The sequence below is a fragment of the Dendrobates tinctorius genome, unplaced genomic scaffold (assembly GCF_039654945.1).
Source record: "Dendrobates tinctorius isolate UK_male_01 unplaced genomic scaffold, ASM3965494v1 ptg000274l, whole genome shotgun sequence".
NCBI lineage: Eukaryota > Metazoa > Chordata > Amphibia > Anura > Dendrobatidae > Dendrobates > Dendrobates tinctorius.
Window position 1 is genome coordinate 319,028 of NW_027361941.1, and position 144,179 is coordinate 463,206.

A 144,179-nucleotide genomic window follows, 5' to 3' on the forward strand; every position below is an offset into this window, starting at 1 on the left:
CATAGAGTTTTCCCCTCCGTTTGCCTTTTCCGTGTCTGATTTCTCATCAGTTTGGCTATACATGGTAATAAGAGTCTGTCTCATCCATGGTAGTAATTATCTTGTGTCTGCATAGAGTTTCCCCTCCGTTTGCCTTTTCCGTGTCTGATTTCTCATCAGTTTGGCTATACATGGTAATAAGAGTCTGTCTCATCCATGGTAGTAATTATCCTGTGTCTGCATAGAGTTTCCCCTCCGTTTGCCTTTTCCGTGTCTGATTTCTCATCAGTTTGGCTATACATGGTAATAAGAGTCCGTCTCATCCATGGTAGTAATTATCTTGTGTCTGCATAGAGTTTCCCTTCCGTTTGCCTTTTCCGTGTCTGATTTCTCATCAGTTTGGCTATACATGGTAATAAGAGTCTGTCTCATCCATGGTAGTAATTATCTTGTGTCTGCATAGAGTTTCCCTCCGTTTGCCTTTTCCGTGTCTGATTTCTCATCAGTTTGGCTATACATGGTAATAAGAGTCTGTCTCATCCATGGTAGTAATTATCCTGTGTCTGCATAGAGTTTCCCCTCCGTTTGCCTTTTCCGTGTCTGATTTCTCATCAGTTTGGCTATACATGGTAATAAGAGTCTGTCTCATCCATGGTAGTAATTATCTTGTGTGTGCATAGAGTTTCCCCTCCGTTTGCCTTTTCCGTGTCTGATTTCTCATCAGTTTGGCTATACATGGTAATAAGAGTCTGTCTCATCCATGGTAGTAATTATCTTGTGTCTGCATAGAGTTTCCCCTCCGTTTGCCTTTTCCGTGTCTGATTTCTCATCAGTTTGGCTATACATGGTAATAAGAGTCCGTCTCATCCATGGTAGTAATTATCTTGTGTCTGCATAGAGTTTCCCTTCCGTTTGCCTTTTCCGTGTCTGATTTCTCATCAGTTTGGCTATACATGGTAATAAGAGTCTATCTCATCCATGGTAGTAATTATCTTGTGTCTGCATAGAGTTTCCCTCCGTTTGCCTTTTCCGTGTCTGATTTCTCATCAGTTTGGCTATACATGGTAATAAGAGTCTGTCTCATCCATGGTAGTAATTATCTTGTGTCTGCATAGAGTTTCCCTCCGTTTGCCTTTTCCGTGTCTGATTTCTCATCAGTTTGGCTATACATGGTAATAAGAGTCTGTCTCATCCATGGTAGTAATTATCCTGTGTGTGCATAGAGTTTCCCCTCCGTTTGCCTTTTCCGTGTCTGATTTCTCATCAGTTTGGCTATACATGGTAATAAGAGTCTGTCTCATCCATGGTAGTAATTATCTTGTGTCTGCATAGAGTTTTCCCTCCGTTTGCCTTTTCCGTGTCTGATTTCTCATCAGTTTGGCTATACATGGTAATAAGAGTCTATCTCATCCATGGTAGTAATTATCTTGTGTCTGCATAGAGTTTCCCTTCCGTTTGCCTTTTCCGTGTCTGATTTCTCATCAGTTTGGCTATACATGGTAATAAGAGTCTGTCTCATCCATGGTAGTAATTATCTTGTGTCTGCATAGAGTTTCCCCTCCGTTTGCCTTTTCCGTGTCTGATTTCTCATCAGTTTGGCTATACATGGTAATAAGAGTCTGTCTCATCCATGGTAGTAATTATCTTGTGTCTGCATAGAGTTTTCCCTCCGTTTGCCTTTTCCGTGTCTGATTTCTCATCAGTTTGGCTATACATGGTAATAAGAGTCTATCTCATCCATGGTAGTAATTATCTTGTGTCTGCATAGAGTTTCCCTTCCGTTTGCCTTTTCCGTGTCTGATTTCTCATCAGTTTGGCTATACATGGTAATAAGAGTCTGTCTCATCCATGGTAGTAATTATCTTGTGTCTGCATAGAGTTTTCCCTCCGTTTGCCTTTTCCGTGTCTGATTTCTCATCAGTTTGGCTATACATGGTAATAAGAGTCTATCTCATCCATGGTAGTAATTATCTTGTGTCTGCATAGAGTTTCCCCTCCGTTTGCCTTTTCCGTGTCTGATTTCTCATCAGTTTGGCTATACATGGTAATAAGAGTCTGTCTCATCCATGGTAGTAATTATCCTGTGTCTGCATAGAGTTTTCCCTCCGTTTGCCTTTTCCGTGTCTGATTTCTCATCAGTTTGGCTATACATGGTAATAAGAGTCCGTCTCATCCATGGTAGTAATTATCTTGTGTCTGCATAGAGTTTCCCTTCCGTTTGCCTTTTCCGTGTCTGATTTCTCATCAGTTTGGCTATACATGGTAATAAGAGTCTGTCTCATCCATAGTAGTAATTATCTTGTGTCTGCATAGAGTTTCCCCTCCGTTTGCCTTTTCCGTGTCTGATTTCTCATCAGTTTGGCTATACATGGTAATAAGAGTCCGTCTCATCCATGGTAGTAATTATCCTGTGTCTGCATAGAGTTTTCCCTCCGTTTGCCTTTTCCGTGTCTGATTTCTCATCAGTTTGGCTATACATGGTAATAAGAGTCTATCTCATCCATGGTAGTAATTATCTTGTGTCTGCATAGAGTTTCCCCTCCGTTTGCCTTTTCAGTGTCTGATTTCTCATCAGTTTGGCTATACATGGTAATAAGAGTCTGTCTCATCCATGGTAGTAATTATCTTGTGTCTGCATAGAGTTTCCCCTCCGTTTGCCTTTTCCGTGTCTGATTTCTCATCAGTTTGGCTATACATGGTAATAAGAGTCTGTCTCATCCATGGTAGTAATTATCTTGTGTCTGCATAGAGTTTCCCTTCCGTTTGCCTTTTCCGTGTCTGATTTCTCATCAGTTTGGCTATACATGGTAATAAGAGTCTGTCTCATCCATGGTAGTAATTATCTTGTGGTTGCATAGAGTTTTCCCTCCGTTTGCCTTTTCCGTGTCTGATTTCTCATCAGTTTGGCTATACATGGTAATAAGAGTCTGTCTCATCCATGGTAGTAATTATCTTGTGTCTGCATAGAGTTTCCCCTCCGTTTGCCTTTTCCGTGTCTGATTTCTCATCAGTTTGGCTATACATGGTAATAAGAGTCCGTCTCATCCATGGTAGTAATTATCTTGTGTCTGCATAGAGTTTTCCCTCCGTTTGCCTTTTCCGTGTCTGATTTCTCATCAGTTTGGCTATACATGGTAATAAGAGTCTGTCTCATCCATGGTAGTAATTATCCTGTGTCTGCATAGAGTTTCCCCTCCGTTTGCCTTTTCCGTGTCTGATTTCTCATCAGTTTGGCTATACATGGTAATAAGAGTCTGTCTCATCCATGGTAGTAATTATCTTGTGGTTGCATAGAGTTTTCCCTCCGTTTGCCTTTTCCGTGTCTGATTTCTCATCAGTTTGGCTATACATGGTAATAAGAGTCTATCTCATCCATGGTAGTAATTATCTTGTGTCTGCATAGAGTTTTCCCTCCGTTTGCCTTTTCCGTGTCTGATTTCTCATCAGTTTGGCTATACATGGTAATAAGAGTCTGTCTCATCCATGGTAGTAATTATCTTGTGTGTGCATAGAGTTTCCCCTCCGTTTGCCTTTTCCGTGTCTGATTTCTCATCAGTTTGGCTATACATGGTAATAAGAGTCCGTCTCATCCATGGTAGTAATTATCTTGTGTCTGCATAGAGTTTCCCTTCCGTTTGCCTTTTCCGTGTCTGATTTCTCATCAGTTTGGCTATACATGGTAATAAGAGTCTGTCTCATCCATGGTAGTAATTATCTTGTGGTTGCATAGAGTTTTCCCTCCGTTTGCCTTTTCCGTGTCTGATTTCTCATCAGTTTGGCTATACATGGTAATAAGAGTCTATCTCATCCATGGTAGTAATTATCTTGTGTCTGCATAGAGTTTTCCCTCCGTTTGCCTTTTCCGTGTCTGATTTCTCATCAGTTTGGCTATACATGGTAATAAGAGTCTGTCTCATCCATGGTAGTAATTATCCTGTGTCTGCATAGAGTTTCCCCTCCGTTTGCCTTTTCCGTGTCTGATTTCTCATCAGTTTGGCTATACATGGTAATAAGAGTCTGTCTCATCCATGGTAGTAATTATCTTGTGTGTGCATAGAGTTTCCCCTCCGTTTGCCTTTTCCGTGTCTGATTTCTCATCAGTTTGGCTATACATGGTAATAAGAGTCCGTCTCATCCATGGTAGTAATTATCTTGTGTCTGCATAGAGTTTCCCTTCCGTTTGCCTTTTCCGTGTCTGATTTCTCATCAGTTTGGCTATACATGGTAATAAGAGTCTATCTCATCCATGGTAGTAATTATCCTGTGGTTGCATAGAGTTTCCCTTCCGTTTGCCTTTTCAGTGTCTGATTTCTCATCAGTTTGGCTATACATGGTAATAAGAGTCTGTCTCATCCATGGTAGTAATTATCCTGTGGTTGCATAGAGTTTCCCTTCCGTTTGCCTTTTCAGTGTCTGATTTCTCATCAGTTTGGCTATACATGGTAATAAGAGTCTGTCTCATCCATGGTAGTAATTATCCTGTGTCTGCATAGAGTTTCCCTTCCGTTTGCCTTTTCCGTGTCTGATTTCTCATCAGTTTGGCTATACATGGTAATAAGAGTCTGTCTCATCCATGGTAGTAATTATCCTGTGTCTGCATAGAGTTTCCCCTCCGTTTACCTTTTCCGTGTCTGATTTCTCATCAGTTTGGCTATACATGGTAATAAGAGTCCGTCTCATCCATGGTAGTAATTATCTTGTGTCTGCATAGAGTTTCCCCTCCGTTTGCCTTTTCAGTGTCTGATTTCTCATCAGTTTGGCTATACATGGTAATAAGAGTCCGTCTCATCCATGGTAGTAATTATCTTGTGTCTGCAGAGAGTTTTCCCTCCGTTTGCCTTTTCCGTGTCTGATTTCTCATCAGTTTGGCTATACATGGTAATAAGAGTCCGTCTCATCCATGGTAGTAATTATCTTGTGTCTGCATAGAGTTTTCCCTCCGTTTGCCTTTTCAGTGTCTGATTTCTCATCAGTTTGGCTATACATGGTAATAAGAGTCCGTCTCATCCATGGTAGTAATTATCTTGTGTGTGCATAGAGTTTCCCCTCCGTTTGCCTTTTCCGTGTCTGATTTCTCATCAGTTTGGCTATACATGGTAATAAGAGTCTGTCTCATCCATGGTAGTAATTATCTTGTGTCTGCATAGAGTTTCCCCTCCGTTTGCCTTTTCCGTGTCTGATTTCTCATCAGTTTGGCTATACATGGTAATAAGAGTCTGTCTCATCCATGGTAGTAATTATCCTGTGTCTGCATAGAGTTTCCCCTCCGTTTGCCTTTTCCGTGTCTGATTTCTCATCAGTTTGGCTATACATGGTAATAAGAGTCTGTCTCATCCATGGTAGTAATTATCTTGTGTGTGCATAGAGTTTCCCCTCCGTTTGCCTTTTCCGTGTCTGATTTCTCATCAGTTTGGCTATACATGGTAATAAGAGTCTGTCTCATCCATGGTAGTAATTATCTTGTGTCTGCATAGAGTTTCCCCTCCGTTTGCCTTTTCCGTGTCTGATTTCTCATCAGTTTGGCTATACATGGTAATAAGAGTCTGTCTCATCCATGGTAGTAATTATCTTGTGTCTGCATAGAGTTTCCCTCCGTTTGCCTTTTCCGTGTCTGATTTCTCATCAGTTTGGCTATACATGGTAATAAGAGTCTGTCTCATCCATGGTAGTAATTATCCTGTGTCTGCATAGAGTTTCCCCTCCGTTTGCCTTTTCCGTGTCTGATTTCTCATCAGTTTGGCTATACATGGTAATAAGAGTCTGTCTCATCCATGGTAGTAATTATCCTGTGTCTGCATAGAGTTTCCCCTCCGTTTGCCTTTTCCGTGTCTGATTTCTCATCAGTTTGGCTATACATGGTAATAAGAGTCCGTCTCATCCATGGTAGTAATTATCTTGTGTCTGCATAGAGTTTCCCCTCCGTTTGCCTTTTCCGTGTCTGATTTCTCATCAGTTTGGCTATACATGGTAATAAGAGTCTATCTCATCCATGGTAGTAATTATCCTGTGTCTGCATAGAGTTTCCCCTCCGTTTGCCTTTTCCGTGTCTGATTTCTCATCAGTTTGGCTATACATGGTAATAAGAGTCTGTCTCATCCATGGTAGTAATTATCTTGTGTCTGCATAGAGTTTCCCCTCCGTTTGCCTTTTCCGTGTCTGATTTCTCATCAGTTTGGCTATACATGGTAATAAGAGTCTATCTCATCCATGGTAGTAATTATCTTGTGTCTGCATAGAGTTTCCCCTCCGTTTGCCTTTTCCGTGTCTGATTTCTCATCAGTTTGGCTATACATGGTAATAAGAGTCTGTCTCATCCATGGTAGTAATTATCCTGTGTCTGCATAGAGTTTTCCCTCCGTTTGCCTTTTCCGTGTCTGATTTCTCATCAGTTTGGCTATACATGGTAATAAGAGTCTATCTCATCCATGGTAGTAATTATCCTGTGTCTGCATAGAGTTTTCCCTCCGTTTGCCTTTTCCGTGTCTGATTTCTCATCAGTTTGGCTATACATGGTAATAAGAGTCTGTCTCATCCATGGTAGTAATTATCCTGTGTCTGCATAGAGTTTTCCCTCCGTTTGCCTTTTCCGTGTCTGATTTCTCATCAGTTTGGCTATACATGGTAATAAGAGTCTATCTCATCCATGGTAGTAATTATCTTGTGTCTGCATAGAGTTTCCCCTCCGTTTGCCTTTTCCGTGTCTGATTTCTCATCAGTTTGGCTATACATGGTAATAAGAGTCTGTCTCATCCATGGTAGTAATTATCCTGTGTCTGCATAGAGTTTTCCCTCCGTTTGCCTTTTCCGTGTCTGATTTCTCATCAGTTTGGCTATACATGGTAATAAGAGTCTATCTCATCCATGGTAGTAATTATCCTGTGTCTGCATAGAGTTTTCCCTCCGTTTGCCTTTTCCGTGTCTGATTTCTCATCAGTTTGGCTATACATGGTAATAAGAGTCTGTCTCATCCATGGTAGTAATTATCTTGTGTCTGCATAGAGTTTCCCTTCCGTTTGCCTTTTCCGTGTCTGATTTCTCATCAGTTTGGCTATACATGGTAATAAGAGTCTGTCTCATCCATGGTAGTAATTATCTTGTGTCTGCATAGAGTTTCCCCTCCGTTTGCCTTTTCCGTGTCTGATTTCTCATCAGTTTGGCTATACATGGTAATAAGAGTCTGTCTCATCCATGGTAGTAATTATCTTGTGTCTGCATAGAGTTTCCCCTCCGTTTGCCTTTTCCGTGTCTGATTTCTCATCAGTTTGGCTATACATGGTAATAAGAGTCTGTCTCATCCATGGTAGTAATTATCCTGTGGTTGCATAGAGTTTCCCTTCCGTTTGCCTTTTCCGTGTCTGATTTCTCATCAGTTTGGCTATACATGGTAATAAGAGTCTGTCTCATCCATGGTAGTAATTATCTTGTGTCTGCATAGAGTTTCCCCTCCGTTTGCCTTTTCCGTGTCTGATTTCTCATCAGTTTGGCTATACATGGTAATAAGAGTCTGTCTCATCCATGGTAGTAATTATCTTGTGTCTGCATAGAGTTTCCCCTCCGTTTGCCTTTTCCGTGTCTGATTTCTCATCAGTTTGGCTATACATGGTAATAAGAGTCTGTCTCATCCATGGTAGTAATTATCCTGTGTCTGCATAGAGTTTCCCCTCCGTTTGCCTTTTCCGTGTCTGATTTCTCATCAGTTTGGCTATACATGGTAATAAGAGTCCGTCTCATCCATGGTAGTAATTATCCTGTGTCTGCATAGAGTTTCCCCTCCGTTTGCCTTTTCCGTGTCTGATTTCTCATCAGTTTGGCTATACATGGTAATAAGAGTCTGTCTCATCCATGGTAGTAATTATCCTGTGTCTGCATAGAGTTTCCCTTCCGTTTGCCTTTTCCGTGTCTGATTTCTCATCAGTTTGGCTATACATGGTAATAAGAGTTCGTCTCATCCATGGTAGTAATTATCTTGTGTCTGCATAGAGTTTCCCTTCCGTTTGCCTTTTCCGTGTCTGATTTCTCATCAGTTTGGCTATACATGGTAATAAGAGTCTATCTCATCCATGGTAGTAATTATCTTGTGTCTGCATAGAGTTTCCCTCCGTTTGCCTTTTCCGTGTCTGATTTCTCATCAGTTTGGCTATACATGGTAATAAGAGTCTGTCTCATCCATGGTAGTAATTATCCTGTGTCTGCATAGAGTTTCCCCTCCGTTTGCCTTTTCCGTGTCTGATTTCTCATCAGTTTGGCTATACATGGTAATAAGAGTCTGTCTCATCCATGGTAGTAATTATCTTGTGTCTGCATAGAGTTTCCCCTCCGTTTGCCTTTTCAGTGTCTGATTTCTCATCAGTTTGGCTATACATGGTAATAAGAGTCTATCTCATCCATGGTAGTAATTATCTTGTGTCTGCATAGAGTTTCCCCTCCGTTTGCCTTTTCCGTGTCTGATTTCTCATCAGTTTGGCTATACATGGTAATAAGAGTCTGTCTCATCCATGGTAGTAATTATCTTGTGTCTGCATAGAGTTTTCCCTCCGTTTGCCTTTTCCGTGTCTGATTTCTCATCAGTTTGGCTATACATGGTAATAAGAGTCTATCTCATCCATGGTAGTAATTATCTTGTGTCTGCATAGAGTTTCCCTTCCGTTTGCCTTTTCCGTGTCTGATTTCTCATCAGTTTGGCTATACATGGTAATAAGAGTCTGTCTCATCCATGGTAGTAATTATCTTGTGTCTGCATAGAGTTTTCCCTCCGTTTGCCTTTTCCGTGTCTGATTTCTCATCAGTTTGGCTATACATGGTAATAAGAGTCTGTCTCATCCATGGTAGTAATTATCTTGTGTCTGCATAGAGTTTCCCCTCCGTTTGCCTTTTCCGTGTCTGATTTCTCATCAGTTTGGCTATACATGGTAATAAGAGTCTGTCTCATCCATGGTAGTAATTATCCTGTGTCTGCATAGAGTTTTCCCTCCGTTTGCCTTTTCCGTGTCTGATTTCTCATCAGTTTGGCTATACATGGTAATAAGAGTCCGTCTCATCCATGGTAGTAATTATCTTGTGTCTGCATAGAGTTTCCCTTCCGTTTGCCTTTTCCGTGTCTGATTTCTCATCAGTTTGGCTATACATGGTAATAAGAGTCTGTCTCATCCATGGTAGTAATTATCTTGTGTCTGCATAGAGTTTCCCCTCCGTTTGCCTTTTCCGTGTCTGATTTCTCATCAGTTTGGCTATACATGGTAATAAGAGTCCGTCTCATCCATGGTAGTAATTATCCTGTGTCTGCATAGAGTTTTCCCTCCGTTTGCCTTTTCCGTGTCTGATTTCTCATCAGTTTGGCTATACATGGTAATAAGAGTCTATCTCATCCATGGTAGTAATTATCTTGTGTCTGCATAGAGTTTCCCCTCCGTTTGCCTTTTCAGTGTCTGATTTCTCATCAGTTTGGCTATACATGGTAATAAGAGTCTGTCTCATCCATGGTAGTAATTATCTTGTGTCTGCATAGAGTTTCCCCTCCGTTTGCCTTTTCCGTGTCTGATTTCTCATCAGTTTGGCTATACATGGTAATAAGAGTCTGTCTCATCCATGGTAGTAATTATCTTGTGTCTGCATAGAGTTTCCCTTCCGTTTGCCTTTTCCGTGTCTGATTTCTCATCAGTTTGGCTATACATGGTAATAAGAGTCTGTCTCATCCATGGTAGTAATTATCTTGTGGTTGCATAGAGTTTTCCCTCCGTTTGCCTTTTCCGTGTCTGATTTCTCATCAGTTTGGCTATACATGGTAATAAGAGTCTGTCTCATCCATGGTAGTAATTATCTTGTGTCTGCATAGAGTTTCCCCTCCGTTTGCCTTTTCCGTGTCTGATTTCTCATCAGTTTGGCTATACATGGTAATAAGAGTCCGTCTCATCCATGGTAGTAATTATCTTGTGTCTGCATAGAGTTTTCCCTCCGTTTGCCTTTTCCGTGTCTGATTTCTCATCAGTTTGGCTATACATGGTAATAAGAGTCTGTCTCATCCATGGTAGTAATTATCCTGTGTCTGCATAGAGTTTCCCCTCCGTTTGCCTTTTCCGTGTCTGATTTCTCATCAGTTTGGCTATACATGGTAATAAGAGTCTGTCTCATCCATGGTAGTAATTATCTTGTGTCTGCATAGAGTTTCCCTTCCGTTTGCCTTTTCCGTGTCTGATTTCTCATCAGTTTGGCTATACATGGTAATAAGAGTCTGTCTCATCCATGGTAGTAATTATCTTGTGGTTGCATAGAGTTTTCCCTCCGTTTGCCTTTTGTCTGATTTCTCATCAGTTTGGCTATACATGGTAATAAGAGTCTATCTCATCCATGGTAGTAATTATCTTGTGTCTGCATAGAGTTTTCCCTCCGTTTGCCTTTTCCGTGTCTGATTTCTCATCAGTTTGGCTATACATGGTAATAAGAGTCTGTCTCATCCATGGTAGTAATTATCCTGTGTCTGCATAGAGTTTCCCCTCCGTTTGCCTTTTCCGTGTCTGATTTCTCATCAGTTTGGCTATACATGGTAATAAGAGTCTGTCTCATCCATGGTAGTAATTATCTTGTGTGTGCATAGAGTTTCCCCTCCGTTTGCCTTTTCCGTGTCTGATTTCTCATCAGTTTGGCTATACATGGTAATAAGAGTCCGTCTCATCCATGGTAGTAATTATCTTGTGTCTGCATAGAGTTTCCCTTCCGTTTGCCTTTTCCGTGTCTGATTTCTCATCAGTTTGGCTATACATGGTAATAAGAGTCTATCTCATCCATGGTAGTAATTATCCTGTGGTTGCATAGAGTTTCCCTTCCGTTTGCCTTTTCAGTGTCTGATTTCTCATCAGTTTGGCTATACATGGTAATAAGAGTCTGTCTCATCCATGGTAGTAATTATCCTGTGGTTGCATAGAGTTTCCCTTCCGTTTGCCTTTTCAGTGTCTGATTTCTCATCAGTTTGGCTATACATGGTAATAAGAGTCTGTCTCATCCATGGTAGTAATTATCCTGTGTCTGCATAGAGTTTCCCTTCCGTTTGCCTTTTCCGTGTCTGATTTCTCATCAGTTTGGCTATACATGGTAATAAGAGTCTGTCTCATCCATGGTAGTAATTATCCTGTGTCTGCATAGAGTTTCCCCTCCGTTTACCTTTTCCGTGTCTGATTTCTCATCAGTTTGGCTATACATGGTAATAAGAGTCCGTCTCATCCATGGTAGTAATTATCTTGTGTCTGCATAGAGTTTCCCCTCCGTTTGCCTTTTCAGTGTCTGATTTCTCATCAGTTTGGCTATACATGGTAATAAGAGTCCGTCTCATCCATGGTAGTAATTATCTTGTGTCTGCAGAGAGTTTTCCCTCCGTTTGCCTTTTCCGTGTCTGATTTCTCATCAGTTTGGCTATACATGGTAATAAGAGTCCGTCTCATCCATGGTAGTAATTATCTTGTGTCTGCATAGAGTTTTCCCTCCGTTTGCCTTTTCAGTGTCTGATTTCTCATCAGTTTGGCTATACATGGTAATAAGAGTCCGTCTCATCCATGGTAGTAATTATCTTGTGTGTGCATAGAGTTTCCCCTCCGTTTGCCTTTTCCGTGTCTGATTTCTCATCAGTTTGGCTATACATGGTAATAAGAGTCTGTCTCATCCATGGTAGTAATTATCTTGTGTCTGCATAGAGTTTCCCCTCCGTTTGCCTTTTCCGTGTCTGATTTCTCATCAGTTTGGCTATACATGGTAATAAGAGTCTGTCTCATCCATGGTAGTAATTATCCTGTGTCTGCATAGAGTTTCCCCTCCGTTTGCCTTTTCCGTGTCTGATTTCTCATCAGTTTGGCTATACATGGTAATAAGAGTCTGTCTCATCCATGGTAGTAATTATCTTGTGTGTGCATAGAGTTTCCCCTCCGTTTGCCTTTTCCGTGTCTGATTTCTCATCAGTTTGGCTATACATGGTAATAAGAGTCTGTCTCATCCATGGTAGTAATTATCTTGTGTGTGCATAGAGTTTCCCCTCCGTTTGCCTTTTCCGTGTCTGATTTCTCATCAGTTTGGCTATACATGGTAATAAGAGTCTGTCTCATCCATGGTAGTAATTATCTTGTGTCTGCATAGAGTTTCCCCTCCGTTTGCCTTTTCCGTGTCTGATTTCTCATCAGTTTGGCTATACATAGTAATAAGAGTCTGTCTCATCCATGGTAGTAATTATCCTGTGTCTGCATAGAGTTTCCCCTCCGTTTGCCTTTTCCGTGTCTGATTTCTCATCAGTTTGGCTATACATGGTAATAAGAGTCTATCTCATCCATGGTAGTAATTATCCTGTGTCTGCATAGAGTTTCCCCTCCGTTTGCCTTTTCCGTGTCTGATTTCCCATCAGTTTGGCTATACATGGTAATAAGAGTCTGTCTCATCCATGGTAGTAATTATCTTGTGTCTGCATAGAGTTTCCCCTCCGTTTGCCTTTTCCGTGTCTGATTTCTCATCAGTTTGGCTATACATGGTAATAAGAGTCTGTCTCATCCATGGTAGTAATTATCTTGTGTCTGCATAGAGTTTCCCTCCGTTTGCCTTTTCCGTGTCTGATTTCTCATCAGTTTGGCTATACATGGTAATAAGAGTCTGTCTCATCCATGGTAGTAATTATCCTGTGTCTGCATAGAGTTTCCCCTCCGTTTGCCTTTTCCGTGTCTGATTTCTCATCAGTTTGGCTATACATGGTAATAAGAGTCTGTCTCATCCATGGTAGTAATTATCCTGTGTGTGCATAGAGTTTCCCCTCCGTTTGCCTTTTCCGTGTCTGATTTCTCATCAGTTTGGCTATACATGGTAATAAGAGTCCGTCTCATCCATGGTAGTAATTATCTTGTGTCTGCATAGAGTTTCCCCTCCGTTTGCCTTTTCCTTGTCTGATTTCTCATCAGTTTGGCTATACATGGTAATAAGAGTCTATCTCATCCATGGTAGTAATTATCCTGTGTCTGCATAGAGTTTCCCCTCCGTTTGCCTTTTCCGTGTCTGATTTCTCATCAGTTTGGCTATACATGGTAATAAGAGTCTGTCTCATCCATGGTAGTAATTATCCTGTGTGTGCATAGAGTTTCCCCTCCGTTTGCCTTTTCCGTGTCTGATTTCTCATCAGTTTGGCTATACATGGTAATAAGAGTCCGTCTCATCCATGGTAGTAATTATCCTGTGGTTGCATAGAGTTTCCCCTCCGTTTGCCTTTTCCGTGTCTGATTTCTCATCAGTTTGGCTATACATGGTAATAAGAGTCTGTCTCATCCATGGTAGTAATTATCTTGTGTCTGCATAGAGTTTCCCCTCCGTTTGCCTTTTCCGTGTCTGATTTCTCATCAGTTTGGCTATACATGGTAATAAGAGTCTGTCTCATCCATGGTAGTAATTATCCTGTGGTTGCATAGAGTTTCCCCTCCGTTTGCCTTTTCCGTGTCTGATTTCTCATCAGTTTGGCTATACATGGTAATAAGAGTCCGTCTCATCCATGGTAGTAATTATCCTGTGTCTGCATAGAGTTTCCCCTCCGTTTGCCTTTTCCGTGTCTGATTTCTCATCAGTTTGGCTATACATGGTAATAAGAGTCTGTCTCATCCATGGTAGTAATTATCTTGTGTCTGCATAGAGTTTCCCCTCCGTTTGCCTTTTCCGTGTCTGATTTCTCATCAGTTTGGCTATACATGGTAATAAGAGTCTGTCTCATCCATGGTAGTAATTATCCTGTGTCTGCATAGAGTTTCCCCTCCGTTTGCCTTTTCCGTGTCTGATTTCTCATCAGTTTGGCTATACATGGTAATAAGAGTCTGTCTCATCCATGGTAGTAATTATCCTGTGTCTGCATAGAGTTTTCCCTCCGTTTGCCTTTTCCGTGTCTGATTTCTCATCAGTTTGGCTATACATGGTAATAAGAGTCTGTCTCATCCATGGTAGTAATTATCTTGTGTCTGCATAGAGTTTCCCCTCCGTTTGCCTTTTCCGTGTCTGATTTCCCATCAGTTTGGCTATACATGGTAATAAGAGTCTGTCTCATCCATGGTAGTAATTATCTTGTGTCTGCATAGAGTTTCCCCTCCGTTTGCCTTTTCCGTGTCTGATTTCTCATCAGTTTGGCTATACATGGTAATAAGAGTCTGTCTCATCCATGGTAGTAATTATCCTGTGTCTGCATAGAGTTTCCCCTCCGTTTGCCTTTTCCGTGTCTGATTTCTCATCAGTTTGGCTATACATGGTAATAAGAGTCTGTCTCATCCATGGTAGTAATTATCTTGTGTCTGCATAGAGTTTTCCCTCCGTTTGCCTTTTCCGTGTCTGATTTCTCATCAGTTTGGCTATACATGGTAATAAGAGTCTGTCTCATCCATGGTAGTAATTATCCTGTGTCTGCATAGAGTTTCCCCTCCGTTTGCCTTTTCAGTGTCTGATTTCTCATCAGTTTGGCTATACATGGTAATAAGAGTCCGTCTCATCCATGGTAGTAATTATCTTGTGTCTGCATAGAGTTTTCCCTCCGTTTGCCTTTTCCGTGTCTGATTTCTCATCAGTTTGGCTATACATGGTAATAAGAGTCCGTCTCATCCATGGTAGTAATTATCTTGTGTCTGCATAGAGTTTTCCCTCCGTTTGCCTTTTCCGTGTCTGATTTCTCATCAGTTTGGCTATACATGGTAATAAGAGTCTGTCTCATCCATGGTAGTAATTATCCTGTGTCTGCATAGAGTTTCCCCTCCGTTTGCCTTTTCAGTGTCTGATTTCTCATCAGTTTGGCTATACATGGTAATAAGAGTCCGTCTCATCCATGGTAGTAATTATCTTGTGTTTGCATATTGTCTTTTCATGATGTGTTGCTTTTATTTCATATGGTCCATGCATGTTGTTGAAGTGCTGTCACAAAGAGTTAAATCTACTCACCTTGTGATCTAATTAATAATTCGCTCTGACTTTCTCACCCTTTTGCTTCAGGAAAGGTTTTTCAGCCTCCAGTCTGACAACGTATACTGACCATGATTAAGGCCGGATTGGTGAAGCGCGTCAGTTGCTCGCTCTCTGGGATCTATATGTTGTCTGCATTGTACCGGTTTTCATGAATTTTTTTTTAATAAAGATGAAGTTTTATATTTTTCTACTCTGGAGAACCTTTTTTCTTCATTCTTTGGAACTTGCACGCCGAGGCGGCTCCGTGCGTGGAACTCATTCTTAGAAAGAGACTGCAAATGGTGAGCTGACTTCTCCCGTTCCCCATCCCCTTTTTCAGGGCCGGACTGATTATCTGGCAATTCTGGCAAATGCCAGAAGGGCCTGTCTGGTTGTGGGCTGCCCTGTCTGCTAAGATGTTATCAGAATTGGTGATCTCAAGACCCCCATACTGATTCCAGTTGTGACGGAGCACAAAGTCGCTGACTCCGTCACTTACCCCAGCAGGCAACAGGTATCATTAGAAATATTGGTCTTGTAGTAAATCTTCCTTCCTCCATCCAGGGTAATATTAGTAATATCTCCCATCTGGTGCTGTTGGAGCGCCCCGCGGGGCCTGGGGGTACTCGGTACCGAGCCCGTCGACTTCCATGGGGGACGGTGTCACGGAGGCAGTGACCTGGTCCGTGGCCCAGAGGCGTCCAGTAATAAAATAGGGGAAAGTTGTGTGGTAAAAAAATGAAAATAAATAAAGATAATGTTTATAGATGGTGAAATATGTGACGTCACCTGTGGTATTCTAGTCAGAAGTGACCAGCGCTGCGGTGTTGCTTCTCTGGGATGGATGTTGGGCGCAGCTAAGATGTTGTAGCCCTCCACAGGTAGGGCTGTAGTCCCAGGGCAAAGATGTTAAATAAGGAGATCCAAGATGGCCGCTGAGGGAGCAGGACATGTTCAACTGAGCTCCTGCTCCATCTGAAGCAATCCCCCACACCCAGCCTCGGAGCCGGCGACAAAAGGATTCCGGGACTACCAAGACCATCTAGCCTCATTAGGTCTAAAGCTCATCAGCTCACCAGCGGAGGAGTTTACATCTGGCACACGTGAGAAGCAACAGAGCGTGGAGCGGGTGCAGGGCCTGGAAGGTTGGATCCCCCCACGGCTGACCGCATGCTGCAGGAGAGCTGGAGAGAGAGAAGTGGAGCAAGCTCTTCGTGATAGCGGTGGAAGCAGATGCCTGAACGGGGAATCCCCGGAGAACTGAGGTCCAAACGAGCTGCAGACGGTGTGAAGCAGGAGGTGCGGGACTGGAGTTCCCCTCCGCAGGGCCTGGCGTCCCCCTTCCCCCACTGCTGTACGCGCAGCTCACAGGCATAAGAGCTGAACTGGTTCATTAACCCCTCGTCTCTGGAGAGACTGAAGAAGCAACGCTTCCAAGAGGTGGGTGACAGGTGAAATAAGGGAGCGACAATCTGCCCTAACAATGTGGCAAGAAGTAAGCTCTGCTGAGACCCACTAGGAGGCCCTGATATAAATTCAAAGCGACTTACACCTATACAGCACAGCATAATAATAATAATACATTTTATTTTTATAGCGCCGACATATTCCGCAGCACTTTACATTTCAGAGGGGACTTGTACAGACAATAGACATTACAGCATAACAATAATCACATAGATCATAACAGATACCAAGAGGAATGAGGGCCCTGCTCGCAAGCTTACAGTCTATGAGGAAAGAGGTAGACACGAAAGGTGGGTGGTAACAGTTGCCCTGATTGTATGGACCAGCCATAATGTTAAGTGTGTGACAGTACAGACACAGAGGGCTGATGGAGGCATAAAGCATGTGGGAACATGATACGGGGAACCTGGTTATGGTAAAAAGCTTATGGCTCTGCCACCCAGGGATAGATTAGGTTAATGTGTTGAGGCGATAGGCCAGTCTGAATAAATGCGTTTTCAGGGCACACTTAAAATTTTGGGGATTGGGGACTAATCGTATAGGCATAAAGCCTATTCATCCCACAATAAGCTCTCACCCCATCCCCAAAGGGTGGATAGATATATAGTAGACTCTCTCAGACATTCTGAGTATATACCACCATCTTCCATTACTATTGGAGGCAACGCTATACGCGGCACCTCCCACCGCTTTATCAAGAATATTTCTCTGAACAATTGCTCACTCTCTCCGTCCCTGACATGATTTAAGGAGCGGATAAAATGCCCGCCGAGGGGATGCATATATATTAAAAGATTAAAAGAAAAAAAAAGTTCCATGGAGAATGAGAGTACTGGGGCTCCCATGAGTCAGGGGAAGCTGCTTACACTCTCATAAAATAATGCTCTCATAATAATGCTATCTGCTGGATAAAATGCCAAGTAGCTGGTAAATAATTATCTTTTCATGCCCTGAAGTTTACTACTACATGGGCCACAGAAAAGCCTATGAGAAAAACAGAGCGTGATCCCAATCTAGTGGTACTTCTGGAATATATTAGCTAAGAAATTTCTTTGCACTCTTGTCCCAACTCTGCTGCAAGATATCACATTTTACAGTTCTGATACCTGACCCCAGACCTCTGAATCGCACTACAATACCTGTTTTTTTTTTTGTTTCTTCAACAAAAACTGAACATGGTCAAGATTGGAAGAAGAAATAACACAGATGTCAATAGTGGGACACAAACAACTAAAAAGATGGAAAAAATTTTCACAAAACAAGGTGGACCTAAACAAGTGCCAACGCACCACAAAGACTCTGGTGATGACCTAGATTTAGATGAGTCGCAGGAAGATCCTTCTGACATTGTGGATTCAGATAAGCCTATTTCCAGAAGCTTCGTTAAAAACATCCTGTCTTCGGCCTTGGCTCCCCTAGCTAAAGATTTATCTACAATCAAAAAAGACATCCAGCAGATAGAGGGCAGAGTGGAGGAGTTGGAGGAGGCACAATCAAAGGTGTCTGCCTTTGCCGGGTAACTAAAATCAGGTCTACAACAGCAAGAAGACCATATCAATTCCCTCTATACAGCACTGGAGGACGCTGAAAACAGGAATAGAAGAAACAACCTTAGAGTCCGGGGGGTGCCGGAGGCGGCAGACCGGGAGGATGTACTAGCCATTCTTCATGAACTCTTTTTGCCCATGCTGGACCCAGATGAAAGAAAGATGTAAATCCTTGAGAGGGCACACAGGGTGCTGAAGCCCAAGCCTAAACAATCAGAATTCCCGAGGGATATAATTTGCAGAATACTGGACTTCCGTATGAAAGAGAAAATTTTTAAAAAGACAAGGGCACTAAATTCTTTGGAATACAAAGGCTCTAACATTTGTGTTTTCTAGGATCTGGTACCGTCAACCTTGTCAAAGAGATACCTATTGAAACCTTTTACGGATGCCCTCAAGCAGAGACAGTTTCCCTTCCGTTGGTTTTTCCCATTTGGCCTCTTTATCACAGCGGACAGCAAAAGATTTACTGTCAAATCATCTTCTGACATCGCCAAAGTATGTACAGAACTGGACATTCAACTCGACAGGCTGCCCGATCTTCGCTTCGCCCGTACTGATTTCTGTATCCCGGACCTGTCAATGCAAGAACCCTGGAAGAGAGCGGGTGGTTCTAGAGAGCAGAGAGACAAGAAAAGACAAGCAGGAAAGCAGCAATCTTCAAGCGATTGAATGGAAGACCCTGGTCCTCTATCCTTCTATGCATTAATCTTTTAATCTAATCCATAATGACTACCAAGTTAATAAGTGGAACAAATTGAAAAATTGTTATGTTTTGACCTATTGCATTCCCTGATGGGTATTACAGTATTAATCGTAATTTTACTTATTACAATGAAAGTGGTTAATTTAGGGCAACAAACCCTTTTTGTTGAACACATGTTAATGTTTTTATCTTTTACTTCTCTTTCTTCCCCTCACCTACCCTCCCCATGTCCATCGGAGGATCATCTGTTATCTTTATCTGAGCCCCGACGCCCACCGACCCGATATGGCTGACCGAATGCAAGAAACGACAATAGCTTCATACAATGTAAGAGGACTGAACGCGCCAATTAAAAGAGCTCAGGTACTAGTGTGGCGCCCCTGAGGCTTCAGTCGCCACGGAGGTACTGCACCTTCTCCTAAGGTGTGGTACCCCACCATCCAGGTAAGGTGGGAACTCCTAACCACACTCCACACCTTCACCCCACAAACAGGATAGTTCAGCAGGGACACATCCATGCTTTATGCTGGAAAGGTAATAGAGTACCTTTTGTGGTCCCTGGCTTCGTAACACGAGATGTGCTGGGAGGCGGGTGGAGTAAGAATATATAAAAGAGAGGGAAAGTGTAGAATTACAAGTCAGTCTGACAGGAGGTCAGTGAGAGGAGAGTCAATCGGTGAAGAGTGAGAATCCCTGGAAGAAGAGATGGAGGAAGGAGTGCTGCAGCTGCCCCAGTGATCTGGGCCAGCTGGCACGGGAAGGAAGAGAAGGAGAAGAGATGTAGACTTGAGACTGCAGCTTCCATAAGAAAGATAGAACGGATCGGAACGAAGGAGAACAGAAGGACGGTGGGAAGCGGGTTAGAGAGATAGACAACACTTCCAGTCCAGAGCGCAAGGCCGGGGCCCGGTCCCCAAGGTTGATCGGATCCTTAATATCCATCGACACCGGTGGAGTAGTGAGCCGCTAATGCCTTACTCCCACCATAGACTTGGGACACAACAGCAACTGAATAGAGAGCCCGGACTCTGGAGATAGAGATCCCTGATCAGGCTACAGCTGTCTGTCATACAAGTAAGGGTCTTAGGAACCCGAGACAAGAGGCACTCCAGGGAACCACGGTACTGGGGTACTTCACACTTAGAGGCGCATTAGAGGAGACATTCAGGAAGGTACATGTTGGCAGAGTGTTGGAAGGGAGAATCCTTTCTTGCCTGGAGGTTGGCTGGAGCCCTGACCTGGAGAACACGGCACGGAGGCAGGCACCTGTGTGAACTGCAGACTGTGAGTAAAGCTTTGGAACTGCACGCTCTGGTGTCCTCCAGTTATTCGAGCACCACTACACTTGGGTACCAGCATCTACACCAACTGCGCCTCTCCTCCATTACTACATCTACACTGCCCTGGGACTACAGCTCCACCTGTGGGGAGCTTTGCCATCTTTGCTGCACACACCATCAGTCCCAGAGGATCTGCATGCAGCGTCGGCCTAACACCTCACTTGCCGAACACCACAGGTGGCGTCACGAACTATTCACATAAACCATCCCCCATCATTGGGCGCCCAGGGCCACGGACCGGGTCACTGCTGCTGTGACACATCCCCCTGACACCGGCCCAGTACCGAGTACCCAACAGCCCCGGGAGGGTGACCCACTAGCACATATAAAAAAACTGGGGACTGATATAGCACTCCTGCAGGAGACCCACTTTATACAGAAAAAAACCCAGAGTTTCGAGAAACATCACTACAACACATAGTTCCACTCATTTTCCTCTTCTAGGAAGGGGAGAGGGGTGGCAATTGCTCTAGCAAAAAACACACCATTTCAGTATCTCGACAGGCTCCACGATGGAGATGGTAGATATGTCTTCATAAAAGGGAAACTGGCACACAAACTAGTCATGATAGGGTGTGTATATGCCCCCAACATAAAACAAGACACCTGGTTTTCCAGAATTATGAGACAGGCAGGCCAATTTATAGAGGGTACTTTGATTTTGGGGGGAGACTTGAACGTTCCTCTTGAGCCACCAATGGATTCCTCTACTGGGAAATCTAGTGTTCCCAAGAATGTACTAACACGCATCCGAACAACCTTACATCTAAACCAACTGATTGATGCCTGGAGATTTCTCCATCCTATTGAACGAGACTTCTCACATTTCTCACAAGCACAATCGTCCTATGGTAGAATTAACTATCTCTTTGTCCCATTCCAAATATCCTCGTATCTAAAAGACACAAATAATCCCGAGCGTTCACTCCGACCACTCCTTCTTAATAAATAAACTTGTGATAGGTCATAGACCAAACAATAACCCTTGGAGGCTGAATGAAACTTTAATTGCAGATGAACCTTCCAAAAACAAAATAAAAAAGAAAATTCAGGAGTTCTTTGAGATTAATCTGAGTGACAACATCCAATTTGCAACTATTTGGGAGGCCCACAAGGCCGTAATAAGAGGTGAATTGATTTCTATGGCTTCGCATAAGAATAAAAGTAGAAAAAATAAAACTGACACTCTTTATAAAGAGATCCAAACACTAGAACGAGACCATAGAACGACACTTGACCCGAATGTTTTAAATCTGCTCTCTCAGAAGAGACAATCTCTTAGAGACTTACTAAACAAAGACTCGATAAAAATTTATACTAGATGGAAACACAGGGTATTCGCTCATGGAGACAAAATGACAAAATTTATGACATCCATGATTAAAAAACGTAAGGCTAAGTCTCTTATTCACACGGTAAAAGGTCCAGACGGAGCAAAAATTACAAGCCCAGACGAGATTGCATCAGCCTTCAGGGAATACTACTCCACCCTGTACAATTTACGGCCGGAGGAGAGCGCAGATCAATTAGGTTTCCCCTGGGAAACCAGGGGAAGAGTCTTGAGGAGATCATTTGCATATTCCCAGTGCCTTCTGGGATAAGTGAAGAGTCTCCGCGAGCTCAACGATCACTGGGTTTTGGCCGTTGCAGCTGAAAAGAGGAAATCGGAGAAACCAGGGGAAGAGTCTTGAGGAGATCATTTGGCTCATCTTTCATCTTTTTAAGAAATCTCAAGATGGAAGAGGCCAGGAGCCATTTGGTGAGCTGCATTTCTTGCTACATGTTCACAGATTTACCAGTGGAAAAGCCAAACTTCACATGCCACAAATGCAAGCTTGTGACCCTGTTGGAGGAAAAGTTGCAAAATCTCGAAGAGAGGTTAGCTACGTTGAAGATCATTAAGGAAGGTGAAGAGTTCTTGGACAGAGCAGAATTATCTCTTCATGTTACAGAAAGAGAAGAAATTCGAAGTGCACCTGAAGAAACAGAGGAATGGAGACATGTGACCCAGAGAAGCAGGAGGATCAGGAGGCAGTCAGCACCCATACTGCTCAGAAACCAGTACCAGGCTCTCACGCAGGAAAACGATGAAGAAATACATCAGGATAAGACTTTGCCAACAAACAGCAACCTTGTACGCCTTCAGAGTCCTCCTGGATGGAGAAAGAAAAATGTTGTGAAGAAGAAACGGAGAGTGGTGGTCATGGGGGATTCCCTGTTGAGAGGAACAGAGGCCGCTATCTGCAGACCGGATATAACTACAAGAGAAATGTGCTGTCTTCCAGGTGCAAAAATTAAAGATGTGTCTGACAGGATATCAGGACTCTTCAGACCTACAGATGACTACCCATTCCTGCTACTACATGTGGGGACAAATGACACCGCAAGAAACGACCTGGAAACCATCTGCAGAGACTTTGAAGACTTAGGCAAGAAAGTGAAAGAACTGGGAGCGCAGGTGGTCTTCTCTTCCATCCTCCCAGTGGATGGCCATGGAACAAGGAGGTGGAATAAGATTCTGCAGGTGAACAACTGGCTACGTCGATGGTGCCGTCAGCAACGACTTGGATTTCTGGATCACGGAGTGAACTACTTATACGATGGACTACTTGCTAGAGATGGGGTGCACCTTACGAAGACTGGAAAGCAGGTATTTGGAATTCGCCTTGCTACACTTGTAAGGAGAGCTTTAAACTAGAACAACATGGGAAGGGAAGCAAAAGACCAGAAAAAGCCATACACCTGACAAATGCTACTGAGAACTCTGCTATTAGAAGTGGAAAGGAAGAACAAAGACGAAAGAATCTAATTAAAAAAAATATTGGAGAAAGAGAAACCAATCACAAACTAAAATGTTTCTATACTAATGCACAAAGCATGGGCAACAAACAAGGAGAATTGGAACTACTAACACAGGAAAAGAAATATGATGTCATTGGAATCACTGAAACTTGGTGGGACAATACACATGATTGGAATACAAGACTAGAAGGACACAACTTATTTTCAAGAAACAGACTTGATAAACGAGGAGGAGGTGTCGCATTGTATGTTAGAAATGGGTATATCTGTACAGAGATTGAAGCTTCAGAGACTGGGAGTTCTGTGGAAACTGTTTGGGTAAGAATACAAGGACAGAACAATGGAAAGGACACCATTGTAGGCATTTACTACAGGCCGCCTGTGCAAGCTGAAGATATGGATGAACTCTTTATGCATCAAATGGCCAAGTTCTCCAAAAAATATGACATAGTTGTCATGGGAGATTTCAACTATCCAGACATTTGTTGGGAATCTCTCTCAGGCAAAACTAACAGGTCAAGGAAATTCTTATCCTCTCTTGCTGACAACTTTATCTTCCAAAAGGTAAAGGAGAAAACAAGGGGAACTGCTACCTTGGATCTAATCCTTATAAACAGGGAGGAAATGGTTGAGGAGGTAAAAGTGGCTGGGACCCTAGGAGGTAGCGACCATGCTATTTTAGAATTTTGGATAACTAGAGGCGGAAGACCTGTGAAGACTCAGACGTCAAGGTTAGATTTCAGAAAGGCAGATTTTAAGGGATTCAGAAAGAGAATTGGAGGGATCCAATGGCTGGATATCCTTAAAGACAAAAATGTCCAGGAAGGATGGGAAATCTTGAAAAATGAAATTCTCAAAGCACAATTGTTAACAATTCCGAAAAGAGGGAAGAATAGGAAGCATTTAAGGAAACCAGGATGGATGAACACAGAACTTAAGCACATGCTAAAAAGGAAGCAAAAAATGTTTATAAAATGGAAAGAAGGAGGCATATCTAAAGAAGAATATAATGCTGTCTGCAGAACCTGCAAGGCACAAATCAGATTATCTAAAGCTGAAAATGAATTGAGGCTTGCAAGAGATGTCAAAAGCAATAATAAAGGATTTTGGGGATATGTCAAAAGTAAAAGAAAAGTCAAAGATGCTATAGGATTTTTACAGGATGAAAATGATGAAATGGTAAGACAGGATGTTGAGAAGGCTGAACTTTTAAATTCCTATTTTGCATCTGTTTTCTCTCAGAAAGGAAATGTAACATCAACTGTTATTCACTGTCCTATTAAGGGAATAGAAGAATCCAGGATATCTATAAACAGAAAGATAGTGAGGAAACACTTAGCTAACCTAAATGTATTCAAGTCTCCAGGTCCAGATGAATTACACCCCAGAGTACTGAAGGAGATAGCAGAAGAAATTTTTGAACCCCTCTCCATAATCTTTGAAAATTCTTGGAGAACAGGAGAAGTGCCAGAAGACTGGAGAAGAGCAAATGTTGTTCCTATCTTCAAAAAGGGGAAGAAGGTGGACCCAGGCAACTATAGGCCGGTGAGTCTGACTTCTATACCAGGAAAGATCTTTGAACAAAATATTAAACAACATGTATGTCAATACCTGGATAAGAATGAAGTGATTAAACAGAGTCAGCATGGGTTTGTAACTAATAAGTCATGTCAGACTAATTTAATTTCCTTCTATGATGGTATTACTGATTGGGTGGATCAAGGAAATGCTGTAGATATAGTATATCTTGACTTCAGCAAAGCATTTGACAAAGTCTCTCATACAATCCTTATTGAAAAAATGACTAAGTATGGAATGGACAAGGCAACTGTTAGGTGGATTCATAACTGGCTTAGTGATCGGACCCAAAGAGTGGTCGTAAATGGCTGCACATCCAGTTGGAAGAATGTCTCAAGTGGGGTACCACAGGGCTCTGTCCTGGGCCCTGTATTGTTCAACATCTTTATCAACGATTTAGATGAAGGAATTGAGGGTAAACTGATTAAATTTGCTGATGACACAAAGCTAGGAGGGATAGCTAATACTAGAGAAGAGAGAGAGAGGATTCAAAAAGATTTAAATAAACTGGAGAAGTGGGCAGCAACTAACAGAATGGTTTTTAACAGGGAGAAATGCAAAGTACTACATCTGGGCAATAAAAATGAAAAAAGCATATATAGAATGGGAGGAATAGGGCTAAGTGACAGCACATGTGAAAAAGACTTGGGTATACTAATAGATCACAGACTGAATATGAGTCAACAGTGTGATGCAGCAGCAAAAAAGGCAAATGCAATTCTAGGATGTATTAACAGAAGCATACAGTCTAGATCACGTGAAGTCATTATATCCCTCTACTCCTCTTTGGTCAGACCTCATCTGGAATATTGTGTCCAATTTTGGGCACCACATTTTAAAAAAGACATCAACAAACTGGAGCAAGTTCAGAAAAGAGCGACCAGAATGGTGACCGGTCTGCAAACCCTGTCTTATGAGGAAAGGTTGCAGGATTTGGGAATGTTTAGTTTGCAAAAGAGAAGACTGAGAGGAGACTTAATAGCTGTCTACAAATATCTAAAGGGCTGTCACATTGTAGAAGGATCAACTTTATTCTCATTTGCACAAGGAAAGACTAGAAGCAATGGGATGAAGCTGAATGGGAGGAGACACAGATTAGATATTAGAAAAAACTTTTTGACAGTTAGAGTGATCAATGAGTGGAACAGGCTGCCACGAGAAGTGGTGAGTTCTCCTTCAATGGAAGTCTTCAAACAGAGGCTGGACAGACATCTAACTGGGATGATTTAGCGAATCCTGCTTTGAGCAGGGGGTTGGACCAGATGGCCCAGGAGGTCCCTTCCAACTCTACGATTCTATGATTACATCTATGATTAGAGTAAAGACAAATCAATATAAGAGATTTTCTACAAAATATAAACCTCCCTACATTGTCTGAAGCACAACAACAGGAACTATCGGCCCCTTTCACGGTCGGGGATCTCCAGTCCACCCTGTCGGACTGCCCTATGGGCAAGAGCCCAGGCCCTGATGGCCTCCCGGCATCCTACTATAGGACTTTCTGAGATGCGTTGAGCCCGTATCTATTGAAGCTGAGTAATGAAGTATTAGGTGGGGCAGCTTTTGCCAGACAGACACTGGAAGCACATATCTCCTTAATACATAAAGAAGGTAGAGATCCTGAATTATGTAGTAATTACAGACCGATCTCGCTATTAAATAATGATCTAAAAATATTTGCAAAAATGATGGCCACAAGGATTAGTCTCATCCTAGACATACTCATTTCACCCGAGCAAGTGGGTTTTGTGAAAAATAGAGAGGGGAGAGACAACTCCCTGAGAGTACTGTACCTGATGCAGCATGCACACAGCCACCACAAACCCCTAGTTTTTTAATGGGAACTGACGCAGAGAAGGCGTTTGACAGGGTGGACTGGACATTCATGCGCGAGACCCTCGTGAGGTTTGGCTTTCCTCCCGTGGTCATTGATGCCATCTTTCAAATGTATAAAGCACCCTCTGCAAAAGTTAGGGTAAATGGAGATTTTTCTCCAACCGTTGAAATCAAAAACGGCACACGCCAGGGCTGCCCCCTATCACCAGCTCTATTTGTCCTGACCATCGAGACGTTAATTCAAAGCATTAGACAGCATCCAGGAATGAGGGGCGTTAAGATCTCAGACTCCTCACATGTTGTAGCGGCGTTCGCAGACGATCTTCTATTACTCCTATCAGACCCTGAGAAAGAAATTCCCGTGGTATTGGAAAGGTTCGAGGCATTCGGAGAGCTATCAAATTTTAAGATTAATCTAGAGAAATCTGAGGCGATGGGGATAAATATACGGCACACAACAATCCGAAATTTGAAAGCTAAATTGCCAATAAAATGGAACTCTAAATATATTAAATACCTCGGTATAAAACTAAGCCCACATTGGAACTCCCTTTTCTCAGTCAACTTCATTCCCCTTCTTAATAATACTTTAGAAGCTATTAAGTCATGGAGAGCGCCCTATGTATCCTGGATAGGACGAAAGAACCTCATTAAAGGGTTCATTTTACCCAAGTACAGTTATATATCTAGAATGCTACCTATTAAAGTCCCAGACACGTTCATCCAAAAGGTCAGATCTCTTTTTGGGAAGTATATATGGGGTGGCTTAAAACCGAGAATAAGCTATAATATACTTTCCCTACCTAAACATAAAGGGGGCATGGGAATCCCAGACCCACAAAAATACTCTGTCGCTGCTAATTGATTGGGTGAGAGATAGTAACCACAAACTATGGACAGGGATTGTGAACGAGTCATTAACAGCACCAATCTCTGCTATTCTCCACACGTCTACGGCTCCCACAATGAGAGCTCTTTCCCCAAACGTAATAACAAGAAATTTAATTAAGACTTGGGCCAGATTTTCCTCCTCACTAATGCCGCTTCCGTCACCGCTAATAAAAGTAAGAGACCTGCCTGGCCTATATCTAGACCGCACTTTAAGGACACAAACTCTCTACATAAAATAAGCGAAAGCCTAGATGCTTTCACAGAAGATGGTGTAATCCTCTCTCTACAAACTAAATTCCCACACTACCACATTATCTTTCTTCATTACAACAGGCTCAAAAGTGCGATCAGATCATACTTACAATCAGGACTACCATATAGAGAGTTGACAGGCTTTGACAAGATGCTGACCCTGAGGAATAAACCAAGGGGTGTGCTGGGTAAACTCTTCCAGATGCTCCTAGCTCCCTCAACCTCTGCTAAACGGGCGTTTATATTGAAATGGGAAAGAGACCTGGGGGTGGAATTGCAGGATTGGGAGGTGGAAAAGATATATAAAAACTCGCATGGCCCTTCTGGTTGTGTGAAGGTTCAAGAAAGCTCTTAGGCTGGTTTCACATTCACGCTTTTTAAGCGCACGCACGGCCGGTGGTAGCTCCGCCCCCGAGCCGGCTCTCTGCCCGGCGTGCCTGCCCCTTCCTTGTAGCGCCGCCTCCTAGCGCACAGCGGCGCCTGCGATCGGCGCACCCTATCTTTAGCATAGGGTGCGCAGATCGTGCGCAGGCCGTGCGCTAGTTGCGCTTTGACCTGCGCTGCGCACTTTTGACGGTGCGCCGTGCGCGCCAAAATCAAACTTTTCGGATTTTGGCGTGCACGGCGCACCGTCAAAAGTGCGCAGCGCAGGTCAAAGCGCAACTAGCGCACGGCCTGCGCACGATCTGCGCACCCTATGCTAAAGATAGGGTGCGCCGATCGCAGGAGCCGCTGTGCGCTAGGAGGCGGCGCTACAAGGAAGGGGCGGGCACGCCGGGCAGAGAGCCGGCTCGGGGGCGGAGCTACCCCCGGCCGTGCATGCGCTTAAAAAGCACGAATGTGAAACCAGCCTTACAAGATCCTTACCAGGTGGTATACCACCCCTGACACAAGGCAGATTTGGCAGCCTGATGCTTCCTCTAATTGCTGGAGATGTATCGGTGAGAGGGGATCATTTTTGCACATATGGTGGCAATGCGACAAAATTCAACCTTTCTGGAGTAAAGTACTTAAAATTACGACAAAACTTTGCCAGCTGCCAAACCCCCCATCCTTGAAATTGATATTTCTAAACTGGTCAAGTGATATTGCACAATACAAACACAAAAAGCGTCTTACGTATCTGTTGGCAGCAGCTAAAATGCTCATCCCCTTACATTGGCTATCACAGAACAGCCCCACCCTGTCAGGATGGTTACACAAGGTAAATCAGATATACCACATAGAAGAAATAATAGCTGGCACGTCATACAAGCTAGTTAGATTCGGTTTGACCTGGGCGCCCTGGACACTCTATAGAGAAACAGACGAAGACTTAAATCTGCTAAACTCTAAGTAAACAAGATTAGTTTGCCCTAAGACCAATTATACATGAAGCAACACCAGCTGACTATCTAGATTGTCAGGGCAGAACATCTAACGACTGGACATCCCTCCTGACTAGAATTCCTTCTCCATCCTTTAACATCCCCCCTTCCTCTATCCTTCCTTTCTACCTAACTGTTGTTTTCCCCCTTAGTTTAAGACTTGTACTTCGTTGCGACTGGAATGCACATTTCTACCTGCGCTCTACGTCAAGGTCTTTCCCTTTGACTCAAGATTTCAAATATGAAAACTCGGATAGACACTGTCTGACCTGTTTAAAGATTGGGTACTTCAAGTGATATTGCTTATGATGTTAATATATGTACAGCAACGCCGGACTGGTAACTCATGTAAATAGTGTTACTTGATCTTTCTAGTCGCATGTATTGTTTCACCCTTTTGTTAAAACAATAAAATGATGTTTAAAACAAAAACAAAGATGTTAAATAAATAGTAAAGATGGCTGTGAACGTTGGGGTGCAGATAAATGACAGACACAGAGAGGTGCAGTTTCTTTACCTTTTACTGGTAATAGGTTGCAGTCCGGAGTACCACATACAGGTGATGGAAGGAGTCCGGCTCGCCTGGAGGCACTCAGGGGATCCACCTTGTCAGGTGGGGATTTAGGGCCTTCCTTCTGTGCTATGTGTGTGGGTCTCTGCTGTATATAACTATGCTGCGACCCTCTATTCGTGATGGCTTCACCAACCTGTACAGCTGTCAGCGTAAGCCTATTACACGGGTACTGTTCTCTTCACCGTCGGCCCCGGGCTCCTTATCTGATGCCGTGCCCTCAGGTATTCAAGGTGCACAGGAATTTACAATCCACTGTACTTTCAGATTCAGCGATCAGGACTTACAGCTCCTGTCAGCCTAGGACTCTGATGTCCCTTTTCTCTATATTAGCGCTTCACTCAAGGGTCTGCTATATGCAGTATTTTAGCTTCCCTAGAGTCTCTCAATCTCTGCTTTTGTCCTTTCTCTCTTCACAGATCAGCTCCCTGTCTTCATCTCTCTGACAGGATCTTCTAGAAAGATCTTTTCACCTCACCTCCTCACGTTTAACTGTCATTTCTCCTCACAGCTCACAGCTGCTTTGTTTCCATGACAACTCCTCAGCTGATGCCTAGCTGACTCACCAACCCCCTCTGCTGGCCAGAATTTATAAGGCATCTCCCTTTTCTGACCTGCAGCAGGAAATTGTGATTTATTTATGCTGCCTGGCAAGGGGTCCCTTTTTGCCTCCAAGCATGACTTTACCCATTAGAGGGAGGTAATGTCACTGTGACAACCGGACTCTGGGGTGTCACACTTGGAGACGGGGACAACATGGGCCTGTATGATTGCCAATGCCAGGGCTGGATTTCAGCCCCAGTCCGTACCTGCCCTTTTTAATTTTTGGAGATAAGTGTCCACCTCCTATGGGCGTGGCTTCTGATGTTTTCCTCTCTGCTGATTGGGCCATTTATCTGCATATACAGGGTGGGGTATTAGCCCCTCCAATATAAGGGCTCTCCTGTATATTGGGCATGTTTCTGTGCTATGAAAAATCCCTTGTGCTATTGAGATGACACCTGCTTATATAATATGATGCTATATAAAGGCAGAAGTGTGGCCTGTATTGTGGGAATGGTCTTGTGCTTTTTAGATCATCCATTGTGCTGCGGATGTTACATGCTTACACATTAGATCTTCAGTTGCTGCAGAGAATGATAGATTTCCTTTTGGGCCTTCTGCTTTGTTATTATAGGCGTCTTGCGTTTGAGCAGTAGGTCTATATGATCGATGTCTTTTGTCTCTGATCCGTGACATCTTGTTATTTCTCTATCACTACAAGATATTAGACATACGGAGGATATATGGATGCGGCATCTTCTCTGTAACATGGAGCCACATCTGTGCTCAGTGCACATTAAGCACAAGGGGTCAGTTGTACTTCTTGCCCCACTAGCACTTTATTTGTTAGAGGTGTTTGACAATGGCTTTTGGTAAGGAGTCCTGCTGAGGGTCAATAAGGGTCAGTGGATATGGAGCAAAGGCGCCAAATCACTACCCAGGGTGCCACCCTCCGCTGTAAGGAAGGGACATCTACATAGGGTCATGCACAACCTATCTTCCCGAGATATTTCCCCTGTGTTATTTAATTAGTGCTAAATCAATCCGTTATTATTGTATCTTGGTGACTCCAGCTGACCAGCATTACCACCACCAGACCCCCCATTACTACCACCAGACCCCCCATTACTACCACCAGACCCCCCCATTACCACCACCAGACCCCCCATTACTACCACCAGACCCCCCATTACCACCACCAGACCCCCCATTACCACCCCCAGACCCCCCATTACTACCACCAGACCCCCCATTACTCCTTTACATTGGAAAGATTTTTCTTGGTTATTTCTTGTAAAATTTGATAGTTTTTAAATAATTAATAAAAGTTATTTTTTAGGGGTTCTTTTGCTGCAGTTGGTTTCCCCTGTGTCTCTGGCATCGATAGGGTCCTGGTTATCAATAGGGGGGGTGACTGGAAAAAGATCTGGTCACAATCAGAAACTAAATGTATCCGACAATTAAATCCCTTACATCCCAATGGTGTAAATGAAGTTCTCAGCTTCTCCCCTTTCCTATAGGGGGTTGGTAGAATTCGTTCTCTACTTTTTTAATAAAAGTTTGACATGATTTTAATGTCTTGTTTTTCATTTCACTTTATTAAAATCTACAATTCATTTACATATATCTATGTATGGATTTATCTTTTACTCAATAAATACGGTGCACTTATCTCATTTCCACCTTGATAGTGACACTCTCTTAGGATACATTTTACTCTATGATGGCACTTTTGCACATAGCCACTAGATGGCGCTACAACATGGGGAGAATGGGAGATGGAGTATGTGAGTGACGACGGCCATTTTGCGCTTCTGCACTTTTATGGGTTCACACTTTCTTTACTTGGTGTGTACCCGCAGTGTCGTTACATGAGGTCGTCATGGCTCACTGAGCAGTATCGCACCTAGCACATGTGGCGGCCGTGATTTCCCTGCGGTGCAGTTCATCTCTTTGTATGCTAACACATAGAACAGTCCCAGCAAAATACCCAAGATGGGGAACATTAGAGTCTCACCCTTCCGCTGACTTACCGGGATAATAGCAGCTGTGACTTCAGATCTTCCAGGGTCACTACCTGTGGCACACACACAGAGAGGAGGTAACAACAAGCGTAGGAAGATGACAGTCCATACAAGGCCAGTTGATCCGAGGATCACAACCTGGCTACATCTTCCAGAGTCGAGTACTCCACCTGTGGCACATACACACAGAGGAGGTAACAACAAGTGTAGGAAGGTGACAGTCCATTGAGTCCATACAAGGTACAAGGCCAGTTGATCCAAAGATCACAACCTGGCTTCTCCAAACGTCTCCATGGTTCAGTGATGGTCAATGGAGCAGATCTGTATTCTTCCAACCGAGGCTGAAAACCCCTAGGTTGTTTCCTATAGCATGATAGAGCCGTGTCCCTTGTGATGTTGTGGCTTCTGTCCTGTCTCTTGTCCTTTGGATGTATAGATGTCTTGGCAGAATCTCTGGCTGTTTCTCTCTCTCAGTCTCTTTATACAGAGGCATGTAACCTACTTTTAGACTTAACAAGTGTCCCTCATTCAGTATTTACATAAAGGGTAAGATTGGAGATGAGATTATTATAGCATTACTTGATTATTTAAACTATTTGCATAGTTTTTCCCTCTCTGCTTTAGAAGTCAACAAACTGGCTCCATAACACAATGCATAATTAGCATATCAGCAAACATCACTAGTGATCAAGGATAAGCGCACAATAAAAGTCAATATTACCGGCTTACACAAGCAAAAGTGTTTTCTTGACCAACTAGAAATCAACACTTAAATTTAAAGCCAACATACAGATAACTTGGTTAATTAAGAAACAATGCTGTATGTCTTTAAAATGCCAAAAGTAAAAAAAAAATGTTTTTAAAAATATAAAAAAAAGCCAAAAGTAAAAAAAAGTTTTAAAAAATATTTTAAAAAATATAAAAGTTCATATCGCCCCCTTTCAAAATAAAATAAAAAAAACAAACATACACATATTTGTTATAGCCGCATTCAGAATCGCCCGATCTAAAATGCAATAAAGGAAAGACCAAAAGATCGTATCTGCACCAAAATGGTCTCCATTAATAACGTCAGCTCGCCGCGCAAACAATAAGCCCTCACCCAACCCAAGATCATGAAAAATGGAGACACGACGGGTATCGGAAAATGGTGCAATTCTTTTATAATTTACCTAATAAAGAGGAGTTATTTTTACTGATACAGTGGGTATGGAAAGTATTCAGACCCCTTTACATTTTTAAATTGTTTCATTGCAGCCATTTGGTAAATTCAAATTCATACTATCTATTCCTGACACTGGAGTGGCTTATAAGCTTCCGAAGTATATAGATTGAGGTCTGGGATCTGCCAATATGTGGCTAGTTTTCTGACTGTTTCGAATAACATGATGCATGATTTTAGTTTTTTTGGGTTTTTTTTCGCTTAGGCTAGTTTCACACTTGCTTTTTTTTGCAGCGCGTTTTTCCCGCAAAAAAACACATTGAAAAAACGCATACAAAAGCATACAACTGCTGCGTTTTTTTCAAGCATTTTTATGAGCATGCATGAAAAAACGCAGCGTTTTTATGCGTTTGTATGCGTTTTTAGTGCGTTTTTACCGCGTTTGCGTTTTTTTCCAACATTAGGTGGCCCCTCACACTAACCCAAACCATGACTTTACTAACCCTAACCCTGACCCTTAACCAAACCATACTTAACCCTAACCCAAACCCTAACTAACCCTAACCCTGACCCTAACCCTGACCCTTAACCAAACCATACTTAACCCTAACCCTGACCCTAACCCTGACCCTTAACCAAACCATACTTAACCCTAACCCTGACCCTAACCCTTAACCAAACCATACTTAACCCTAACCCTGACCCTTAACCAAACCATACTTAACCCTGACCCTAACCCTGACCCTAACCCTGACCCTTAACCAAACCATACTTAACCCTAACCCTGACCCTAACCCCAACCCTAACCCTGACCCTAAACCCCCTTAACTAACCCTAACTCTAACCCAAACCCCTAAATTCCATGGTTAACAAAAAAAAACGCATGTGCAAAAAAACGCATACATGAGCATGCCAGTGCGCACGTATGCGCATCCATAGGCTATAATGGCAATTTTTAGCGCAAAACGTGCGCATATGTGCGCATGCGCTTTTTTGCAGGGCCAAAAAATGCAACATGCTGCGTCTGGAAAATACAAACGCACACCCCAAAAAAACGCAGCGCATGAAAATCGCATACGTGCGCTTACCAGCGCGCAGGTATGCGCACCCATGTTAAATATAGGGGAAAAAACGCATGCGCAGGTATGCGTTTTTTTCCAGCGCAAAAAAACGCAAATGTGAAACCAGCCTTAGTCTCGCTTGAAGATAGGTCAATATTAAATAGTCTCCTGATGAGTCGTCTTTGGTGAGGACGATGAAAACCGTTGAAATGAGAGGCTTGGAGAGTGTGTAAATGTCACCTCACCCTATATACTGAGACGTGGGGTACATGTTTTTTCTATTAGTCACTTTCTGACTAACCTTCAGAGGGTGAATTATGGGTATAGTTTTAAATTAGGAAAAAATAAAGTTTAGATTTATCCTTTTGTCAACAAATATAAGGAATGACAAGAGACAACTCATTTAAGAAGATTCAATTTTGGTTAAAACTACTTCAACATTATGAACATAAAAAGGCTTCTCCCCTGTGTGACTGCTCTGATGTTTATTAACAGTTGAATTCCAAGTAAAATATTTCACACATTAAGAAAATGAAAATGGCTTCTCCTCTGTGTGACTGCTCTGATGGCGTTCAAGAAGCGCTTTCTGGTTAAAATGTTTCCCACATTCTGAACATATAAATGGCTTCTCCCCTGTGTGAGTTCTCTGGTGCTTAACACAATTTGATTTCTTGCTAAAACATTTCCCACATTCTGAACATGAAAATGGCTTCTCCCCTGTGTGAGTTCTCTGGTGCTTAACACAATTTGATTTATTGTTAAAACATTTCCCACATTCTGAACATGCAAAAGGTTTCTCCCCTGTGTGAGTTCTCTGGTGCTTAACACAATTTGATTTCTTGCTAAAACATTTCCCACATTCTGAACATGAAAAAGGCTTCTCTCCTGTGTGAGTTCTCTGGTGCTTAACAAAATTTGATTTATTGTTAAAGCATTTCCCACATTCTGAACATGAAAAAGGCTTCTCTCCTGTGTGAGTTCTTTGGTGGATAACAAAATGTGATTTATGTACAAAACATTTCCCACATTCTGAACATGAAAATATTTTCTCCCCTGTGTGAGTTCTCTGGTGCTTAACACAATGTGATTTATTGTTAAAACATTTCCCACATTCTGAACATGAAAAAGCCTTCTCCCCTGTGTGAGTTCTCTTGTGGGTAACCAATTGTGATTTCTGTGCAAAAGATTTCCCACATTCTGAACATGAAAAAGGCTTCTCCCCTGTGTGAGTTCTCTGGTGGGTAACAAAATTTGATTTCTGTGCAAAATATTTCCCACATTCTGAACAAGAAAAAGGCTTCTCCCCTGTGTGAGTTCTTTGGTGGGTAACAAATTGTGATTTATGTGCAAAACATTTCCCACATTCTGAACATGAAAAAGGCTTCTTTGCTTTAGGAGAAGTTTGTTTTTTATTGCTTCTTTTGTGACTTTGATTTTCCTTAGTAGTCAGTAATGAATCAGAAGATGGGACCTGTTTCATAGGATCAGATGACAGATCTTTGCTGTGAATGGATGATGATATATCTGAAGTAATAGCAGTCACTTCAGTTGTATCTTGTAGGATCTCAAGATCATCAGATTTAAAAATTGAAGATGTCAGCTGTCCCTCTGATCTCCTGGTACAGTCATCTGCTAAGATAAAAAAAAATTATTTTTAATGAAATATTGAGTTTTATATTTTTGAACATTTCTACTTAGCTTGCCATTTTTATGAACAGTTTATGTAAAAACCTATAATTATTTACCAAGACAATGACAGTTCACAGTCTAATAGAAAACCTTGTTGGATGAACCAGTAGTGTGCGGTGTTCAACTGTTTGTTCATTCTGCCTCCCAAATATCAAATAAAAAGAAACCAATCAATGTTACGTAGGCGAAAATAATACCAATTCTCATCTCACAAAAAACAAGTCCCCACTCAGGTCCATCATCTGTCAGTGGAAAAACAGAGGTTCCCACACTATTAGTGGCTCAAAGGCTGCTGAAAAGCAACAAGGTTTCTATAAACCAATCCAGCAAAATCCGCTCTCACTTCGGAGTCTTGCAGTGTGCGCAAACAACATTTAGGATCCCTGTATTTAGCAATATTATAGTGAGAAGAATCCACTTAATTTTTGGTGTCTCCTGGAGCACAATCTGGGCACTATGTGCTGGGTAATAAAATGGCAAATGTGTAATTTTCACTCTCCAACATCCACTGCGTGTTAATTTCCAGAAAGTGGCTGTGGAGTCAAAATATTCACTCCTCCTAAGGATTATAACCCTCAGTGAATTAATTAATAACATGGAATCACTTTATGGTGATTTCGACTGTTCTGGTTTTCTGTCATTTAGTTATATTAGGGCTTCTGCATATGGTGTGTCCAATCTCATCTGGGATCTGTTCCTGCTGTCCAGCTGGAGTAATCTGCTCCCTACTTCAGCCAATTGGAAAGTACCACACCCTACTAAAGCGCAAAGCACAGGGCCGGAATCTTCTCCTCTGGTTCAGTCCTCTGTGCTCAGCTTGCGGCTTGTGTATTTGCTTCCTGCTGTGACCGTGGCCCATTTACTGACTACTCTTGTGTCTTCTGATTCTGTATTCTGTCCTTCTGGTTCTGACCCAGCTACCTGACTATTCTTCTTGCCATCTAACACCACAGAATAGCAGGTAACACCATGGTCCAAGCCTAGGGGTCCCAGTGTAAGACCAGATTCCATGTAATTGTGTTAAAGGGCGATGAGCAAGGCAATCCTTGGTATATGGAAAGCAGAGAAGATAGCGCCAAGCATGTTCATGGTGGACATCTTTTGAGCTGCCAGTTGACCACGAATACATTGTGTCTGCAATCTATTCCAGCTAGATCTGCATTCAAATAGCTAAATGGCGCTCCTTCCCTTCTGAACACTGCCATGTGCCCAGACAGTAGTGTACAACCGTATGTAGGGTATAGTGCGAAGCTGGAAAATAATTTGTAAGATCCATTTGTTTTCTATTATCCTTTGTGCAGAATTCCAAACTTACCACCACATAAAGTGACACACGTCAGATATTAATAATGGGGCCTGATTAGGAACTACTGAAATGATCAAACTCCACAGTCTCCATCAGTAATAAATGAGTAACTAGTGGTGAAACCTCTCTGGGGTAATTAGAGTATGGGTCTCGGAGACTTCACAATCTATACTATCCTAAGCTCCAATATTTTCTGTCAGATGAGTTTCAAGAAGAAATATTAGGCATTTAACGAGAACTGTGTATAAGGCCGGTTTCACACGTCCTGATATTTCCGGTACCGGAGATGTCCATGTGTGTAATATTCGTGGCACACGTGACAACCGTGTGCCGCCTGTGTGCAGCATCAGTACTACATGGACGGCTGGCAGGGAAGAAGCGCTACATTAATCGCTGTTCCCCGGTGGCGGGTGCTGAAGGTGCTCTCATCATTCTCCTCTACTCTGCCGGCAGGGAGAATGATGAGAGTTATATTAAAGTCAGAATGATGACAGCAGGTGGCGGCTTTTGGGACTATTACTCCCATCATCCTACACCTGCTGCTAAGAACAGTGACAGCAGGAGCGGATGATGGGAGTATTCCTCACCTGACACCTGTGCTATAACTAAGTAAATGACTGAAAAAACTGGCGAGGATTCCCCTGTATTTCCTATAACCAGTCTGGAAAACTCACAACTGGGGGCTGCAACCCTCAGCTGTCAGCTTCAGCAAGGCTGGTTATCAAGAATAGAGGGGTCCCAACACTGTTTTTTAAATTATTTAAATAATGCTTCAGTGCTTGGAAACTGAGGCCATTAATACAAGTAGCACATTCTGTCACCTGCAACTATAATAGAAACTATTGAGAAAAGACACCGGTGGCACAAAAAACATGGCGCCTTCAGGTAAAAGACCGGAGACACTTTCCTGAAGCAGCTCTGCCCCTGAAATAAAACTGTGTGCACATACCCTAGTTCTCCGCAAGGAGAAATGATACTTCTTGGATATCGGTCAGACGCCTCTCTCACAGCCAAACCAGATCTCACACTTTGCACTGATGAGGGGCAGTACCCCGAAACACAGTGTCTGCAAATTGAGATTCTGGCTTGGCTTTTATCCTACGTCATTTGACAAGGCTCATTAAAGGGTCAACCTTGACTTCTAGGATTGCTACCTCCAATAGGTGGCACTAGAGTTCTAGTCCTCTTCCTCTCTGAAGAGACAATTTGCATAATTAGCATACCCTAGTTACAAACACTAGGCTACAGCACCCGGCAAACGCTCAGTACATGAATCATTCTAAGGCCGGGGTCACACTAGGGTGTGTGATGCGAGAAACAACACCCGGCACTGCCCCCGGCACTCGGACCGGAGCGTGCGGCTACATGGATTTCTAAGGGCCAATGCAGACGGCCATATGTATCCTCTGATCTGAGAGAATCGGCCAATTATACTGTACAGCTGACACTTGGATCAGGATCTGACCCGAGTGTCAGCACAGTGTGGTCCGATTGTCTAGGATGAGAAAATCAGAGAACACTGAGGCAAAGATGGAAAACAAACGCTTCTCCATTATGTCATCAGAGTGCAGTCCAATGTTTTCCACGCACTCATTGTATTGCATTACTGAGCGTGATCGGAATATCATACGTTAACAACATATAACAGATATAACATATAACGCATGTTCCAACCCCATGGATTGAGACAAACACCTTGGTCGCCTCAGAAAGACCTTTTTGAGTCAGGGCTACCATCCAAGAACAATTGAAAACCAAATTACAAGAGCCACCAGAATGTCAAGGAATCACCTGCCACATTACAAAGCTAGAGAAGAAAATAACCGGGTGCCTCTAGTGGTCACCTACAACCCAAATCTGGAGGTGCTAAGGGGAGCGGCATGGAAATTACAACCTTTACTGCAAAAAGATGCCCGATTACAATCCATGTTTCCAGACCCCCCACTGCTGTGTTTTAGGCAGCCCCCTAATCTAAGAAGCGTCATTGTCAGAAGCTCCCTGTCCTCTCCAACAGCTGCAGGAACCTTTCCTTGCAACCAGAAAAAATGTAAAACCTGTCCACTTATAATGACCACGGACAAGATAAAGATCCCCAACTCACATCAGGACTACAAGATCCCAGGTACTCTCACCTGCATTACATCTAATGGGGTGTACTTAATTATTTGTACTAAATGTCCAACTGGGGTCTGCATGTGAGGGAGACTTCTCATCGCCACACAATAAGAGAAAAAAGAAGGGATCTACCTGTGGCAAAACATTTTTATATCCTCGGTCATAGCACGATGGACATTAAATTACTTGTATTAAAAGGTAACTTCAACTCTCAGAGAGACAGGAGGGTCTGGGAGTATAAATTTATGACAACGTTTGACACACTCAGTGCAGGAATGAATGTGTCACATGGATTTATGTCTTTTTACATCAATTAAGGAATTTGCTCTTCAGAACTTCTGGGGTCATCACTCAACACAGAACCAGACCCCAATCAGAGGGCAATAAAACCTTCACACTCCTAATCTATAAACTGTTCCAATATTTATGTTTATACCTCTCCCATAATGACAATTCTGCTAAATGTTACTTGTCTTATCTATTGCGTTATTTCTGTGTTGTTTTGTGTATAAATATGTGATTTTTCAGATGTTGTATTAGTCTAGCCTGATGAAGAGACCTGAGTAGTCTCGAAAGCTTGCAATGTGTTACCACCTTTTCAGTTAGCCATTAAAAGGTATCAACCACTGAGGACTCTCAATTCTGAATATTCTACTGGCTTACACAGTACAAAGATATATATCTTTCCTGTATCAAAGTCATTTGAACAGTTTTGGGTGGAGGAGAATGTTGTGATCTAGAGGCAAAATGGTGATCATGGTAATACGGCCGGACTACACCACCGATAAAGCAGCCACAGCCGGTGACTGAGAGGAATCTGTGACTTCTCTGCATTCAGTGGTTCCTACTCACCTGGGTAGTCATATGTGGGAATCTCCTCTTTACACCACTCATCATCTCTCACATATGTCTCTGTAGTATTAATATGGGTCAGATCTTCACCCTGAAACAAATATTGTAAAAGTCACCGACAGATGGAGAAGTCCCATCTATGATCAGCTCTAATCCTGCCATCTCCACCGTTCTCATTACACAAGTATAAAACACAGAATACTGGTGGATAAAACAAGACTGAGCACAAGACCTTCACAGCCGTCTACACATCATAGGGGAGCTCTCCTGACACCTTCTCTCCATCTACCTGATGATCCTGAGGAGCACTGGGATCTTCTTGTTTACAGTCCTGTGGAAGAAGAGGACGGGGACATCTCTCTGGTGTTGTCCTCTTACTGGATAGATCTGGAGGAAACACATACAGGGACTGAATTCATTCTCTACATACAGATAATTATAGGCCGTGTGTATTTAGTCCTGTCTATTACCTGGAGATGTGAGGGGCTGGGGAACCTCCATTATGACGTCCTTGTACAGGTCTCTGTGTCCTTCTAAATACTCCCACTCCTCCATGGAGAAATAGACAGCGACATCCTGACACCTTATAGGAACCTGACACATACAATGATACCGTCATCCCCCCGATCCCTTCATAGTGTTACTGTATAATGTCCCAGCATTCCCAGCAGTGTCACCTCTCCAGTCAGCAGCTCAATCATCTTGTAGATGAGTTCTAGGATCTTCTGGTCATTGATGTCCTCATGGATCAGGGGGTGAGATGGAGGCCCCGTGATTGGGCTCAGGGGTCTTCCCCATCCCTCAGACACAGGGTCCTGACAGCGATCACTAGAGGTCTTCTTCACCACTGTGTAATCCTGGTTATGGAGAGACACATTAATAAATCTCACTACAGACATTTCCAGAGTCCTCACCTCTCCAGTTCTGTCCATCTGTTATTCCCATAGATAAGAATGATGTGATGTGACATCAGAATCTCTCACCTCTCCAGTGAGATGGAAGAGGATCTCTAGGGTGAGGTGTAATATCATCTCCGCCATCTTGTCTCTGTCCATATCCATCCTTGATGGGTAAATCAGGAAAATTATCTTCTGTAGAAGATCTTCACTGAGAGGATCCGATATTGTAGAGACCTGAATGAGAAGATGATCCGATGTAACATCATAAGAATCCTGTGTAATAATACACTTACTGGAGATAATAAGGGAAACATATGAGGAGATTTATTATCTTACAGGGTTTAGTTTTCTTCCCTGACATCTACTAATAAAACCTATATATTTAGGCCACAGACAACAAGCAGTTTCCTCCTCGGAGTCGGCAGCGGAACACGTTCCTCATAGACTCATCTTCCATAACGCTAATTCTCGTCTCATTACCGACACTGGAATCGGCATTAGCAATACTGCAGGAGAGATTCATTACACGCGACATGAGAAATAACTCCTTCATGATGAGGACGACATCTTCATCTTCTACTGCGGCTCTAGAGACAGATGTGGCCAGAGTCGGTCACTGCCTCCATCCCCACCGGCCGTCTATATGAAGGTTTCCCGTCTTCCCCGCACTGGAATCTTCTCTCCCGTTAGATCTCAGCTCTGAGTCACACACAGAAGTTTGAGGCTTTTCTGGAAGAACAGGACAGGAGAGATCTGAGGCCGATGTCTCCATGTACAGGGTTTCCCCTCGGGATAAGAGGCTTTTCTATCCCTTTCCCCCAATTAGAGGGGACACCTGTGGATATCGGGGTCTTTACCGGCTGCAGTCCTGGGGGGATTTACTCGGTAACGTGGACGTTGGACAATCGTCACCATCAATTCCCATCAGAGTGAAGGAACATCGCTCCTCTATTCAGCTCTATGGATCCAGGATGAAATCCACTGCGGCCCCTGCAAGAAAAGAGCGAAGTCTGGTGAGACCCCCGAGGCCGGAGATTTCTACAGCTGCTCTGTGCACACAGGACCTGTGATGAGGTCACAGGAGGGGAGGAGTCAGGGGTCACATGATCAGGGGCCTCAGTGTGGGCAGGACTCTGCTGTGCTGGTTGTCATGGTGCTGGATGAGGGGAACTTTATGTGTGGGGTCAGGAGGGGTTTACAGGGTGGATGTAGCAGAGCCGTGTGTGTACGAGGTGTACGGAGCGGAGCCGTGTGTGTACGAGGTGTAAGGAGCGGAGCCGTGTGTGTACGAGGTGTACGCAGCCGAGCCACGTGTGTACAAGGTGTACGGAGCGGAGCCGTATATGTACGAGGTGTACGGAGCGGAGCCGTATGTGTACGAGGTGTACGGAGCGGAGCCGTGTGTGTACGAGGTGTACGGAGCGGAGCCGTGTGTGTACGAGGTGTACGGAGCGGAGCCGCGTGTGTACGAGGTGTACGGAGCGGAGCCGTGTGTGTACAAGATGTACGGAGCGGAGCCGTATGTGTACGAGGTGTACGGAGCGGAGCCCTGTGTGTACGAGGTGTACGGAGCGGAGCCCTGTGTGTACGAGGTGTACGGAGCGGAGCCGTGTGTGTACGAGGTGTACGGAGCGGAGCCGTGTGTGTACAAGATGTACGGAGCGGAGCCGTATGTGTACGAGGTGTACGGAGCGGAGCCACGTGTGTACAAGGTGTACGGAGTGGAGCCGCATGTGTACGAGGTGTACGGAGCGGAGCCGTGTGTGTACGAGGTGTACGGAGCGGAGCCCTGTGTGTACGAGGTGTACGGAGCGGAGCCGCGTGTGTACAAGGTGTACGGAGTGGAGCCGCGTGTGTACGAGGTGTACGGAGCGGAGCCGTGTGTCTACGAGGTGTACGGAGCGGAGCCCTGTGTGTACGAGGTGTACGGAGCGAAGCCGCATGTGAACAAGGTGTATGGAGTGGAGCCGCGTGTGTGCGAGGTGTACGGAGCGGAGCCACGTGTGTACGAGGTGTACAGAACAGAGCAGTGTGTGTACGAGGTGTGCTCTGTATACACCCATATACCCCCAGCTTCGGTCGCAGACGCCTCTGTGTACGCTGTATACACCCGTGTACCCCCAGCTTCAGTCGCAGACCCCTCAGTGTACGCTGTATACCCCCAACTTCGGACACGGGCACCTCTGTGTACGCTGTATACACCCGTATACCCCGAGCTTTGGTCGCAGACCCCTGTGTACACGATTCAAGATTCAAGGAAGCTTTATTGGCAGGACTAAATACACATTAGTTTTGCCAAAGCAAGTGTACAAAAGGGAATAGGGATAGGGACTGTAGGGATCTTGGGTAGGGGTTGTAGGAAAGGTGGATGGGGGCAGATCTAGGATGGGGCTATAGAAGTCCATGGCATAGGGAAGGTGAATGGGGGGCATGGGGCAGATCCAGGGTAGGGGCTATAGAAGTCCATGGCATATCATAGTTCTCTTTCTCGCAGTCTATGACATTCGCTCACATATTGCCCTGCTATCTCCACTGCTCTCTCTTCTCCCCCAGCAGGATATATGTTTTCTCTTCCTCCTTTATGGTGATGAAATCTGGGAAGGGATGTGAGAGTCTCCTGAAGTGAGTGTCCCTCACTGCTGAGTACTTGGAGCAGTGTAGCAGGAAGTGGGTCTCATCCTCCAGGGCCTCCTGGTCACAGTGTTGGCACAGTCTTTCCTCCCTGGGCTTATAGCTCTGCCTGTGTTGGCCGGATTCGATGGCCAGACTGTGGGCACTGAGTCTATACCGGCTCAGGATCTTGTGGTCTCTGGGGTCCGGGAGTTTCTCCAGATATGGGGCCAGTCTGTAGTCTCTCTGTAGACTCTGGTGCATGGTCAGTTTCTGTGAGCTGATAATGTCGTTCTTCCAGTCACTTGCGTACCTCTCCTGGCCTTTGTCTACCATCTTCCTGATTCTGGCTTTTGTTAGGTTGCTGTGATTGGTGTTCTGGTCAGGTTGGGTTTGGGTGAGCTGTTCCGAGGGTCCTGGTTTTTCTGTTTCACCGACGTGTCAGGGCTTTATGGTGATGGGAGCTTGGATTGCTCCTTTGTAGGTGAGCCCGGAATGACAGTGCCCTCTTTAGAACCGTTAGGTGTAGAGGGAATCTGCCCAGCTCGGCCCAGCAAGCACTGTTGGAGGTGCTCCGATGGACTTGGAGAAGGTGATTGCAGAATTCCAGGTGGAATATTTCTGTTGGGCTGGAATCCCACCTTGACCAGTCTGGGTAGGTGTGAGGGCCACAGACTTTGCTGCCATACAGGAGGATTGGGGCGATGATAGAGTCGAAGATTTTTAACCAGAGCCTCACTGGTGGCTTCATATGGTAGAGTTTCCTTCGGATGGCATAGAAGGTTTTGCAGGCCTTGTCTTTCAGGGTCTCTATGGCTTGTTTGAAGCTCCCTGACCGGTGAATCTCTAGGCCCAGGTAGGTATATTTGTCCATTCCTGTAAGGGCGCAGTTGTTGAGGAAAAATGAAGGGTGCTGGTCTGATTTTCTCTTTCTCTTCTGGAACACCATGATGTTGGTTTTCTTTGCGTTGATCAGTAGTGCTCAAGTGGAGCTGAATTTCTCTAAGATTTTCAGGTTTTCTTGGAGACCTTTCTCGGTTGGTGACAGAAGCAGCAGGTCATCTGCATACGGCAGGAATTTCACCTGCACGTCGAGGAGGGTTAGATCTGGTGCTGTGGAAGATTCCAGAGCGGTAGCCAGCTCGTTGATGTAAATGTTGAAGAGCGTTGGGCTTAGGCTACAGCCTTGTCTGACTCCACGGCTCTGCTGGAAATAGGCCGTTCTTCAACCGTTCACACTCACACTGCAGAGGTTCTCGGTGTAGGAGCTTTTGATAACATCGTAGGTCTTTCCTCCTATTCCGCTCTCCAGCAGTTTCAGAAATAAGCCTGGGTGCCACACCGAATCAAAGGTCTTTTTAAAGTCTACGAAACAGGCGTATATCATCCCGTTATTTGTATTGTGGAAGTGTCTCTGAATGAGGCTGTGCAGGGTATAGATGTGGTCGGTAGTGCGGTGGTTTGGCATGAACCCTGCTTGGCTCTTGCTGAGGACGTTGTGCTCGGTGAGGAAACTGAGGATCCTCTTGTTCAGGATGCTGTTGAACAGTTTTCCCAGGTTGCTGCTGACACATATTCCTCTGTAGTTGGCAGGGTCATACCTGTCCCCATTCTTGTGGATGGGTGTGATGAGGCCTTGGTTCCAGGTACGAGGGAAGTAGCCGGCACTTAGCACAATATTGAAGAGTTTAACCATTGCGGCCTGTATTTCTGGTGGGCTGTACTTCAGCATTTCTGGTAGGATTCCATCCAGGCCACTGGCTTTTCTACATCTTATGGAAGAGATTCTCTCTGCTACTTCCTGTAATGTAATAGGTGTATCCACGGGGTTTTGGAAATTTTTTACTTTTTCCTCCATTGCTTTTAGTTTTGCCATTATGCTTTCCTGTTCTTGGCTTAGTTCTTCCTTTGGAATGTCATTATAGAGGTCTCTGAAGTACTGGAGACAGATGTTGCCATTTTGGATATTGATGTTGCTTTTTCTTGTCGTTTGTGCCCATGTGGTTCCATAGTTCCCAGAAGGAGTTGTCTTGGAGGGCATCTTGGAGTTGGTTGAGCTTGATAGAGATGTATCTCTGCTTCTTCCTCCTGAGGATGGTTTTGTACTACCTTTGTATGGTTTCATAAGCTTCCCTCAGACCCGGGTGGTTGGGGTCTCTGTGTTTCTTGTTTGAGGCTGTTCTCAGGGTCTTCCGTACGGCTTTACATTCTCTGTAAACCATCCATTGATTTGTTTTTATTTTGGTCTCTTGTAGTTGACTTTTTTAAGGTCGGACAGTCTGGCCATTGCATAGAATATATTGTTGAGGTCTTTGGCAGCTTGACTCACTCCCTTTGGGTTAGGCTGGTACTCGTAGTTGTAGAAGTGGTGGAGCATCCGCTGTATTTCAGGTCTGCTGGGAGCCTCTTTATACTTTACTGCTGACATTTTGTGCCATTTTTTAGGATGGAGGCCGGGTGAAGCGGCCGCTCTGCTGTGGCTTTTGAGTGGATGGTTTCTCTGTAGATTTCAGGTACAGAAGAAGTTGGCTGTGGTCTGACAGGTGCGTTTGTGGGGAGACTATGAAGGCGCTGATATTTACCAGGTTCATATCTGTAATGGCATAATCTACTACACTTCTCCCTACATGGTAGTTTAGTTTACACCTCCCTAAGGAGACCCCTTTGGTTCGTCCATTAAGAATATGAATTCCTAAACTTCTACATACGTTCAGGAGCTTTTTACCACTTTTGTTGACTGTACTGTCATAGATGTTTCTCTCTGTGACTACTGAGTCTTGGCCGTCATTCTCTGCTCCAAATATGTAGATGTTCCCATCCGTGGTCAGGAAGTCGTTTTCTCTCCCTGTTCTTGCATTGAGGTCTCCAAAGATGAGAACTTTGCCCAGGCCCTGATAGTGGGCGGCTTCTCTTTGTTGGATCTCGAAGCAGTCTGGATTGAAGTAGGGTGACTCTGGTGGTGGTATATAGGTGGCGCAGAGGTGGACATCAGACTGAGAGGTGTGGATGGAGCTGCTGATCCTGATCCATATGTGGCTGCCTCCTCTCTTCACCGGTTTGATGTACTGGTGGAGCTCCTCTTTATACCAGATCAGTATTCCTCCTGAGCTCTGGCCCTGTTTGATGTTTTTATTTTTCAGGGCAGGGACAGAGATTTCCCTGTATCCGATGAGCACCAGAGATTTCTTTTTCGGCTCTGGTCCATGTTTCCAGGAGGATCTGAATGTCTATATTTCTCAGTCTTTGTATAAAGTCAGGGTCATTTGTTTTACATCCAAAGGTCGAGGTGTTGAGACCCTGAATATTCCAGCTGCTGATTGTAAGTGAAGTCATGTTTCTATATATCTTGGGTGTATATACCTTGTAATGAGTATGGCTGTGTAGAGCAAACTGGATTTCTGACTGTTCTGTAGATGTGCTTGGTTGCATCCAGTCACATTAGTTTCCTGCATAGTGCACTGAGCAGGGTCTTTATCTCATCCATATCTCTGCTCTGCATGTATCTGTGTGAGGTCGGTGGACCCCTCCGTGGTGGTCTCCTCCTCTGATGGTCTGATTTTGGGTGAAGAGCTTTGTTTCCAGCTTCTGGAAATAGGACTGGGGTTTTCTGCCTTTTTATTGTTGGGGGTCTTTCAGTGTGATTATGGTCACTGTTGAGTCCAGGCCTCGGTCCTCTGTTTAGTACAATGTCTTTCAGCTCTTTGGCCAGGAGGCTGACCCCTTGTTTGTTGAGGTGTTTATTATCATACAGGTGATGGTGGTTTATGGAAAGGTGTTGTGCCAGGGTCACGTTTGGGACAGTCTTGACCCTTTCTGTCAGTTCCATATTGATACTTTGGGTGGTTTGCCTGGATATATCCTTTGTTGGGAGCAGAGATGACAGAATGATTTTGCTGTCTGGGAATTTTAGTTTTGCTGTCTTTGCTAATTGGATAAGTTGTCCTGCGATCTGCTGGTGCTGGTCTGGCAGGTTGTTTGTATGATAATATGGTTTGGGTTGGTAAACCGCGGATTACTGATGACCTCTGTCACCTGTTCAATAGTTGCACAGTGAACTTTTCTGACCCGTTTTCCTGGGAATAGCCATCGTGTATTTAGGTACTTCCCATTTGAGTCCATTATTAGGACAATGTCAGGACTTTGTGATGTCTGGGGTGGGTTAAGTGGCCGCTGATGGGGGTCTGTGATGCTGGCTTTGCTGGTGGTTGGTTCTCTTCTCTTTTCTATCTCTCTCGTTTCTGGTTCACTTTTATTGGTTTCAGGATTGGTCGTATTGGTTATTGTTGTGCTGTTATTTGGCATCTTCACATTCTGGTCAGTGGAGGCCATGTTGTCTGCTCTCTGGCTTGCTTCCTTTGCCCCCTGCTGGGTCAGATGGTGAGGGGTCTGTGTTTTTAGTTCTGCGATCTCCTTTCTGAGTCTCTCATTGTCATTTTGTAATTCATGCATTTCTTCTCTTATCTTCTGTAGAGCTGACTTGTACTCACATTTCAGTTTATTGATCTCACTTGTTACTTGGTCATTTGCATTTCTATGCGAGTTTCTTTGAAGCTCTTCCCTAATTTGGACCAGTTCTCTTTCTAATTGGGATAGGCAGTCTCTGATGGCCTCAGGGGAGAGGTATGAAGAGTTGGGGGTTGAGGAGCTGAACCTAGAGGTCTCTGTAGAGATGTAAGCATTAGAAGTGGCCTCTAGGGGTTGTTTTTTAAAGATTTGTGCCTGTTCTCTGATATGAGTAAAATGGTTTTCAAACTGCTGCAGATTGTCCTCGTCCCTTGCACCATGACATTGTTGTATAGGCTTATGGTAAGTGAGTTGGTGTCATCATCTGCTTGGCTTCTGATTTTAATCTGCCGGCCATTATTAGTGTTGCACTTAAATATATATTTATAATGTTTGCACAGGGTGGTGTGCCAGGCTGAGAGTTGATCTGTGTAGAATAGCAGGTTGTTTTTTCTTTTATCTTCCTCTTTGGTGTAATCAGCAATAAGAGTTTCTGGTTTCTCTCTGATTGTGATTCCTTTCCTGGCTTTACTGCTCCTCTGCCCATGTGGTGTCTCCATGTCTGACCCCCAGGTGTCCTGTGTCTCCAGCTCTGTGCTTTGCTCATTTACTCCTTCTAAATTTGGGTTTTCCATTTTTGTGGTTATATAGTAATTATAATCCTTATTTCTAAGAGGGTTAATTTGTAAGACGTCTATAGGTTGTTTGGGGTTGCAGGATGGTCCTACCTTTGGATGCTCAGGTCTCTGGATGTCCGATGAATGCTGCCTGTTGTTTGCAGTCTGTCCTCCAAGAGATTCTTGCTTGGTCCTTTAAATCCTCAATTTCTTCCTCTTTCATAAATAACCTAAATTCCATATCAGACCAGATCCCTTTTCTGTTCCACGGAGTTGATTTTTTCCAGGTTTTGTCTTACAGTTGGCTCATTACAAGGTATAACAAGAAAACACAGAATGACAGATTTGCAAAAATACTCTGCAATAAAAAATGGCAGTAATCAGCAAGTGCTGGATAACAAATACAGGGTATATAATTTATACTTTTTCTGCACAAAAAAAGTACATCAAGCTGCTCCACCACGTCAAGGTAACCCCTATCGAAGCAGTCCCTATCTAATGCATTAAAAATCTGAACATGTGAACAGTGTCTAATATGAAAAGGATTCAGACAGGCCACTCCCTAATATGGGCTTGTGGCCTGAGACAGCTCTTATTTGCATGTCACACAAGAGAGGGGTGGGGTCTCCCAAACCATGCAAAGCAAGGAAAAAAGCAGATTAAAAACACAAATGTGACATGCACAATTGTGAACACGTCGATCAGACAATACTCACACCACCCACTAACTGAGATAAAACAAGAAAACACAGAATGACAGATTTGCAAAAATACTCTGCAATAAAAAATGGCAGTAATCAGCAAGTGCTTGATAACAAATACAGGGTATTTAGTTGATACTTAAATGTACATCAAGCGGCTCCACCACGTCAAGGTAACCCCTATCGAAGCAGTCCCTATCTAATGTATTAAAAACCTGAACATGTGAACAGTGTCGAATATGAACAGGATTCAGACAGGCCCCTCCCTAGTATGGGCTTGTGGTCTGAGACAACTCTTATGTGCACATCACACAAGAGAGGGGTGGAGTCTCCCAAACAATGCAAAGCAAGGAAAAAAACGGATTAAAAACACAAATGTGACATGCACAATTGTGAACACGTCGATCAGACAATGCTCACACCACCCACTAACTGACATACAACAAGAAAACACAGAATGACAGATTTGAAAAAATACTCTGCAATAAAAAATGGCAGTAATCAGCAAGTGCTGGATAACAAATACAGGGTATTAGTTGATACTTTTTTTGCGCAAAAAAATGTACATCAAGCTGCTCCACCACGTCAAGGTAACCCCTATCGAAGCAGTGCCTATCTAATGTATTAAAAACCTGAACATGTGAACAGTGTCTAATATGAACAGGATTCAGACAGGCCGCTCCCTAATATGGGCTTGTGGTCTGAGACAGCTCTTATGTGCACGTCACACAAGAGAGGGGTGGGGTTTCCCAAACCATGCAAAGCAAGGAAAATACGGATTAAAAATACAAATGTGACATGCACAATTGTGAACACGTTGATCAGACAATGCTCACACCACCCACTGAGATACAACAAGAAAACACAGAATGACAGATTTGCAAAAATACGCTGCAATAAAAAATGGCAGTAATCAGCAAGTGCTGGATAACAAATACAGGGTATTTAGTTGATACTTTTTTTGCGCAAAAAAATGTACATCAAGCTGCTCCACCACGTCAAGGTAACCTGTTATGAATGAGTCACCGGAGGAGGAAAAAACAAAAATGCAAGCTAAGTCCAGAAAACCAGAGAGGTTGGTAGCTAGCGGATTGCAGACCCCTGATCCTATTCACAACAACTAACAGTAGCCGTGGAGCGTTCCTACGGTGGTCCTAGACGCCTCTTCACAGCCAGAGAACTAAATAAGCCTAAAGAAAGAAAGGGGAAATCTAAACTGCCCCAGAGCAGACCCCAAAGCAATAGACAGCCCCCAACATGTATTGTCGGTGAAAACAGATGAAAACACAAACACAGATAGAAAGGCAGAGCAAACTATGGGGCCCAACTAACTAGATAGGAAAGGACAGAAAAGATGCTGGCTGCAATCTGCAAAACCCTACCAAAAATGTCTCAACATGTCTGATAGGAAAAACGGCCCTGAAGTCACTAGACTTCAAAATCCCTATATCAGCACTCCGATATATTCTGAAGACAGAGCAAAAGAGATTTAACCAATCAGGGACAAAAATGGAAATTCAGCAGGGCCCCAGTCGGGGCTGGCAGAACACAAAACTAAGCAAATCAGACAAAATCTTATGGAACAATAACAGAGCAAAACTTAGCTTTAGAAGACAGGAACTGAACTGGAGGCCAGAGCTCAGAGCGGAGAAATCACCAGCAACCCTACAGGGCGTCGGCTGCCTTATATCCACTCAGAGATTCCGGATGTCCAATCGCAATCCACCTGTTCAGGTGACAGGTTTCTCCCATCCAAATCAGTTTCACCACCTCCTTTCACCAGCAGAGGGAGTTCATCGGACATCAAAGGTGAACGAGAAAATGAGCTCACAACAGTACCTCCCCCTTGAGGAGGGGTCACCGAACCCTCATCCACGCCACCAGGCCGATTAGGATGGGCCCGATGAAAAGCAAGAACCAATCTTTCGACATGAATATCAGATGCAGAGACCCAAGAATTATCCTCCTGGACATAACCCTTCCACTTAACCAAATTCTGGAGTCTCCGTCTAGCCAGACGATAATCCAGTATCTTCTCAACCTCATATTCCACATTACCTTCAACCAATACAGGGTCAGGAGGTGCCACCACAGGAACTACTGGCTCAACAAACATCTTCAACAGAGACTTATGAAACACGTTATGGATCTTAAATGTAACAGGAAGAGCCAATCGAAAAAGAGACCGGATTAAGAATCTCCAAAATCTTGTAAGGTCCAATAAATCTAGGTTTAAACTTTGGAGAAGCCACCTTCATAGAGATATTCTTTGATGACAACCAAACCATATCACCCACCTTAAACCGGGGACCAATGGTCCTATGCCGGTTGGAAAACCGCTGGGCCTTTTCCTGGGAGAGAGACAACTTATCCACCACTTGGTCCCAAATCTGGTGCATTCTCTCCACCACAGTGTCAACACCTAGGCAGGCGGAAGACTCCACCTGCCCTGAAGAGAATCGAGGATGAAACCCAAAGTTACAAAAAAAAGGTGACATCAAAGTGGCAGAACTAGCTCTATTATTTAAAGCAAATTCGGCCAAGGGCAAAAATGAGACCCAATCATCCTGATCGGCAGAGATAAAACATCTCAAATAAGACTCCAAAGTCTGGTTTGTTCTCTCCGTCTGCCCATTGGTCTGAGGGTGAAACGCAGAGGAGGACAACTGAATTCCCAGCTTGGAACAAAAAGTCCTCCAAAATCTAGAGGCAAACTGAACTCCTGTGTCAGATACAATGTTCTCAGGAATCCCATGCCAGAGAACCACCTGTTGCGAAAACAAGGGCACCAACTCTGAGGAAGATGGCAACTTAGGGAGTGGTACAAGATGGACCATCTTAGAGAATCTACCACAAATCACCCAGATAACAGTCATTCTCTGAGAGACAGGCAGATCAGAAATAAAATCCATTGAAATATGGGTCCATGGCCTCCTGGGCACCGGCAAAGGCATCAACAACCCACTAGAGTGAGAAAAAGGTTTAGACCGGGAGCAAAAGGTTTAGACCGGGAGCAAGTCCCACAGGACTGCACATAATTCCTGACATCACGAGATAAGGCGGGCCACCAAAAAGACCGACTCATCAAATCTTTAGTACCAAAAATACCTGGATGACCAGCCAATGCGGAGCAATGAACTTCAGACATTACTCTCTTCCTCCACTGGTCAGGAACATACAATTTTCCAATGGGACAACGCTCAGGTTTGTCCTCCTGAAACTCTTTCAGAGCACGTCTCAAATCGGGTGAGATGGCAGAAAGAACTACCCCCTCACCTAAGTTGGTAGCAGGCTTGGTCACAATAGGAGAATCAGCAAAAAAACTCCTAGAGAGGGTGTCTGCCTTGACATTCTTAGTGCCCGGAAGAAAAGAGACCACAAAATCAAAACGTGTGAAAAACAAGGCCCACCTAGCCGGTCTAGGATTCAAGCGTTTGGCCGACTCAAGGTAAATCAAATTCTTGTGGTCAGTCAGGACCACGACTTGATGTCTAGCTCCCTCCAACCAATGTCTCCACTCCTCAAATGCCCATTTTATGGCTAACAGTTCCTGATTCCCCACATCATAGTTGCGTTCAGATGGGGAGAACTTTCGGGAAAAGAAAGCACAGGGATTCATTTTAGATGTTACCGGATCTTTTTGGGACAAAACAGCTCCTGCACCAATCTCAGAAGCGTCCACCTCTACCAGAAACGGGAGTGAGACATCAGGTTGCCGCAAAACCGGAGCAGAAGTGAACCTCCGCTTCAGCTCCTGAAAGGAAGAAACAGCCTCTGGAGACCAATTCAGCACATCAGCACCCTTCTTAGTCAAATCAGTCAATGGTTTGGCAATACCAGAAAAATTAGCTATAAATTTACGATAAAAATTAGCAAAACCCAAAAACTTCTGGAGGGCCTTCAAAGAAGTGGGCTGAACCCAATCATAAATGGCCTGTACCTTGGCCAGGTCCATTTCAATAGTTGATGGAGACAAAATAAATCCCCAAAATGAAATCCTCTGTACACCAAAAAGGCATTTCGACCCCTTAACATACAGGGAATTCTCCCTCAAAATCCGTAACACAGTCCGAACATGTTCCACATGAGAGTCCCAATCCCTGGAAAAGATCAAAATATCATCCAGATAGATGATCAAAAATGTATCCACAAAGTCCCGGAAAATATAATTCATGAAGCACTGGAAGACAGAAGGGGCATTAGTGAGCCCAAAAGGCATCACCAGGTACTCAAAATGTCCCTCCGGAGTATTAAACGCCGTCTTCCATTCATCCCCATGCTTAATGCGAATAAGATTATACGCCCCCCTGAGGTCAAGCTTGGTAAACCAGCAAGCACCTTTAACTCTGGAGAATAGATCAGAAATCAGGGGTAACGGATACTGATATTTAACAGTAATTTTGTTGAGGGAACGATAGTCAATACAAGGCCTTAATGAACCATCTTTCTTGGCCACGAAAAAAAAAACAGCACCCAAGAGTGAAGAGGATGGTCTAATATGACCCCTCTCCAATGACTCCTTAATATAAGATCGCATAGCCTCGTGCTCGGGTACAGATAAATTGAAAAGTCGACCCTTGGGAAATTTACACCCAGGGCTCAGCTCAATTGCACAGTCATAACTCCTATGAGGAGGCAAAGACGCAGACTCATTCTCACTAAATACATCATAAAAGTCCGCCAAATAGTCAGGAACATCATGCGACTGGGGAGAGGTGGAGAAAACAGGAGCGTCACTAAGGGCACACCGACAACCCCAACTCACCACAGACACAGATTTCCAATCCAAAACTGGATTATGGATTTGCAACCAGGGAAATCCCAGAACAATGGTATCATGCAAATTATGCAACACCAAAAATCTGCAATTTTCTTGATGGTCTGGGGCGACCCGCATTACCACCTGGGTCCAAAACTGAGGTTTATTCTTCGACAAAGGAGTAGCATCAATACCCCTCAAAGGGATAGGCGTCCGTAGAGGTGTCATAGGAAACCCACAACGTTTAGCAAAATCCAAGTCCATCAGGTTCAGAACCGCTCCTGAATCCACAAAAGCCTTGGCGGAAAATGTGGACAGGGAGCAGATCAGAGTAATTGCCAGAAGAAACTTAGGTTGTACACCACCCACAGCAAATGTGTGTGCAAAACGTTTCTCTCATTTAGGGCAGACAGAAATATTATGAGAGGCATCTCCACAGAAAAAACACAGCTTATTACGCCTTCTGAACTCCTGACGTTGCGCCCTAGACAAAACTCTATCACATTGCATAGGTTCACACATTTGTTCAACAGGTGGCAACATTTCTCGTGTAATTTTACGTTCACGTAAACGCCGATCAACCTGAATGGCTAATGACATAGAATCATCAAGACCTGAGGGAACAGGAAATCCCACCATAGTATCTTTTACGGTTTCTGACAAACCCTTCCGAAAGAGAGCTGCCAAGGCACCATCATTCCAGGTAGTAAGGACCGCCCACTTTCAGAATTTTTGACAGTACAACTGCAGAATCCTGACCCTGGCTCAATCCCAACAGGACTTTTTCAGCTTGATCAATAGCATTAGGTTCATCATACAACAACCCCAAGGCTTGAAAAAATGCATCCACATTAGTTAGAATAGGATCATCAGGTGTCAAAGAAAACATCCAATCCTGGGGATCGCCGCGCAGCAAAGATATGACAATTTTAACCTGCTGCACAGAGCTCCCCGATGAGCTAGGCTTCAAGGCAAGAAATAATTTACAATTATTCTTAAATTTCAAAAATTTAGACCGATCCCCAAAAAACACATCAGGAGTAGGGATCTTTGGTTCAGCAGCATGTGAATGAGCAAGATAGGCGGAAATTCCCCGCACTTCAGCAGCGAGCTGCTCCACACGATCAGACAATTGCTTAATCTCCATTAAGAAAAAATTCCTCCTACGGCCCCAGAGAAAAAAATATACATTAGAAAAAAAAAACAATTCTGACTTTTATTTTTTTTTTTTTTACAATTCTTTCCTGCTATTGAGTACCCTAGAATCTGCGGTATGGCTGGTGATTCTGTTATTTTGAGTCACCAGAGGAGGAAAAAACAAAAATGCAAGCTAAGTCCAGAAAACCAGAGAGGTTGGTAGCTAGCGGATTGCAGACCCCTGATCCTATTCACAACTAACAGTAGCCATGGAGCGATCCTATGGTGGTCCTAGACGCCTCTTCACAGCCGGAGAATTAAATAAGCCTAAAGAAAGAAAGGGGAAATCTAAACTGCCCCAGAGCAGACCCCAAAGCAATAGACAGCCCCCAACATGTATTGTCGGTGAAAACAGATGAAAACACAAACACAGATAGAAAGACAGGCAGAGCAAACGATGGGGCCCAACTAACTAGATAGGACAGGACAGAAAAAACCCTACCAAAAATGTCCCAACACGTCTGATGGGAAAAACGGCCCTGAAGTCACTAGACTTCAAAATCCCTATGTCAGCACTCCGATATATTCTGAAGACAGAGCAAAAGAGATTTAACCGATCAGGGACAAAAATGGAAATTCAGCAGAGCCCCAGCCGGGGCTGGCAGAACACAAAACTAAGCAAATCAGACAAAATCTCATGGAACAATAACAGAGCAAAACTTAGCTTTAGAAGACAGGAACTGAACTGGAGGCCAGAGCTCAGAGCGGAGAAATCACCAGCAACCCTACAGGGCGTCGGCTGCCTTATATCCACTCAGAGATTCCAGATGTCCAATCGCAATCCCCCTGTTCAGGTGACAGGTTTCTCCCATCCAAATCAGTTTCACCACCTCCTTTCACCAGCAGAGGGAGTTCATTGGACATCAAAGGTGAATGAGAAAATGAGCTCACAACAGTAACTCCTATTGAAGCAGTCCCTATCTAATGTATTAAAAACCTGAACATGTGAACAGTGTCTAATATGAACAGGATTCAGACAGGCCACTCCCTAGTATGGGCTTGTGGTCTGAGACAGCTCTTATGTGCACGTAACACAAGAGAGGGGTGGGGTCTCCCAAACCATGCAAAGCAAGGAAAAAAACGGATTAAAAACACAAATGTGACATGCACAATTGTGAACACGGCGATCACATGCGGCTCCGCTTCGTACACCTCGTACTGTACACATGCGGCTCCGCTCCGTATACCTCGTACACACGTGGCTCTGCTCCGTACACCTCGTACACACAAGGCTCGGCTCAGTACACCTCGTACACACGTGGCTCGGCTCCGTACACCTCGTACACACGCGGCTCGGCTCCGTACACCTCGTACACACGCGGCTCGGCTCCGTACACCTCGTACACACGCGGCTCCGCTCCGTACACCTCGTACACACGCGGCTCGGCTCCGTACACCTCGTACACACGCGGCTCGTCTCCGTACACCTCGTACACACGCGGCTCGTCTCCGTACACCTCGTACACACGCGGCTCGTCTCCGTACACGTCGTACACACGCGGCTCGTCTCCGTACACCTCGTACACACGCGGCTCGTCTCCGTACACCTCGTACACACGCGGCTCGTCTCCGTACACCTCGTACACACGCGGCTCGTCTCCGTACACCTCGTACACACGCGGCTCCGCTCCGTACACCTCGTACACACGCGGCTCCGCTCCGTACACACGCGGCTCCGCTCCGTACACCTCGTACACACGCGGCTCCGCTCCGTACACCTCGTACACACGCGGCTCCGCTCCGTACACCTCGTACACACGCGGCTCCGCTCCGTACACCTCGTACACACGCGGCTCCGCTCCTTACTCCTCTTACACATGCGGCTCCGCTCCGTACACCTCGTACACACACGGCTCCGCTCCGTACACCTTGCACACACACGGCTCCGCTCCGTACACCTTGTACACACACGGCTCCGCTCCATACACCTCGTACACACAGGGCTCCGCTCCGTACACCTCGTACACACGGCTCCTCTCCGTACACCTCATACACACACGGCTCCGCTCCGTACACCTCATACACACGCGGCTCCGCTCCGTATACACACGGCTCCGCTCCGTACACCTCGTACACACACGGCTCCGCTCCGTACACCTCTTACACACACGGCTCCGCTCCGTACACCTCGTACACACACGGCTCCGCTCCGTACACCTCTTACACACACGGCTCCGCTCCGTACACCTCTTACACATGCGGCTCCGCTCCGTACACCTCGTACACACACGGCTCCGCTCTGTACACCTTGTACACACACGGCTCCGCTCCGTACACCTCGTACACACAGGGCTCTGCTCCGTACACCTCGTACACACGGCTCCTCTCCGTACACCTCGTATACACACGGCTCCGCTCCGTACACCTCGTACACACACGGCTCCGCTCCGTACACCTCGTACACACACGGCTCCGCTCCGTACACCTCGTACACACACGGCTCCGCTCCGTACACCTCGTACACACACGGCTCCTCTCCGTACACCTCGTACACACATGGCTCCTCTCCGTACACCTCCTATACACACGGCTCCGCTCTGTACACCTCGTACACACACGGCTCCGCTCCGTACACCTCGTACACACACGGCTCCGCTCCGTACACCTAGTACACACACGGCTCCGCTCCGTACACCTCGTACACACACGGCTCCGCTCCGTACACCTCGTACACACACGGCTCCTCTCCGTACACCTCGTATACACACGGCTCCGCTCCGTACACCTCGTACACACACGGCTCCGCTCCGTACACCTTGTATACACACGGCTCCGCTCCGTACACCTCGTACACACACGGCTCCGCTCCGTACACCTCGTACACACACGGCTCCGCTCCGTACACCTCGTACACACATGGCTCCGCTCCGTACACCTCGTACACACGCGGCTCTGCTACATCCACCCTGTAAACCCCCTCCTGACCCCACACAGAAACTTCCCCTCATCCAGCACCATGACAACCAGCACAGCAGAGTCCTGCACACACTGAGGCCCCTGATCATGTGACCCCTGACTCCTCCCCTCCTGTGACCACATCACAGGTCCTGTGCGCACAGAGCAGCCATATATGTGGAGTGCGGCTCTGCAGGTTAGTGATGGGCAGTCCGGCTCTTCTGGCTCCTTTCTCCACTTTTCTCCCTTCACTATAAAGCATGGGCCTCATTATACAGCTGTACAGGGGTCTAGTGAATGCTTTTTAGCTCTTTCCTCAGACTGTAGCTCCTGGGCACAGGCCCTCACTCCTGTCCCTTCACTATAAAGCCTGGGCCTCATTATACAGCTGTACAGGGGTCTAGTGAAGGCTTTTTAGCCCTTTTCTCAGACTGTAGCTCCAGGGCACAGGCCCTCACTCCTGTCCCTTCACTATAAAGCCTGGGCCTCATTATACAGCTGTACAGGGGTCTAGTGAAGGCTTTTTAGCCCTTTCCTCGGTCTGTAGCTCCTGGGAACAAGCCCTCACTCCTGTCCCTTCTGTATAAAGCCTGGGCCTCATTATACAGCTGTACAGGGGTCTAGTGAAGGCTTTTTAGCCCTTTCCCGAGACTGTAGCTCCTGGGATCAGACCCTCACTATAAAGCCTGGGCCTCATTATACAGCTGTACAGGGGTCTAGTGAAGGCTTTTTAGCCCTTTCCCGAGACTGTAGCTCCTGGGATCAGGCCCTCACTCCTGTCCCCTCACTATAAAGCCTGGGCCTCATTATACAGCTGTGCAGGGGTCTATTGAAGGCTTTTTAGCCCTTTCCTCAGACTGTAGCTCCTGGGAACTGTCCCTCACTCCTGACCCTTCACTATAAATCCTGGGTCTCATTATACAGCTGTACAGGGGTCTAGTGAAGGCTTTTTAGCCCTTTCCTCGGTCTGTAACTCCTGGGAACAGACCCTCACTCCTGTCCCTTCACTATAAAGCCTGGGCCTCATTATACAGCTGTACAGGTGTCTAGTGAAGGCTTTTTATCCCTTTCCTCAGACTGTAGCTCCTCGGTACAGGCCCTCACTCCTATCCCTTCACTATAAAGCCTGGGCCTCATTATACAGCTGTACAGGGGTCTAGTGAAGGCTTTTATCCCTTTCCTCAGACTGTAGCTCCTGGGAACAGACCCTCACTCCTGTCCCTTCACTATGAAGCCTGGGCCTCATTATACAGCTGTACAGGGGTCTAGTGAAGGCTTTTAGCCCTTTCCTCAGACTGTAGCTCCTGGGAACAGACCCTCACTCCTGTCCCTTCACTAAAGCCTGGGCCTCATTATACAGCTGTACAGGGGTCTAGTGAAGGCTTTTTAGCCCTTTCCTCAGACTGTAGCTCCTGGGAACAGGCCCTCACTCCCGTCCCTTCTGTATAAAGCCTGGGTCTCATTATACAGCTGTACAGGGGTCTAGTGAAGGCTTTTTAGCCCTTTCCTCGGTCTGTAACTCCTGGGAACAGGCCCTCACTCCTGACCATTCACTATAAAGCCTGGGCCTCATTATACAGCTGTACAGAGGTCTAGTGAAGGCTTTTTAGCCCTTTCCTCAGACTGTAGCTCCTGGGCACAGGCCCTCACTCCTGTCCCTTCACTATAAAGCCTGGGCCTCATTATACAGCTGTGCAGGGGTCTAGTGAAGGCTTTTCAGCCCTTTCCTCAGACTGTAGCTCCTGGGAACAGACCCTCACTCCTGTCCCTTCACTATAAAGCCTGGGCCTCATTATACAGCTGTACAGGTGTCTAGTGAAGGCTTTTTTGCCCTTTCCTCAGACTGTAGCTCCTGGGTACAGGCCCTCACTCCTGTCCCTTCACTATAAAGCCTGGGCCTCATTATACAGCTGTACAGGGGTCTAGTGAAGGCTTTTAGCCCTTTCCTCAGACTGTAGCTCCTGGGAACAGACCCTCACTCCTGTCCCTTCACTATAAAGCCTGGGCCTCATTATACAGCTGTACAGGGGTCTAGTGAAGGCTTTTTAGCTCTTTCCTCAGACTGTAGCTCCTGGGCACAGGCCCTCACTCCTGTCCCTTCACTATAAAGCCTGGGTCTCATTATACAACTGTACAGGGGTCTAGTGAAGGCTTTTTAGCCCTTTCCTCAGACTGTAGCTCCTGGGAACAGACCCTCACTCCTGTCCCTTCACTATAAAGCCTGGGCCTCATTATTCAGCTGTACAGGGGTCTAGTGACGGCTTTTTAGCTCTTTCCTCAGACTTTAGCTCCTGGGTACAGGCCCTCACTCCTGTCCCTTCACTATAAAGCCTGGGCCTCGTTATACAGCTGTACAGGGGTCTAGTGCAAGCTTTTTAGCCCTTTCCTCAGTCTGTAGCTCCTGGGCACAGGCCCTCACTCCTGTCCCTTCACTATAAAGCCTGGGCCTCATTATACAGCTGTACAGGGGTCTAGTGAAGGCTTTTTAGCTCTTTCCTCAGACTGTAGCTCCTGGGAACAGGCCCTCACTCCTGTCCCTTCACTATAAAGCCTGGGCCTCATTATACAGCTGTACAGGGGTCTAGTGAAGGCTTTTTAGCACTTTCCTCAGACTGTAGCTCCTGGGAACAGGCCCTCATTCCTGTCCCTTCTGTATAAAGCCTGGGTCTCATTATACAGCTGTACAGGGGTCTAGTGAAGGCTTTTTATCCCTTTCCTCGGTCTGTAGCTCCTGGGAACAGGCCCTCACTCCTGTCCCTTCACTATAAAGCCTGGGCCTCATTATACAGCTGTACAGGGGCCTAGTGAAGGCTTTTTAGCCCTTTCCTCAGTCTGTAGCTCCTGGGCACAGGCCCTCACTCCTGTCCCTTCACTATAAAGCCTGGGCCTCATTATACAACTGCACAGGGATCTAGTGAAGGCTTGTTTGACCTTTCCTCAGACTGTAGCTCCTGGGATCAGGCCCTCACTCCTGTCCCTTCACTATAAAGCCTGGGCCTCATTATACAGCTGTACAGGGGTCTAGTGAAGGCTTTTTAGCCATTTCCTCAGTCTGTAGCTCCTGGGAACAGGCCCTCACTCCTGTCCTTTCACTATAAAGCCTGAGCCTCATTATACAGCTGTACAGGGGTCTAATGAAGGCTTTTTAGCCCTTTCCTCAGACTGTAGCTCCTGGGCACATGCCCTCTCTTCTGTCCCTTCACTATAAATCCTGGGCCTCATTATACAGCTGTACAGGGGTCTAGTGAAGGCTTTTTAGCCCTTTCCTCAGACTGTAGCTCCTGGGATCAGGCCCTCACTCCTGTCCCTTCACTATAAAGCCTGGGCCTCATTATACAGCTGTACAGGGGTCTAATGAAGGCTTTTTAGCGCTTTCCTCAGACTGTAGCTCCTGGTAACAGGCCCTCACTCCTGTCCTTTCACTATAAAGCCTGGGCCTCATTATACAGCTGTACAGGGGTCTAGTGAAGGCTTTTTAGCGCTTTCCTCAGACTGTAGCTCCTGGGCACAGGCCCTCACTCCTGTCCCTTCACTATAAAGCCTGGGCCTCATTATACAGCTGTACAGGGGTCTAGTGAAGGCTTTTTAGCCCTTTCCTCAGACTGTAGCTCCTGGGCACAGGCCCTCACTCCTGTCCCTTCACTAGAAAGCCTGGGGCTCATTATACAGCTGTACAGGGGTCTAGTGAAGACTTTTTAGCTCTTTCCTCAGACTGTAGCTCCTGGGAACAGACCCTCACTCCTGGCCTTTCACTATAAAGCCTTGGCTTCATTATACAGCTGTACAGGGGTCTAGTGAAGGCTTTTTAGCCCTTTCCTCAGACTGTAGCTCCTGAGAACAGGCCCTCACTCCTGTCCCTTCACTATAAAGCCTGAGTCTCATTATACAGCTGTACAGGGGTCTAGTGAAGGCTTTTTAGCCCTTTCCTCAGACTAGCTCCTGGGCACAGGCCCTCACTCCTGTCCCTTCACTATAAAGCCTGGGCCTCATTATACAGCTGCACAGGGGTCTAGTGAAGGCTTTTTAGCCCTTTCCTCAGACTGTAGCTCCTGGGATCAGGCCCTTACTCCTGTCCCTTCACTATAAAGCCTGGGCCTCATTATACAGCTATACAGGGGTCTATTGAAGGCTTTTTAGCTCTTTCCTCAGACTGTAGCTCCTGGGCACAGGCCCTCACTCCTGTCCCTTCACTATAAAGCCTGGGCCTCATTATACAGCTGCACAGGGGTCTAGTGAAGGCTTTTTAGCCCTTTCCTCAGACTGTAGCTCCTGGGATCAGACCCTCACTCCTGTCCTTTCACTATAAAGCCTCTGCCTCATTATACAGCTGTACATGGGTCTAATGAAGGCTTTTTAGCCCTTTCCTCAGACTGTAGCTCCTTGGCACAGGCCCTCACTCCTGTCCCTTCACTATAAAGCCTGGGCCTCATTATACAGCTGTACAGGGGTCTAATGAAGGCTTTTTAGCCCTTTCCTCAGACTGTAGCTCCTGGGATCAGGCCCTCACTCCTGTCCTTTCACTATAAAGCCTGGGCCTCATTATACAGCTGTACAGGGGTCTAATGAAGGCTTTTTAGCCCTTTCCTCAGACTGTAGCTCCTGGGAACAGGTCCTCACTCCTGTCCTTTCACTATAAAGCCTGTCCCTCATTATACAGCTGTACAGGGGTCTAGTGAAGGCTTTTTAGCCCTTTCCTCAGACTGTAGCTCCTGGGCACAGGCCCTCACTCCTGTCCCTTCACTATAAAGCCTGGGCCTCATTATACAGCTGTACAGGGGTCTAGTGAAGGCTTTTTAGCCCTTTCCTCAGACTGTAGCTCCTGGGCACAGGCCCTCACTCCTGTCCCTTCACTATAAAGCCTGGGCCTCATTATACAGCTGTACAGGGGTCTAGTGAAGGCTTTTTAGCCCTTTCCTCAGACTGTAGCTCCTGGGCACAGGCCCTCACTCCTGTCCCTTCACTATAAACCCTGGGCCTCATTATACAGCTGTACAGTGGTCTAGTGAAGGCTTTTTAGCCCTTTCCTCAGACTGTAGCTCCTGGGCACAGGCTCTCACTCCTGTCCCTTCACTATAAAGCCTGGGCCTCATTATACAGCTGTACAGGGGTCTAGTGAAGACTTTTTAGCTCTTTCCTCAGACTGTAGCTCCTGGGAACAGACCCTCACTCCTGGCCTTTCACTATAAAGCCTTGGCTTCATTATACAGCTTTACAGGGGTCTAGTGAAGGCTTTTCAGCCCTTTCCTCAGACTGTAGCTCCTGAGAACAGGCCCTCACTCCTGTCCCTTCACTATAAAGCCTGAGTCTCATTATACAGCTGTACAGGGGTCTAGTGAAGGCTTTTTAGCCCTTTCCTCAGACTAGCTCCTGGGCACAGGCCCTCACTCCTGTCCCTTCACTATAAAGCCTGGGCCTCATTATACAGCTGCACAGGGGTCTAGTGAAGGCTTTTTAGCCCTTTCCTCAGACTGTAGCTCCTGGGATCAGGCCCTCACTCCTGTCCCTTCACTATAAAGCCTGGGCCTCATTATACAGCTGTACAGGGGTCTATTGAAGGCTTTTTAGCCCTTTCCTCAGACTGTAGCTCCTGGGCACAGGCCCTCACTCCTGTCCCTTCACTATAAAGCCTGGGCCTCATTATACAGCTGCACAGGGGTCTAGTGAAGGCTTTTTAGCCCTTTCCTCAGACTGTAGCTCCTGGGAACAGGCCTTCACTCCTGTCCTTTCACTATAAAGCCTAGGCCTCATTATGCAGCTGTACAGGGATCTAGTGAAGGCTTTTTAGCCCTTTCCTCAGTCTGTAGCTCTTGGGATCAGGCCCTCAATCCTGTCCCTTCACTATAAAGCCTGGGTCTCATTATGCAGCTGTGCAGGGGTCTAGTGAAGGCTTTTTAGCCCTTTCCTCAGACTGTAGCTCCTGGGAACAGGCCCTCACTCCTGTCCCTTCACTATAAAGCCTGGGCCTCATTATACAGCTGTACAGTGATCTAGTGAAGGCTTTTTAGCCCTTTTCTCAGACTGTAGCTCCTGGGCACAGACCCTCACTCCTGTCCCTTCACTATAAAGCCTGGGCCTCATTATACAGCTGTACAGGGGTCTAGTGAAGGCTTTTTAGCCCTTTCCTCAGACTGTAGCTCCTCGGCACAAACCCTCACTCCTGTCCCTTCACTATAAAGCCTGGGTCTCATTATACAGCTGTACAGGGGTCTAGTGAAGGCTTTTTAGCCCTTTCCTTAGACTGTAGCTCCTGGGAACAGGCCCTCACTCCTGTCCCTTCACTATAAAGCCTGGGTCTCATTTTACAGCTGTAACGGGGTCTAGTGAAGGCTTTTTAGCCCTTTCCTCAGACTGTAGCTCCTGGGAACAGGCCCTCACTCCTGTCCCTTCACTATAAAGCCTGGGCCTCATTATACAGCTGTACAGGTGTCTAGTGAAAGCTTTTTAGCCCTTTCCTCAGACTGTAGCTCCTGGGAACAGGCCCTCACTCCTGTCCCTTCACTATAAAGCCTGAGTCTCATTATACAGCTGTACAGGGGTCTAGTGAAGGCTTTTTAGCCCTTTCCTCAGACTGTAGCTCCTGGGCACAGGCCCTCACTCCTGTCCCTTCACTATAAAGCCTGGGCCTCATTATACAGCTGTACAGGGATCTAGTGAAGGCTTTTTTGCCCTTTCCTCAGACTGTAGCTCCTGGGCACAGACCCTCACTCCTGTCCCTTCACTATAAAGCCTGGGCCTCATTATACAGCTGTACAGGGGTCTAGTGAAGGCTTTTTAGCCCTTTCCTCAGACTGTAGCTCCTCGGCACAAACCCTCACTCCTGTCCCTTCACTATAAAGCCTGGGTCTCATTATACAGCTGTACAGGGGTCTAGTGAAGGCTTTTTAGCCCTTTCCTTAGACTGTAGCTCCTGGGAACAGGCCCTCACTCCTGTCCCTTCACTATAAAGCCTGAGTCTCATTATACAGCTGTACAGGGGTCTAGTGAAGGCTTTTTAGCCCTTTCCTCAGACTGTAGCTCCTGGGCACAGGCCCTCACTCCTGTCCCTTCACTATAAAGCCTGGGCCTCATTATACAGCTGCACAGGGGTCTAGTGAAGGCTTTTTAGCCCTTTCCTCAGACTATAGTTCCTATGCACAGGCCCTCACTCCTGTCCCTTCACTATAAAGCCTGGGCCTCATTATACAGCTGTACAGGGATCTAGTGAAGGCTTTTTAGCCCTTTCCTCAGACTGTAGCTCCTGGGCACAGGCCCTCACTCCTGTCCCTTCACTATAAAGCCTGGGCCTCATTATACAGCTGTACAGGGGTGTAGTGAAGGCTTTTTAGCCCTTTCCTCAGACTGTAGCTCCTGGTCACCATGTGATCTCACCATAACCCTAACAAGCTAATTGAGTTGTGAAATCTTGGTCAAAATTATCTCAGTGCACAAATCTCCAAGGGTGCCCATAGTTTTGCATCGCCCCTTTTTCTTTTTTGCATTTATGAAATTGTAAAATATGTCTCTCTATATATATATTTTATAATTATTATTTTTGCCTAAAATACAAAGGCCATGTGTCATCTTAGAGGTTCGGCCTTTTAGAGATCATTTCATCTTCATCTTACTACTGCTCACAATAACGGTCATTTTGACCCGGGGCGCCCACACTTTTACATGCCACTGTCAATGCTTCATCCCGCTGGTGCTCAATATTTATTAGGGTCTCGCTATTAAACTTAATGAAAAGTTTGGTGAGTTTCTTTGAGCTGTTATTACTAGAGATGAGCGAATATCGTCGGAGAAGTTGTTATTGGCTAATATCACTTACCGAATAGCTGCATCGGGACCCCGGATCCCTGGAGCGTTCCCGATAATCAGCTGCATGTGTCGCCCTCCATGCAGGTGCTGTGACTATCACACAGCGCGACACACGCAGCTGATTATCGGGAGCGCTCCAGCACACTGAGTCCTGCACACACTGAGGCCCCTGATCATGTGACCCCTGACTCCTCCCCTCCTGTGACCTCATCACAGGTCCTGTGCACAGAGCAGTCATATATGTGGCGGACACTCCTGGATCTTCTGCTTTCTGGGCCGGTTCCTCCTGTGAGTCCTATTAACCCTTTCGCTCCCTGTATTCTCCTTTCTGACAGGACAATATCTGAATTTGGACAGTGTGACAGGAATTTAAGCAATGTGGAAGGAAAAAATGACAATTCTACTTTTTTCCTAACAAAAATGTGACTTTAGCCCCAAAATTGGCCGCGTAACAAATCCTTATTCCCCCACTGTAGTTTGTAGACTCCATATACAGATCCCTTAAGTGCGAAAAGAGCTGAATTCCCCACTTAAGTTATTGCATTTTGGAAATTGCCCCCACTGGGAATTTATCTCCAGGTAAAGGCACAATTGTGTCTCCATGGGGGTTGTGCTCACAGCCCAACATCGTGCGGCCTCCAAAGAAATGCCACCCCACACCATTACTGACCACTGCCAAACCGGTCATGCTGAAGGATGTTGCAGGCAGCAGATCGCTCTCCACGGCGTCTCCAGACTCTGTCACGTATGTCACATGTGCTCAGTGTGAACCTGCTTCCATCTGTGAAGAGCACAGGGCGCCAGTGGTGAATTTCCCAATCTTGGTGTTCTGTGCCAAATGCCAAGCGTCCTGTACGGTGTTGAACTGTGAGTACAACCCCCATCTGTGGACGTCGGGCCCTCAGACCATCCTCATGGAGTCGGTTTCTAACCGTTTGTGCAGACACATGAACATTTGTCGCCTGCTGAAGATCATTTTGCAGGGCTCTGGCAGTGCTCCTCCTGTTCCTCCTTCCACAAAGGCAGAGGTAGAGGTCCTGCTGCTGGGTTGTTGCCCTCATACGGCCCCCTCCACATCTCCTGGTGTACTGGCCTGTCTCCTGGTAGTGCCTCCAGCCTCTGGACACTATGCTGACAGACACAGCAAACTTTCTTGTCACAGCTCGCATTGATGTGCCATCCTGGATGAGCTGCACTACCTGAGCCACTTGTGTGGGTTATAGAGTCCGTCTCATGCTACCACGAGTATGAAAGCACAACCAACATTCAAAAGTGACCAAAACATCAGCCAGAAAGCATTGGTACTGAGATATGGTCTGTGGTCCCCACCTGCAGAACCACTCCTTTATTGAGGGTGTCTTGATAATTGCCAATAATTTCCATCTGTTGTCTATTCCATTTGCACAACAGCATGTGAAATTGATTGTCAGTCAGTGTTGCTTCCTAAGTGGACAGTTTGATTTCACAGAAGTTTGATTTACTTGGAGTTATATTCTGTTGTTTAAGTGTTCCCTTTATTTTTTTGAACAGTGTATATAGATAGAGAGATTTTTTTTTTCTTTGCGTTGGAGGGCCCAATTCCAGCTATTGCTGTGGGATCTGTGATTTCTATCTACTCCACTGTGTACAGGATAATAGAGTATAATAAAGTAGTTATGGACGTGACGTAACTAACATTGTGCAGTGACTCTGCTTTCCATATAGTGATGGATATTTCTTGTTGCTGAAACTGTGATTTTTTTCCACTTTAAACCTTTTTTAAACCCCTCTGATCAGTGCGATCATACAACATACAAGCCTCTGATGGCTCCGGTGATGCCCTGTACTACTGTAGTGCCGTGTATCATCACTGCCTGTCAGTGTAATACTAACGGCCCCATACACATGAGATCAGAGTTGGCTGAACGGTCATTTGACAGACGGCGATCTCTCCCGACTCCCCCATACACACAAATATTCCAGCTTTCCTGTGGTCTGTATGAGAGAGTCGCCTCCAGACTCCTCTAGAGGAGGATTATCTACAGGAAGAGCAAACGGATTATCCTCTGAAATTCAGGATGCCGGATCCTTCTCTGCCCTGACATCATCTGTCTGGAGTCCCCCAAATACATGATATGGTCGGTCAGACCCCCCGAAATCAGTGCTTTCATGGAGCTTTAGTGTAATGTGTATGGGGCATTATAAGGTAACTTATTGGATGCTGCCTCTGGCCCTGTGTCAAATATAGCGTGGCACAACCACAAGGTGCACAAGTAGGTTACGCAGACCAGAGTGAATAATAAAATAACTTTGCACTCAACTGAATGATCCTTTGCAAATTAATTTTAAACATTTTAGTATCGGCTTTTTCTGGAGTTTTTCTTGTAATATAGGAAAGACTAAGGCCAGAAATAATCCCCATAAATCACTGTACATGGAGACTTTGGGATCAGATCATTTCTGTCCGTTGTGTTTGTGGAAGCAAAAAATCTTTTCTAAAAGCCTCAAACTTCTTTGTGTGACTCAGAGCTGAGATCTAACGTGAGAGAAGATTCCAGTGCGGGGAAGACGGGAAACCTTCATATAGACGGCCGGTGGGGATGGAGTCAGTGACCGACTCTGGCCACATCTGTCTCTAGAGCCGCAGTAGAAGATGAAGATGTCGTCCTCATCATGAAGGAGTTATTTCTCATGTCGCGTGTAATGAATCTCTCCTGCAGTATTGCTAATGCCGATTCCAGTGTCGGTAATGAGACGAGAATTAGCGTTATGGAAGATGAGTCTATGAGGAACGTGTTCAGCTGCCGACTCCGAGGAGGAAACTGCTTGTTGTCTGTGGCCTAAATATATAGGTTTTATTAGTAGATGTCAGGGAAGAAAACTAAACCCTGTAAGATAATAAATCTCCTCATATGTTTCCCTTATTATCTCCAGTAATTGTATTATTACACAGGATTTTTATGGTGTTACATCGGATCATCTTCTTCTCATTCAGGTCTCTACAATATCGGATCCTCTCAGTGAAGATCTTCTACAGAAGAGAATTTTCCTGATTTCCCCATCAAGGATGGATATGGGCAGAGACAAGATGGCGGAGAGGATGTTACACCTCACCCTAGAGATCCTCTTCCGTCTCACTGGAGAGGTGAGAGATTCTGATGACGTCACATTACATCATTCTTATCTATGGGAATAACAGATGGACAGAACTGGAGAGGTGAGGACTCTGGAAATGTCTGTAGTGAGATTTATTAATGTGTCTCTCCATAACCAGGATTACACAGTGGTGAAGAAGACCTCTAGTGATCGCTGTCAGGACCCTGTGTCTGAGGGATGTGGTAGACCCCTGAGCCCAATCACGGGGCCTCCACCTCACCCCCTGATCCATGAGGACATCAATGACCAGAAGATCCTAGAACTCATCTACAAGATGATTGAGCTGCTGACTGGAGAGGTGACAATGCTGGGAATGCTGGGACATTATACAGTAACACTATGAAGGGATCGGGGGATGACGGTATCATTGTATGTGTCAGGTTCCTATAAGGTGTCAGGATGTCGCTGTCTATTTCTCCATGGAGGAGTGGGAGTATTTTGAAGGTCACAAAGATCTGTACAAGGACGTCATAATTGAGGTTCCCCAGCCCCTCACATCACCAGGTAATAGACAGGACTAAATACACACGGCCTATAATTATCTGTATGTAGAGAATGAATTCAGTCCCTGTATGTGTTTCCTCCAGATCTATCCAGTAAGAGGACAACACCAGAGAGATGTCCCCGTCCTCTTCTTCCACAGGACTGTAACCAAGAAGATCCCAGTGTTCCTCAGCATCATCAGGTAGATGACAGATATTTCTTGTTGCTGAAACTGTGATATTTTTTCCACTTTAAACCATTTTTAAACCCCTCTGATCAGTGCGATCATACAACATACAAGCCTCTGATGGCTCTGGTGATGCCCTGTACTACTGTAGTGCCGTGTATCATCACTGCCTGTCAGTGTAGTTGGGTCGCCCTCCCAGGGCTGGCGGGGTACTCAGTACCGGGCCCGATGAGCTTCAATGGGAGATGTCACGGCAGCTGGGACCTGGCCCGTGGCCCTGGGCGTGCATTGTAAAGAGGGAATGTGTTCAGTGTGCTTCTGATAGTTACAGTTTATGAATGAATGATTCGTGACTAGTATTGAGCATTCCGATACTGCAAATATCGGGTATCGGCCGATATTTGCTGTATCGGAATTCCGATACCGAGTACCAATATTTTTTCAATATCGGATACCGGAATTGGAAGTCCCCATAATGCAATGAGCCACTGTTGTGGCTGTGATTGGCTGCTGAAATGATGTCATCATGATGCGCGGTCTGTGCGCATCATGATGCGCGGTCTGTGTGGGCCTTCCGGTGGTCTGTGCGGGCCTCTCGGGGGTCTGTACGGGCCTCTCGGGGGTCTGTACGGGCCTGATGGGGTCCGTGCGCGCCTGCCGGGGGTCTGTACGTGCCTCTCGGGGGACTGTACGGGCCTGCCGGGGGTCTGTACCGGCTGCCGGGGGTCTGTGTAGACTGCCGGTGGTCTGTGCGGGCCTCCCAGGGGTTGTTTGTGTGTGCAGGCATTGTCCGATGGGACTACAAGTCCCATCGGGCTATGCCTGCTACAATGACAGTGATTGACACATTAGCCAATGATGGGACAGTAGTAGTCCCATCATCCGGCTAATGTGTTGAATGTAAAAAAAAAAAAAACATACTACATACATACTACATATATACTACATTCATACAACATACATATATACTACATACATACTAAATATATACTACATTCATACAATATACATATATACTACATACATACTAAATATATACTACATTCATACAATATACATATATACTACATACATACTACATATATACTACATTCATACAACATACATACATACTACATATATACTACATTCATACGACATACATACTACATACATGCTACATATATACTACATTCATACAACATACATATATACTACATACATGCTACATACATACTACATTCATACAACATACATACTACATACATACATATATACTACATTCATACAACATACATACTACATATATACTGCATTCATACAACATACTGTACATACATACTACATATATACTACATTCATACAACATACATATATACTACATTCATACAACATACATACATACTACATACTTACTACATACAATACATTCATACATTCATACAATACATACATGCTACATATATACAACATACATACTACATACATACTACATTCATACAACATACATACATACTACATACTTACAGCATACATACTACATACATACTACATACAACATACATACATACAATACATTCATACATTCATACAATACATACATACTACATATATACAACATATATACTACATTCATACAACATACATACTGCATACATATATACTACATTCAGACAACATACATACTACATACTTACTACATACATACAACATACATACATACAATACATTCATACAATACATACATACTACATATATACTACATTCATACAACATACATACATACTATATACATGCTACAGACATACAACATAAATACTACATACATACTGCATACATACTACATACAATACATTCATACAATACATACATACTACATGTATACTACATTCATACAACATACATACATACATACTACATACTACATACATACAACATGATACAGACATACAACATACTACTTACATACTACATACAATACATTCATACATACTGCATATATACTACATTCATACAACATACATACATACTACATACATACAACATGCTACAGACATACAACATACATACTTCATACAATACATTCATACAATACATACATATAGACATACAGTACATATAACATAGAGTACTTACTTACCATTACTTGTCACATTGTTCCCCAAAGCCAGTGTCATCTATGGAAAAAATTAGAAAAGAACAAACAAGCGATATACTCCCTGATCCGCAGAAATCCACGAGTGAGTGTCCCACGCCGATTTCCCGTGGAGAACAGCAGCATCAGCGGATGTGACCGATCTCTAGGGGCTTCAATAATCCAATGACGGGAGGTAGGTATCCTTCCACACTGTATTCCTCCGCCACTGTAAAAAAAATAGTCCCTAGTCTCACTTTTGGCATTGCTGTGTGAGAAAGTTCCCACGCAGCTTTTGCCATAAAGTGAGACTAGGGACTATTTTTTTTTACAGTGGCGGAGGAATACAGTGCGGACGGTACCTACCTCCCGTCATTGGATTCCTGGAGCCCCCTGGAGAGCGGTCGCATCAGCTGATGCTGCTGTTCTCCACAGGAAATCGGCGTGGGACCCTCGTGGATTTCTGCGGATCAGGGAGTATATCGCTTGTTTGTTATTTTCTAATTTTTTCCATAGATGACACTGGCTTCGGGGAACAAAGTGACAAGTGATGGTGAGTATGTACTCTATGTTATATGTACTGTATGTCTATATGTATGTATTGTATGAATGTATTGTATGTTGTATGTCTGTAGCATGTTGTATGTATGTATGTTGTATGAATGTAGTATGTATGTATGTATGTTGTATGAATGTAGTATGTATGTATTGTATGAATGTATGAATGTATTGTATGTAGTATGTATGTAGTATATATGTTGCATGTTGTATGTATGTAGTATGTATGTAGTATGTTGTATGAATGTAGTATGTATGTATTGTATGAATGTATGAATGTATTGTATGTAGTATGTATGTTGTATGTATGTTGTATGAATGTTGTATGTATGTAGTATGTATGTATGTATGTATGTTGTATATATGTAGTATGTATGTAGTATGTATCTATGTTGTATGAATGTAGTATATATGAAGTATGTAGTATGTATGTATGTTGTATGAATGTTGTATATATGTATGTATGTTGTATGAATGTAGTATATATGAAGTATGTATGTAGTATATATGTTGTGTGAATGTAGTATATATGAAGTATGTATGTAGTATGTATGTATGTTGTATGAATGCAGTATACGGTATATGAAGTATGTATGTAGTATGTATAAATGTTGTATATATGTAGTATGTATGTATGTTGTATGAATGTAGTATATATGTAGTATGTATGTAGTATGTATAAATGTTGTATATATGTAGTATGTATCTATGTTGTATGAATGTAGTATATATGAAGTATGTAGTATGTATGTATGTTGTATGAATGTTGTATATATGTATGAATGTAGTATATATGAAGTATGTATGTAGTATATATGTTGTGTGAATGTAGTATATATGAAGTATGTATGTAGTATGTATGTATGTTGTATGAATGCAGTATACGGTATATGAAGTATGTATGTAGTATGTATAAATGTTGTATATATGTAGTATGTATGTATGTTGTATGAATGTAGTATATATGAAGTATGTATGTAGTATGTATGTTGTATGAATGTTGTATATATGTAGTATGTATGTAGTATGTATAAATGTTGTATATATGTAGTATGTATCTATGTTGTATGAATGTAGTATATATGAAGTATGTAGTATGTATGTATGTTGTATGAATGTTGTATATATGTATGAATGTAGTATATATGAAGTATGTATGTAGTATATATGTTGTGTGAATGTAGTATATATGAAGTATGTATGTAGTATGTATGTATGTTGTATGAATGCAGTATACGGTATATGAAGTATGTATGTAGTATGTATAAATGTTGTATATATGTAGTATGTATGTATGTTGTATGAATGTAGTATATATGAAGTATGTATGTAGTATGTATGTTGTATGAATGTTGTATATATGTAGTATGTATGTAGTATGTATAAATGTTGTATATATGTAGTATGTATGTATGTTGTATGAATGTAGTATATATGAAGTATGTATGTAGTATGTATGTTGTATGAATGTTGTATATATGTAGTATGCATGTAGTATGTCTGTATGTTGTATTAATGTAGTATATATGAAGTATGCATGTAGTATGTAGTATGTATGTATGTTGTATTAATGTAGTATATATGAAGTATGCATGTAGTATGTAGTATGTATGTTGTATTAATGTAGTATATATGAAGTATGTATGTATGTATGTTGTATGAATGTTGTATATATGTAGTATGTCTGTAGTATGTATGTAGTATGTATGTTTTTTATTTTTTACCTTCAACACATTAGCCGGATGATGGGACTACTACTGTCCCATCATTGGCTAATGTGTCAATCACTGTCATTGTAGCAGTCATAGCCCGATGGGACTTGTAGTCCCATCGGACGATGCCTGCACATACTCACAACCCCCGGCAGGCCCGCACAGACCCCCGGCAGGCCCGTACAGACCCCCGGCAGGCCCGTACAGACCCCCGGCAGGCCCGTACAGACCCCCGAGAGGCCCGCACAGACCGCCGGAAGGCCCGTACAGACCCCCGAGAGGCCCGCACAGACCGCCGGAAGGCCCGCACAGACCCCCATCAGACCCGTACAGACCCCCCGAGAGGCCCGCACAGACCGCCAGAAGGCCGCACAGACCCCCATCAGGCCCGTACAGACCCCCAAGAGGCCCATACAGACCCCGCCCGCACACACAGACACGCACAGTGTCTGCCCACGCACCGCCCACACTCTTCCCCCCTCCCGAACTGGATGTACAAGGAAAGAAAGGGGCTTTTTTAATTCCGATATTTCTGTCCCATTGACTTGAATGGGACTTCCGGTATCGGAATCGGCGATACCGATACTTTTTTGGGTATCGGGCCGATCCAATCCGATCCAATATTTCTGTATATCGGATGGTATCGCTCAACACTATTCGTGACGCCACCTGTGGTGTTCGGCAATGAAGATGTTAAGCCGACGCTGCAGACAGATCCTCTGGGACAGATGGTGTGGTGCAGCAATGATGTAATAGCCCTCAACAGGCAGGGCTGTAGTCCAAGGGCAGTGTAGGTGAAGTGACACGTAGATGGTGCAGTGTCAGGCGCGAGGGATGTAGCAGTGCTGAGCAGGTGGACGCAGGAATAAGTGGAGGACACCAGGGAATGTAGTTCCAAAGCTTTACTCACAGTCTGTTGTGGTACAAGGGCCTGCATCCGTGCTGTCCTCTGGGTCAGGAGCTCAGCCAACTTCCAGGCAAGATGAAGTACTCCTTTCCAACACTCCGCCAACATATGCCTTTTCTGAACGTCTCCCTTGTTGCGCCTATAGTGAAGTACTCACAGTACTGAGTTACACTGGAGTTCCTCCTGTCAGATGTTCCTATGAACTCTACTTGTACGGCAGACAGCTAGTAGCCTGCTTCGGGGACTCCTTACTACCTAGTCCCGGCTCACTCACGATGCAAGTCTTGGGTAGGAATAAAGTGGTGACAACTACTATTCCGCCGGTGTCTGCTGCAGGACCATTAGTATCCATACAACCTCGGGGACCGGACCCCGGCCTTGCGCTGTGAACTTGGGAAGGCTTCTCCTCTAACCCTAATCCTTAGTCCTCCTCTCCTTACGTTCCGTACAATCCTTTCCTTCTCATGGAGATTCAGGCTTTCTATAATGTCTCTTTCCTGTGCCAGCGGACCCAGGTCACTGAGGTCGGCTGCAGCACTTCCTTCCATCCATCCCACTCCGGGGATCTTCTCTCCTCCTCTGACTCTGTCAGACTGACCAAATCCTAAACTCTTCCCGGTCTTTTGAGTGCAAACTAAACTCCACCCGCCTCCCAGCACGTTTCGTGTTCCAAGCAGGGAGCCACCAAAGGGTGCTTTGCTACACTACTTTGTGGTGTGGGGGTGCCGGTGTTGGAGTGTGGTCAGGTGTCTAGACCTTACCTGGATAGTGGGGTACCACACCTCAGGAGGAGGTGCAGTACCTCTGTGGCGACTGAACCCTCAGGGTCGCCACATAATACTAACGGCCCCATACACATGAGATCAGAGTTGGCTGAACAGTCATTTGGCAGACAGCGATCTCTCCCGACTCCCCCATACACACAAATATTCCAGCTTTCCTGTGGTCTGTATGAGAGAGTCGCCTCCAGACTCCTCTAGAGGAGGATTATCTACAGGAAGAACAGACGGATAATCCTCTGAAATTCAGGATGCCAGATCCTTCTCTGCCCTGACATCATCTGTCGGGAGGCCCCCAAATACATTATATGGTCGGCCAATCCCCCGAAATCAGTGCTTTCATGTAACTTTAGCCTAATGTGTATGGGGGTGGTATAAGGTAACTTATTGGACGCTGCCTCTGGCCCGGCCTAATAGACCTTCATACATTGCAGCCCAGACCCCATTATTAGGCATGTAAGTATCGCAGTAACTAGGCCGCCCCATACTATCGAGTACTTGGAGGCGGGGGGCATTCAGCCGAACTCTGTCACACCTTCTTAGATGTCATGTTTGCTTTTCAGGGTTTTTGTTGCAGCCCCTCCTGTGCCGTCCCTGCGGTGTACATCTATGTTCTGGGGCAAAAAAGAGTTAATTTCTTTTTAATAAATGTTTAACATGTCAAAAATTATAAAATGTGTCTTCTGCTTTTTTGTTATTTTTTTCTTCTTACAAGAATTGTTGGAGCCAATTTTCTTTAGAAACATTTTAATATCGGCTTTTTCTGGAGTTTTTCTTGTAATATAGGAAAGCCTAAGGCCAGAAATAATCCCCATAAATCACTGTACATGGAGACTTTGGGATCAGATCATTTCTGTCCGTTGTGTTTGTGGAAACAAAAAATCTTTTCTAAAAGCCTCAAACTTCTGTGTGTGACTCAGAGCTGAGATCTAACGTGAGAGAAGATTCCAGTGCGGGGAAGACGGGAAACCTTCATATAGACGGCCGGTGGGGATGGAGTCAGTGACCGACTCTGGCCAAATCTGTCTCTAGAGCCATAGTAGAAGATGAAGATGTCGTCCTCATCATGAAGGAGTTATTTCTCATGTCGCGTGTAATGAATATCTCCTGCAGTATTACTAATGCCGATTCCAGTGTCGGTAATGAGACGAGAATTAGCGTTATGGAAGATGAGTCTATGAGGAACGTGTTCAGCTGCCGACTCCGAGGAGGAAACTGCTTGTTGTCTGTGGCCTAAATATATAGGTTTTATTAGTAGATAAAATAATAATAATAATCTTTATTTATGTAGCGCCAAAATATTCTGCAGTGCTTTACAGTTTAACAGTTTCAAAACACAAGTCATAAGTAACAACGTTAACAATACAATAATTAAAGTAAAATCAGCCGCCCCTGCTGATGAGAGCTTACAATCTACAATGAGGTGGGGGAGATACAAAGTACAGGTGTGTATTTACAATGATGTATTTACAATGATGGTCCAGCCATCTTGAGAAGGTGGGGGACAGAGATAGTGAATGGGCTACATATTCACACTTGCACATAAAATGACTTTGATTAGTGAACGTGATAGGCTGCTCTGAATAGATGTGTTTTGAGAGAGGGCCTAAAACTGTGCAAATTGTGGATAGTCCTAATTTCTTGGGGTAGAGCATTCCAGAGTATTGGCGCAGCGCTGGAGAATTCTTGGAGTCGGGAGTGGGAGGCGCGGATTAGTGCAGAGGTTAGTCGAAAGTCTTTTGCAGAGCGCAGCGGTCGGCTAGCCCGATAGACGTAAATGAGGGAGGAGATGTAGGGGGGTGCCGCACTGTGGAGAGCTTTGTGGGTGAGAACAAGTACTTTGAATTGGACCCTATAATGAATGGGCAGCCAATGTAAGGACTGGCGAAGAGCGGACGCGTCCGAGTACCGATTAGCCAAATAGATGACCCTGGCTGCTGCATTAAGTATGGACTGGAGAGGGGAAAGTCGAGTAGCGGGGAGGCCAATTAATAGGGCATTGCAGTAGTCCAGGCGGGAATGGATCAGAGTGACAATGAGGGTTTTTTTTGTTTCCCTGGTGAGAAAAGGGCGGATTCTAGAGATGTTCTTTAGGTGTAAGTGGCAAGAGCGGGCAAGAGATTGTATATGGGATGTGAAGGAGAGGTTGGTGTCAAACATAACACCCAGACAGTGCGCCTGCTGCCGGGGTGTTATTATGGTGCCACCCACGGAGAGGGAAATGACAGATTTAGGGAGGTTAGTAGATGGCGGGAGCAGAAGAAGTTCAGGTTTTGAGAGGTTAAGTTTCAGATAGAGCGGACATGATGTTGGAGACTGCGGACAGTCTGTCACTGGCATTCTGTTGTACAGCGGGGGTAAGGTCAGGGGATGACGTATATAGTTGTGTATCATCAGCATAAAGATGGTACTGAAAGCCAAATCTGCTGATGGTCTGTCCAATTGGGGTCGTGTAGAGAGAGAAGAGAAGGGGGCCAAGGACTGAGCCCTGAGGTACCCCGACAGCGAGATGAAGTGGAGATAACGTGGAGCCAGCAAACAAAACACTGAAGGAGCGGTCAGAGAGATAGGAAGAGAACCAGGAGAGAGAGATTTCCTTAATGCCTAGTGACTGGAGCCTATGGAGTAGGAAACGGTGGTCAACAGTGTCGAAAGCTGCAGAAAGGTCAAGAAGAATGAGCAGAGAGTGTTCACCGTTACATTTTGCTGTCAGAAAGTCATTGGTCACTTTGATGAGTGCAGTTTCAGTCGAATGTAGGGGTCGGAAGCCAGACTGTGAAGGGTCTAGGAGGGAGTGAGGGGAGAGGTAACGGGTAAGGCAGCAGTAGACTAGGTGCTCCAAGAGTTTAGAGATGAAGGGGAGATTGGAGACTGGTCTGTAGTTGTTTGTGCATCATGGGTCGAGAGCAGGTTTCTTTAATAATGGAAGAATGATAGAGAGTTTGAAGGAGGATGGGAAAATGCCTGAGGAGAGGGAGAGATTAAAGATTGTAGTTAGGTGAGTTGTGATGACTGGAGAGAGAGACTGGAGGAGTTGTGAGGGAATGGGGTCGGTAGTGCATGTAGTTGGGCTAGAAGAAGAGAGGAGTCTGGAGACTTCTTCTTCTGTGATGGGATCAAATGTGGAAAGTGAGCCAGGGGAAATGCAATTAGGGATGGGAGTCACAGCACTTGGTGGTTGGGAGCGGATGTCCTGACGGATATTATCTATTTTCTCTATAAAATGGGAGGCCAGGTCATCAGCACAAATGTCTGTGATAGGGGCTTGTGCTTTTGGCCAGAGGAGGGAGTGAAAAGTGTCAAAAAGTTTCTTGGGGTTGTTGGCTAGTGAGGAGATCAGGGTGGTGAAGTAGGTCTGTTTGGCGAGGTGAAGGGCAGCGTTATAGGTTCTTAACATAAATTTGAAGTGGATGAAGTCTTCTGGTGTGCGGGTTTTTCTCCATCAGCGTTCAGCACTCCTAGAGCATCGCTGGAGAAATTGAGTTTGCGATGTGAGCCAGGGCTGTTTTACTCTGTGTTTGGAGGTTTTGAGGGTGAGGGGCGCTACCTGGTCAAGGGTGGTTGTAAGAGTGTGTTGTAGTGATGAACAGCCAGATTAGGACAGGAAAAAGAGGAGATTGGGATAGGGAAGATTGTAGGGAGTCTGAAAGTGTCTGAGGGTTAATGGCTTGTAGATTTCTGAATGTTTGATAGGTAGGAGTGTGCTGGGGTGGGCGAGGATTTGTGAGCGTGAAGGAGAGAATATTGTGGTCAGAGAGGGGAAGTGGTGAGTTATTTAGGTAGGAGATTGAGCAAAGCCGGACAAAGACCAGGTCAAGGGTGTTACCGTCTTTGTGTGTCTCAGAGGTTGAGCGCTGTGAGAGGCCGAGAGAGGTGGTTAGTGATAGAAGCTGGGATGCAGATGTGGAAGTAGGGCTGTTAATGGGGATGTTGAAGTCTCCCAGGATAAGAGTTGGTAGTTCTGAGGACATGAAGTGCGGCAGACAGGCTGAAAAGTGGTCAAGGACGTGTGTTATGAATGAGTCACCGGAGGAGGAGAAAACAAAAATACAAGCTAAGTCCAGAAAACCTGAGAAGTTGGTAACTAGCGGATTGCAGACCCCTGATCCTATTCACCACAACTAACAGTAGCCGTGGGGGGTTCCTACGGTGGTCCTAGACCCCTCGTCACAGCCGGAGAGCAAAATAAGCCTAAAGAAAGAAAGGGGAAATCTAAACTGCCCCAGAGCAGACCCCAAAGCAATAGACAGCCCCCAACATGTATTGTCGGTGAAAAACAGATGAAAATACAAACGCAGACAGAAAGACAGGCTGAGCAAATGATGGGGCCCAACTAACTAGATAGGAAAGGACAGAAAAGATGCTGGCTGCAATCTGCAAAAAACCTACCAAAAATGTCCCAACAGTCTGATAGGAAAAAAGGCCCTGAAGTCACTAGACTTCAAAAACTCTATATCAGCACTCAGGTATATTCTGAAAACAGAGCAAATAGATCAACTGATCAGAGACAAAAATGGAATTCAGCCAGTCCCAGCAAGGGCTGGCTGAACGCAAACACTAAGTAAACCAGACAAAATTTCATGGAATAATAGCAGGGCAAAAACTTAGCTTTTAGTAGACAGGAACTAAACTGGATGCCAGAACTCAGAGCAGAAAGGATCACCAGCAACCCTGCAGGGCGTTGGCTGCCTTATATTCACTCAGAGATTCTGGATGTCCAATCACACTCCACCTGTTCAGATGACAGGTTCTTCCCATCCAACTCAGTTTCACTATTTCCCTTCACCAGCAGAGGGAGTTCATCAGACATCACAGGTGAAGGGGAAAATGAACTCACAACAGTACCTCCCCCTTGAGGAGGGGTCACCGAACCCTCATCCACGCCACCAGGGCGATCAGGATGGGCCCGATGAAAAGCACGAACCAATCTTTCGGCATGAATATCGGATGCAGGGACCCAAGAATTATCCTCCTGGCCATAACCCTTCCACTTAACCAAATACTGGAGTCTCCGTCTAGCCAGACGAGAATACAGTATCTTCTCAACCTCATATTCCACATTACCTTCAACCAATACAGGGTCAGGAGGTGCCACCACAGGAACTAATGGCTCAACAAACCTCTTCAACAGAGACTTATGAAACACGTTATGGATCTTGAATGTAACAGGAAGAGCCAAACGAAAAGAGACCGGATTAAGAATCTCCAAGATCTTGTAAGGTCCAATAAATCTAGGTTTAAACTTTGGAGAAGCCACCTTCATAGAGATATTCTTTGATGACAACCAAACCATATCACCCACCTTAAACCGGGGACCAATGGTCCTATGCCGGTTGGAAAACCGCTGGGCCTTTTCCTGGGAGAGAGACAACTTATCCACCACTTGGTCCCAGATCTGGTGCATTCTCTCCACCACAGTGTCAACACCTGGGCAGGCAGAAGACTCCACCTGCCCTGAAGAGAATCGAGGATGAAACCCAAAGTTACAAAAAAAAGGTGACATCAAAGTGGCAGAACTAGCTCTATTATTTAAAGCAAATTTGGCCAAGGGCAAAAATGAAACCCAATCATCCTGATCAGCAGAAATAAAACATCTCAAATAAGGCTCCAAAGTCTGGTTTGTTCTCTCCGTCTGCCCATTGGTCTGAGGATGAAACGCAGAGGAGAAGGACAACTGAATACCCAGCTTGGAACAGAAAGTCCTCCAAAATCTAGAAACAAACTGAACTCCTCTGTCAGACACAATGTTCTCAGGAATCCCATGCAAGCGAACCACCTGTTGCAAAAACAAGGGCACCAACTCTGAGGAAGATGGCAACTTAGGGAGTGGTACAAGATGGACCATCTTAGAGAATCTATCACAAATCACCCAAATAAGTCATTCTCTGAGAGACAGGCATATCAGAGGTAAAATCCACTTAAATATGGGTCCATGGCCTCCTGGGCACCGGCAAAGGCATCAACAACCCACTAGAGTGAGAACAAAGTTTAGACCGGGAGCAAGTCCCACAGGACTGCACAAAATTCCTGACATCACGAGACAAGGCGGGCCACCAAAAAGACCGACTCACCAAATCTCTAGTACCAAAAATACCTGGATGACCAGCCAATGCAGAGCAATGAATTTCAGACATTACTCTCTTCCTCCACTGGTCTGGAACATACAATTTTCCAATGGGACAACGCTCAGGTTTGTCCTCCTGAAACTCTTCCAGAGCACGTCTCAAATCGGGCGAGATGGCAGAAAGAACTACCCCCTCACCTAAGATGGTAGCAGGCTTAGTCACAACAGGAGAATCAGCAAGGAAACTCCTAGAGAGGGCGTCTGCCTTGACATTCTTAGTGCCCGGAAGAAAAGAGACCACAAAATCAAAACGTGTGAAAAACAAGGCCCACCTAGCCTGTCTAGGATTCAAGTGTTTGGCCGATTCAAGGTAAATCAAATTCTTGTGGTCAGTAAGGACCACGACTTGATGTCTAGCTCCCTCCAACCAATGTCTCCACTCCTCAAATGCCCATTTCATGGCCAACAGTTCCCGATTCCCCACATCATAGTTACGTTCGGATGGGGAGAAAATATCATTCATGAAGCACTGGAAGACAGAAGGGGCATTAGTGAGCCCAAAAGGCATCACCAGGTACTCAAAATGTCCCTCCGGAGTATTAAACGCCATCTTCCATTCATCCCCATGCTTAATGCGAATAAGATTATACGCCCCCTTGAGGTCAAGCTTGGTAAACCAGCTGCACCTTTAACTCTGGAGAATAGATCAGAAATCAGGGGTAACGGATACTGATATTTAACAGTAATCTTGTTGAGGGAACGATAGTCAATACAAGGCCTTAATGAACCATCTTTCTTGGCCACGAAAAAAACCCAGCACCTAAGGGTGAAGAGGATGGCCTAATATGACCCTTCTCCAATGACTCCTTAATATAGGATCGCATAGACTCGTGCTCTGGTACAGATAAATTGAAAAGACGACCCTTGGGAAATTTACACCCAGGGCTCAGCTCAATTGCACAGTCATAACTCCTATGAGGAGGCAAAGACGCAGACTCATTCTCACTAAATACATCATAAAAATCAGCCAAATAGTCAGGAACATCATGCGACTAGGGAGAGGTGGAGAAAACAGGAGCGTCACTAAGGGCACACCGACAACCCCAACTCACCACAGACACAGATTTCCAATCCAAAACTGGATTATGGATTTGCAACCAGGGAAAACCCAGAACAATGGTATCATGCAAATTATGCAACACCAATAAGCTGCAATTTTCTTGATGGTCTGGGGCGACCCGCATTACCCCCTGGGTCCAATACTGAGGTTTATTCTTCGCCAAAGGAGTAGCATCAATACCCCTCAAAGGGATAGGCGTCCGCAGAGGTGTCATAGGAAACCCACAACGTTTAGCAAAATCCTAGTCCATCAGGTTCAGAGCCGCTCCCGAATCCACAAAAGCCTTAGCGGAAAATGTGGACAGGGAGCAGATCAAAGTAACTGCCAGAAGAAACTTAGGTTGAACACCACCCACAGCAAATGTGTGTGCAAAACGTTTCTCTCGTTTAGGGCAGACAGAAATAATATGAGAGGCATCTCCACAGAAAAAACACAGCTTATTACGCCTTCTGAACTCCTGATGTTGCGCCCGAGACAAAACTCCATCACATTGCATAGGTTCAGACATTTGTTCAGCAGGTGGCAACACCTCTCGTGTAGTTTTGCGTTCACGTAAACGCCGATCAACCTATATGGCTAATGACATAGAATCGTCAAGACCAGAGGGAACAGGAAATCCCACCATAGTATCTTTTACGGTTTCTGACAAACCCTTCCGAAAAAGAGCCGCCAAGGCACCATCATTCCAGGTAGTAAGGACCGCCCACTTTCGGAATTTTTGACAGTACAACTCTGCAGAATCCTGACCCTGGCTCAATGCCAACAGGGCCTTTTCAGCTTGATCAATAGCATTAGGTTCATCATACAACAAAAATGCGTCCACATTAGCCAGAATAGGATCATCAGGTGTCAAAGAAAACGCCCAATCCTGGGGATCGCCGCGCAGCAAAGAGATGACAATTTTAACCTGCTGCGCAGAGCTCCCCGATGAGTTAGGCTTCAAGGCAAGAAATAATTTACAATTATTCTTAAAATTCAAAAATTTAGACCGATCCCCAAAAAACACATCAGGAGTAGGGATCTTTGGTTCAGCAGCATGTGAATGAGCAAGATAGGCGGAAATTCCCCGCACTTCAGCAGCGAGCTGCTCCACACAATCAGACAATTGCTTAATCACCATTAAGAAAAAAATCCCTCTACGGCCTCAGAGAAATAGAGGAAAAAATATACACAAAAAAAAAATTCTGACACTTTTTTTTTTTTTTTAAACAATTTTTTCCTGCTATTGAGTACCCTAGAATCTGCGGTATGGCTGGTGATTCTGTTATGAATGAGTCACCGGAGGAGGAGAAAACAAAAATACAAGCTAAGTCCAGAAAACCTGAGAAGTTGGTAACTAGCGGATTGCAGACCCCTGATCCTATTCACCACAACTAACAGTAGCCGTGGGGGGTTCCTACGGTGGTCCTAGACCCCTCGTCACAGCCGGAGAGCTAAATAAGCTGAAAGAAAGAGGAAATCTAAACTGCCCCAGAGCAGACCCCAAAGCAATAGACAGCCCCCAACATGTATTGTCGGTGAAAAACAGATGAAAATACAAATGCAGACAGAAAGACAGGCTGAGCAAACGATGGGGCCCAACTAACTAGATGGGAAAGGACAGAAAAGATGCTGGCTGCAATCCGCAAAAACCCTACCAAAAATGTCCCAACAGTCTGATAGGAAAAAAGGCCCTGAAGTCGCTAGACTTCAAAAACTCTTTATCAGCACTCAGGTATATTCTGAAAACCAGAGCAAAGAGATCAACTGATCAGAGACAAAAATGGAATTCAGCCAGTCCCAGCAAGGGCTGGCTGAACGCAAACACTAAGTAAACCAGACAAAATCTCATGGAATAATATCAGGGCAAAAACTTAGCTTTTAGTAGACAGGAACTAAACTGGATGCCAGAGCTCAGAGCAGAAAGGATCACCAGCAACCCTGCAGGGCGTCGGCTGCCTTATATCCACTCAGAGATTCCGGATGTCCAATCACACTGCACCTGTTCAGATGACAGGTTCTTCCCATCCAAATCAATTTCACTACTTCCCTTCACCAGCAGAGGGAGTTCATCAGACATCACAGGTGAAGGGGCAAATGTACTTACAACAGACGTGGGTGAGCCTGGAGGCCGGTATATGACCGCTACTGTGAGGGAGAAGGGACGGAAGAGTCTGATGGTATGGACCTCAAAAGAAGGGAATGAGAGTGATGGAACTGGGGGGATGTCAGGGAACAAAACTAAACACTGTAAAATAATAAATCTCATATGTTTCCCTTATTATCGCCAGTAATTGTATTATTACACAGGATTCTTATGATGTTACATTGGCTCATCATCTTCTCATTCAGGTCTCTACAATATCGGATCCTCTCAGTGAAGATCTTCTACAAAAGAGAATTTTCCTGATTTACCCATCAAGGATGGATATGGACAGAGACAAGATGGTGGAGAGGATGTTACATATCACCCTAGAGATCCTCTTCCGTCTCACTGGAGAGGTGAGAGATTCTGATGACGTCACATTACATCATTCTTATCTATGGGAATAACAGATGGACAGAACTGGAGAAGACTCTGGAAATGTCTGTAGTGAGATTTATTAATGTGTCTCTCCATTACCAGGATTACACAGTGGTGATGAAGACCTCTAGTGATCGCTGTCAGGACCCTATGTCTGAGGGATGGAGAAGACCCCTGAGCCCAATCACAGGGCCTCTACCTCACCCCCAGATCCATGTGGACATCAATGACCAGAAGATCCTAGACCTCACCTACAAGATGATTGAGCTGCTGACTGGAGAGGTGACACTGCTGGGAATGCTGGGACATTATACAGTAAAGCTATGATGGGATCGGGGGATGACGGTATCATTGTATGTGTCAGGTTCCTATAAGGTGCCAGGATGTCGCCGTCTATTTCTCCATGGAGGAGTGGGAGTATTTAGAAGGACACAGAGATCTGTACAAGAACGTCATAATGGAGGTTCCCCAGCCCCTCACATCACCAGGTAATAGACAGGACTAAATACACACGGCCTATAATTATCTGTATGTAGAGAATGAATTTAGTCCCTGTATGTGTTTCCTCCAGATCTATCCAGTAAGAGGACAACACCAGAGAGATGTCCCCATCCTCTTCTTCCACAGGACTGTAAACAAGAAGATCCCAGTGCTCCTCAGGATCATCAGGTAGATGGAGAGAAGGTGTCAGGAGATCTCCCCTTTGATGTGTAGACGGCTGTGAAGGTCTTGTGCTCAGTCTTGTTTTAACCACCAGTATTATATGTTTTATACTTGTGTGATGAGAACAGTGGAGATGGCAGGATTAGAGCTGATCATAGATGGGACTTCTCCATCTGTCGGTGACTTTTACAATATTTGTTTCAGGGTGAAGATCTGACCCATATTAATACTACAGAGACATATGTGAGAGATGATGAGTGGTGTAAAGAGGAGAGTGCCACATATGACTACCCAGGTGAGTAGTAACCACTGAATGCAGAGACGTCACAGATTCCTCTCAGTCACCGGCTGTGGCTGCTTTATCGGTGGTGTAGTCCGGCCGTATTACCATGATCACCATTTTGCCTCTAGACCACAACATTCTCCTCCACCAAAACTGCAAATGACTTTGGGCATTGAAAGCCCTTTTCTATAGACCTTACAACCTGGAGGAGCCACCTACTCCCTGGGTTGAGGAGACGCTGACCGTTACCTGCCCAGATCTGTAAACTATAAAGCCAAATGACAGCGTACGTAGAATGTGCTGACAGGTTAGAAAATCACTTGAAGAAAAATATTATGCTGGGCCTGTAAGAGAAAGCGGAGGGTAATGATGCTGTTGGCTTCCTAGGTCCCTGAGATCTTATCGGATGACTCTTCTCTCCCTTCTGTGCTGCTGAATGTCTCATGGTCCCTACAAGACCAGGTCCAGTCTTTCTGGCCAAACTTCCCTTTTAAAATCGACAATAGTAAATGTGCAGTGAGGCCAAGTGTGAATTTCTGTACAATAACAGCAGAGTTTCCCTTTATCCTGACTTTTCAATTTGTATTAAAACTACCATATTTTTTGGACTAAAGACACACTTTTTTCCTTCAAAAATCTGGAGGGAAATGGGGGGTGCATCTTACAGTTCGGATGTACCGGCTCTGGCGGAGCAGCGGGTCACAGGAGGCTGGAGCCGGTGGCTGCGGCTAACTCCTGTTCCCACTGCTAAAGAGAATTGAATATTCACTGCATTCCACGCCCATGGGCTTGGAGGGCCTTGAATATTCATTTCTCTTTAATCCCTTCCCGACCAATGATGCCACATAGGCATCATGAAAAGCCGTGCCAATATGACCAGTGACGCCTATGTGGCGTCATGAAATAATTGCCCTCCTGCGGGTCAAGTGACCGGGGTCACTGAAAGGTCACCCTATCCGCTGTCATGCCGCGCTCACTGCGGCCGCTCAGGGGGCCCCGTCGGCTGAGCACGCGCACTTCTCATACCCAGGTTTCCACTCCCTCCATGTCGCGCTTGTGCGTGCGCGCTCCTGTCAGGTCTGTCTCCAGGTCGGTCCTCTCTATGGTAAAGGAGGATCTGACCCGGAAGCTGTAGTGGTCATGTGCTATCAGGCATTAGGACCTGACCCGGAAGCTGTACTTGTCATGTGCTATATCAGGCTACCTCTCCCTATGGGAGGTCCCTGATTATTGTTGTGCTTCCTGGCCTAGTCGGTTGTGTCCCTGCCTGGCTGTGCGCTGTATTCAGGTCCTCTGCTCTGCTTTGTACTCTATTGTGCCTCCTGGCACACGTTCTGAACTTTCACTTTGCTTTGTCTCATGCTCAGTCGTGCCTCTTGGCACACACTCTGATCCTGTGCTCTGTTTCATGCTCAGCCGTGCCTCCGGGCACTCACTCTGTCCCTGTGCTCTGTTACGCCTCCTGGCACGTCTGTTGCTCAATTCAGTACTCTGTCGTGTTTCTGGCACGCGTCCTGTTTTGCTCACATCCGGACGTACTGGTCACTGCACGTCATTTGTGCCCACTTGTACCCGTCTTGCACTATCCTGTATTTAGCGCACACCCATGTATCCAGCTGGTATTCCCTAGTATCCTGCACCTTCCTTCAGACACACTCACTCGTGTCTCCTGTGAACCGGCCGCCTGGTGCCAGCAGTCGTGGTATCTTATCCCCTGGGGCTTGCTCCTGACACTCCCTGTATAGGGGGTGGTTCTCACTAGGCCAGCTCGCCCTGGGAGGGTTGGTGCCATGACCCAGAGGGTCCACTCCAGGAGTCGTCACACCCGCACACACAGGGAGCTTTGTACTTCACCACAGGGGGGGTGGCTTCGCCCCCATTTGGCTATGATCGCTCTGATTGGATGTTAAAAGTGAAACAGCCAATCAGAGCGATAATAATATTTCATCAATGAAATTTGATGAAATATTACAAATCCAGCCATGGCTGATGCTGCAGTATCATCGGGCATGCTTGGAGACACCGATCCGACCCCCCCACACCGGCGATCTGCCCCCACGCCACTGAATGACAGATCTGCCTCCGCTGTCATCATCTGCTCCCCCCGCCTTCCCTCCGTTCCCCCCGCAGTCCGATCACATCCCCTCCCAACCCCCGGTACCTTCCGAGTGCCGCTGTTGCTCCCGATGTCCCGCGGTCCCGGATCATGGGTGCCGCCATCTTGGAAAATGGTGGGCGCATGCGCAGTGCGCCCGCTCAAATCTGCCGGCTGCAGATTCGATTCATTCATTTTGATCACTGTGATAAACTCTCACAGTGATCAAAATAAAATAAAACGTAAATAAACCCCCCCCTCTATACGCCCATAGGTAGAAACAAATAATAAAATAAAGAAAACATTTTTATTTTCATTTTTCCATTAGGGTTAGGGTGGAATTAGGGTTAGGGTGGAGTTAGGGCTAGGGTTGGAATTAGGGTTAGGGTTAGAGTGGAATTAGGGTTAGGGTTGGAATTAGGGTTAGGTGTTATGATTGAGTCACCGAGGAGGAAAAAACAAAACACAAGCTCAGCCCAGAAAATCAGAGAGGTTGGAAACTAGCGGATTGCAGACCCCTAATCCTATCACACAACTAGCAGTAGCCGTGGAGTGTTCCTACGGTGATCCTAGACACCTCGTCACAGCCGGAGATCTAAATAAGCCTAAAGAGAGAAAAGGGAAAAACTGACTGCCCCAGAGCAGACCCCAAAGCAATAGGCAGCCCCCAACATATAATGACGGTGAAACAAGATGAAAACACTAACACAGATAGAAAGATAGGTTGAGCAAACGATGGGGCCCAAGCTAACTAAAAAGGACAGGACAGAAAAGCTGCTGTCTGCAATCCGACAAAACCCTGCTAAAAATATTACCAACACAACTGATAAGCAAAAAGGACCCTGAAGTCACTAGACTTCAAACCCTATATCAGCACTCAGAATATTCTGAAAGCAGAGCAAAAGAGAACACTGATCAAAGATTAAGAATCCAGCACACCCCCGGCCAGGGATGGCTGAACTCAAAAAACAAGGTAAACAGAACCGAAACTAATAAGTTCAATAGCAGAGCAAAAACTTATCTTTGGGAAGCAGGAATCAGACTGGTCTCCAAGAATCCAGCAGAGAAAATCACCAGCCACTCAGAAGGGCGTCGGCTGCCTTATATCCAGTCTGAAGTTCCTGTTACCCAGTCACAATCCACCTGATCAGGTGTTTGGTTTCTTTCATCCAAATCAGCCTCACTACCTTCCTTCACCAGAAGAGGGAGATCCTCGGACACAAAAGGTGAATGAACAGATGAGCTCACAACAGTTAAGGTTGGAATTAGGGTTAGAATTCTGGTTAGGGATGGAATTAAGATTATTGTGGAATTAGGGTTAGGGTTAGGGTTGGAATTAGGGTTAGGGTTAGGATGGAATTAGGGTTAGGGTGGAATTAGGGTTAAGGTTTGGGTTGGAATTAGGGTTAGGGTTGGAATTAGGGTTAAGATTAGAGTTAGGGGTTTGTTGGGGTTTTAGGAATGGGATTAGGGTTAGACTTGTGGTTAGGGTTATCGTCAATTTTGGGATTAGGGTTAGGGGTGTGTTGAGGTTAGGGTTATGGTTAGGGTTGGGATTAGGGTTAGGGATGTGTTGGGGTTAGGGGTGTGTTGGGGTTAGGGTTGGAGTTAGAATTGAGGGGTTTCCACTGTTTAGGCACATCAGGGGGTCTCCAAACGCGACATGGTGCTAACATTGATTCCAGCCAATTTTGCGTTCAAAAAGTCAAACGGTGCTCCCTCCCTTCCAAGCCCTGACGTGTGCCCAAACAGTGGTTTACCCCAACATATGAGGTAACAGCGTACTCCGGAAAAATTGCAGAACAACTTTGGGGGTCTAATTTCTCCTGTTACCCTTGGGAAAATAAAAAATTGGGGGCTAAAAAATTATTTTTGTGGAAAAAAATGTTTTTTTTATTTTCACGTCTCTGCGTTATAAACTTTTGTGAAGCACTTGGGGGTTCAAAGTGCTCACCAGACATCTAGATAAGTTCCTTGGAAGGTCTAGTTTCCAAAATGGGGTTACTTGTGGGGGGTTTCTACTGTTTAGGCACATCAGGGGCATATGTAACGACGACTGCAGACCATTCCTTGAAAGTCTGCATTTCAAAACATCACTACTTCCATTCCGAGCCCTGATGTGTGCCCAAACAATGGTTCCCCCCAAATATGGGGTACCAGCGTACTCAGGACAAACTGGACAACAAATTTTGGGGTCCAATTTCTCCTGTTACCCTTGTGAAAATAAAAAGTTGCAAGCTAAAAAATCATTTTTTGAGGGAAAAAAATGATTTTTTATTTTCACAGCTTTGCGTTATAAACTTCTGTGAAGCACTTGGGGGTTCAAGGTGCTCACCACACATCTAGATAAGTTCCTTGGGGGGTCTAGTTTCCAAAATGCGGTCACATGTGGGGGGTTTCCACAGTTTCTTCACATCAGGGGTTCTGAAAACGTAACATGACGCCCGCAGACCAATCCATCAAGTCGGCATTTCAAAATGTCACTACTTCCCTTCCAAGCCCCAACGTGTGCCCAAACAGTGGTCCCCCCCACATATGGGATACCAGCATACTCAGGACAAACTGGACAACAACTCTTGGGGTCCAATTTCTCTTGTTACCCTTGTGAAAAAAAAATTGCGGGCTAATAATCATTTGTTTTAGGAAAAAAATTATTTTTTATTTTCACGGCTCTGCGTTATAAACTTCTGTGAAGCACTTGGGGGATCAAGGTGCTCACCACACAACTAGATAAGTTCCTTGGGGGTCTAGTTTCCAAAATGGTGTCACTTGTGGGGGGTTTCCACAGTTTAGGTACATCAGGGGCTCTGCAAATGTAACATGATGCCCACAGACCATTCCATCAAGTCTGCATTTCAAAACGTCACTACTTCCCTTCCAAGCCTTGACGTTTACCCAAACAGTGGTCCCCCCCACATAAGGGGTACCAGCGTACTCAGGACAAACTGGAAAACTTTTGGGGTCCAATTTATCCTATTACCCTTGTGAAAATAAAAAATTGCTGACTAAAAAATAATTTTTGGAGGAAAAAAAAATATTTTTTATTTTCACGGCTCTGCATTATAAACCTCTGTGAAGCACTTGGGGGTTCAAGGTGCTCACCACACATCTAGATAAGTTCCTTCGGGGCTCTAGTTTCCAAAATGGGGTCACTTGTGGGGGAGCTCCAATGCTTAGGCACACAGGGGCTCTCCAAACGCGACATGGCAACCGCTAAATATTCCAGCATATTTTCCATTCAAAAAGTCAAATGGCGCTCCTTCCCTTCTGAGCCCTGTTGTGCACCCAAACTGTGGTTTATGACCACATATGAGGTATCGGTGTACTCAGGAGAAATTTCCCAACAAAATTTAAGATCCATTTTATCCTTTTGCCCATGTGAAAATGAAAAAATTGATGCTAAAAGAAAATTTTTGTTGGAAAATTAAAATGTCCATTTTTTCCTTCCATGTTGCTTCAGTCACTGTGACACACCTGAAGGGTTAATAATCTTCTTGAATGTAGTATTGAGTAGCTTGAGGGGTGCAGTTTTTAGAATGGTGTCACTTTTGGGTATTTTCTGCCATATAGACCCCTCAAAGTGACTTCAAATGTGAGGTGGTCCCTAAAAAAATGGTTTTGTAAATTTTGTTGTAAAAATAAGAAATCACTGCTCAACTTTTAACCCTTATAACTTCCTAACAAAAAAAAATTTTGTTTCCAAAATAGTGCTGATGTAAAGCAGACATGTGGTAAATGTTATTTAGTAACTATTTTGTGTCACATAACTTTCTGGTTTTACAGAATAAAAATTCAAATTTTGAAAATTGTGAAATTTTTAAAATTTCCCCCAAATTTCTGATTTTTTCACAAATAAACGCAAAAATTATCAACCTAAATTTACCACTAACATGAAGCCCAATATGTCATGAAAAAATATTCTCAGAATCGCTAGGATCCATTGAAGCGTTCCAGAGTTATTACCTCATAAAGGGACATTGGTCAGAATTGCAAAAAATGTCCTGGTCATTAAGGTCAAAATAGGCTTGGTCATGAAGGGGTTAATAATAGTGTCTTCCTCTACTCTTCTGGTCAGGACTCATAGTGGCTCCAATGGTCCACCATAAATGAGTGCAGCTCCAGTTTAGTGTTCTCCCCTTGTACATACGTTGATGTTGGGGATGTAACATTTTTTATTCTATGTCTTTTTTTTTTTAACCTGTTCCTTCTGTATGATAGTTTGATTGTGGTGGGATCGGCCTTCCTGCCTAATGTGAGTCTGTAACTCCGTGATAGTCTTGAAAAAAATCTCTCCATCGCCTCTTCCAAATATCTAAGATCTAAATTTAAAGGGAACCTGTCAGCAGGATTGTGCTCAGTAACCTACAGACACTGTCAGGTCAGCGCCGTTATACTGATTACAATGATACCTGGTGATGAAATCCGTCTTGTGGTTGTTGTTTAATCTGTATTTGTAGTTTTCAGTTCATGAAATTCTCGTGCTCTGGGGCGGGGCTGTGGGTGGGGCACTGGGGTGGGGCTGTGGGCGGGGCTTTATGTGGTGCGCTGATTACATATTCATCTGTATTGGCTTATGACAGATCACTGATCCCTCACTGACCTGCCCCCCATTATTACATAATACATATAATAGCATTGATATTATTGGTGATAATGCCTATAATATTGTGGCTATTGTGAGGCTTAGACAAAAAATGTGCAAATGACACTGGCAGCGCCTGTTCAGTAATATCTCTTACTTATAGATGCCATTGCCGGTGACATTTTTCTGGATGTAGTTTTTTATGTAAAATAGGGGGCAGGTCACTGAAGGATCAGGGTCATAAGCCAATATAGATGAATATGTACGTAGAGCACCACATAAGACCCGCCCACAGCCACTCCCACAAACCCACCCCAAAGCATGAGAATCTCATTAACTGAAAACTACAAATACAGATCAAACAATAACCAGCCCGCAGCTGCCCGAAAAAGACAAATCTATTAGATGCGCCAATTCCGACACTTTGCCCGGCTCTTCCCACTTGCCCTGTAGTGGTGGCAAGTGGGGTTCATATTTGTGTGGTTGATGTCACCTTTGTATTGTCAGGTGACATCAAGCCCACGGCTTAGTAATGGAAAGGTGTCTATCCATTACTAACCCCATAGTTACATGGTAAATAAAGACACAGCCAGAATAAAGCCTTTTATTAGAAATAAAACAAAACAGTTTTCCTTTTTTATTTAAAAACAACAAACACCGTTATACTCACCTAACGCCTATTTCCACCAAAGAGCTCGTTCTCCTGTAATAAAAATAAAAAACAACAATATACCATACCTTTCTGTCGCTCTGTCCCACGCCGTAATCTTTATCTGGGGGATAATTAGTTTTCAACCTGTTTGGTGCCAAGATGCGACCGTCCAGGTTGAGAACCACTGGTGAATGAGCTGCTGTAAGCGCAGTATCATTGACCAGCAGTGACATCATCGAGGTTTCCAACCAGGCTGAACTGCAGTGACCTCAGGACCGTGGGAAAAAGTCAGTGATGAGGTCACCACAGTTTAAGCTTAGTGACTTCACAGCAGATCACCGTGAGAATTCTGTGGGTTATTTTTAAATAAAAAAACGAAAACTGCGTTTTGCTTTATTTCTAATAAAAGAGTTTATTATGGCTGTGTATTTACCATATAACTATAGTATTAGAAATGGATAGGTGTCTTATAGACATCTCTCCATTACTAAGCCGTGGGCTTGATGTCACATGACAATACAAGGGTGACATCAACCCCACAAATATGAACCCCACTTGCCACCACTATAGGGCAAGTGGGAAGAGCCGGGCAAAGCACCAGAATGGCGCATCTAATAGATGTGGCTTTTCTGGGCAGCTGCGTGCTGCTATTTTTAGGCTGGGGGGGGTTAATATCCATGGCCCCTTACAAGCTTGAGAATACCAGCCCCCAGATGTCAGCTTTAGCAAGGCTGGTTGTCAAAAATGGAGGGGACCCCAGGGCGTTTTCTTAAATTATTAAATAAAAAAAACTGTGGGGACCCCTCTTTTCTTGATAACCAGCCTTGCTGAAGCTGACAGATGAGGGTTGCAGCCCCCAGTTGTGAGTTTTGCCAGACTAGTTATAGAAAATACAGGGGAACCCATGCCGTTTTTTTCATTCATTTACTTATAGTGCAGGCGGCGGGTGAGGAATACTCCCATCATCCGCTCCTGCTGCCACTCTTCTTAGTAGCAGCAGGTGTAGGTTGAAGGGGGTAATAGACCCAAAAGCCCCCACCTGCTGTCATCATTCTGACTTTAATATAACTCTCATCATTCACCCCGCCGGCAGAGCAGGGGAGAATGATGAGAGCGTCTTCAGCACCGGCCACCGGGGAACAGGGCTTACTATAGCGCTTCTTCCCTGCCGGCCGTCCATGTGGTACTGATGCTGCACATGGTTGTCACACGGGTACCACAAGTATTGCACACATGGACGTCTCCTGTACCGGAAATATCAGGACGTGTGAAACCGGCCTTATACACAGTTCTCTTTAAATGCCTAATATTTCTTCTTGAAACTCATCTGACAGAAAATATTGGAGCTTAGGATAGTATAGATTGTGAAGTCTCCGAGACCCATACTCTAATTACCCCAGAGAGGTTTCACCACTAGCTACTCATTTATTACTGATGGAGACTGTGGAGTTTGATCATTTCAGTAGTTCCTAATCAGGCCCCATTATTAATATCTGACGTGTGTCACTTTATGTGGTGGTAACTTTGGAATTCTTCACAAAGGATAATAGAAAACAAATGGATCTTACAAATTATTTTCCAGATTCGCACTATACCCTACATACGATTGTACACTACTGTCTGGGCACATGGCAGTGTTCAGAAGGGAAGGAGCGCCATTTAGCTATTTGAATGCAGATCTAGCTGGAATAGTTTGCAGACACAATGTATTGGGAGCACTGTTCATGGTCACCTGGCAGCTCAAAAGATGTCCACCATGAACATGCTTGGCTCTATCTTCTCTGCTGTCCATATCCCAAGGATTGCCTTGCTCATTGCCCTTTTACACCTTTACATGGATCTGGACTTACACTGGGACCTCTAGGCTTGGACCATGGTGTTACCTGCTATTCTGTGGTGTTAGATGGCAAGAAGAATAGTCAGGTAGCTGGGTCAGAACCAGAAGGACAGAATCAGAAGACACAAGAGTAGTCAGTAAACGGGCCACGGTCACAACAGGAAACAAATACACAAGTCACAAGCTGAGCACAGAGGACTGAACCAGAGAACAGCGCTGTATCTGGCAGATTCCGGCCATGTGCTTTGCGCTTTAGTAGGGTGTGGTACTTTCCAATTGGCTGAAGTAGGGAGCAGATTACTCCAGCTGGACAGCTGGAACAGATCCCAGATGAGATTGGACACACCATATGCAGAAGCCCTAATATAACTAAATGACAGAAATCCAGAATAGTCGAAATCCCCATAAAGTGATTCCATTTTATAAATTAATTCACTGAGGGTTATAATCCTTAGGAGGAGTGAATATTTTGACTCCACAGTCACGTTCCAGAAATTAACACGCAGTGGATGTTGGAGAGTGAAAATTACACATCTGCCATTTTATTACCCAGCACATAGTGCCCAGATTGTGCTCCAGGAGACACACACCAAAAATTAAGTGGGTTCTTCTCACTATAATATTGCTCAATACAGGGATCCTAAATGTTGTTTGCGCACACTGCAAGACCCGAAGTGAGAGCGGATTTTGCTGGATTGGTTTATAGAAACCTTGTTGCTTTTCAGCAGCCTTTGAGCCACTAATAGTGCGGGAACCTCTGTTTTTCCATTGACAGATGATGGACCTGAGTGGGGACTTGTTTTTTGTGAGATGAGAATTGGTATTATTTTCGCCTACATAACATTGATTGGTTTCTTTCTATTCGATATTTGGGAGGCAGAATGAACAAACAGTTGAACACCGCACACTACTGGTTCATCCAACAAGGTTTTCTATTAGACTGTGAACTGTCATTGTCTTGGTAAATAATTAAAGTTTTATACATAGCTTGCCATTTTTATGGACAGTTTAAGTAGAAATGTTCAAAAATATAAAACTCAAGGATATTTTATTAAAAAATAATTGTTTTTATCTTAGCAGATGACTATACCAGGAGATCAGAGGGACAGCTGACATCTTTAATTTTGAAATCTGATGATCTTGAGATCCTACTAGATACAACTGAAGTGATTGCTGTTACTCCAGATATATCATCATCCATTCACAGCAAAGATCTGCCATCTGATCCTATGAAACAGGTCCCATCTTCTGATTCATTACTGACTACTAAGGAAAATCAAAGTCACAAAAGAGGCAATAAAAAGCAAACTGCTCCTAAAGCAAAGAAGTCATTTTCATGTTCAGAATGTGGGAAATGTTTTAACAAGAAATCTCATTTTGTTGCCCACCAGAGAATCCACACAGGAGAGAAGCCTTTTTCCTGTTCAGAATGTGGGAAATGTTTTGCACATAAATCACATTTTGTTACACATCAGAGAATTCACACAGGGGAGAAGCCTTTTTCCTGTTCAGAATGTGGGAAATATTTTGCACGGAAATCACATTTTGTTAACCACCAGAGAACTCACACAGGGGAGAAGCCTTTTTCATGTTCAGAATGTGGGAAATGTTTTAACCAGAAATCACAATGTGTTATTCACCAGAGAACTCACACAGGGGAGAAACCTTTTTCATGTTCAGAATGTGGGAAATGTTTTGGACAGAAATCACATTTTCTTACCCACAAGAGAACTCACACAGGGGAGAAGCCTTTTCCCTGTTCAGAATGTGGGAAATGTTTTAACAAAAAATCAGATTGTGTTACGCACCAGAGAGATCACACAGGGGAGAAGCCTTTTTCATGTTCCGAATGTGGGAAATGTTTTAACAAGAAATCAAATTGTGTTAAGCACCAGAGAACTCACAAAGAGGAGAAGCCTTTTTCATGTTCAGAATGTGGGAAATGTTTTAACAAGAAATCAGATTTGGTTAATCACCATAGAACTCACACAGGGGAGAAGCCTTTTTCCTGTTCAGAATGTGGAAAATGTTTTAACAATAAATCAAATTGTGTTAAGCACCAGAGAACTCACACAGGGGAGAAACTTTTTTCATGTTCAGAATGTGGAAAATGTTTTAACATGAAATCAAATTGTGTTAAGCACCAGAGAACTCACACAGGGGAGAAACCCTTTTCTTGTACAGAATGTGGGAAATATTTTGCACAGAAAGCACATTTTGTTGCCCACCAGAGAATTCACACAGGGGAGAAGCCTTTTTCCTGTTCAGAATGTGGGAAATGTTTTAACAATAAATCAGCTTGTGTTAATCACCAGAGAATTCACACAGGGGAGAAGCCTTTTCCCTGTTCAGAATGTGGGAAATGTTTTATACAGAAATCAGATTGTGTTAAGCACCACAGAATCCACACAGGAGAGAAGCCTTTTTCATGTTTAAAATGTGGGAAATATTTTGCACAGAAATCACGTTTTCTTACCCACCAGAGAACTCACACAGGGGAGAAGTCTTCTTCCAGTTCAGAATGTGGGAAATATTTTAACCAGAAAGCACTTCTTGTTAGACATCAGAGCAGTCACATAGAGGAGAAGCCTTTTTCATTTTCTTAATGTGGGAAATATTTTACTTGGAAATCAACTGTTAATAAACATCAGAGATGTCACATAGGGGAGAAGACTTTTATATGTTCATAATGTTGGAATAGTTTTAACCAAAATGGAATTTTCTTAAATGGGTTGTCTCTTGTCATTCCTCATGTTTGCTGACGAAAGGAAAAAACTAAACCTTATTAATTGCAAATATAAAACTATACCCATAATTCACCCCCTGAAGGTTAGTCAGTAGGTGACTAATAGAAAAAACATGTACCCCACATCTCAGTATATAGGGTGAGGTGACATTTACACACTCTCCAAGCCTTTCATTTCTACGGGTTTCATCGTCCTCACCAAAGGCGACTCATCAGGAGACTATTTAATATTGACCTTTATTCAAGCGAGACTAAACAAAAAAAAAAAAAACTAAAATCATGTATCATGTTATTCAGAACAGTCAGAAAACTAGCCCCATATTGGCAGATCCCAAACATCAATCTATATACTTCGGAAGTTTATAAGCCCCTCCAGTGTCAGGAATAGATAGTATGAATTTGAATTTACCAAATGGCTGCAATGAAACAAAGAGTGAAAAATTTAAAGGTGTCTGAATACTTTCCATACCCACTGTATCAGTAAAAATAACTCCTCTTTATTAGGTAAAGTATAAAAGAATTGCGCCATTTTCCGATACCCGTTGTGTCTCCATTTTTCATGATCTCGGGTTGGGTGAAGGCTTATTTTTTGTGTGCCGAGCTGACGTTATTAATGGAGACCATTTTGGTGCAGATACGATCTTTTGGTCTTTCCTTTATTGTATTTCAATGCAATGTTGCGGCCAAAAAAAGTAATTCTGGCGTTTTGACCTTTTTTCTCGTTACGCCATTTAGCGATCGGGTTAATTCTTTTTTATATTGATAGATCGGGCGATTCTGAACTCGGCTATAACAAATATGTGTATGTTTGATTTTTTATTGTTTTATTTTGAAAGGGGCGAAAGGGGGGTGATTTGAACTTTTATATTTTTTTATATTTTTAAAAACTTTTTGTTTTTACTTTTGTCATTGTGAAGACATACAGCATTGTATCTTAATGAACCAGATGACTATTTTTAGCAAACGAAGAATAATAGAATGTTATCTGTATGTTGGCTTTAAATGTAATTGTTGATTTCTGGTTGGTCAAGAAAACAGACTTTTGTTTGTGTAAGCCGGTAATATTGACTTTTATTGTGCGCTTATCCTTTATCACTGGTGATGTTTGCTGATATGCTAATTATTCATTCTGTTATGGAGCCAGTTTGTTGACTTCTAAAGCAGAGAGGGAAAAACTATGCAAATAGTTTAAATAATCAAGTAATGCTATAATAATCTCATCTCCAATCTTACCCTTTATGTAAATACTGAATGAGGGACACTTGTTAAGTCTAAAATAATTACGGTAAAGTAACACGGACGATACCTATCCAAAAAACTCAGATGCAGCTGGTGAAGAGACAGGACTGTGTCGGCTCCTGTTATAAAGTCTGAGCGAAACGTATATTTGTGTGATTCACCGCGCTATGCTGAGCAGATGTGTATTAAAAAAAAAAAAAAGGGAAATAGTACTTAACAGCAGTTATACATACTTACTTAAAAATGAGGTTGATGTAGAATATTCTGTGTAAGTTGAGATGTCTACGTGGTAAGTAGTTTGCAGGTTATCTGATGGTAGAGATCTCGTTTTTATAGCTGCTGATGCTATTGGAACAATGATATATTAAGGTACCAATACAACATACAAAAGGTCACACCACTCCCTGCATGTCCACCATACTCACTGGTTGTATCTTAACGCTTATATTCTCTTCGGGGTGTTCCCTTTATGGTGGATCAATTGATACAATACTAAATATGAAGAGAATTTCAATTACTAACAGTGACCACAACCTTGATATTCAGTCTCAGTTCCTGGGGTACATATGCACTTACTTGTGCTAGATTTGTTATGCTACCCAGGTGTAAATCCTGATAGACTCTCTATAATGGTCTTTGTTGGCTTTATTTACAGCCGGTGCAGGGACGATATCCACTGTTAAAAAATTGAGAAAGTGCTGGGTAAGGAGGGATCCACTAAACCCACAAATAGTGCTAGTGTTCCAGTAGCCAGTTAGTCCTGGTAGGACTTCTATGCACTTACTTCACGTGATTGCTCTGTCACAGTCTGGCTGAGGCAGCAGCTGCTGATGGAGTGATAAGCTATGCAGCGTGTAGTAGGGGAGCGGGTAGACGCCAGCACCTCGTGTACTCCGGCCGGTAGTATTGACGAGGACGCGGCGAGAGTGGGGGGGTGGAGCTACTGTGACGTCACAGGCAGGGAGGAGGACAGGTGCACGAGAGGCACAAACCAACCAACATGTTTCGAGGGGGGCTTCCCTCTTCGTCAGGGCTATGCTGAATGCCTGTCAGCCCGTCCTTATATAATAGCTCACCCAGCTGCAACCCATACCAATCATTAGTCTTGGGCAGAAATGTATGGGTTTTTTTTTTTTTGTTTTTTTTTTCCTTTCTCTGTGTGTATTGTTGCCTCAAGATACGCCTTGCTGCTATAATTGCAATATTATATTGTTGATTTAAGAAAATGGATAGTCCGCTTTGTCTCCTAAATAATAAAAGTATACCTAACTTGTGTGCATAATATACTAAACTAAAACATAACTTTTATTTATACCAATTTTAAGATAATTTCAAATAATTTTACTGGAACTAAATAAATAAAACATGAGTATGGAGGGTTACACGAGCAGATTGACCCTCCGCACGGTAATAAAATAGATACCTACATTTTCTAAAAAGTATATGTGTGCTACCAGCACTTTAGCAAAAAAAAAAAAAAAAAAAAATAATACCGAAAAAAAGGATAGAAACGGAAGGGGGGGGGGGGGAAGGACTAATTTGACCATATGGTACTCATCGTGAATCTCTATATAAAGAAAATATGGATAAAGATGAAAACTGACGCACGGATGTAGTATGTACATCCTTAATTGCATGTTTCATAAAATGTAGATAGAAATAACAATAAGTGTATTAAAAATGAATAAAAAATAAATAAATAAAAAAATTCTAAAAATAAGATTAATGTTTTAATAATTTTATCTAAAAAGCATATAGCTCAATCTCATGGTTGAGGCCTTTTGGGGCCAGGCTGTCAAGAGTGTAAATCCACTTTGACTCCACTCTTGACATAACTTTCAGATAGTTGCCCTTCCTTGGATTTTGGGGGACCACCTGGATTCCACAATAGGATACCCCCTTGTAAGACTGATTATGTTTGTCCAAAAAATGACGCGATAAGGGGTGACCTTTGAATCCTTTTTTAATGTTATCCAGGTGCTCCTTAATCCTATCCATTAAATGTCTCTTGGTTCTGCCTACATAGATTTTATTGCAAGGGCACCTGAGTATATATATCACCCCCTTAGTTTGGCATGTTATTTCATCTCTAATACTAAATGTATTATTTGTCATATCTGTGAATGTCGTTTGTAACTTCCTTTGTGTCAACGTTCTATTGCAACATAAGCATCTCCCACATGCCAAAAACCCAGATGGTTGTGTATTTGAATTAGTAAGGAGAGTTTGGCGTAAGGATGGCCTTGTTATGGGTTTGATCATTTTTGTGGTGGGTGCCACTAGAAGCCCTAAATTCTGGGATCTAGTGTAAACAAATCTAGGACGTTGCGGTAGCAATTCCCCTATGTGTTTATCCCCCTGTAATATTGGCCAATATTTCCGAATAATGTTATTGAATCGTTTATAGCCCACATGAAATTGTGTAATAATAGGTCATTTTTTAATTTGATCTTGAATACTAAGTGGAGTGTCACTATTCTGAGATTTGTATATTAGAGATGTTCTAGACATGTTTTCCACCTCTTTCTTGGTTTGGTTCAATTGTTGAGGATCATAGCCTTTTTCCATGAACTGGTCTGTCAGACGTTCTGTTTCCTTATGGAAATCCTGGGTATTTGTACAATTTATTTTTACCCTCACGTATTGGCTTTTGGGTATATTTGTTAACCACACCGGTAGGTGACAGCTATTAATGTGAATATAGCTGTTTGAATCCACTTCCTTGTGGTATCCCTTGGTGATTAATTTATTGTGTTCTACACCGATCGTTAAGTCAAGGAAGTTCACACTAGTCTTGCTATATGTAGGTGTAAATTCCAGGCCGTATGAATTTGTATTTAGACTAGCAATGAATGTTTGTAAGTCTAAGAGTGCGCCATCCCAGACAAAAAGTATGTCATCGATAAAACACTTCCATAATCTCAGGCCTTTATGAAGGCTGTTGTTTTGAAAGATCAAATCATTTTCCCACATGCCTACGTATAAATTTGCAAAACTGGGCGCGAATCGCATGCCCATAGCAGTGCCGTGTGTCTGTAAATAATATTGGTTGTCGTATGAAAAATAGTTGTGCTTGAGTATAAATTCAATACACTCAACAATGAACGCTATTTGGGAATTATGATATGTTCCCAGAGTGTCAAGAAAAAATTGGGCTGCCTGGCAGCCTTTCAATGGGTCTATGACTGTATAAAGAGACTTAATATCTAATGTTCCCAGAATGGAGTTGCTATTCCACTCTAGCGAATTTAAAATTTGTAAAGTGTGTGTAGTACCATCAGATAACCTGCAAACTACTTACCACGTAGACATCTCAACTTACACAGAATATTCTACATCAACTTCATTTTTAAGTAAGTACGTATAACTGCTGTTAAGTATTTATTCCCCCTTTTTTTTTTTGTATACATCTGCTCAGCATAGCGCGGTGAATCACACAAATATACGGTTCGCTCATTTTTTGCACATTGTTGTCCCTATTTTGTACATGTTTTATAGCGTTATTCTTTCATATGTATTCAAAAAAATATTGCAATTTTATTATTTGGCACATGGATTGTGTAAAGTTGCTTGAACAGGGATGGTGTAGTGGAAAACATGCCCTCAGCAAACCACTCTTTACTTTGGGCCAGTAGATGGAGATTGTCTCTTGTTCCAAATATCAAGATACGGCTGAGTCCACTTCCTAATTAAAAGTGAAAGTATTAGTACAGGAAATAATGAGAGACAAAAGAAAAAGTAACACGTAGCAGGCAGAGAATTTCGGGATGAATTCACAATAAATTTTCCTAATCAGAAGCATCCGTTCTTCTTATCTCACAGTAAAAACTCACATTTTGCTTCAGATTTTCTGATTTTATAACAAACATTAAATTGAAGTAAAATCTGGTGTGAAGGAGCTAAACAATAGCTTTTTCTAAGACATGTATTGTCCCAGTGGAAAATGATATATTCCTGTTCAAAAATGCTTCCAAGCTTCAAAAATGTCACATTTTCAAAGTCGTGAAAGGAATAACGGCAGCAGAAACTAACAAAATGCAGAATTCCATGATAATAAAAGGTTTGCATCAGGAAAAACGAGAAAACATGTAAGAAGTATTTGTGAAAAATAAGCATACTAACTCAACGGTTCATTAGGTCGGGGTCATATGCAGCGTAAAGGTCTAAATCCCATCCACATGCTGATGAAAAAATGCACAGTTAAAAAAAAATGACATGCAGTGCAGCAGTGGCGTACCTACCATGTAGGCAGGGGACGCCACTGCCCTCGGGCCGTCAGGGGCCTGCCGCGAAGGGGTGTAATATGCCCATGAACAGCGGGCCCCCTGGATCTATCATGCTCTGGTAGGTGCCTGTCACCTACTGGAGCCTGGCAAGGATAAATTATTACTGCCTGCTGCTGCAGGGTTAGGGTTAGATGCAGATCCTGAGATGTGAGCGATCACATGAATGCATACATTATTCCAGGTCCTGTATCAAAGCAGAGGAACGCAGCGTGTAGCAGCAGGTGGTGAATATTAATTAACCCCCTGCCATGCTCCGGTAGGTGACCGGCACCTACCGGAGCACGGGGTACCTTCTTCCCAGCACTAATTCAGCATTGGAACTTAATTTCAGGCTGTTGGCAGGGGGCGTGGCTAAAGGGGCAGGGCATCGTGGAGGAAGGGGGGCCCAGGCCCCTTCAAAACTTTGTTATGGGGCCAGGGCCAAGCTACTTATGTCCCTGCATGTGAATGTATGCTGCCAATATGCAAAGAAGATTTCAGCCATTCAGACAAGGGGCTAAAATCCTGCACTAAAACCTGCACCTAAATCCATAGAGCTAAACAGAGATTTTGGTGTAGAATTATCTCCACCAGAATAGCTGTAGATCAACAGTCGTGGACAATCCACAGAGGTTAGGAGACATGTTAATGAATCCTTAAGGTCCATTCACATGCACTAAGTAGTTGCAGCAGATGATCTGCAGCTAATTTATACCAGAAAATTCTACACTAAAATTGACATCTATTGGTGCTGGTCTGATGCGACAACCTTGTCCTCTGGCTGTGATTGACAATGCTGGATACCTGCAAATCATGGTTGGTGGACAAGGTTGCCACTCTGCTTATGAACATGGCAGACCACTGTATCTTAAAGGCAGGACTTCTACTTTGAAGCTGAGCAGAGAATCAGACTGCAACTAAACAAGTGAGGCATAATTGGAATCAGTAGGATTCACCCTACATTATACTATCCTCAAAGTTTCCCTTTGAACCCCTTCCGACCTTTGACGCCACATAGGCGTCATGAAAAGTCGAGCCAATACGACCCATCACGCCTATGTGGCGTCATGAATTGATTGCCCCACTGCGGGTAGGGTGACCGGGGTCACTGAAAGGTCACCCGACCCGCACACAGAGGACACTTTATAGTTAACCCCAGGGGGTATGGCTTAGCCCCCACATGCCTATGATCGCTCAGATTGGCTGTTAAAAGTGAAGCAGCGAATCAGCGATTTGTAATATTTCACCAATGCAATAGCATCTGCCATGGCTGGAGACTGAGACCCAACTCCCCCACACCTACAGGCAGGGCCGATCGCCGCTGTCATCATCTGCGCCCCCTCCCATTCTCTCCGCTCCCCCTCACCTTCCAATCACCCCCCACGGTACTTACAAAGTCCCTCTGGCTGTCCCGGTGTCCCACCGTCTCGGCTCATGGGCGCCGCCATCTTAGAAAATGGCGGGCACATGTGCAGTGTGCCTGTCGAATCTGCAACGCTGCACAAAATGTTTTTATTTTTCCATTAGGGTTAGAATTAGGGTTAGGGTTGGAATTAGGGTTAGAAATATGGTTAGGGTTAGGGTTAGGGTTGGAATTAGGGTTAGGGTTGGAATTAGGGTTAGAAATAGGGTTAGGGTTGGAATTAGGGTTAGGTTAGAAATAGGGTTAGGGTTGGAATTAGGGTTAGATTTATGGTTAGTGTTGGAATTAGGGTTAGGGATGGAATTAGGGTTAGGGTTGGAATTATGGTTAGGGTTGGAATTAGGGTTAAGGTTAGGGGTGGGTTGGGGTTGGGATTAGGGTTAGGCTTGCGGTTAGGGTTAGAGTGGGGATTAGGGCTAGGGGTGTGTTGGGGTTAGGGTTGTGGTTAGGGTTATGATTAGGATTGTGATTATGGTTAGGGGTGTGTTGGGGTTAGAGTTGGAGTTAGAATTGAGGGGTTCCACTGTTTAGGCACATCACGGGGTCTCCAAACGTGACATGGCGCCACCATTTATTCCAGCCAATTTTGCGTTCAAAAAGTCAATCAGTGCTCCCTCCATTCCAAGCCACAACGTGTGCCCAAACAGTGATTTACCCCAGAGGCGTATCTAGGCTTTCTGGCACCCGGGGCAAGAATTTGGTTCGGCGCCCCCCCCAAGTACATCTGCGACTTGCACACTTAGCCATGTACCCACGAGCTGCTCTCCCTAATCCTCTCAATATTCAGTAAAAAACTGAAAGCAGGAATTGAAGCTCGTTGTCACAGGACCATAACTATGAAAGTCTCATATGAGTGAAGTGTCCATGTGATGACTACTGGAACCTGCAGAGCTGAATCCTGATGTTGCAGGCTTCTGAATTCTCACAACTAATGCAGTGCACACATTTAGGATTCTCCCTTGCCGATATACAGTCATGTCAGCACAAGCATGTGATTTATATACTTCTGGCCACATTCCAACTAGACGTGCCCGGCCTCGCTCTGTTCATTTTCATTGAGTGAGGCCACACACGTCTAGTCAGCATGTGACCGCATGTATGTATATTATCGGCATGAGAGAATCCTAACAGCGTTCAGTGAGCACTGTGAGAATTCAGAAGTCTGCAGTCACATAGAATGTCTGCAGACTCAGCACAAACCTGAACAACCCCTTTAATGCTCCTAAAAAATAAAAACATGAGAATTAGTCAGTATCACAAATAATATTTACATCTAGGTACCTTATAGATGACGTCATCTCTGCAGTCGTTCTCCTTTTCTTCTTGTCCAGACCCCATGATGAGTTTTCTCATCCACAGCTGTCTCTGTAGACGTCCATCTTCTCCGGTCTTCTGCAGCAAATCTCCACACGATCCCCTTAAAGATAGAAGTGTCATTATAATGCTCCTGAATAAAAATGTCTGCAATATACTGTCACCTCACACTACTCCCCTCCCTCCTCATACTGTCTCCTCTAATATCCCCTCTGTTCACCATACTGTCTCCTCATATATTTACCCCCTCCCTCTCTAAACTGTCTGCTCACACATACCCCCGACTCCCCATACGGTGTCTGCACACATCCCATCACCCTCATACCCCATACTGTGTCCACATACATTAACCTGTTCGCTCCCAATACTGTCTGCACCCATCCCCCATACTGTCTCCTCATACATACTCTTCATTTTTTGTCCTCAAATCTCCCCACACACATTAAATCCCCCATCCCCTCTTCCACTCCCCCCACACATTAAATAACCCCCCCATCCCCACTCCAAATCCCCCCACACATTAAATAACCCCCCAACCCCACTCCAAATCCCCCCACACATTAAATAACCCCCATCCCCACTCCAAATCCCCCCACACATTAAATAACCCCCCAACCCCACTCCAAATCCCCCCCCACACATTAAATAACCCACCATCTTCGGCGTCTTCAGCTCCACAGTGGAGCACTTACCAACATCGTTCGCTCTGGGTATAGACGCCAGTACAATTGTTCCCTGGGAACTGGCACGTGCACCTTCTCTGCACCAGCTGTCAGCTTGACAGCTGACACAGAGAACTGCCGATTCTCAGGCCAGGGGGGCGGCAGAACGCAGCCGCCAGGGAGGACACTGCGGACCGCTGCATTAGGCGGCACGACTGCGCCCCCCTGCCAGCTGCACCCGGGGCAACTGCCCCGGCTGCCCCCCCTAGATATGCCCCTGGTTTACCCCAACATATGATCAAGGGTTTGGGGCAACCTTGGAATATTGCCAAGTTGCCTTGATAATCGTATTGTTCTCTTCAGTGTTGCTTTCCTTGGGAGAAGTGCGACAGCATTAGAATGGGCTCCTGAAATGACTTCTAGGAGAATCTGTTGTGGTGTCTCCTGTGTTGTCCTTGCCCTGGTGACCGCCTCATTGACAAGTCGGATTGCTTCAGGTCCTGCTGCTTGCCCTGCGTGGTTGTGGGGACTGATTACTTTCACCACTTCACCAGATGCTTCATTCATTGGTCCAAACACGTCCCTTGCAAGTCGACCGTTTTTCACACACCCAGATGGAATGGACATCGTCAGCCGTTCATTTGGAAAATACGTAAATGTGATTCTCGTAGACCAACTTCTTCCCACTTTTGGATAGAACTGAAATCATACTTGTAGACAGTGAATTGCTGTGGAAGCTGACTGATGTTTGTGCTAGTACACCTCTCTCTTTGTAGAGATCATTGACACTGCTATATTCTGATGTAATAATGGAATAAGAGCTAGTCTAATGTAACTTGCAGGACACCTGACATGAAAATTGTTACGTCTGCAACAAAACTTGCAAAAAAGCAGCTCAGTGCTGGGTCAGGTAAAAGGTCACAAAATGTTTTAAGTTTAGAGTGGTTTACATTCCCCACCTAAATCAGGCCTCATTCACGCTACATTTTTTGAATCCGTTTATTTTTTTTGTGCTGTTTTTGCAACACAAAAATGTTTTATATTCAAGAAGTATTGTTTCTCCTTGCAGAGAATGACATGCTAAGCATGCCAAGATGAGGAGGCTTAAAGCCGCAATGCTCCTCTGGGAAATATGTAAACTGTCTCTTCAGAGACAACGAGCCTTGTTACATGACTTAGGATAAAAGCCAAAATGAGAATCTCAGTTTGCAGACACTGTGTTTCAGGGTACTGCCCCTCGTCAGTGCAAAGTGTGAGATCTGGTTTGGTTGTGATGGAGGCATCCAAGAAGTACTGTTTCTCCTTGCGGAGAATGACATGAAACGTTTTGGAAAATGGCTTGTTAAAAGTGCAGGCAAAATGCTCTGACACTATAATGCAATCAGTTGTGAGGTTTACAGATGGAAACAGTTGATTTAACATATCACAAAAGTGCAGCACTCTGTACAGTACTTTGTGACATGTGTAGAGTTGAGCGAAACGGGTCGAAAAATTTCAAAAGTCTCCGACTTTTGGCAAAGTCGGGTTTCATGAAACTAAACCCGACCCTAGGATGAGGTCGGCCACGAGGTCGGCGACTTACGTGCCAAAGTCGCGTTTCAAAAGTTTGTTTTGCGCTCTTTTTCAGCCAATCAGGATCCACGGACACTGTGGGCAACGTGATGACATGGGCACGGGTCACCACCATCTTTCAGAAGGGCATGCAAGTGATTGGCTTGCTTTGGTGGGCGTCACAGGGGGTATAAAAGGGCGTACACGCCGACCGCCATCTTCTGCCGATCTTAGCATAGGGAGAGGTTGCTGCTGAATCTGTAGGGAGAGCGTTAGGCAGGGAAGAAGAAAAAAAAACTGCTTCTGCTGCTAGGGATTGTGCCTGTACAACACACCAGTCACTGTGTGTGCAGTGCAAGGGGAGGCTATATAGTGGTGTATCAGTGGTGTTGGTTGTTGGGCTGCCTTCTAAGGCTTCCTGACAGCTGCATTGCTGTTTACCCACTGCTCTGCAAACTGCTTTTTTAAAAGCAATCCCAATTTTTTTTTTTTTGTCCTGCTGAGGTACTGAGCATGCATTTTTTCACACCATACAGCGGTGTACGCTCCTCACACAGTACCGTGTAACGGCTGTTATCACAGCCACAGTGAAGCTATCTGTGTCACTCTGTGAGAATAAGTCGAGGACATGTTCCGTTCTTACAGACCTGCACTCTAGGGAGATTCCTACTCTGCCCAATTCTACATACACCTTGTAGTTTGTGATACACTAGCCAATTTCTGCCTGTGACATAGCGCTGTGATATTCAGTGGGCCTCACACAATCCAAAAGTGTCCAGTGTCCACAAGTGTCTGCAGAAATGCAAAATCTCCCTTATCCTCTAGTCACTTTGGTCACAGCTGTGCCATCGAGCCTGTGACATAGCGCTCAGATATTCAGTGGGCCTCACACAATCCAAAAGTGTCCAGTGTCTGCAGAATTTCAAAATCTCATTTATCCTCTAGTCACTTTGGTCACAGCTGTGCCATCGAGCCTGTGACATAGCGCTCAGATATTCAGTGGGCCTCACACAATCCAAAAGTGTCCAGTGTCCACAAGTGTCTGCAGAAATTCAAAATCTCCCTTATCCTCTAGTCACTTTGGTCACAGCTGTGCCATTGAGCCTGTGACATAGCGCTCAGATATTCAGTGGGCCTCACACAATCCAAAAGTGTCCAGTGTCCACTAGTGTGAGCAGAAATTCAAAATCTCACTTATCCTCTAGTCACTTTGGTCACAGCTGTGCCATCGAGCCTGTGACATAGCGCTCAGATATTCAGTGGGCCTCACACAATCCAAAAGTGTCCAGTGTCTGCAGAATTTCAAAATCTCATTTATCCTCTAGTCACTTTGGTCACAGTTGTGCCATCGAGCCTGTGACATAGCGCTCAGATATTCAGTGGGCCTCACACAATCCAAAAGTCTCCAGTGTCCACAAGTGTCTGCAGAAATTCAAAATCTCCCTTATCCTCTAGTCACTTTGGTCACAGCTGTGCCATCGAGCCTGTGACATAGCGCTCAGATATTCAGTGGGCCTCACACAATCCAAAAGTGTCCAGTGTCCACTAGTGTGAGCAGAAATTCAAAATCTCACTTATCCTCTAATCACTTTGGTCACAGCTGTGCCATCGAGCCTGTGACATAGCGCTCAGATATTCAGTGGGCCTCACACAATCCAAAAGTGTCCAGTGTCCACAAGTGTCTGCAGAAATTCAAAATCTCACTTATCCTCTAGTCACTTTGGTCACAGCTGTGCCATCGAGCCTGTGACATAGCGCTCAGATATTCAGTGGGCCTCACACAATCCAAAAGTGTCCAGTGTCTGCAGAAATTCAAAATCTCACTTATCCTCTAGTCACTTTGGTCACAGCTGTGCCATCGAGCCTGTGACATAGTGCTCAGATATTCAGTGTGCCTCACACAATCCAAAATTGTCCAGTGTCTGCAGAAATTCAAAATCTCACTTATCCTCTAGTCACTTTGGTCACAGCTGTGCCATCGAGCCTGTGACATAGCGCTCAGATATTCAGTGGGCCTCACACAATCCAAAAGTGTCCAGTGTCCACAAGTGTCTGCAGAAATTCAAAATCTCCCTTATCCTCTAGTCACTTTGGTCACAGCTGTGCCATCGAGCCTGTGACATAGCGCTCAGATATTCAGTGGGCCTCACACAATCCAAAAGTGTCCAGTGTCCACTAGTGTGAGCAGAAATTCAAAATCTCACTTATCCTCTAGTCACTTTGGTCACAGCTGTGCCATCGAGCCTGTGACATAGCGCTCAGATATTCAGTGGGCCTCACACAATCCAAAAGTGTCCAGTGTCTGCAGAAATTCAAAATCTCACTTATCCTCTAGTCACTTTGGTCACAGCTGTGCCATCGAGCCTGTGACATAGCGCTCAGATATTCAGTGGGCCTCACACAATCCAAAAGTGTCCAGTGTCTGCAGAAATTCAAAATCTCACTTATCCTCTAGTCACTTTGGTCACAGCTGTGCCATCGAGCCTGTGACATAGTGCTCAGATATTCAGTGTGCCTCACACAATCCAAAATTGTCCAGTGTCTGCAGAAATTCAAAATCTCACTTATCCTCTAGTCACTTTGGTCACAGCTGTGCCATCGAGCCTGTGACATAGCGCTCAGATATTCAGTGGGCCTCACACAATCCAAAAGTGTCCAGTGTCCACAAGTGTCTGCAGAAATGCAAAATCTCCCTTATCCTCTAGTCACTTTGGTCACAGCTGTGCCATCGAGCCTGTGACATAGCGCTCAGATATTCAGTGGGCCTCACACAATCCAAAAGTGTCCAGTGTCCACTAGTGTGAGCAGAAATTCAAAATCTCACTTATCCTCTAGTCACTTTGGTCACAGCTGTGCCATCGAGCCTGTGACATAGCGCTCAGATATTCAGTGGGCCTCACACAATCCAAAAGTGTCCAGTGTCTGCAGAAATTCAAAATCTCACTTATCCTCTAGTCACTTTGGTCACAGCTGTGCCATCGAGCCTGTGACATAGCGCTCAGATATTCAGTGGGCCTCACACAATCCAAAAGTGTCCAGTGTCTGCAGAAATTCAAAATCTCACTTATCCTCTAGTCACTTTGGTCACAGCTGTGCCATCGAGCCTGTGACATAGCGCTCAGATATTCAGTGGGCCTCACACAATCCAAAAGTGTCCAGTGTCCACTAGTGTGAGCAGAAATTCAAAATCTCACTTATCCTCTAGTCACTTTGGTCACAGCTGTGCCATCGAGCCTGTGACATAGCGCTCAGATATTCAGTGGGCCTCACACAATCCAAAAGTGTCCAGTGTCCACAAGTGTCTGCAGAAATTCAAAATCTCCCTTATCCTCTAGTCACTTTGGTCACAGCTGTGCCATCGAGCCTGTGACATAGCGCTCAGATATTCAGTGGGCCTCACACAATCCAAAAGTGTCCAGTGTCCACTAGTGTGAGCAGAAATTCAAAATCTCCCCTGTCCTATAGACACCTTGTACCTTGTTTTACATTACTATATAGTTTGTTGGATTTTGTCTACATTTCTACCAAAAATGACGAAGGCTGGTGGAAGAGGCCGTGGAATTGGGTGGGGGTTGGCAGCTGGTAATGATGGTGTTGGTGGTGGATCTGATGGTAGTGGCAAGAGCAAAATAGGACCGAATGCAGGAGGTGTTGAGCCTGCGTCATCATCTGGCTCCATAAGGCTTCGAAGGCTTAGTTTTCTAGGAGTTGGCAAACCGCTTTTAAAGCCAGAGCATCAGGAAAAAGTTTTGTCTTACATTGCTGACTCAGCCTCCAGCTCTATCGCCTCCTCTTCTTCAGTTGTAAAAAGTAAAAGCACTGAGTCGTCATTGGAGGCTCATGTTCATGAACCACACCTTTCCTTGTGTCCTTCACCCCAACCAAGATTGAAGGATGATGCAGGCCATACTACTGATTACTCCATGGAGCTGTTTTCACATACCATGCCTGGATTATCAAGTCAAATGGTGAATTACCCAGGCCAAGATGAATCTGACATGGAGTGCACTGATGCACAGCCGCTGATGGATGATTCTGCTGGTACATTCACTCAGAGCACTACATTGTCCTCGCAGTGTACAGAGCCAGATTCTGACCCTGATGAGACTCAGGTGCCCCTTCCCGCACACTATACCACCATACACGGTGACACAGAGGAAGGTGCACATGACATTGAAGAGGAGGTGATGGATGACCCAGTTGTTGACCCAGATTGGCATCCTTTGGGGGAAGAGGGTGCTGCTTCCAATAGCTCAGATGAGGAGCATCCACATCGACATCGCAACAGCTGTTATCTGGCAGGCCCGGAGCACTCCAAAGACAGGTTCCAAAAATCAAAAGAGTTGCTGGACAGCTTGTCCAGAGGGTCAAAACATCACAGCGTGCTAGGCCGCAAAATGTCTGCCAAAGTAGGAAGAGTGCAGTGTGGTACTTTTTTGAACAAAATCCTCATGATCAGGCCAAGGTTATCTGTAAGAAGTGCGCAAAGACCTTTAGCCGAGGGAAAAATCTGAAAAATTTGAATACCAGTTGCATGCTTAGACATTTAACCAGCATGCACTTGCAAGCGTGGACACAACACCAAACCTCAAGTGCCACATGTGCAACTGATCACAACGAAGGTAGTCAGCAACGCTACATTGTTTCCCCCACTGTAAGCCCACCGGTTAGCACAGCAGCAAATGTTGAGGTGTCATTGCAAGGCCACAGCAGTCAGGGAATCCCACTGTTATATCAACGAAAGACTGATTCTAGGCCATCAGAAAGAACACCAACTCCATCACCATCATCAACCCTCTCTCAGTCCGCCCTGTCCACCGCTACTTCCACCATATGCAGCTCTCAAGTCCAGCTCACCCTCCCAGACACTATGAGTAGGTCAAGAAAGTACTCAGTCTCTCATCCGCGTACACTGGGTTTGAACGCCCACATTGCCAAACTAATCTCGTTTGAGATGATGCCCTTTCAGTTGGTGGAAAGCGCAGCTTTACGCGAACTCATGGCCTATGCAGTACCACGCTATGACCTACAAAGTCGCCACTTCTTCTCTCGCAAAGCCATCCCAGCCCTCCACCATCATGTGAAAGACCGCATTGTCCATGCACTCAAGCAGTCAGTGAGCGGAAAGGTGCACCTCACAACTGATGCATGGTCCAGTCGGCATGGCCAGGGCCGTTACGTGTCCATCACTGCGCACTGGGTTAATGTGGTGGATGCAGGGTCCACAGGGGACAGCGGTGGTGGGACAGTGCTGCCTAGCCCACTGTATAGGAAACAGTTGGCTGTAGGCGTTCGACCCTCCTCCTCCTCCTCCTCCAGAAGCGAAAGCTCGTCCACAGAGCGCAGTCGTACGAGCACTCCATCTGCAGCTGCCACTGTTGCACACGAGGTGTCCCCCTATCGAGCAGCTAGTGGAAAGCGTCAGCAGGCTGTGTTGCAGATGATGAGTTTGGGCGACAGACACACCGCCGAGGTGCTGGCCGAGAACTTGAAGCGACAAACTGAGTCATGGCTGGGCAGTGTACATCTTGAGGCAGGCAAGGTAGTTAGTGATAACGGCCGTAATTTTGTGGCAGCCATAGCCCTTTCAAAACTCAGCCACATACCTTGCTTGGCTCACACCTTGAACCTGGTGGTGCAGTGCTTCCTCAAAAATTATCCGGAGTTAACAGCCCTGCTCCAGAAGGTGCGAAGACTGTGCGCGCACATCCGCCGGTCGCCTGTACACTCCGTTCGTATGCAGAAGCTGCAGCGATTGCTCCACCTTCCCAACCACCGCCTCATTATTGACATTGCAACAAGGTGGAACTCCACCCTGCACATGGTGGAGCGGCTGTGCGAGCAGAGGCAGGCCATAATGCATTTGTGGGAGGATACACGGCCAGGCACTTTGAGAGCAGACATGGAGTTGACAGGTGAGCAGTGGTCGAAGCTGAAAGACCTCTGTAAAGTCCTTCAGTGTTTTGAGGAATGCACACGGCTGGTAAGTGCAGACGACGCCATCCTAAGCATGAGCATCCCACTTATGCGTCTGCTCATGCAAACTTTGACACACCTTAAGGAGCAGGCTTCTGCAGCCAATGTTGATGAGGAGGAAGAGGAGGAGGGAATCCTTGATGACATTCAGCCATTGTCTGCTCAGGGACCTCTCCTGGACGAGGTGGAGGAAGAGGAGGAGGAGGATGATGGGGATGATTACTTAGGGGAGGAGGATGCATCTCGTGGGGCAAGTGAAAATGTTGGCGTGGCAAGGTCTGGTACAGGGTTTGTGCGTGACTGGAGGGATGTGGATTTGCCAGAAAGTGCTCCTCCAACCAGCACTCGCAGTGCATCATTGACACCGGGAACATTGGCCCACATGTCAGATTATGCCTTGCAGATCCTAAAAAGGGACCCCCGCATTGCCAAAATGATGAACGATGTCGACTACTGGTTGGCCAGCATCCTGGACCCACGCTATAAAGGCAAATTACAAAACATCATGCCACAGGAGAACCTTGACCTAATATTGGCTAATAAACAAGCAACTCTGGTAAATCGGTTGCTTGAGGCATTCCCAGCACACAGCAGCGGTGATGGTTCTCACACGAGCCGTACGGGCCGGGGTCAGCTTGGCAGAGGTGTTCGTGGTGTACACAGCAGAAGTGGCGTTGGAGACAGGGGTTTCATGACAATGTTGTGGACTGATTTTTCAAGTACCGCTCACACAACTGGTAATACTGCATCGATGGAAAGTGACAGGAGACAGCAGTTGTCAACTATGGTTACAAACTACTTTTCCTCCCATATCGATGTTCTCCCACACAGGTCATTCCCCTTTGACTATTGGGCCGCTAAACTGGACACCTGGCCTGAATTGGCACAATATGCCTTACAGGAGCTTGCTTGCCCAGCAAGTGTGCTATCGGAAAGAGTCTTCAGTGCAGCTGGATCAATCCTGACAGAAAAAAGGACCCGTCTGTCAACCCAAAATGTGGATGATCTAACCTTCATTAAAATGAACCACGCATGGGTTTCCAAGGATTTTGTCCCACCTTCCCCTGATGACACATAGGGTGACAGAAAAATGGCTTGCTTTGGTCCACCTCTTCCTGGTACTTCACTTATTTCGCCTTTTGCATCAGCTGAATGTCCAACATCAACATATGCCACTTTCTAAAACTCCCTAACTGTGCTGCCTGTCCATGGCCGGGGTCACCACCTAGCGCACGACACCGTGCGAGTGCCGTTGCCCTGGACAGGTGGGTAGGCCGACTCTTGGGCGCGGGCACTGGCACAGGGTCCCTCATAGTGCAATCAAGTGTCTCTGACGGTGGTGGTGCACACCCGCCGTCAGACACACCGCCGTACTATGAGGGGCCCAGTGCCAGTACCGACGCCCACGAGTGGGCCCCCCTTGCTTGGGCAGGGCCCCAGCATTTGCAATCTTTACCTCTCCCTGCTCCTCCGCTGTGTAGTCTGGGCCGTCAAATCCATACTGTGCCTGACACCGTTTGAGCCTGCCTCCTGATGTATAGACATATATTTTGAATGTGTACACTATCCATACATGTTATCTGGGGATACGGTACCCTTTCTAACCTTTGTGCAATCACATGCAATCCATACTGGGCCTAACACCGTCTGAGCCTGCCTCCTGATGTATAGACAAATATTTTGAATGTGTACGCTATCCATACATGTTATCCGGGGATACGGTACCCTTTCTAACCTTTGTGCAATCACGTGCAATCCATACTGGGCTAACACCATCTGAGCCTGCCTCCTGATGTATAGACATATATTTTGAATGTGTACGCTATCCATACATGTTATCCGGGGATACGGTACCCTTTCTAACCTTTGTGCAATCACGTGCAATCCATACTGGGCCTAACACCGTCTGAGCCTGCCTCCTGATGTATAGACATATATTTTGAATGTGTACGCTATCCATACATGTTATCTGGGGATACGGTACCCTTTCTAACCTTTGTGCAATCACGTGCAATCCATACTGGGCCTAACACCGTCTGAGCCTGCCTCCTGATGTATAGACATATCTTTTGAATGTGTATGCTATCCATACATGTTATCCGGGGATACGGTACCCTTTCTCACCTTTGTGCAATCACGTGCAATCCTTACTGGGCCTAACACCGTCTGAGCCTGCCTCCTGATGTATAGACATATATTTTGAATGTGTACGCTATCCATACATGTTATCCGGGGATACGGTACCCTTTCTAACCTTTGTGCAATCACGTGCAATCCATACTGGGCCTAACACCGTCTGAGCCTGCCTCCTGATGTATAGACATATATTTTGAATGTGTACGCTATCCATACATGTTATCTGGGGATACGGTACCCTTTCTAACCTTTGTGCAATCACGTGCAATCCATACTGGGCCTAACACCGTCTGAGCCTGCCTCCTGATGTATAGACATATCTTTTGAATGTGTATGCTATCCATACATGTTATCCGGGGATACGGTACCCTTTCTCACCTTTGTGCAATCACGTGCAATCCTTACTGGGCCTAACACCGTCTGAGCCTGCCTCCTGATGTATAGACATATATTTTGAATGTGTACGCTATCCATACATGTTATCTGGGGATACGGTACCCTTTCTAACCTTTGTGCAATCACGTGCAATCCATACTGGGCCTAACACCATCTGAGCCTGCCTCCTGATGTATAGACATATATTTTGAATGTGTACGCTATCCATACATGTTATCTGGGGATACGGTACCCTTTCTCACCTTTGTGCAATCACGTGCAATCCATACTGGGCCTAACACCGTCTGAGCCTGCCTCCTGATGTATAGACATATTTTGAATGTGTACGCTATCCATACATGTTATCCGGGGATACGGTACCCTTTCTAACCTTTGTGCAATCACGTGCAATCCATACTGGGCCTAACACCGTCTGAGCCTGCCTCCTGATGTATAGACATATATTTTGAATGTGTTCGCTATCCATACATGTTATCTGGGTATACGGTACCCTTTCTCACCTTTGTGCAATCACGTGCAATCCATACTGGGCCTAACACCGTCTGAGCCTGCCTCCTGATGTATAGACATATATTTTGAATGTGTACGCTATCCATACATGTTATCCGGGGATACGGTACCCTTTCTAACCTTTGTGCAATCACGTGCAATCCATACTGGGCCTAACACCGTCTGAGCCTGCCTCCTGATGTATAGACATATATTTTGAATGTGTACGCTATCCATACATGTTATCTGGGGATACGGTACCCTTCCTAACCTTTGTGCAATCACGTGCAATCCATACTGGGCCTAACACCGTCTGAGCCTGCCTCCTGATGTATAGACATATATTTTGAATGTGTACGCTATCCATACATGTTATCTGGGGATACGGTACCCTTTCTAACCTTTGTGCAATCACGTGCAATCCATACTGGGCCTAACACCGTCTGAGCCTGCCTCCTGATGTATAGACATATATTTTGAATGTGTACGCTATCCATACATGTTATCTGGGGATACGGTACCCTTTCTAACCTTTGTGCAATCACGTGCAATCCATACTGGGCCTAACACCGTCTGAGCCTGCCTCCTGATGTATAGACATATATTTTGAATGTGTACGCTATGCATACATGTTATCTGGGGATACGGTACCCTTTCTCACCTTTGTGCAATCACGTGTAATCCATACTGGGCGTGAGAACGGCTGGCGAGCTGTTAAGCAAGCTACAGCACCTGTGGTTTGCACACGTAAGTTTTTCATTTTTTCAGGAATGACGGTTAGGCCTAATTCCGGAACTGCGGTTGACCTGCACTTACTGGGAAATCATTGTTCGCGGGTAATAATTGTAATCAGTGATCCCCATCACTAACGTTGTTCAGCGGGTTATCTGCACCTGTAAGTGACAAACGCTGGCCTTTTCAGTGTAGCGCACATGCAGCCACGGACATGTAAGGGCATGACACACCAGTTATTGGCCAATCTCATGTGCCAGAGCCTCACGTGTCCCTCTAGTAAGCCGGACTCGGACCGCGGGGCATGACGGAGTCTCATTCGTTAACGGAATTAAGCTTGCAATGTGTGCATCTGTTCTGTAGCTGGCATGGTTGAGGTTTCCCAGGTGGAGTCGAATTTAACCGTAGGCTCCACTCCTGGTGGTGCCCTTCTGGACATTCCTTTAAGGTTCAGCTTTGCAACCATACTCCCCACGTAAAACAAACACTTTGCCTTCATGAACGCTGTTTGGAGGGTCATGACTAGTGGGAATAACGCCGCCCAATCAGTTAACCTGCTAGAGAGATCGTTCGTTGCTCCCAAGCATGACATCACACTCCCTAGGAAGAAGGTAATGCCACTGTGGCGACCGTACTCCTGGGGGCGACACAAGTGCACTGATGCCCAGCCACTGCTCGATGAATCTGCTGGTACATTGACCCAGACCACTACATTCCCCTCGCACGCTACACGGCCTGAATCTGACCCTGATGAAACTCAGGTTACCCTTCCCATATACAGTTCCATCTTACACGGTGACAAAGAGGAAGCTGCAGATGAAAGTGCAGGTTCGGCCCACCCGCCATCAGACACACCACTGTACTATCAGGGGCCCTGTGCCAGTGCCGTCGCCAACGAGTGGGCCCCCCCTGCTTGCTCAGGATCACAGCACTTGCAAAGTTGAAATACTGTGCAGTGAGATGGAAGATGGGGACGACGAGGAGTCCAGACAAGTACAGGGATTCCCTAGCGAGGAGACTTATTTGATTGTTTTCAATGTTGGGACAGCAATTTTTGGGGAGCACTATACTCTGGAGAATGATAGATGGGGCCCACCATACACTGGAACATTCCAAAGGTGGACATCAGACACTGTAGCAGCATTTACAGGGCCCATTATACACTAGAGCAGTAGAAATGGGGCCCATTATATATGGAGCATTATTTGGGCCCATAAGACAGTGGAGCTTCATCCATTGGGACCAACATATACTGTAGCATTATGTGGAGCTCATCATATACTGTTTCAAACATTATATGGGACCAATGATTCTGTATGGAGAAATAGATGGGCCTCGTCATGAGATGTAAAAAGTGAAGTATTTTTCATTGTACTATACCGCTATTTCTCTGCCGTATCGGAGCATGATGAGTTGTGGTATGTGTTAAAGGGGCGCTCTTTCGCCCAGGGCACATGAAAACCTGGAGCCAGCCCTCCTCCCCCACAGTCTGTAGCCAAATAATCCCCATTTTTCAGTGCGTAACTTGTATTATGAAGTTAATTAAGGTTGACAAGCTTAAGTAAGAAGAATTGATGCTTTTGGCATTCAAATGGGCACTGTTGGTGTGTTTCCTGTCCTCCTCTCACTGCCGACTTTTATTCCCCATTGACTTACATTGGGTTTCGTGTTTCGGGACGACCCCGACTTTTCCCTATAATCGGACGATCTTGCTCGACCCGACTTTTGGAAAAGTCGGGTTTCACGAAACGAAACGCGACCCTAAAAAACCAAAAGTCGCTCAACTCTAGACATGTGGATTGATGATGGACGGGAATTTATGAACCACAAGGACAAACTTGTGAAACATCCAAATACAAAATTGTGGGGGCAAAACGGTACAAATATCCGGGGGCGAACTGCCGGGGGCGAAGCATCCGGGGGCAAACTGCTGGGGCGAAACATTTGGGATCGAACTGCCGGTGGCGAAAAAATACGGGGGCGAAACATCCGGGGCGAACTGCTGGGGCGAAACATCCGGGGGCAACCTTCTGGGGGCGAAACATCCGGGGTCAAACTGCTGTTGGGGACGAAACATCTGGGGGGCAAACTGCTGGGGGCGAAATATCCAGGGACGAAATGCTGGGGGCGAAATGTGCGGGGGTGAATCTTCCTGGGGGCAAAATGATAGGGGTGAAATGTGAGGGGGTGAAATGTACCTGGGGGCGAGCTGCTGGGGGCAAACTGCTGGGGGCGAAACTTCCTATAGCCTATTAAAGGATAAGCGCACAATAAAAGTCAATATTTCAGACTTACACAAACTAAAGTCTGTTTTCTTGACTAATTAGAAATCAACACTTAAATTTGAAAGTCAACATACAGATAACATTCTACTATTCTTCATTTGCTAAAAAATTGTCGCCTGGTTAATTAAGATACAATGCTGTATGTCTTCACAATGCCCCCTGAAGAAGGAGCATAGCGTTCCGAAACGCACGTTGGGGAGACGCCTGTACTCTGACTGCTTCTATCTCTCCTCTCCTGCTGCCTGCTCTTGCAATAAGTGGATACTTTAGGTATGTTTATCTCATTGATTGTTCACTTTCTATGCTAATATGAGTGCCCTTTGTTTTAGGCACATACACTATGGTACATGATATGTCAATAGGCTCAGGAGAGATTACCTTGTCTTTATATGCAAAGCTATTAGGCTCTTATTGGTCTTATATATGGGATATTTGTGTGATGAGTCAGCGTCATTAGTTTTGTAAGCTATAATCACGTTGTGGTGTTTTAGCCTTCTTCCATGTTCCTATTATAATAAAGAACTTTTTATGAATTTTTCACATCAATTGCTGGACTTTTGGATCGTTCTTTTTGTTCTGTGTGTATGACAATGCCAAAAGTAAAAAAAAAATGTTTTTAAAAATATAAAAAAAATATAAAAGTTCAAATCACCCCCCTTTCGCCACTTTCAAAATAAAACAATAACAAAATCAAACATACACATATTTGTAATAGAAGGGTTCAGAATCGCCCGATCTATCACTATAAAAAATAACAAACCCGATCGTGAAATGACGTAACAAGAAAAAATGTCAAAACACCAGAATTAATTTTTTTTTTGGTCGCCGCAACATTGCATTAAAATGCAATAAAGGATGGCCAAAAGATCGTATCTGCACCAAAATGGTCTCCATTAATAACGTCAGCTCGGCACACAGAAAATAAGCCTTCACCCAACCCAAGATCATGAAAAATGGAGAAGCAACGGGTATCAGAAAATGGTGCAATTCTTTTATACTTTACCTAATAAAGAGGAGTTATTTTTACTGATACAGTGGGTATGGAAAGTATTCAGACGCCTTTAAATTTTTCACTCTTTGTTTCATTGCAGCCACTTGGTAAATTCAAATTCATACTATCTATTCCTGACACTGGAGTGGCTTATAAACTTCAGAAGTATATAGTTTGAGGTCTGGGATCTGCCAATATGGGGCTAGTTTTCTGGCTGTTTCGGATAACAATACAGGGCTCTGTCCTGGGCCCTGTATTGTTCAACATCTTTATCAACGATTTAGATGAAGGAATTGAGGGTAAACTGATTAAATTTGCTGATGACACAAAGCTAGGAGGGATAGCTAATACTAGAGAAGAGAGAGAGGATTCAAAAAGATATAAATAAACTGGAGAAGTGGGCAGCAACTAACAGAATGATTTTTAACAGGGAAAAATGCAAAGTAATACATCTGGGCAATAAAAATGAAAAAAGCATCTACAGAATGGGAGGGATAGGGCTAAGCAACAGCACATGTGAAAAAAACTTGGGTATACTAATAGATCACAGACTGAATATGAGTCAACAGTGTGATGCAGCAGCAAAAAAGGCAAATGCAATTCTAGGATGTATTAACAGAAGCATACAGTCTAGATCACGTGAAGTCATTATTTCCCTCTACTCCTCTTTGGTCAGACCTCATCTGGAATACTGTGTCCAGTTTTGGGCACCACATTTTAAAAAAGACATCAACAAACTGGAGCAAGTTCAGAAAAGAGCGACCAAAATGGTGACCGGTCTGCAAACCCTGTCTTATGAGGAAAGGTTGCAGGATTTGGGAATGCTTAGTTTGCAAAAGAGAAGACTGAGAGGAGACTTAATAGCTGTCTACAAATATCTAAAGGGCTGTCACATTGTAGAAGGATCAACTTTATTCTCATTTGCACAAGGAAAGACTAGAAGCAGTGGGATGAAACTGAATGGGAGGAGACAGATTACATATTAGAAAAAACTTTTTGACAGTTAGAGTAATCAATGAGTGGAACAAGCTGTCACGAGAAGTGGTGAGTTCTCCTTCAATGGAAGTCTTCAAACAGAGGCTGGACAGACATCTGACTGGGATGATTTAGCGAATCCTGCTTTGAGCAGGGGGTTGGACCAGATGGCCCAGGAGTTCCCTTCCAACTCTACGATTCTATGATTCTAGTCTTCTTTTTTTCGTTTAGTTTCGCTTGAATATACACTCACTCTCCAAGCCTCTCATTTCTACGGGTTTCATCATCCTCACCAAAGGCATCAGCAGGAGACTATTTAATATTGACCTACAGTTAGGTCCATATATATTTGGACAGAGACAACATTTTTCTAATTTTGGTTCTAGACATTACCACAATGAATTTTAAGCAAAACAATTCAGATGCAGTTGAAGTTCAGACTTTCAGCTTTCATTTGAGGGTATCCAGATTAAAATTGGATGAAGGGTTTAGGAGTTTCAGCTCCTTAACATGTGCCACCCTGTTTTTAAAGGGACCAAAAGTAATTGGACAATTGACTCCAAGGCTGTTTCATGGACAGGTGTGGGCAATCCCTTCATTATGTTATTCTCAATTAAGCAGATAAAAGGCCTGGAGTTGATTTGAAGTGTGGTGCTTCCATTTCAAAGGTTTTGCTGTGAAGGAAACAAGCGGTCAAAGGAGCTCTCCATGCAGGTGAAACAAGCCATCCTTAAGATGCAAAAACAGAAAAAACCCATTCGAGAAAATCTACAGTTTGGTACATCCTGAGAAAGAAGAAAGCACTGGTGAACTCATCAATACAAAAAGATCTGGGCGCCCACGGAAGACAACAGTGGTGGATGATCGCAGAATAGTCTTCATGGTGAAGAGAAACCCCTTCACAACAGCCAACCAAGTGAACAACACTCTCCAGGAGGTAGGCGTATCAATATCCAAATCTACCATAAAGAGAAGACTGCATGAAAGTAAATACAGAGGGTTCACTGCACGGTGCAAGTTACTCATAAGCATCAAGAATTAACAGACTAGACTGGACTTTGCTAAAAAACATCTAAAAAGCCGGCACAGTTCTGGAAGAACATTCTTTGGACAGATGAATGTTGTGAGTTCATTTTCCCCTTCACCATTGAGGTCTGATGAACTCCCTCTTCTGGTGAAGGAAGGTAGTGAGGCTGATTACCAAGCAGAATGATGATGACTGGGTGACTGGAATTGCTGACTGGATATAAGGCAGCCGACGCCCTTCTGCCTTGCGGGTGATTTCTCTGAGGGATTCTAGGAGACCAGTCTGATTCCTGCTCATCAAAAGCTAAGTTTTCTGTTCTCCTTTTTGCATTTGTATTTTGGGTTTTTTTTGCCTTGTTTTTCTGGATTTCTGCCATTCCCTGCTGGGGTGACCAGAATTCCTTTTTGCTCTGTCTTCAGAAAATACCTGAGTACTGATATAGTCTTTTTGAAGCCTAGCGTCTTCAGGGCTTTTTTCCCTATCAGTCTGTTGGCTCTTGTTTTGATAGGGTTTTTGGCGGTTTGCAGACAGCAGATTTTCTATCCTGTCCTATTTAGTTAGCTTGGGCCCCATCATTTGCTCAGCCTATCTTTCTATCTGTGTGAGTGTTTTTTTATCTTGCTTCACCGTCATTATATGTTGGGGGCTGCCTATTGCTTTGGGGTCTGCTCTGGGGCAGTTTAGATTTCCCTTTCTGTCTTTAGGCTATTTAGTTCTCCGACTGTGATCGAGGGGTCTAGGGCACCGTAGGAACCCCCCACGGCTACTGCTAGTTGTTGTTGATAGGTTCAGGGGCCTGCAATCCGATAGCTGCCAACTTCTCTGGTTTTCTGGACTTAGCTAGTGTTTCTGTTTTTGCCTCCTACGGTGACTCATTCATAACAGATGAAACCAAGATCAACCTCTACCAGAATGATGGAAAGAAAAATATGGCGAAGGCGTGGTACAGCTCATGATCCAAAGCATACCACATCATCTGTAAAACACGGCGGAGGCAGTGTGATGGCTTGGGCATGCATGGCTGCCAGTGACACTGGGTCACTAGTGTTTACTGATGATGTGACACAGGACAGAAGCAGCCGAATGAATTCTGAGGTATTCAGAACCATACTGTGTGCTCAGATCCAGCCAAATGCAGCCAAACTGATTGGGCGTCGTTTCATACTACAGATGGACAATGACCCAAAACATAAAGCTAAAGCAACCCAGGAGTTTATTAAAGCAAAGAAGTGGAATATTCTTGAATGGCCAAGTCAGTCACCTGATCTCAACCCAATTGAGCATGCATTTCACTTGTTAAAGACTAAACTTCAGACAGAAAGGCCCACAAACAAACAGCAACTGAAAACCACCGCAGTGAAGGCCTGGCAGAGCATCAAAAAGGAGGAATCACAGCGTCTGGTGATGTCCATGAGTTCAAGACTTCAGGCAGTCATTGCCAACAAAGGGTTTTCAACCAAGTACTAGAAATGAACATTTTATTTACAATTATTTAATCTGTCCAATTACTTTTGGTCCCTTTAAAAACAGGGTGGCAAATGTTAAGCAGCTGAAACTCCTAAACCCTTCATCCAATTTTAATGTGGATACCCTCAAATGAAAGCTGAAAGTCTGAACTTCAACTGCATCTGAATTGTTTTGTTTAAAATTCATTGTGGTAATGTCTAGAACCAAAATTAGAAAAATGTTGTCTCTGTCCAAATATATATGGACCTAACTGTAGGTTAATATTAAATAGTCTCCTGCTGACGCCTTTGGTGAGGACGATGAAACCCATAGAAATGAGAGGCTTGGAGAGTGAGTGTATATGTCACCTCACCCTATATACTGAGATGTGGGGTAAATGTCACCTATTGACTAACCTTCAGGGGTGAAATATGGGTATAGTTTTACATTTGGAATTAATAAAGTTTGGTTTTATCCTTTTGTCAGCAATCATGAGGAATGACAAGAGACAAACCATTTAAGAAGATACAATTTTGGTTAAAACTATTCCAACATTATGAACATAAAAAGGCTTCTCCCCATGTGACATCTCTGATGTTTATTAACATTTGATTTCCAAGTAAAAAAATAAGAAAATGAAAAAGGCTTCTCCTCTGCGTGACTGCTATGATGGCGATCAAGGAGCGCTTTCCGGGTAAAATATTTCCTACATTCTTAACAGGAAAAAGGCTTCTCCCCTGTGTGAGTTCTCTGGTGCTTAACACAAACTGATTTATTGCTAAAACATTTCCCACATTCTGAACATGAAAAAGGCTTCTCCCCTGTGTGAGTTCTTTGATGGGTAACAAAATATGATTTATGTGCAAAACATTTCCCACATTCTGAACATGAAAAAGGTTTCTCCCCTGTGTGAGTTCTCTTGTGCTTAATACAATCTGCCTTACTGTTAAAACCTTTCCCACATTCTGAACAGGAAAAAGGCTTCTCCCCTGTGTGAGTTCTCTGGTGGGTAACAAAATTTGATTTATGTGCAAAACATTTCCCACATTCTGAACATGAAAATGATTTCTCCCTTGTGTGAGTTCTCTGGTGCTTAATACAATCTGATTTATTGTTAAACCATTTCCCACATTCTGAACAGGAAAAAGGCTTCTCCCCTGTGTGAGTTCTTTGGTGGGTAACAAAATATGATTTATGTGCAAAACATTTCCCACATTCTGAACATGAAAAAGGCTTCTCCCCTGTGTGAATTCTCTGGTGCTTAATACAATCTGATTTATTGTTAAAACATTTCCCACATTCTGAACAGGAAAAAGGCTTCTCCCCTGTGTGAGTTCTTTGGTGGGTAACAAAATTTGATTTTTGTGCAAAATATTTCCCACATTCTGAACAGGAAAAAGGTTTCTCTCCTGTGTGAATTCTCTGGTGGGTAACAAAATTTGATTTCTGTGCAAAATATTTCCCACATTCTGAGCATGAAAATGGCTTCTTTGCTCTAGGAGCAGTTTGTTTTTTTATTGCCTCTTTTGTGACTTTGATTTTCCTTAGTAGTCAGTAATGAATCAGAAGATGGGACCTGTTTCATAGGATCAGATGACAGATCTTTGCTGTGAATGGATGATGATATATCTGGAGTAATGCCATTCACTTCAGCTGTATCTTGTAGGATCTGAAGATCATCATATTTAAAAATTGAAGATGTCAGCTGTCCCTCTGATCTGCTGGTACAGTCATCTGCTAAGTTAAAAAAAAACAATTATTTTTTATTAAAATATCCTTGAGTTTTACATTTTTGAACATTTCTACTTAAACTGTCCATAATAATGGCAAGCTATGTAAAAAACTTTATTGACCAAGACAATGAAAGTTCACACTGTAATTTAAATCCTTGTTGGATGAACCAATAGTGTGTGGTGTTCAACTGTTTGTTCATTCTGCCTCCCAAATATTGAATAAAAAGAAACTAATCAATGTTACGTAGGTGAAAATACCAATTCTCATCTCACAAAAAACAAGTCCCCACTCAGGTCGATCATCTGTCAATGGAAAAACAGAGGTTCCCACACTATTAGTGGCTCAAAGGCTGTTGAAAAGCAACAAGGTTTCTATAAACCAATCCAGCAAAATCCGCTCTCACTTCTGAGTCTTGCAGTGTGCGCAAACAACATTTAGGATCCCTGTGTAACACATGCACAGGGAACTGTCAGAGCATCTACCGGCATGCTGGAGCTTACAGACTCTAAGAAGAGTTTTGCAGTGGCTGTTAAACAGGGACCTGCAGACACTAATCGTTTTTCTCCTGAGTGGCAGAAGACTACAACTCCCAGGGATCCTTGTTCCAGTGAGATGATAGAAGAAGGGAGGAGGAGGGACTTGAGGGAGGACGCTGAGGAGAAAGTGAAAGTAAAGAGGGAGAGGAGAGAAAACGTGGCTGCTGCTGCTGGTTATGAGAAACAGAGCGGTGTGGATCTTGATTCCCCTAAGTTGCAGAGTGTGGGGGACCCCGCGGAGATACTAGTGTTGCCGGAGAGAGCAAAGATCCAGAGAGTTCTGCCCGCACTCCCATCGGATAAAGGTCTAAATCCTGCAGCCCTCAGCTGGAGTCTAAAGAATCCTCTGATTGTTGGAGACACAGTGAGTGTTCTGCTGAGACTTGTGATACTATCAGCGCAACTTACAGTGAGTACACTGCAACCGAGACTATTGACAGCAACATTCATTTAAGTGCACCTACGTTTTCTACTTTGCGCGCCAACCTTCCTTTGCGCGCCAACATCCGTGGCAACTGGGCCCCAACGGTCGAACTGAGTAAATGCAAAAGATGGGGAATTGGGCAAGTTATATCTGCAGGGTTGGGGTTTAATTAGTCTTTGATGGGTATATGACTTTTATAGAGCACAGTAAATCGCATTGTATGTTTATACCTGTAAATCCATTTTAATTCTGCTTCATAGCAATAAATCTGTTAAACTGTTTTAATCCTGCTTCCTGAGTGTGTTCCGAGCTGTGGCAGGGGTTTCCCGAATCAGCCCCTGGCAGAAGATAACTGTCCTTCTGCAGCCCAGAGACAGAGCTCCAATCAAGATTCGGGTGGAGGCACTGCGTACAAAAGAGGTGAGACCCCCATAACACCCAGGGTACAGTGGTAGCCATAAAGGGGTGTTACACCTGTATTTAGCAATATTATAGTGAGAAGAATCCACTTAATTTGCGGTGTGTGTCTCCTGGAGCACAATCTGGGCACTATGTGCTGGGTAATAAAATGGCAAATGTGTAATTTTCACTCTCCAGCATCCACTGCGTGTTAATTCCCAGAAAGTGGCTGTGGAGTCAAAATATTCACTCCTCCTAAGGATTATAACCCTCAGTGAATTGATTTATAAAATGGAATCACTTTATGGGGATTTCTACTATTCTGGTTTTCTGTCATTTAGTTATATTAGGGCTTCTGCATATGGTGTGTCCAATCTCATCTGGGATCTGTTCCTTCTGTCCAGCTGGAGTAATCTGCTCCCTACTTCAGCCAATTGGAAAGTACCACACCCTACTAAAGCTCAAAGCACATGGCCGGAATCTGCCAGATACAGCGCTGTTCTCCTCTGGTTCATTCCTCTGTGCTCAGCTTGCGGCTTGTGTATTTGTGTCCTGTTGTGACCGTGGCCCGTTTACTGACTACTCTTGTGTCTTCTGATTCTGTATTCTGTCCTTCTGGTTCTGACCCAGCTACCTGACTATTCTCCTTGCCATCTAATACCACAGAATAGCAGGTAACACCATGGTCCAAGCCTAGGGGTCCCTGTGTAAGTCCAGATTCCATGTGAGGGTGTTAAAGGGCGATGAGCAAGGCAATCCTTGGGATATGGCAAGCAGAGAAGATAGAGCCAAGCATGTTCATGGTGGACATCTTTTGAGTTGCCAGGTGACCATGAACAGTGCTCCCAATACATTGTGTCTGCAAACTATTCCAGCAAGATCTGCATTCAAATAGCTAAATGGCGCTCCTTCCCTTCTGAACACTGCCATGTGCCCAGACAGTAGTGTACAACCGTATGTAGGGTATAGTGCAAAGCTGGAAAATAATTTGTAAGATCCATTTGTTTCCTATTATCCTTTGTGAAGAATTCCAAACTTACCACCACATAAAGTGACACACGTCAGATATTAATAATGGGGCCTGATTAGGAACTACTGAAATGATCTAACTCCACAGTCTTCATCAGTAATAAATGAGTAGCTAGTGGTGAAACCTCTCTGGTTTAATTAGAGTATGGGGCTCGGAGACTTCACAATCTATACTATCGTAAGCTCCAATATTTTCTGACAGATGAGTTTCAAGAAGAAATATTAGGCATTTAAAGAGAACTGTGTATAAGGCCGGTTTCACACGTCCTGATATTTCTGGTACCGGAGATGTCCATGTGTGTAATACTTGTGGCACATGTGTGACACCCGTGTGCCGCTCGTTTGCAGCATCAGTACCACAAGGACGGCCGGCAGGGAAGAAGCGCTACAGTACGCGCTGTTCCCCGGCGGCGGGTGCTGAAGACGCTCTCATCATTCTCCTCTGCTCTGCCGGCGGGGAGAATGATGAGAGTTATATTAAAGTCAGAATGATGACAGCAGGTGGGGGCTTTTGGGACTATTACTCCCATCAACCTACACCTGCTGCTGCTAAGAACAGTGACAGCAGGAGCGGATGATGGGAGTATTCCTCACCCACTGCCTGCACTATAACTAAATAAATGAATGAAAAAAATGGCGTGGGTTCCCCTGTATTTTCTATAACCAGTCTGGAAAACTCACAACTTGGGGCTGCAATCCTCATCTGTCAGCTTCAGCAAGGCTGGTTATCAAGAATAGAGGGGTCTCCACACTGTTTTTTTTATTATTTAAAGAAATAATTTAAAAAAAACAGCGTGGGGTCCTCATCATTTTTGATAAACAGCCTTGCTAAAGCTGACAACTGGGGGCTGGCATTCTCATGCTAGTAAGGGGCCATGGATATTGACCCCCAGCCTAAAAATAGCAGCCCACAACTGCCCAGAAAAGGCATATCTATTAGTTGCGCCAATTCTGGCACTTTGCCCGGCTCTTCCCAATTGCCCTGTAGTGGTGGAGAGTGGGGTTCATATTTGTGGGGTTTATGTCACCCTTGTATTGTCAGGTGACATCAAGCCCACGACATAGTTATGGAGAGGTGTCTATAAGACACCTATCCATTGCTAATATTATAGTTATATGGTGAATAAAGACAAAGCCAGAATAAAGTCTTTTATTAGAAATAAAACAAAACACAGTTTTTGTTTTTTATTTAAAGCTAACAGAGAATTCTCACGGTGATCTGCTGTGAAGTCACTTAGCTTGAACTGTGGTGACCTCATCACTGACTTTTTCCCATGGTCCTGAGGTCCATGCAGCAGCTCATTCACCAGTGGCTCTCAGCCTGGACGGTCGCATCTTGGCACCGTCCAGGTTGAAAACTAATTATCCCCCAGACCTGGATTACGGCGTGGGACAGAACGAGAGACAAGTATGGTATATTGTTGTTTTTTATTTTTATTACAGGAGAACGAGGTCTTTGGTGGAAATAGGCGTTAGGTGAGTATAACTGTGTTTGTTATTTTTAATTAAAAAAGAAAAACCGTTTTGTTTTATTTCTAATAAAAGACTTTATTTTGGCTGTGTCTTTATTTACCATGTAGCTATGGGCTTAGGAATGGATAGACACCTTTCCATTACTAAGCCGTGGGCTTAATAATAATAATAATAAATTTTATTTTTATAGCGCCGACATATTCCGCAGCACTTTACATTTCAGAGGGGATTTGTACAGACAATAGACATTACAGCATAACAATAATCACATACAGTAGATTATAACAAATACCAAGAGGAAAGAGGGCCCTGCTCGCAAGCTTACAGTCTATGAGGAAAGAGGGAGACACGAAAGGTGGGTGGTAACAGTTACCCTGATTGTATGGACCAGTCATAATGTTAAGTGTGTAACAGTACAGACACAGAGGGCTAATGGAGGCATAAAGCATGTGGGAACATGATGCGGGGAACCTGGTTATGGTAAAACTTTTGGCTCTGCCACACAGGGATAGATTAGGTTAATGTGTTGGGGTGGTAGGCCAGTCTGAATAAATGCGTTTTCAGGACACGCTTAAAATTGTGGGGATTGGGGACTAATCGTATTGACCTGGGAAGTGCATTCCAAAGAATTGGCGCGGCACGTGTAAAGTCTTGGAGACGGGAGTGGGAGGTTCTGACTATTGAGGATGCTAATCTCAGGTCATCAGCAGAACGGAGGGCGCGGGTAGGGTGGTATACTGAAACAAGGGAGGAGATGTAGGGTGGTGCTGAGCCATGGAGGGCTTTGTGAGTGAGGGTAATAAGTTTATACTGAATTCTGGAGTGGATGGGTAGCCAGTGTAATGACTGGCACAAGGTAGAGGCATCGGTGTAACGATTGGTGAGGAATATGATCCTGGCTGCAGCATTCAAGACAGATTGGAGGGGGGAGAGTTTGGTAAGAGGGAGACCGATTAGAAGAGAGTTACAATAGTCGAGACGAGAATGAATAAGAGAAACAGTAAGAGTTTTTGCAGAGTCAAAGGTAAGAAAAGGTCGAATTCTAGAAATGTTTTTGAGGTGCAGATGACAAGAGCGAGCCAGTGATCGAATGTGGGGGGCAAAGGAAAGCTCGGAATCAAGTATGACCCCAAGACAGCGGGCTTGTTGCTGGGGAGTAATAGTGGAACCACACACAGAAATGGCAATGTCGGGTATAGGTACATTAGTAGAGGGAGGAAACACCAGGAGTTCAGTCTTTGACAGGTTCAGTTTCAGATATAGTGAGGACATGATATTAGACACAGCGTTTAGACAATCGCCGGTGTTTTCTAGAAAGGCTGGCGTGATGTCAGGAGAAGAAGCGTATAATTGGGTGTCGTCAGCATAGAGATGGTACTGGAAATCAAATCTACTGATTGTTTGACCAATAGGGGCAGTGTACAAGGAGAAGAGGAGGGGACCTAGAACCGATCCTTGGGGGACCCCAACAGTAAGGTGAAGATGAGAGGAGGAGGAACCGGCAAAAGATACAGTAAAGGAGCGGTCGGAGAGATAGGAGGAGAACCAGGAGAGAACGGTATCCTTGAGGCCAATGGAACGGAGCATAGTGAGGAGGAGCTGATGATCCACAGTGTCGAATGCTGCAGAGAGATCCAAGAGAATTAGCATGGAGTAGTGACCATTTGATTTAGCTGTTAGCAGATCATTAGAGACTTTAGTGAGGGCAGTTTCAGTGGAGTGTAAAGAGCGGAAACCGGATTGGAGAGGGTCGAGAACAGAGTTTTCTGAGAGATAGCGGATAAGACGGGAGTGGACCAGGCGTTCCAGGAGTTTAGAGATGAAGGGAAGATTAGAGACAGGTCTATAGTTAGCGGCACAGTTTTGGTCGAGGGATGGTTTTTTAAGTAGTGGATGTATGATGGCATGCTTAAATGAGAAGGGAAAAATACCAGAAGAGAGAGAGAGGTTAAATATTTTAGTTAGGTGAGGGGTGACAGCAGGGGAAAGGGACTGAAGGAGCTGTGACGGAAATGGGTCACTGGTGCAAGTAGTTGGGCGAGAAGATGCAAGGAGCCTGCTTACTTCTTCTTCTGTGACTGGTTCAAAATCAGAGAGTGAGTTTGATGCAGTGGGGGAGGGAGGACAGTGCATGGTATGAGGTGATTGGGAGATAATTTCCTGTCGGATCTGGTCAATTTTTTCTTTGAAGTAATTGGCCAGATCGTCAGCTCGGAGCTCCGTGGTTGGGGCCTGTACTCTTGGATTGAGTAGAGAATGAAAAGTGTCAAAGAGACGTTTCGGGTTATTGGACAGTGAGGTGATGAGGGTGTTGAAATAGGTTTGTTTGGAGAGGTGAAGGGCAGTGTTGTATGTTCGAAGCATAAACTTAAAATGGATGAAATCTTCGTGTAGATTGGATTTTCTCCACAGACGTTCGGCGCACCTGGAGCACCGCTGCAGGAAACGTGTTTGCACCGTGTGCCAGGGTTGTCGCCGTCTGCGTTGTGGTGTTCTATTTATAGGGGGTGCAAATTCATCCAGGGCACTTTGAAGTGTTTCATTGTAATGCTTCAATGCAGAATCAGGACAGGAGAGGGAGGAGATAGGGGCCAATGAAGACTGCAAGTTCTTCATAAGTTTCTGGGTGTTAATGGACTGTATGTTTCTATAAGTATGGACAGTGGGGGTGACCTGAGCAGCATGGCAGTTCTTGATAGAGAATGAAAGAAGATTGTGGTCAGAGAGCGGGAGAGGGGAGTTTGCAAAATCATCCACTGCACAAAGCCGAGAGAAGACCAAGTCGAGGGAGTTTCCGTCTTCATGCGTTGGAGAATTAGTAAGCTGCGAAAGGCCAAATGATGAGGTTAGAGATAAAAGGTGAGTAGCAGATGGTGAGAGGGGAAGAGCAATGGGGATGTTGAAATCACCCATGATGAGGGTAGGGATGTTACAGGAGAGAAAATGTGGAAGCCAAGTGGCAAAATGATCCAGGAACTGATGGGAGGGGCCGGGAGGACGATACACCACTGCCACTCGCATGGAGAAGGGGGTGTAGAGTCTGATGGCATGGACCTCAAAAGAAGGGAAGACAAGTGAGGGTACTTGAGGGATAACCTGAAAGGTACATTTTGGTGATAGGAGCAGACCAACGCCTCCACCAGCTCTATTGTCTGATCTTGGGGTATGAGAGAAGTGAAGCCCCCCGTATGAAAGAGCAGCAGCAGCGGTAGTGTCTGACTGCTGGATCCAGGTTTCAGTAAGAGCCAGGAGTTTAAGAGAATTAGAAAGGAAAAAGTCATGAATGAAGGAGAGTTTGTTACACACTGAGCGAGAATTCCAAAGTGCACAATTAAGAGAGGCAGATGGCATGCAGGGAATATTAATAAGATTAGAGGGGTTTCTGAGTGTAGCAGTCGGGAGGTTTGACGGCACGGGTTTGATGTCACCTGACATTACAAGGGTGACATCAACCCCACAAATATGAACCCCACTTGCCACCGCTACAGGGCAAGTGGGAAGAGCCGGGCAAAGCATCAGAATTGGCGCATCTATTAGATGTGCCTTTTCTGGGCATCTGGGGGATGGTTATTGTTTAATCTGTATTTGTAGTTTTCAGTTAATGAGATTCTCATGCTTCGGGGTGGGTTGTGGGAGTGACTGTGAGTTGGGCTGTGGGCGAGGCCTTATGTGTTGCTCTGTGTAAATATTCATCTGTATTGGCTTATGACACTGATCCTTCAGTGACCTGCCCCCTATTTTGCATAAAAATAACATCCAGAAAAATGTCACTGGCGATGGCGGCACTTGCGCAGTAGGATCTATAAGTAAGCGATAGAGGCTACTGGACAGGCGCCGCCAGTGTCATTTGTAAAAAAATTTTTCTAAGCCTCATAATAGCCACAGTATTATAGGCATTATCAACAATAATATCAATGCTATTATATGTATTATGTAATAATGGGGGCAGGTCAGTGAGGGGTCAGCGACCTGTCATAAGCCAATACAGATAAATATGTAAATCAAAAAGAAAAAAATAGAATGGCAATAAGAAACAGTCTACTTACTGGTGGAGTGGGTGGACTCTGAATCAGCAACACTTTGCAGGGTGAAAGCACGGTAGTAAAGGTGCTTGCTTGAAGAAGCACACATGAGACAATCCAAAAAATAAGGAAAAAAGCAGCACACTCCGTTTACAGGATCATAAAAAAAACCTGTCATTTATTTCAGAAAAGCATACATGGACAAGGTTCGTGAGGGCAGGATAAATGCAGGCAAGAAACAGGACTATGGTCTTTTCGTGCTGCTCTTTTCTTTATTTTTTGGAGATGAACATGTAATATGTAAGCACCACATAAAGCCACGCCCACAGGCTGCCCACAGCCCCACCCCAGAGCACAAGAGTCTCATTAACTGAAAAATACAAATAAAGATTAAACAACAACCACAAGACGAATTTCTTCACCAGGTATCATTGTAATCAGTGTAACGGTGCTGACCTGACAGTGTCTGTAGGTTACTGAGCACAATCCTGCTGACAGGGGCACTTTAAATTTAGATCTTAGACATTTAGAAGAGGCAATGGAGAGCTTTTTTCAAGACTATCAGGGAGTTACAGACTCACATTAGGCAGGAAGGCCGATCCCACCACAATCAAACTATCATACAGAAGGAACAGGTTAAAAAAAATGACATAGAATAAAAAATATGTTACATCCCCAACAACGTCTGTACGAGGGGAGAACACTAAACCGGAGTTGCCCTCATTTATGGTGGACCATTGGAGCCACTATGAATCCTGAGCAGAAGAGTAGAGAAAGTATTAGCGCCCCCATTTCAGGAGAGATTGTGCAGTAATCTGAATTCCTCAGGATGGAAAATATAATGGAATTCATGACGTTTAGTAAATCTATGACACCAGGGCTGGAGCCAACACATCTCCTGCAGGCGGGAATAAATGTATATTACAGCCATCAGCCACGCACAGCTTAGAGATATATCATGGCACAGTGTAATGTTTGTCCTGTAGTTTATCACAATCCTCCTTGAAGTTACCGTATTTTTTGGACTATAAGACGCACCTAGGATTTAGAGGAAGAAATTAGGAAAAAAATTGAAGCAAAAAATGTGGTCAATTCTGTACTTAATATCCCTTATCCTGGTATATATGGTCCCCTCACCCCCATTCTGATACACATTGCCCCCTCATCCCTATCCTGGTATACAGGGCCCCCATCTCATCCTAGTATGCATGCCGCCTTATCTCGTCCTGGCATGCAGAGCCGCATGTCGTCCTGATATACAGGGCCCCCATCTCGTCCTAGTATGCATGGTGCCATCCCTATCCTGGTATGCCTGGTCCCATCCTTATCCTGGTATGCAGGGCCCCATCTCATCCTGGTATACGTGGCCCCATCTCGTCCTGGTATGCAGGGCCCCATCTCGTCCTGGTATGCAGGGCCCCATCTCGTCCTGGTATGCAGGGCCCCATCTCACCTGGTATGCAGGGCCCCAGCTCGTCCTGGTATGCAGGGCCCCATCCTTATAAGTGGCCCCCACCCCCATTCCTATCCTGGTATACATGGCCCCATCACAAAACATTAAAAAAACAAACCATTACACTTACCTACCCGGCGCTCCCTTACAACGTACTGCTCCGGTGCCAGCAACTGCTGTATGCTTGTAAGAAGCGCTGAGAACAGTGAGAATTCATGAATATTCTTTTATCTTAAGTAGCGGCACATGTGACTGCCGGTAGCAGCAGGAAGCCGGAGGCTGACACTGTGTGCTACTGAAGAGAAATGAATACTCACTGCCCTTTGCGTGCACAGTCCTGGCAACTGTGCTCTGCTTGTGAGCAGCGCATGACGTCCCTGCCATGCGCTGCTTACAAGCATATAGCAGTTGCTGGCAACGGAGCAGGACGCTGCGAGGGAGTGCGGGGTAGGTAAGTGTGGCGCCCCTGAGGGTTCAGTCGCCACAGAGGTACTTACCTCCCCTGAGGTGTGGTACCCCACCATCCAGGTAAGGTGGATACACCTGACCACGCTCCAACACCTGCACCCCACACCACAAAGTAGTGTAGCAAAGCACCTTCGGAGGCTCCCTGCTTGGAGTGTAGCACAGCACCCCTTGGTGGCTCCCTGCTTGGAACACGAAACGTGCTGGGAGGTGGATGGAATTTAGTTCACCTAAAAGAGCAGGAAGAGTTGAGTTCAGGCAGTCAGTCCTTGCACTCAGTCAGAGAGTGAGGATGTAGACGGACGGAGTGTGAGACAGAGAAGATCCCCAGGAGAGGGATGGAAGAAGGAAGTGCTGCAGTAGGCCACAGTGATCTGGGTCTGCTGGCACAGGAAAGAGAGAGAGAAAGGAAGCTTGATTCTCCATTGGGAAGAAGGATTAGCACGGAACGTGAGGAGAATAAGAGAACAAGGACCAGGGTTAGAGGAGAACCCTTTTCAAGTTCTAAGCGCAAGGCCGGGGTCCGGTCACCGAGGTTTTACGGATACTAATGGTCCTGCAGCAGACACCGGAGGAATAGAAGTAGTGACCACTTTATTCCCACACAAGACTTGGGGGCACAACAGCAACATATTAGTGAGCCGGGACTCAGTAGCAAGGAGTCCCCGAAACAGGCTACAGCTGTCTGCCGTACATGTAGAGTTCATAGGAACATTTGACAGGAGTAACTCCAGTGTAACTCAGTACTAGGAGTACTTCATTCTTAGGTGCTATAAGGGGAGACGTTCAGAAAAGGCACATATGTTGGCGGAGTGTTGGAAGGGAGTACTTCATCTTGCCTGGATGTTGGCTGAGCTCCTGACCCGGAGGGCACGGCACGGATGCGGGCACCTGTACCTGCAACAGACTGTGAGTAAAGCTTTGGAACTGCATGCCTGGTGTCCTCCATTTATTCCTGCACCAACCTGCCCAGCATGACTACATCTCTTGCGCCTGACACTACACCATCTAAGTGTCACTTCACCCACACTGCCCTGGGACTACAGCCCTGCCTGTGGAGGGCTATAACATCATTGCTGCACCACACCATCTGTCCCAGAGGATCTGTCTGCAGCGTCGGCTTACATCTCTATTGCCGAACACCACAGGTGGCGTCACGAATCACTTATAAACTTTCACCACCATAAGCACACTGAAACAACCCCCCTTTGTAATTGAGCCCCAGGGCCATGGACCAGGTCACTGCTGCCGTGACGACCCCCCGTTGAGAAGATCAACCGGCCCGGTACCGAGTACCCCACGGCCCTGGTGAGTGAGGGCGCTCCAAACTTGGCATCACGAACAGGATGACGAGACCTGATGCCATCGGGTTCTGTGTGCCTGAGATTTGTTGGACTTAAAACTTTTGGAAATGTGCGGCAGACCTAATTTGGTAGACTGTAGGATGAATGCTAAAAATGGCCGCCAGCGTGGTGAAGAAGGGCGTGACACTATAGGTGGTCCTAAGAAAAGAGGGCGGACTGCCCTGGGCCTCCCCTGTCTGAACTTCTATACGACAGGAACATGGTCCACCCCCCGAGGGGTTCGTATACTGGCTTGGTATGGAGGAGTTGGAAGAAGACGCCGTCCCCCAAAAGGAGGAGCGGAAGCCAGTGGCGGGAAAAGAGCCGAAGCGGGAAGAACACCAGAACACCATGATGGATAGAGAGGAGAAGCCAGAGGAATGTGGGGAGGAAAAGCAGCTCGCCCCCAGGCCGCCCCTGCGGAGTATACGCCAGCTGAGATACCATCTGCAGTGCCCGTCGCCGCCTCAAAACAGATACTGCCACTGGATGAGGCCTGCCCAGAGGAGGTATATGAGGATCCCGGAACAGAATGGACAGGGGCCGTGTCCCCGCCCGGACCCGGCGCAGCCGCGCAGGCCTTTACCGACGGCTTTGGCCGAAACCAACCTTTCCCCGGCTCGGATCCAGCTGCAACCCGCTCCGCAGGCAACTCCGGGAGTAGCGGCTGCCGCTGTTTGCTGCCATTTACCTGCGCCGGGACCGGAGCCTCCTTGTCGGGAAGCGCAAGGTATGATTACCGCGCCTGACATGACCCTCGTGCTAGGAATGGCGCCAGTGACTAGGAATGGTCTGATTGCCCCCTGCCGACGACTCCAGGCCGCGGTGCCGCTCGCTGAGGTCCCGATGGACCTAGAAGAACAAAACTCGGCGGTACCGGCGATAACATTTGCTGAGTCGTTGGTGGCAGCAGGGGTACCATCGGCAATAGTTGACATGCCATCCCCGCAGGCAGTCGATGTTTCGGTCGCCCTTTCCTTTACCCCAACCACTACCAATCTCACCCCTTGGGAAGAGGAGTACCTGCGATCGGTAGGCCATCAGCAACAGGATGAGGACACCCAGAGCATCTCCCCTGGATGCAGCCCAAGCAACCAGCTTCCAGAACCCCAGAAGGGGACAACTAGCCATAATGTCGACTTAAACTAACTCTCATTACCCAGGAGGGTATTTGCAACGTTGTGCCTTCTTTTTGTTATCCTGTTTTTATTTTCTTGTTTTCTTCACAGTTGTTGCCCAGTTTGATTGGCAGCCTTTACACTTGTACTATGGAGATCATGGACGCTGAGTGATCCAGAACTGTAATTGTAAATAGTTTGCACCTCTATAGGTGCTTTCTCTTGGTTTTACAAAGGAACCTTGCCTTGAAATAAAGACTACCTCGTTATAAGGACATTTCCAGACAAGTTGGCCGGACCAGTGTCTACCATTGCACTTAACAATGATGCTTAATATTTTTGACTAGAACCTAGATAGTGATAGAACAGATTTTATAGAGTTTCATTGAGAAAGAAATAATGTGTTACAATGTTTGAATAAAGATTGGATAAAGATATGCAGATGGTGAACCAGACACTAGCAGTTGTCACTTAAGGGTAAGAAGAAGAAAAGTAGAAAATGTGAAAAATGACAGAAAGGAAATGTGTTGCTAGAAAATGTGTTACTTGAATTGGTAGTGAGTTTGCTTTCATAGCACTTTAAATTAGGTAGCATAACTTTGAAATTAGATAGTTAAAAACTGTTTGCAACGTTCAAGAAACTGTGCCTCTCATATTGAGAAGATTAGATAAGAACTGTTTATTTTGCATTACAAAATTTTGTATGTTCCTGTATTGTCAACTTTGTTTTCCTTGCAGTCCGCGGACGTGCTGTTTATCGGGGGGTATGTTGCGCCCCTGAGGGTTCAGTCGCCACAGATGTACTGCACCTCTTCCTGAGGTGTGGTACCCCACCATCCAGGTAAGGTGGATACACCTGACCACGCTCCAACACCTGCACCCCACACCACAAAGTAGTGTAGCAAAGCACCTTCGGCGGCTCCCTGCTTGGAGAGTAGCATAGCACCACTTGGTGGCTCCCTGCTTGGAACACAAAACGTGCTGGGAGGTGGGTGGAGTTTAGTTCACCTAAAAGAGCGGGAAGAGTTGAGTTCAGGCAGTCAGTCCTTGCACTCAGTCAGAGAGTGAGGATGTAGACGGACGGAGTGTGAGACAGAGAAGATCCCCAGGAGAGGGATGAAAGAAGGAAGTTCTGCAGCAGGCCACAGTGATCTGGGTCTGCTGGCACAGGAAAGAGAGAGAGAAAGGAAGCTTGATTCTCCATTGGGAAGAAGGATTAGCACGGAACGTGAGGAGAATAAGAGAACAAGGACCAGGGTTAGAGGAGAACCCTTTTTTAAGTTCTAAGCGCAAGGCCGGGGTCCGGTCCCCGAGGTTGTACGGATACTAATGGTCCTGCAGCAGACACAGGAGGAATAGAAGTAGTGACCACTTTATTCCCACACAAGACTTGGGGGCACAACAGCAACATATTAGTGAGCCGGGACTCAGCAAGGAGTCCCCGAAACAGGCTACAGCTGTCTGCAGTACAAGTAGAGTTCATAGGAACATTTGACAGGAGGAACTCCAGTGTAACTCGGTACTAGGAGTTCTTCATTCTTAGGCGCTATAAGAGGAGACGTTCAGAAAAGGCACATATGTTGGTGGAGTGTTGGAAGGGAGTACTTCATCTTGCCTGGATGTTGGCTGAGCTCCTGACCCGGAGGACACGGCACGGATGCGGGCACCTGTACCTGGAACAGACTGTGAGTAAAGCTTTGGAACTGCATGCCTGGTGTCCTCCACTTATTCCTGCGCCAACCTGCCCAGCACGACTACATCTCTTGCGCCTGACACTACACCATCTAAGTGTCACTTCACTCACACTGCCCTGGGACTACAGCCCTGCCTGTGGAGGGCTATAACATCATTGCTGCACCACACTATCTGTCCCAGAGGATCTGTCTGCAGCGTCGGCTTACATCTCTTTTGCCGAACACCACAGGTGGCGTCACGAATCACTTATAAACTTTCACCACCATAAGCACACTGAAACAACCCCCCTTTGTAATAGAGCCCCAGGGCCACGGACCGGGTCACTGCTGCCGTGACGACCCCCCGTTGAAAAGATGAACCGGCCCGGTACCGAGTACCCCACGGCCCTGGTGAGTGAGGGCGCTCCATAAGTGTAAAGGTTTGATTTTTAATGTTTTCTGATGGGGCCATGTATACCAGTATTGGGATGGGCATGTGGGCCAATTATAAGGATGGTGTCATGCATACCAGGACTGGGGTTGGGGGCTAATCATATCAAGATTCTATTATTAAAGAGAAATGAATATTCATTGCCCTCCAAGCCCATGGGCGTGGAATGCATTGAATATTCATTTCTCTTTACCAGCGGGAACAGGAGTTAGCCGCAGCCACCGGCTCTAGCCTCCTGTGACCCGCTGCTCCGCCGATGCTGTTCCCCCACCTCCCCTCCACAGCCAGAGCCGGTACATCCAAACAATAAGACAACCCCCATTTTCCTCCACATTTTTGAAGGAAAACAGTGCGTCTTATAGTCCGAAAAATACGGTAGTTTTAACACAAATTGAAAAGTCAGGATAAAGGGAAACTCTGCTCTTATTGTACAGAAATTCACACTTGGCCTCACTGCACATTTACTGTTGTCGCTCATAAAAGGGAAGTTTGGCCAGAAAGACTGGACCTGGTCTTGTAGGGACCATGAGACATTCAGCAGCACAGAAGGGAGAGAAGAGTCATCCGATAAGATCTCAGGGATCTAGGAAGCCAACAGCATCATTACCCTCCGCTTTCTCTTACAGACCCATCATAATATTTTTCTTTAAGTGATATCCTAACCTGTCAGCACATTCTACGTACGCTGTCATTTGGCTTTATAGTTACAGATCTGGGCAGGTAACGGTCAGCGTCTCCTAATCCCAGGGGGTAGGTGGATACTCCAGGTTGTAAGTTCTATAGAAAAGAGCTTTCAATGCCCAAAGTCATTTGAACAGTTTTGGGTGGAGGAGAATGTTGTGGTCTAGAGGCAAAATGGTGATCATGATAATACGGCCGGTCTACACCACCGATAAAGCAGATACAGCCGGTGACCGAGAATAATCTGTGACTTCTCTGCATTCAGTGGTTACTACTCACCTGGGTAGTCATATATGGGAATCTCCTCTTTACACCACTCATCACCCCTCACATATGTCTCTGTAGTATTAATATGGGTCAGATCTTCACCCTGAAACAAATATTGTAAGAGTCACAGACAGATAGAGAAGTCCCATCTATGATCAGCTCTAATCCTGCCATCTCCACCATTCTCATTACACAAGTATAAAACATATAAACCTGGTGGATAAAACAAGACTGAGCACAAGACCTTCACAGCCGTCTACACATCATAGGGGAGATCTCCTGACACCTTCTCTCCATCTACCTGATGATCCTGAGGAGCACTGGGATCTTCTTGGTTACAGTCCTGTGGAAGAAGAGGACGGGGACATCTCTCTGGTGTTGTCCTCTTACTGGATAGATCTGGAGGAAACACATACAGGACTGAATTCATTCTCTACATACAGATAATTATAGGCCGTGTGTATTTAGTCCTGTCTATTACCTGGTGATGTGAGCGGCTGGGGAACCTCCATTATGACGTTCTTGTACAGATCTTTGTGTCCTTCTAAATACTCCCACTCCTCCATGGAGAAATAGACAGCGACATCCTGACACCTTATAGGAACCTGACACATACAATGATACCATCATCCCCCCGATCCCTTCCTAGTGTTACTGTATAATGTCCCAGCATTCCCAGCAGTGTCACCTCTCCAGTCAGCAGCTCCATCATCTTGTAGGTGAGTTCTAGGATCTTCTGGTCATTGACGTCCTCATGGATCAGGGGGAGAGGTGGAGGCCCCGTGATTGGGCTCAGGGGTCTTCCCCATCCCTCAGACACAGGGTCCTGACAGCGATCACTAGAGGTCTTCTTCACCACTGTGTAATCCTGGTTATGGAGAGATACGTTAATAAATCTCACTACAGACATTTCCAGAGTCCTCACCTCTCCAGTTCTCTCCATCTGTTATTCCCATAGATAAGAATGATGTAATGTGACGTCATCAGAATCTCTCACCTCTCCAGTGAGACAGAAGAGGATCTCTAGGGTGAGGTGTAATATCCTCTCCGCCATCTTGTCTCTGTCCATATCCATCCTTGATGGGTAAATCAGGAAAATTCTCTTTTGTAGAAGATCTTCACTGAGAGGATCCGATATTGTAGAGACCTGAATGAGAAGAAGATGATCGGATGTAACATCATAAGAATCCTGTGTAATAATACAATTACTGGAGATAATAAGGGAAACATATGAGGAGATTTATTATCTTACAGGGTTTAGTTTTCTCCCCTGACATCTACTAATAAAACCTATATATTTAGGCCACAGACAACAAGCAGTTTCCTCCTCGGAGTCGGCAGCTGAACACGTTCCTCATAGACTCATCTTCCATAACGCTAATTCTCGTCTCATTACCGACACTGGAATCGGCATTAGCAATACTGCAGGAGATATTCATTACACGTGATGTAATAACGTGCAGGAGGAATATATGTCACCACAGAGCAGGCAGACCCACAGTAAAAGGGGAGGTTTATTTACAGGGAGAATATCTGGTGAACATATAATGTAACAGAGAAAATGCTGTAACAGGTGATATCAGAGACTGGAGAAATAACAGAAGTGTAAAACAACAGACAGTTATTCTCTTATGGGGATGAAACTTATCAGTTCCTGGAGATATTGCTTGTAGAGATCACTCTTCTCCCACGTAGGCACCCAGGCACCAGGGGTGCTTGATGTCGTCTGTCTCTGGGGTCCTAGTTATAGTCCAACTGGCGTATGGGGGGTTAACGTGAGAGCGCAAGGGG

At 44.9% G+C, this 144,179-nt stretch overlaps 1 protein-coding gene across 2 annotated transcripts; it reads left to right on the plus strand.

The window, feature by feature from the left end:
- Positions 1 to 58,357: 58,357 nt before the first annotated feature.
- Positions 58,358 to 98,395, plus strand: LOC141072498 (uncharacterized). 2 transcript variants are annotated; one of them, XM_073559772.1, is made up of 11 exons: positions 58,358 to 58,393; positions 68,969 to 69,118; positions 69,248 to 69,427; positions 69,510 to 69,633; positions 69,717 to 69,814; positions 85,384 to 85,533; positions 85,658 to 85,837; positions 85,920 to 86,043; positions 86,127 to 86,224; positions 86,423 to 86,513; positions 96,745 to 98,395. In XM_073559772.1, exons 1-11 carry the CDS (start codon positions 58,373 to 58,375, stop codon positions 98,271 to 98,273), a joined length of 2,745 nt encoding a protein of 914 aa, XP_073415873.1. In that variant the 5' UTR covers positions 58,358 to 58,372; the 3' UTR covers positions 98,274 to 98,395. The 2 variants fall into 2 exon arrangements, with proteins under 2 accessions (XP_073415873.1, XP_073415874.1); XM_073559773.1 differs by having other exon boundaries at positions 96,748 to 98,395.
- Positions 98,396 to 144,179: the final 45,784 nt, after the last annotated feature.

Bases quoted from the DNA above. Each gene is read 5' to 3' on its own strand.
- LOC141072498 (XM_073559772.1), top strand. From the start codon at position 58,373: ATGTGGAGTGCGGCTCTGCAG. The intron at 69,119-69,247 runs GTGAGAGATTCT...CTCCATAACCAG, and splicing joins TCTTCCGTCTCACTGGAGAG to GATTACACAGTGGTGAAGAA. The intron at 86,044-86,126 runs GTAATAGACAGG...TGTTTCCTCCAG, and splicing joins CCAGCCCCTCACATCACCAG to ATCTATCCAGTAAGAGGACA.